At 41.8% G+C, this 144,179-nt stretch overlaps 6 protein-coding genes across 19 annotated transcripts in view; 3 read left to right on the top strand and 3 right to left on the bottom strand.

Moving 5' to 3' along the window:
- Positions 1–19,288, top strand: part of pnocb (prepronociceptin b) — a 53,237-nt gene extending 33,949 nt beyond the window's left edge. For 10 of the 11 annotated variants that reach the window (XM_061812738.1, XM_061812739.1, XM_061812741.1 and 7 more), the window contains 2 exons: positions 6,419–6,648; positions 16,825–19,288. In XM_061812738.1, the coding sequence (XP_061668722.1) occupies positions 6,419–6,648; positions 16,825–17,460 (866 nt within the window). In that variant the 3' untranslated portion in view covers positions 17,461–19,288. Of the gene's footprint in view, positions 1–6,250; positions 6,649–16,824 lie in introns of those variants that run through there. The other variant, XM_061812737.1, reaches the window with a different exon arrangement.
- An 86-nt stretch (positions 19,289–19,374) lies between these two features.
- Positions 19,375–58,161, bottom strand: znf395b (zinc finger protein 395b). Its single transcript, XM_061812952.1, has 10 exons — positions 57,947–58,161; positions 43,190–43,368; positions 41,638–41,813; positions 41,445–41,557; positions 38,323–38,522; positions 32,645–32,745; positions 31,946–32,234; positions 27,827–27,922; positions 25,746–25,852; positions 19,375–20,602 (listed from the first exon to the last, which is right to left on the bottom strand). The coding sequence occupies exons 2-10, from the start codon at positions 43,310–43,312 to the stop codon at positions 20,491–20,493; spliced, it is 1,317 nt and encodes a 438-aa protein (XP_061668936.1). The 5' UTR covers positions 43,313–43,368; positions 57,947–58,161; the 3' UTR covers positions 19,375–20,490.
- A 23,836-nt stretch (positions 58,162–81,997) lies between these two features.
- paqr8 (progestin and adipoQ receptor family member VIII) lies at positions 81,998–86,425 on the bottom strand. The gene is made up of 2 exons (XM_061813023.1): positions 86,227–86,425; positions 81,998–84,660 (listed from the first exon to the last, which is right to left on the bottom strand). Exon 2 carries the CDS (start codon positions 84,616–84,618, stop codon positions 83,542–83,544), a length of 1,077 nt encoding a protein of 358 aa, XP_061669007.1. The 5' UTR covers positions 84,619–84,660; positions 86,227–86,425; the 3' UTR covers positions 81,998–83,541.
- A 1,006-nt stretch (positions 86,426–87,431) lies between these two features.
- mcm3 (minichromosome maintenance complex component 3) lies at positions 87,432–100,411 on the top strand. Its single transcript, XM_061812985.1, has 17 exons — positions 87,432–87,621; positions 87,769–87,881; positions 89,438–89,646; positions 89,734–89,864; positions 90,040–90,278; positions 90,407–90,515; positions 93,011–93,164; positions 94,547–94,678; positions 94,748–94,956; positions 95,030–95,204; positions 95,299–95,425; positions 98,147–98,297; positions 98,665–98,805; positions 98,892–99,013; positions 99,098–99,171; positions 99,843–99,942; positions 100,018–100,411. Exons 1-17 carry the CDS (start codon positions 87,526–87,528, stop codon positions 100,214–100,216), a joined length of 2,481 nt encoding a protein of 826 aa, XP_061668969.1. The 5' UTR covers positions 87,432–87,525; the 3' UTR covers positions 100,217–100,411.
- A 224-nt stretch (positions 100,412–100,635) lies between these two features.
- il17a/f3 (interleukin 17a/f3) lies at positions 100,636–109,430 on the top strand. Of its 2 annotated transcripts, XM_061812158.1 has the most exons (4): positions 100,636–100,694; positions 108,342–108,553; positions 109,041–109,184; positions 109,273–109,430. In XM_061812158.1, exons 2-4 carry the CDS (start codon positions 108,495–108,497, stop codon positions 109,370–109,372), a joined length of 303 nt encoding a protein of 100 aa, XP_061668142.1. In that variant the 5' UTR covers positions 100,636–100,694; positions 108,342–108,494; the 3' UTR covers positions 109,373–109,430. The 2 variants fall into 2 exon arrangements, with proteins under 2 accessions (XP_061668142.1, XP_061668143.1); XM_061812159.1 differs by lacking the exon at positions 100,636–100,694 and having other exon boundaries at positions 108,179–108,553.
- A 1,393-nt stretch (positions 109,431–110,823) lies between these two features.
- stmn4 (stathmin-like 4) lies at positions 110,824–132,848 on the bottom strand. 3 transcript variants are annotated; one of them, XM_061812157.1, is made up of 6 exons: positions 118,937–118,977; positions 116,440–116,502; positions 116,260–116,355; positions 115,997–116,202; positions 113,775–113,966; positions 110,824–112,125 (listed from the first exon to the last, which is right to left on the bottom strand). In XM_061812157.1, exons 2-6 carry the CDS (start codon positions 116,450–116,452, stop codon positions 112,066–112,068), a joined length of 567 nt encoding a protein of 188 aa, XP_061668141.1. In that variant the 5' UTR covers positions 116,453–116,502; positions 118,937–118,977; the 3' UTR covers positions 110,824–112,065. The 3 variants fall into 3 exon arrangements, with proteins under 3 accessions (XP_061668141.1, XP_061668140.1, XP_061668139.1); XM_061812156.1 differs by lacking the exon at positions 118,937–118,977 and adding an exon at positions 132,780–132,848 and having other exon boundaries at positions 115,997–116,355; XM_061812155.1 differs by having other exon boundaries at positions 115,997–116,355.
- Between the last annotated feature and the right edge of the window lie 11,331 nt (positions 132,849–144,179).

Raw genomic sequence — 144,179 nt, 5'->3', positions numbered from 1 at the left:
AACCGTCACCATATGTCAATAGAGATGAGATATCCTGGTCATTAATTCAGAGGTGGAGGAATTGAGGAGGAGAAGGGAGCGGGAAGACAGGTAGTTTGGAGTAGAACTTGTGCAACATGAGCGTCTAAGTAGATGCAAACTGGAGAGCAAGGAGGTAACAATGGAGGAGACAGAGAGAGACCTCTAGGTTATCTGTGCATTAGCAGACTGCTTTGTGCCTTTCAGTTTCATGCAGGCAACTAATGGACAAGATAGAGTGAGTCACAGCACTGAGCTTTTTCTTCTCTTGTCCCCTTTCTCCTATTCACGTCACCTTGCGCATCCTCCACCCGTTCTCGCCCTTCATCACAGCTGCCCATGCTAATTTCGATCGCTATTAGTTTTATTTTATTATTAAGTTTCACAGCCCTGCTCAGACTCTCTGAAAGTTCTGTGTGCAAGCGCATCGCATTAGGCTCCCTTTTTCTAAAAAGTGGTGAAGCAGACTTTGTTCTTGTGTATTTTTAGACGTAGACAACGGATGTACTCAGGAAATGCACAGTAAAAGCACCACACTAGTGGTCCTTGTATGAATGCTCTGATTGATTCCTGTTTTCAAAGGTAAAATAACAATTTCAGGGTCTTTGTTAACACTAATGGAAGCACAAAACAAGCGTAGTTGTTTTGGTGTGCTGTTTTTGAGTCTGGGTAAAACCATTAGGTGATGCCGGCACTATTTTGAAGAGCAGAAGGACATCTGCTTCTTCGCTGTGGTCCATTTTCATTTTTTTTCTTCATCTGCCTTCCTTCATTTAGAAAGAAAAGGTTGCTTTATTAGTGAGTGTTGATCTCCCCCCCAGCCCATAACTCATCTATCGCTGTAATGAGCTCCTGGACTTTTGGCAAGACACAATACTTAGTATTGGTTCCAAGAGGGAAGTGCACTATATAGTGGAGACTTTGTTAATATCAGCAGCCATCCAAGAGCGGCACAAGGGCCCTGCCCCACCACTCACCTCATTACCCCGAATAAAACCAAATTAAACTAAATGGAAATGAAACAAAAAAATAAAAACCTTTGGAAAAACTGTAGACGTGTACCTGTTTTTAGATGATCAGGATACATACTATGAAGTTAATGAGCAAATAGGTTTCATTCATCTGTGTTTTGATGTGTACCTACAAATGTACCTAACCCACGAAACCCATCCGTCGAGCTTTCCATCCATCCGTCCATTCACCTTTGCCTGACTGAGCAAAAAATGGACTGTCATAACTTGACGGTTCAGCAAAACGCCTGTGGAAAATTCAATTTAAATTTGAAGTACTACAGAGCAATATGAAACATTACAAAATGTAGAAAAGCTGTCACAGTTGTCAGAAGGCCCTCAGCACCAGAAAAATCGATAAAAAAAAGTTTGATGATGAATACCAAGAGCCAAGGTTATGTCTACAGAAATGGTGTTTTGTGATAATTTCTGCAGCGAAATGGCTTTTTGAGAAACAGCAAATGTGCAAACTTGTCATAACCTCTATTATTATGTGTTGCTATTCATATAATGGGCTTGTCCTGAGTTATGCATGCAGCTCTGAGGTTTCGCATGGTAAGCATCTTGTAAATGACACACCATGACCATTTAGGATGCTACGACAATGGCTTGTGAAAAACGCTTTCGTTTTTGTTTTTATTTTCCTGAGAAAAGAATTGTTTTTGGTAACCCAAGTGGGTGTTCCAATTGGACGCTGTTCACAACACAACAAGAGACTGGAGATAAAATAATGATCCTGTCCAAACTCATAGAGTAATTTTAACCAACTATAATCACATTCACAAATTGATCCAAGTATGGCCCTTGCTTTGCACAAGGTTAATTATTTATAATTGCCCCAAAATGTTGATCTGGTGATACTGAATGATTCGTCATGCTTGATTGAATTATCAATAGAATAAATAGTGTACTCAATTAGTTTTTGTCTTCTGACACTGAGCATCCACCAGCGTTAAATTAGAGTTCTAGTTCATAGTTCTAAGCCTCTTGTCAATGTACCGTGGTAGTGGATGTCAAGTGGCTCACATACTGACTTACCTCGTAATAACCAGTTGTAAAAGGGTTCTGGTGTGCTTGTGTGGATTACTCCGGTTTGCTATTCCAAAAACTTGCATGTTAGATTAAATGAAGACTCTATATTGTTCAAATGTGTGATTGTGCTGGCTATAGATCATCTGCGGCCCTATTGAAGATAGTCCCATGGAAAATTGATGAATGGAAGATAGCCCATGATTTCATCAATTTAGCATTTACTACAGGGGAAGGTTGTTAACTTCATCAAGGATTCCACTGACTCTTTAATGGACTTTCTCTATATTATAATGCTGTAAAATTAAGCCTCTCACTCTCTCCTTTTTATTTACTGTACATGAAGGCTTTTGTCAGAACAAAACATGAATTTGTTAGTCTTGTGATTTTCAGGCAGGCTCGTTTGTTTGATGTGTTTTGCTGTATTTTGATGTTCTCAAACTTTGGAATGATTATCTTTTCATGTTATAGTTCAAACCCAAACATTTGGATCCTTACTGCAAATGTGTGAGATGTATGATTTGATCTTTGTCCAGTACCAGACAAGCTGCCCTGTGGGACTCATGTTTTTTTTTTTTTTTTCCAAGGCACTCTTGAAATTGCTTTGTTGTTATTATTCCTGGGCCAAATACATTGCTGTTTAAAAGAGGTACTTATCTAGGAGATTTATTTTAAGATTGCAACCAAATTTGAACTGGCTAAACTAGACAGATGGGAGACACTTGAATGACAGGGCACTAACTTGCCATATAACACTAAACGAATTTAGGCATGCCCTTTTCAATTTGTAGGTTTAAAAAGTGTTTGTTGTATTTAATTTCAATGGAAGATTTGACCGTTATAGTTGACAAATATTTTTTTTTATTTCTGTCAGGGGAAATGTTTGTTGTTGCATGAACTGAACATCACACGACACTTAGAAAAGACCACCATTCTCTCTCATGATTACACCTGTTGAATAATCAATTTTATTTCCCCAACATAATGTCGTATTTTATATTGTGGGAAGAAACCCAAGTTAGCAGAGATAACCCACACCACCTTATTCAAGAGTCCCACTCCCATAATTAAGAGCACAGCTAAATTGTAAAGCAAAAGTAACTGCTTGCTGACTTCTGAAATGGAAATATAAATAATTCTTGCCAAGCAAATGCATGGCCACTCTTCAATTTGCGGTGCAAATGAGAACAATGTAGACACAATTCATCTTTTTGTTTATTGAAATGTGTGTAAACGCTGTCTTTGTACGGCTGGAACCCATTGAAGCTTGACACCAGCATAAATACTTCAGGGCACCAATTTGCTCATCACCTTGATCAAAGACGACCACTTAAGGGAGAACACAACAGTATGAAATGGACTTAGTTAGCAGACAGGTGGTGATTATTCCAAACATTTCAGTAAGGAGAGCAAACATCTCCTTAATAATTTCCCATGAAGCCTTGCATGTGCATTTCTAAATAGATCATTGCGGTGTACAGCCTCTTTCACATTCTATTGACTATATGCAATGTGACTACATGGGAATGGTCACAGTGAGCTACTCTCTGCTTGAAAAAAATACAAATTTGAACACGCACTCCAGTGAATCCATCAATATTCCACCCACGCATTTGCTTGTCACAGATTCTCATTCGCTCTCAATATAATGTACTGAGTGCAATATTATTGAGTCATCAGTAGCTCACTTCTGTCATCACAAGAGCTTTTAAGATGTTTGCAAATGGGAAATTAACTACATTCCGGCTCATGGTGTAAGTGTATTTCTAACACAACTTCTTAAAGGACTCATGCAATTAAAACCAGAAATTCTAGCTTTAAAAAAGATTTTCTGATATTCTGAGAAGATGCATTGGGGTATGTTGAGGTTTTATGTGTTACAGGCACAAAAATTACTCTTACGTGATTAAAATAAAAGTCCAGCGAATATGAATTCAATGTATCCTCAATGTAACTTTATGGGTGTATTTAAGGAGGAAAGAGACAACAAAAATCTTTTGAAACACCGCCGAACTACATACACAGTCAGATACGTCACTTCCCTCTGGAATGGTTGACATCGGTTGAATATTTAGCACCTGGTTGTTTAAAACATACTGGTGGGTGTAATAAAGTGGAAAAACTACTGTTAACAGACAAACGCACTCAAAGCCCAAGATTTACTGAGCATAACAGGCGCATGCGTTTTATCTTGTTTGCGATCCATAAACCAAAAAGCCAGGCAGCTGTGTTTGAGCAAAAGCAATTTAAAATGATCTGAGTGGCTTCCCCTCCTCCACCCCCTATAACCTGTTATATTGAAAGACATGGGGGCCACCCACATGATAGATGGGGTCCAGAAGAGGCTGCATTGCATACAGCAAAGTGTTGCCATTTTCTCAGCTTTTCAAGTGTGCATTTTATTTATTTATTTATTTATTTATTTTGTACTATACATCAAGGAACAATTTTGGTTCCTTGTGTGGGAGTTCACTGCACAGAAATGTCCCAGTGTGCCTCACAATGAGGCACAAGAACTGTGCGATTCCGCTCATCTCATTAAGAAGAACATGATGAAAATCGAAATACAGAAGATAAATATATAGTATACTGATAAACACATTTTCTATGCCAGGTATGGGAAAATATCATCGCCATTTTTTTTAAACCACCTACACTATATCCAAATTTGCTCCAATTAATTATGATTTTTTCATTTTTTTTTTTACAAATCCATACTACTAGTCGGTCCCCACATAGGTCTGTTCTTTTTTTTTTTTTTCCCCAAAATTACTGACTGAAAATGGGTTTCTTGCTTTTAAAATGCAACGTTAAAGGCTGGTTTGCTAACAAATGATGGTTATGGAAAAGTGAGGATTTCGCCCGACGGCAACAATATGTAATATTTGTTAGAAATGTGTAGCGGATGATTCAAAAAAATTTGAGAAAAGTTTCAAATGTGTTTACCGCCATTTTTCTCGTCACTGGTGACATGTCTATTCATTACTATGCATTTAACTAGATGTAAATTGGAAATTTCAAGCTACCGTATTTTCCACACTATAAGCCATACCCCATTATAAGGCGAATAGAATAGACGCTACAGTACAGGCTGGGGTTACATTATGCATCCATTAGATGGAGCTGCACTAAAGGCTCAATATTGATCCATATATAAGGCGCACCGGATTATAAGGCGCACTGTTGCCTTTTAAGAAAATTAAAGGCTTATAGGTCCGCCTTATAGTGCGGAAAATACGGTAATCACACTTTAGTCGTGATTCGGTACTGGCGTCAAAGTGCTTTCTGATAAACCCAAGAAGCAAAATCATGACACTCTTGCTTAATAGCGCAAAGATCTCAGAAGATGGTGCCATATGATCTGTCTCGGTGCCAAGGAATTACAGAAAGTTTATGTGACACATGCGAGACAATTATAAAAAAAAAAAAAAATGTGGGTTGTAGCTGGGATTAGGTTTGAGCACTGCTGTGACCCTCGCAGCTCAGAAAATGGATGGATGGATGGGGGATGTTAATTACACAGCAGGGTTTTATCCCTATCCCCCATGAATAACAGAGGGATTATCCATCCATCCATTTTATGAGCTGCTTATCCTCACAAGAGTCGCAGGAGTGCTGGAGCCTATCCCAGCTATCTTTGGGCAGGAGGCGGGTTACACCCTGAATTGCTTGCCAGGAAATTGTAGAGCATGTAGAAATAAACAACCACTTGCTCTCACATTCACACCTATAGGCAATTTAGACTTTTCAACTAACCTACCATGCAAAAATCTATTTTTGGAACCCCCTATCGGTTGTATTGAAATATCTTGAAGGACATGAAGACTTCCACCTTAGCTTACAATGAGTGGCTGAATGGTCAACGAGTTGAGAAAATTTCGCTTATTGATAACATATTTTGGTCAATGATGGCAATGTTTTTCCATTGATCTTGATAAAATTTTACAAACCTGTCTGTACAACTTAGTTCTATTTTTCCTAAAGGTGTCATGCCATCAAAATCCCCCCGGTTCTGACCTGATTCCAGTTTGCTATCTCAGGAAATTGTCAGTTGGATGTAAAAGGCCACAGTGTCAGAAAAATTGTTCCAATGTGTTTTGCAAGTGCGGGAGTGCCCCATGTTGCACAATCCCACCGATAAAAACGTAATGTTCCGTCACAAGCCCTCGGCATTTTCCTTCACCCACGCCATTTTCTCATTCATTGCCTTGGCTTGCACTGTTCCGTTGATCTCACCAAGACAATTCCTGGTGTTGGCTGGACATTCTCTCTCCACCAATGCTTGGAAAAAATATATATCGCTATTAATTCCTTGAAAATAGAAATGATGCAATCCTGTGTAACCACTTTTTTTCCCTCAGGCTGCCCTTATCCAGCTGTTGTTGACCCTTCTGCTTGGCTTCTCTGCCTGTCGGGCTACTGTTTGCTCCTGCCTATCTGGGTGTGCAGAGCCATGAAGATCCCACTGTGGTGCCTGCTGGTTCTGCTTCCATGTTTCTTCACCCCTGGTCGCAGCGATTGCCAGGGAGACTGTGTGGCCTGTGGTCTGCTCCTGCAGGAGCAGCAACTGCATGAAGAATTCAACACCATGGTTAGTTTGTGTTTTGTATGGGTGTTTCAACGCATCAGATAGCATCATGTGTCAGGTCAATATTACTCCCTGAAATGTTTTATAGGTAGTGTTGTAAGAATGTTAAACTTCATTTACTACAGCTTCACCAAATGTGCATATTAATGTGATTTTTTAAACAGAATTTTAAACAATATGTGCCAGTGTAGAAAGGATTAGCTACCCAAAAAGATTTTTTCCCGTTTGTTTTTTCGCCCCCAATCAATCTAGCGTAACCTGTGGCTGAGAAGGATAAGGTGAGCAGAGGATGTAAATAGGTGTATATAGTAGATAGTAAGCCTGCTAAAGACTTATAAACGGACAAATTGGGAAGCAAACTTCCATCAAGTGTCAAATATGCAAATATGTGATCTTCAAAGTGAGTTTGACTGAATGCTTGGCTGAGCAGACTACAGGACACTATCCATTTTACAGCCCATTGGCCATGCCTGTGCATTTAATTCAGGAAAAGCAAAACACAAAAGTCTATTCAAATTTCAACTTATGACAATGCCGACAGTGAATGAGCAACATTCTCATTTCCTGTGCTGTGGAAGGAAGTAAATTATCCCTGATAATGGCTTGGGAGCCCCAACTCAGAATGTCAGTACACTTTAAAGTACTGAAAAAGAGATACACAACATTTTGGGGTAAGTCTTGATGCAATATTTTAAAAAGCAAATAATAATTTTGTTTAATATTTCTATTTCCCAATTATAACATGTGCAGTGAACACCAGGATAGTTGATGACATTTTTTTGGAGCCTATCCTCATTTATTCGCTGAGTTCATGCTCAGGACAAATTCTAGAAAAGAATTATCGTATTTTTATGACCATAAGGCGCACTGTAAAAGGCATAGTCTCAGTTATAGGTGTTATTTACGTATTTAACAAGTATACAAGGCGCACCGTATTACTGAATGCAGGCATAGTAAAATATACTGTAGCGCTGGCGCTCCCGAAGCAGTGACGATCAATTGCATTTTTTCCTCTTCGTGGGTGCTATATTCAGGTATACATAGCTAAAGTGATGTTGTTTTGCAAAATGTACATTCTGTATCTACATCTACATCTACATCTAAATCTACACTACTATATATCTAGTCTACTTCGCTGTTAATTTTTTCCCAATATTAAATATAGTGTGGTAAAGAAAAATCCGAGTTTAATAAGACGACACGAATTGTGTAACGTGCTATATTTGAGAAATGATGTCCGTCTGTGCTGACATGGTATTTAGCTTAGTGAGTTAATACTTTTTATGAGCCTCATTCATGTAGTTTAAATAATTTATCTGTTCAATACAGTTATTAAGCATGTGTCCATGATTGTGTACATGTTTGATGGATTGTGTTGATACTTTATCATCCTCTCCATTTTAAGCGATTTGGGTTTGTATTACCTGTATTTAGGGAAGGCACCAATTATTCGCTAGTTGTGGCAGTGATTGGTCTCTATGCTACACAAATAGTGGGGTTTTACTGTAGCAGCTTATCAAAACAATACAGTTTACTGAAGGACATTAAAGGTCTAGTGTCATCCCTATAAACATTCTAAAATAGATATTGAAATGAAAAATACATATAAGATTATTCACTTCAATGTCTACAGGAAAAAATAAATATGAGCGGAGAGCGCGTCATCCATGTGCAAAGTTGCACGCGGCGGTGATAAATGGCCACTTCCGCAGCGGACATGAGCCACCGCTGCGACAAGCCACCCCGGCCTACAAGGTCTGGGGCAGGCTTGTCGACAAGGCCGGTAGGATTAAGCCCCCCCCCACTATTGTTTTTTTTTGTTTTTTTTTTTTTTAGTAGCTATATACACATCTACCTGTTATTTGGAACCGATGAAGCTCTGTCCTTTGGACCCGTGTAATCCATTTTTCACGACGAACCGTGTCTCTTGCAAACTTATGAGGGTAAACCCATCCTCCCGAGTGTTCAACAATGTCTAGCAATGCAACGAGCCGGCATTTTGGCTAACACGAAGGAACAACGAGCTACCTTCCCGGAGGTAAAACTAATGGAAACAAACAAGTCCACTTGAGGGTGGTCCTGCCATGTACATTACTTCCTGTTTCTCCTCAAAAACAAATCTCTCGAGAGGATTTTCATGGTGGGAGTTACAAAAAGCTGTATACGTCATAATCATGTTTTGTGGTGAAAAAACGCATGGGTCCATGTTGGCTGCCATTTTTTCATTAATAACATACTAAAAATCATGCATTTCATGACAGTGGCACTTTAAAATGGACACAATTGAGGCCCTCGACAATTGTTCTAATTTCTCAGATTGACCCTTTTTAAAATTAATTAGCCATGCCTGACCCTTGGCTTTCTGTAAATTAAGAGTTTTCAAAGGAGTTTGAAGGTAATGGATCATTTTTTGTTGTTGATGTGTCTAGCCCTGTTTGCTGCGTTCCCGTGAGGCATGTTTTTAAGATTCCCATGACTACTGAAGCAGTACTGATTTGATGTGGAATCCGATTGTTCCATACCAAGGTGAGGACACCCCATATGATCCGAGTAGGGACGATGAGGTCGATGAGGAAAATTATTTAACAGAGCATATACTCATTTTTTTCATATCAGTTTCGTTGCATGGTCCTGTGCACATGTTTTGGTTTTTGCCCCCATGAATCTGTGTGTCCTGAAATCGTAAGATTACTGAAAGGCTCACTCCCGTCTGGAGTGGGGAACAATGGATGGCTCAGTGGATTCCATCTTTGGCTCATCGTGAAGGCGACTAACACAATGAAGCGCTGATAAAATGTGTCAGTCAGCGGTGTATGCCCAGCCCGATGAGACTAAGCAGTAGTCAATTACATAGTTCTATTACAGCTTTCATAAAGGTCCCAGCTGTCTTCCTCGGAATCATTATTGACTAATTTAGCCATCCAACCACAATTCAAGGTTGCCCACCGACTGTTTTTACTCAGTGGCATTTCTCTCTCTCTGGCTGCTTAGAAATGAAATTGTGTGCAAGGCCACTTCTGGTGGCGTTCAGGGTGGAATAGCATCTGTGTGAAGCACAGCTGTGCCAAAATAGACTCTCAGCACGACTGTGGACTCGTTATAGGATTTGTTATAAGGTTACTAAACTGCATTGCTATTAAAAGTCAACATTATTAACATGCATTTAGTGTCACAGCAGTTTCCGGGTATCATAGTTTAAAGTTCTGTGTTTTCCATCCTTTCATGCACCAGGAACCATATTTGCGAGCCTCGTTGGATGTTGAAAATGCTCCCAGCATGTCTCAATGTGAGGCTTGCACTCATTTGTCCCACTCAATCAGAAATGCACAATAATGATAATAATGAAGCATAATGACATTATAATGGCACATCATTGGAAACGAAGCATCTGACATGGTCACTGCGTAGTGCATTGTCTTTTTCTTGTGAAATAACAATGGTGTTGTACTGTTATGCAGTCAATCAACTGTAATAGTAAGTGACTAGCAAAAAGATGTGGTTGTACATGGAGCAACACAGAGTGTTATATACTTACGTGTTTTTTTTTGTACGATAACTATAATAGCGATAGGCGAAAAAATTATAGGCCTGCATTTACTGTATCCCATAGAAATGATTTTAGCATGGGCCGAAATATGTGCCTGTAGGAACTGAATTTAGAAAACACATTTGAAATTGTATTGGTTATTTTGAAACATTCCATTTAAATACTGAATCTGAGTTGGATAATTTGAATTGAATTTATATATTAAACTTGAAAGTGAATGTAAGATTATTTTATCTGCAATCAAAATTTTGTTTGATCATTTCAGATTCAGTTCACCAAATTTAATTTCAAATTAGTTGTCACTGTCATCTGGGGATTGTAGGAATAGCAATACGATACACTGATACGGCGATACACAGAATTCTTCGGCGCATCAGTGCCTTCGTTTTTTTAGGTAGGCTCTGGAAAATCAAACCTTCTAACCTTAACCTTTATACCACCATTCCTTAATATTTGAGGAATGCACTTTATGGTTGGAGAAAGATAAAAAAGTGCTTTGTTTCAAATATAGAAAAGTCTACAGTAGGAAAGTGTAACAGCAATGTGACTACGTAAGTCGTCCTTTCTTTTTCTGCCCAACAAAACGTCATCCTGGCATTAAACACTGTCTTTTAGGCTAAGCTCACACCACATGTTAATACAGACACTACTGTTTCAAAATAATTTATGGGGTTTATATGAATGAATTGTAGTTCAGACCTTATGCATGCATTTTCTATTTTTTGGACTTTGATGTTTACCACAAAAGACAAATCTGGAAAAAACAAAGATGAGAGGTATGAAATTGGGCCACACACACAAAGCTGTATATTTTAATTTCATGTCTGGCTGGACTGTTGTTCAATACTATAGTGCGTTTAAATACAGAAAGACTTCATACAAATGACTGCGGATACTTTTGTGTTTGTGTTTTTGAAGAGAAGGGAAAAGACAAATGTGTGCTAGTGTATATTGTGTAATTGTAAACTTGCAATTTGTATTGAAGGGTTAAAGAAAATTGTCACCCCCCTCTCCCCCGTTATCATGCAGCCCCAATAACAAGCCAAATTTGTTTAAGTAGGGCTGGTATTGATTTCCAAAGTAATGTTCATCAGGTTACGTGCACAGGTCCCCCATCATTATTGCAATGTCCACCAGTACAAGCAACAAAGGTCACCTGGCATTGCATAAAGCTGCAATTAGAGTACTATGTACATATTGACACTGAATAACTATTCCCTAGTTAAATAATCATGTCTGCATATTGATGGAGAGCCTTGGGCCTGAATGTCCACCAGTCCATGGTAAACCCCACCAAAAGTCAGATGAAATCACGTGAGATTCGAACCAGCAACCTCTGTGAGGCCGATGCGCCAACTACAATAAAAACTAATTAACGTTATAATGTTGTATTGGCAGAAACATGGCTTCATCGCTGGTGCTACAATCATAAATGTCCTTATTGTTTTATCAGAGCTCAAGACTATTTGCTGTGGTTACCATGGAAACTACCCAAGTACTTTTGATAATACTATGATTAAATCTTAGCCTACATATTGAAATTGCAAATTGCTAATAATTTAGCGTGAAAGTGTTCTACCTCATAATGAATCATGTACAGTACGTTGGGTTGACATCCTCTTACAGGAAAAAAAAAGCTCCTCCGGATTACCTGCCAACATATCAGGTGTCAAATTAAAAACACAAAAATAAATATTTTGTGATCTGGGTATTTTTGAAAATGAGTTTGTGAGCAAGCTGGTAATTTACATCGTACCCCTCCCCCCCGTCCCCCTCCCCAACAGTTTTCTCTGCCTGTGATCTGACAAACTAGATTTAGTGAAGATCCAGTGCTACTTTTAAGTCTGCTGGACTGTAAAAACTATCAATTCAGAGGCACTATCATGGAGGTTGACTTTTGTTGGATGCAAGGATTATTGTTAGCTAAAACTTTTATCTTATGACAGTAGGCACATACAGACAGTACTCGACTGCTTGGTAAAATTATCGACACACTGACGTGTGTATATGCGGCCGTGCATTGCATATACACAGCGAAGTGTGAAAAGTTTTGGGGGCAGGTGCTCAAGACAAATAAAGGGAACCTGTGACCAAAATTATTCATTCAATTAAGGAAAGATAGAGGTTTATCTTCTGTATTTCCTTCTCTTAAATCAATCAACACAGTCAATAATGCAGCTGTTACGAAACGAGGTTATCTTGCATGCCTGCATTGTCCAGCAAGCATGAAACTAGGCGAGTGCCTGGAAATGAGCAACTTTCAATAGGACAATAAATAGGATGTGTAAAGTGCACTATAAATCTCGGTTTCTGGGGACAAAAGCATGTCCAGATGCTATTAAAACACCAGGGAGGACTCTCCTCTATGTTCTCAAAATGGTTACTTATGCCATGAAGCACTTAATCCTATAGTTTACAAAGCACTTTTTAAAAAACAAAAAAGTAAAGGATGTCCATAACCCTTTTTTGTTTATTTGTTATAATCTCTGGTCCTCACAAGATAATGAAAATATGACCCATACACACCTTGCCTCTAAGTCATAAACTCCTTTAGATTGTTTCATTGATCTGACGTGGAGAATCCCCTGCTGTGCTCATTTCATTTAGGATGGATAATTAATTTCCGTTGATAGCTTCGCAGAAGAACTCCCTCCGCGCTCATCCGCTTCGATGTCTGCAGGTTTCCGATAACAATTCATCTCATTTAACCAAGATTTGATAAGTAAATGGGCTGTGGTTCTCACGTCAAACTGACGATTTTAAGTCAAGGACCTCTGGGAGGGAAGATGTGCTTCACGAATTTCAGGAACATGTAAGTGACTCTCCTATTTAGAGGGGAAACAAATCGACCTCTGTAAGTGTAGTATTCATTAACTTAGACTTTACACTTACTTTAGATTTCGAACATAAAATGCCCGTTGTTGTATTATGAGTCTCAGAGAGATTTTAGGCATGTAGCCAAATGTGATGATTTTTAAGAACAAGTGCGATGTTCAGAGCTGTGGAGACAATAGAGGAATAAAGATGATGACCCACGAAATGAAGTTATGGGAAAGAGTAGTGGAGGCTACACTCAGGACAAAAGTATCTTCGAGCAACATTATGGTTTCATGCCTGGAAAGAGTACCACAGTTGCATTATCTACATTGAGAATGCTAGTGGAAAAATACAGCGAAAGTCAGAAGGAGCTACAATGTGTCTTTGTAGACCTAAAGAAAGCCTATGACAGAGTACCAAGAGAGGAACTGTGGTACTGAATACGCAAGTCTGGTGTGGCGGAGAAATATGTTAAAACAGAACAGGACACGTATGAAGACAGCAGGACAGCAGTGAGATGTGCCCTAGTTGTGTCAGAAGAATTTAAGGTGGACGTGAGACTGTATCAGGGATCCGCGTAGATCCTCTTCCTGTTTGCGGTAGTAATGGATAGGCTGACAGACAAGGTTAGACTGGAATCCCCTTGGACCATGATGTTTGCAGATGATATTGTGATCTGCAGTGAAACCAGGGAGCAGGCGGAAGAACAATTAGAAAGACGCATGCACTGGAAAGGAGAGGAATGAAGATTAGCTGGAGTAAAACAGAATATATTTGCGTGACTCAGAGGAGTGGAGTGAAGTTCCAGGGAGAAAAGATAGCGAGAGTGGATGACTTTAAATACTTGTGGTCAACAATACAGAGAAATGGAGAATGTGGTAAGGAAGTGCAGCAATGGGTCCAAGTGGGTTGGAACAGTTGGCAGAAAGTGTCTGGTGTTCTCTGTGACAGAGGAGTCTCTGCCGGGATGTCGGGCAAAGTTTATAAAACAGTGGTGAGGCCATGATGCACGGATTAGCGATGGTGGCTCTGAAGAAACAACAGGAAGCAGAACTGGAGGTAGCAGAAATGAAGATGCTGCGGTTCTTGCTTGGTGTGAACAGGCTGGATAGGATAATAATAATAATGAGCTCATTAGAGGGACAGCCAAAGTTGGATATTTTGGAGACAAGGTTAGAGAGAGCAGGCTTCGATGGTTTGGACATGCCCAGGAGCGGGAGAGTCTGTATATTGGTAGAAGAGTGCTGAGGATGGAGCTGCCAGGCAAAAGAGCGAGAGGAAGACCAAAGAAAAGGTTGATGGATTTTGTGAGGGAGGACATGAGGACAGTTGGTGTTAGAGAGGAAGAGGAAGCATGAGATAGGCTTTGATGGAAAAAGATGACACAATGTGGCGACCCCTATCGGGACAAGCTGAAAGGAAAAGAAGAAGAAGCCAAATGTGACGATATAAAGGTCACTAAACTTTCACTGAAAAACTTCTCTCGATATTAAAAGTAGATTTTCAAAATATCATAGATCATTTGTCAGATATTTCTCTAGGTTGAAGACCCTGTCTAAAAAAAAGACATCAAAATTTGTACTTTGTGCTCATTTGCTTCTGTCACTCACTGTGCTGAAGTAGATGTCACATTGAACACATGATGGACATGTTCTATTAGTTCATGACTTTTCCTGTGCTGTGAATGCTGCGTAAGGGGGGAGCCCAATTAACTTCCTGACAAGTCGGACAATCAGCGCAAGTCCTTGTGAGCCTGAGACATGTTCAACATGACATGAACTTGGTGACGTTTTACATCATGGATGATGAATCGCTTTGCATCAATGGTGCTGATTTTGATGATGTGCTTTTTTTTTTTTTTTTTAGCACCCTCTTATTGATGAAAAAAGTGCCAGAAAAACAATGTGAATGTCCATGCCCAGGAATGTGCACAGCCCTTGTAGTGTTACTCACCTACCCTTTTGTCTTGGGTGAAAAAAGTCCCCTTTTGTGTGAAGCCCATTTCCCCCACCTTAATAAATGGATTTAAAATAAAAATAAATGATCCTCTCTGTCATCAATTCCTCCAAAGTATTTAGATTTTTAATGAGCCATTTTTTTCCGTTTGAGTTCTTGGGACAATGCTACATATGCTCCCACGTGAAGCAGAGGTACTTTAAATGATGGCAAGTGTGTGGTGACCCCTTTTAACACGTGTTTGAATGTGATTGCCCAATTCTAAACACAGCCAAACCCCCGTTTATAAGAGGGTGTGTACACTTGTGCAGCTGTGTTCTCAGATAAGTGGTACAGGTTGTGGGTTAACTAATATTTGAAAAACGTTTTAAACAGATTTCTCAGGGTCCCATTTTTATGCAGCGCAAAAACATGCCAGTTGAACAGGGGTGTGTAGACCTTTTATATCCACTATAGCTTCTTTTCACCTATTTTAATAGTTTTATTTACTGTGTTGATGGTGTTTAGAGAAATAAATACAAAAGATCAAAAAGATACTGTTCTATTTTAATAGCATGGATGATTTTGTGGCACATGGTGGTGCAGCTATAAAGTGTTGGCCTCACAGTTCTGAGGAACCTGGTTCAATCCCAGCCCCGCCTGTATGGAGTTCGCATGTTCTCCTCCTGCCTGTGTGGATTTTCTCCGGGGACTCCGGTTTTCTGCCGTGCGATTGGCTGGCAACCAGTTTAGGGTGTGCCCTGCCTCCTGCCCATTGATAGCTGGGATGGGGTCCGGCACTCCTGCAACCATTGTGAGGATAAGCGGCTAAGAAAATGGATGTATGGGTGAATAATTTTGACAACGGCTGCCCTTTGAGCACCTGACCCAATACATCTGTGCACTCGGCTGCCCGCAACCGTAATGAAAACCTGTCTAGAAAATAGATGGATGGAAGGATGGATGGACTTTGAACTATTTAGCATATGGTGACATTCAGTTTCCTTTCACTGAGGGAAAGCACCCATTTTACATATGACAAATCTCACGACACAGCACCATCTCATCTCAATGTGGTGGCACAGTGGTGCAGCTCTTTTGTGTTGGCCTGAGGAATTGGGTTCAAATCCCGGCCCCACCTATGTGGACTTTGCATGTTCTCCATGTCCCTGCGTGCGTTTTCTCTGGGCACTCCGGTTTCCTTCTACATCCCAAAAACATGCAACATGAATTGGACACTCTAAACTGTCCCTAGGTGTGATTGTGAGGTTAACTGTTGTCTGTCTCCATGTGCCCTGCGATTGGCTGGCAACCAGTTCAGAGTGTACCCCGCCTCCTGCCCGATGACAGCTGCTGGGGTTGGCTCCAGCACTCCCGCAACCCGAGTGAGGATAAGTGGCTCAGAAAATGGCTGGATGGAAGTTTACTTTCTTAGTGTGTTTTCTGCCATCTAATGGAGGAGCTTTGTACTGCCTTTCACTAGCTTTTGCTGTTGGTGATGAAAAAATATATACTCTATTTGTTAACAATAATTAGAATCTTTGGACGATGATCTCTTAAAAAACACTTGGGTACCGTGGCAGCCTGGTTGGAAACTGGTGACCTGCATCATATCCAATTGACTTTGCCATGTCTCATGTACACTTCCTTCTATTTTTCCACACGTGGCCATGCTCTAAATCAGCAATGTGTCCACAATCTGACCCGTGGGCCAAATGGGGATTGCATTTAGATTCCCACAAGTCAGCTGGGTTGGCTCCAGCTGCCCTTAACCCTAATGAGCTGCTCTACAAAATGGATGGATGGATGGATGCTTTGTACTTGTACCCCAGCCATGTCAACTATCTGTATTAACACAAGCTGATTCCTTCTTTCTACAGGCATGCTTTTTGGAGTGCAAGGGTCAGGTCTCCTCCTCGCTCACCTGGGAGTTGTGTGAACGCGCCCTAAAGCTTGCAGTTTACCCTCCATTATCCGAGGAAGGCGCCCTGCTCAAAAGCATGGTGGGAGAGCTGCAAATGACCTCTCTGGATCTGGCCTCTGACAGTGAACTGCAATCTGCAGCGGCGCAACCTTTCCAAGATGAGAATGAGGACCTGGATGAGGCCCATTTTGAGCCACGACATGTCCAGTATGACTCATCACTGCTAGAATCCTCAGAGGCGGGGGAGGACATGCAGAGTCTGGCTCTCCATCTGGATGACAGCGAAGGCGCGCAGAGTGAAAGTGGTAAAGTCAGCGAGCAGGATGAAAGCTCAAAGTCCATCAGCTTATCCAAACGCTTTGGCGGCTTTCAGCGGGGCCGCCACGGTTACAGGAAGTTGATCGGTTCCCCCGCGAGACACCTACAGAAGCGCTACGGAGGCTTCATAGGCGTCCGCAAATCTGCCCGAAAATGGAACAGTCAGAAACGGGTCAACCAGCTGCTCAGGCAGTACCTTGGCATGAGGAGCAGCCGCAGCGGCCGTTTCAACATCTACCCGGTAACAAGAGTTTGGAGGCAAAACAAACTGTAAACATGTTACCCAAAATCTCCGCATACCTCAGTCATCTTTTCAACAGTCTGAACTGTGACTTTCTCCATTGTCATCAGCTCTTTGTGTCCAATGAGTTAAACAAGGAATGCTTTGACCATGATCAATATTTAACATGCCGTCCTGTGAAATAAAAGAATTAGATAAGTGCAATTGAATATATTCTTGTGTGTTGGTGTAATGAGATAGACAGGGCCAAATGAGATTGGAAAAACAAGGTGTGACTTTTGAATGCACTTCCAAGAATGGTACTTAAAAGTCATTTGCACTTTAGTTTGGGAGCCCAGACAGCCAAGCCAGCTTTCATTAGCTGCGTTGAATAAATTGAAATGTCTAGACTTGGGCGTTCAATATTCTAGTTTTTCTTTTGAATTGGGCCGAATGCTATCCCCAAACTCACAAGAGTGGAGTTTGTGGAGCTGTGATTGTGCTGAAGCCTAGTGCTGCTTCCCCCGACACATTTTGCAACATACTGAAAATGTGTAGTGACTTTTCTCCTTCGAAAGCAAGAGATTCAATCACCGCGCTCTGCTTCTTACAGGCATCCAACAATGACATTATTTCCAAAATGTCAGACAGGATGAAAGAAAACCTAAAAAAAAAATTCATAACCTTCAAACAAGCATTTAAACTACAACGTGAATGTTTCTACATTACTGGGGGTGAGTTTATTATATGAAGGTTCAATTAAATTGGGCCCATTACTTGTTTGGATCTAAACTCTTTTCATGGTGAACCTTCATGGTCCACATAAGACGACACGGACAGTGGGCTCTTAGGGGCCTTAAGTTTGACACACCTGTGCTGTAATTGGACTTCCAGAGATTATTAATTGACACCGGACTGTTGATTTTTCTCCTGCCATTTATGCTTCACGAATTAAAGGCCAGAAATCGATTTCAAGATTTTTCTACCTGACACATCACCAAATTGCATCTCTTTTCTAAAAAAAAGAAACAATGCTTTACGTACCTTGGAGCCTTTTAAGGTGAAATAATACTGCCCTCTAGCGTCTCAGAAGGATGCATGCTGCCAATAACGTGGTTAATGTGGATTTAACCCCCCACCCCCACCCCACTGCAGTCACGATGAAATTAGAAAGCACAACAAACCATTTGCTCTGAACTCTCTCTGTGTAATGAGACCGAAATTACATAGTTAGCTCCTGGAACTTTCTCCCCTCTGAAAATTATTAGGGAGTTTTGACAAAATGGCAGTTTAAAAAGAAAAGTCAATGGTTAGTTCGTAGATTTTCCCTTATTACTAGTAATTGAAAATTTCTAACACTGTGATGCTGCAGAAATGAAGTCACATGTCCAACATACAGTATTGTAATACGGAAAACCCAAGAAAGGAAAGACTAATTTGTACTGAGGTCAATGGAGCTGGAAATGGCCTGGGCCTGTCATTGTGTGTGTGGCACACCGTGGAAAGGCAAAGGAGTTTTAAATGACACCATCTTAATGTGTCTTTTAAGAGCAGAGGGGAGGAATTAACGGTGCATGTCAGTCATGGTCATTATTGTCCAAAAAAAAAAAGTGGGGGAAAAAAAGTTCATTTTCCTTTACTCGCAGCCACAGTCATTGTTTTACATCTTAATAGTGTATTCTGAGATGTAATGATGTTGGTACAGTGTGTGTGAGTATGTGTGTTTATGTGTGTGTGTGTGTAGAGCGTGCCTGAGAAACGGTGCACATGCATGTGTGTGTGTTTCTCACATCACATCATGACATTTGTGAATGCAATGTCAATTTCAACAATTTTAACATTAAAAATCATTGTTGGAAGTCTTGCTAAAATTGTGTATAGAAAAAAACAAGAATAAAATAGTTTGCTATTTCTTTTGTGGACTGTCATGCAGGAAAGAAAAGCATCTCAAATTCATCAGTGTTTGGATTTATTTGTGACAATATAATTTTCTTTTCTTTATTGCTTTTAAAAACCCTTTCATCACAACCATTACAAACAACCATCAACAATGATTGTTTGCCACTGTACGGGCAGGAAGAGGATCATTTTTTATGGAAGCAATCTGGTTCAACGAAACCAAATGTGCTGTAGCTTATCTGCATGACTTCACATCCCGCCAAAGTGCCACAAACATGAAAAAAGAACGCAAAAACATGGGCTTGATGAGACATTAAAAAAGGTACAAAATACTTGTACAATGATCAAAGCTCACAATATAATATACATCATAAACCACCGGAAGAGTGTTGGATTAAACAAACAAGCAATCTAAGCAGACTAATACTGTACACAAGGGCTGTAATATAATAATATGACATCGGGATAAAGTCGGAGTATTGTAGGCCGAGTACGTCACACGATCATCAGCCAACAGTTAGCATCATGGCAGGTTACAAACGTACACAAACCTTCATTGCCCAAGGGAACGAGAAACAGACAAATAATAAATGGGCAGAGAAATCAGAAGGCTTTATTTTGCCCCTCTGTTTTAAATGTTTTCTTTCTTTGTATTTAAATGCTTTTCATCTGGTAAAGGACATTGAGCGACACTTGTGTATGAAATGCCCCTTACGAATAAATTTGCTTCGCTTGAAGAGATTGGAATGGATCCAGCCATTGTACCACCCCCCCCTCCTCCAAACTACTTTTTTTTTTCGCTGCAAGAAACCACAGAAACATTAAGGCTTGTTTTCACACTTCTTCCTGATTTCAGCAAGCATCTGCTTCTTAAATTAGTTACTGCAAACTTACTCTTCGGCACATTATCAACACTTAAAAATATTTTTCCCACCGCCAAAGCAGTTTCGGTTCTGGATGTTCCGATATGAATTTGTGGAACTCAAATTGTCTTATTAAAAAAAAAAAAAACTGTCTGTCACCCTATGAAACACGCTTTGTGGAAAAAAAAAAACAACGACAACATAATCAATGACATGTGAAAAGAAATATTTTCTCATTTTATACACTATATCTGATAAAATTGTATTTTATCACCTATCCATTCATGCATCCATCCATCTATCCATCTATCCAATGTGTTGTTTAGTCGGGGAAACGCTGGCAGGCTTTTTTCCAACGGCAGGCAGTGCACCACTGGTCCTTGCGCTCCACTCCATACACCTTACGACATTTCTTGGCCTCCCCGCGACCTTTCCTGCAAATTAAACAAGGGCATTCATATTTTACGGAAATGCAGCCCTATGGGGGCACAAACCAGTGCAATCTGTAGGCCGGTCCCAAGCCCGGATAAATGCAGAGGGTTGCGTCAGGAAGGGCATCCGGCGTAAAAACTGTGCCAAACAAATATGAGCGTTCATCTAAAGAATCCCATACCGGATCGGTCGTGGCCCGGGTTAACAACGCCCGCCCCCGGCACTACTAACCTGCAGGGCGTCGGTGGAAATTCAGCTACTGTGGGTCGAAGACAAAGAAGAGGAGGAAACCGGATCCAGCGTCAGAAGAAAAAGAGGAATGCACAGAGCCTACAACTGAGTGTAGGGACTTTGAATGTTGGGACTATGACAGGAAAAGCTCAGGAGTTGGTTGACATGATGATTAGGAGAAAGGTTGATATTCTGTGCATCCAAGAGAGCAGGTGGAAAGGTAGTAAGGCTAGAAGTTTGGGAGCAGGCTTTAAATTATTCTACCACGGAGTAGATGGGAAGAGAAATGGAGTAGGGGTTATTTTAAAGGAAGAGCTTGCTAAGAATGTCTTGGAGGTGAAAAGAGTATCAGATCGAGTGATGAGACTAAAATTTGAAATTGAGGGTGTTATCTATAATGTGGTTAGCGGCTATGCCCCACAGGTAGGATGTGACCTAGAGTTGAAAGAGAAATTCTGGAAGGAACTAGATGAAGTAGTTCTGAGCATCCCAGACAGTGAGAGAGTTGTGATTGGTCCAGATTGTAATGGACATATTGGTAAAGGAAACAGGGGCGATGAAGAAGTGATGGGTAAGTACGGCATCCAGGAAAGGAACTTTGAAGGACAGATGGTGGTGGACTTTGCAAAAAGGATGGAGATGGCTGTAGTGAACACTTATTTCCAGAAGAGGGAGGAACATATAGTGACCTACAAGAGCGGAGGTAGAACCACGCAGGTAGATTATATTTTGTGCAGACGATGTAATCTGAAGGAGGTTACTGACTGTAAAGTAGTGGTAGGGGAGAGTGTAGCTCGACAGCATAGGATGGTAGTATGTAGGATGATTCTGGTGGTAGGTAGGAAGATTAAGAAAACAAAGGTAGAGCAGAGAACCATGTGGTGGAAGCTGAGAAAGGAAGAATGTTGTGCGGCCTTCCAGAAAGAGGTGAGACAGGCTCTCGATGGACAACCAAAGCTCCCGGAAGACTGGACGACGACAGCCAAGGTGATCAGAGAGACAGGCAGGAGAGTACTTGGTGTGTCATCTGGTAGGAAAGGGGAGAAGGAGACTTGGTGGTGGAACCCCAAAATACAGGGAGTCATACAAGGAAAGAGATTAGCGAAGAAGAAGTGGGATACTGAGAGGACTGAGGAGAGGCGAAAGGAGTACATCGAGATGCGACGTAGGGCAAAGGTAGAGGTGGCAAAGGCTAAACAAGAGGCATATGAAGACATGTACACCAGGTTGGACACGAAAGAAGGAGAAAAGGATCTCTACAGGTTGGCCAGACAGAGGGATAGAGATGGGAAGGATGTGCAGAAGGTTAGGGTGATTAAGGATATAGATGGAAATGTGTTGACTGGTGCCGGTAGTGTGCTAAATAGATGGAAAGAATACTTTGAGAAGTTGATGAATGAAGAAAATGAGAGAGAAGGAAGAGTTGAAGAGGCAAGAGTGAAGGACCAGGAAGTGGAAATGATTACTAAGGGGGATGTCAGAAAGGCACTACAAAGGATGAAAAATGGAAAGGCAGTTGGTCCTGATGACATACCGGTAGAGGTATGGAAGCAATTTGGAGAGATGGCTGTGGAGTTTTTGACCAACTTATTCAACAGAATACTAGCGGGCGAAAAGATGCCTGAAGAATGGAGGAAAAGTGTTCTAGTTCCCATTTTTAAGAACAAAGGGGATGTTCAGAGCTGTGGGAACTATAGAGGAATAAAATTGATGAGCCACACAATGAAGTTATGGGAACGAGTAGTGGAGGCTAGACTCAGGACAGAAGTAAGTATCTGCGAGCAACAGTATGGTTTCATGCCTAGAAAGAGTACCACAGATGCATTATTTGCCTTGAGGATGCTCGTGGAAAAGTACAGAGAAGGTCAGAAGGAGCTACATTGTGTCTTTGTGGATCTAGAGAAAGCCTATGACAGAGTACCAAGAGAGGAACTGTGGTATTACATGCGTAAATCTGGTGTGGCAGAGAAGTATGTTAAAATAGTACAGGACATGTATGATGGCAGCAGAACAATGGTGAGGTGTGCCTTAGGTGTGACAGAGGAATTTAAGGTGGAGGTGGGACTGCATCAGGGATCAGCTTTGAGCCCCTTCCTGTTTGCAGTGGTAATGGATAGGCAGATGAGGTTAGACTGGAATCCCCTTGGACCATGATGTTCGCAGATGATATTGTGATATGCAGTGAAAGCAGGGAGCATGCAGAGGAACAATTAGAAAGATGGAGACATGCACTGGAAAGGAGAGGAATGAAGATTAGCCGAAGTAAAACAGAATATATGTGCGTGAATGAGAGAGGTGGAGGGGAAAGAGTGAGGCTACAGGGAGAAAAGATAGCGAGGGTGGACGACTTCAAATACTTGGGGTCAACAATACAGAGCAATGGAGAGTGTGGTCAGGAAGTGAAGAAACGGGTCCAAGCAGGTTGGAACAGCTGGCGAAAGGTGTCTGGTGTGTTATGTGACAGAAGAGTGTCTGCTAGGATGAAGGACAAAGTTTACAAAACAGTGGTGAGGCCGGCCATGATGTACGGATTAGAGACGGTGGCACTGAAGAAACAACAGGAAGCTGAACTGGAGGTGGCAGAAATGAAGATGTTGAGGTTCTCGCTCGGAGTGAGCAGGTTGGATAGGATTAGAAATGAGCTCATTAGAGGGAGAGCCAAAGCTGGATGTTTTGGAGACAAGATTCGAGAGAGCAGACTTCGATGGTTTGGACATGACAGAGGCGAGAGAGTGAGTATATTGGTAGAAGGATGCTGAGGATGGAGCTCCCAGGCAAAAGAGCGAGAGGAAGACCAAAGAGAAGGTTTATGGATGTGGTGAGGGAAGACATGAGGGCAGTTGGGGTTAGAGAGGAAGATACAGGAGATAGGCTAAGATGGCAAAAGATGACCCCTAACGGGACAAGCCGAAAGGAAAAGAAGAAGAATTCATATTTTACGTAAACCTTCATGTGAGTCTGATGGAAAACAGAGCGAAAAGTAAAAATAAAAAGTCCAATCAAGTTTTAGTCTTACTGATTGTATGGGGTGGACAGGTATCTTATGCAGCTAACGACCTCACACAGGTGCATCTGATTCAGAATAATACATGGAGTGGAGGTGGACTTTTAAAGGCGGACTAACAGGTTTTTGAGGGTCAGAATTCTAGCTGATAGACAGGTGTTCAAATACTTATTTGCAGCTGTATCACAAAAAAAAAAATCATTTAAAAAAAATCATACATTGTGATTTCTGGATTTTTCTTTTTAGATTATCTCTCTTACAGTGGACATGCACCTATGATGAAAATTTCAGACCCCTCCATGATTTCTAAGTGGGGGGAGCTTGCAATATAGCAGGGTGTTCAAATACTTATTTTCTTCACTATATGTTGATTTTCTGACCTGTTTTGCTTAATATCTTGTTACGTACAATATCTTGTTACGTACAATATCTGTACGTAGCCATACTCTACTTTCATAATAGAGTGAATATATTGGATTTTAAAGCAAGTACTGCACAGCTGTGGTACAGAGGACATTTTCAGATGTATTTCACCAACAGCGGAGAGTATTCAATCTTAATCAGGTGTCTATATTTCTAATGACGTACTATTAGATCCTACATCCTTATTAAAAAATGGTAATTACAATCCATCAATTTTCTTAGCTGATGAGGGTTGCGTGAGTGCTGGAGCCTATCCCAGCTGTCAACGGGAGGAGGTGGAGTACACCCTGAAATGGTTGCCAGCCAACTGCAGGGCACATAGACAAACAGCTGCACTCACAATCACGCCTTGGGACAATTTACACTGTCCAATTAATGTTGCATGTTTTTGGGAAGTGGGGGGAAACCGTAGTGCCCGGAGAAAACCCACGCAGGCACGGGGTGAACATGCAAACCCCACACAGGCGGGTCCGGGATTGAACCCGGGACCTGAGAACTGTGAAGCCAACACTTTACAGCTGATCCACCGTGCCACCAATAATTACAATAACATATCGAAACATAATATGATCAATAAAATAGAGTAATACATTATAAAGTATACAGTACAAGCCACAACTTTTTCTAATGTGTTTACGTCAAAAAAGGCGCCCAGCTACGCATTTTTTCTGGCTGTGTGGATTTCTCAATCTACTTGCAGAACAAAAAGTGTCATTTACCACCTTATCGCCTTCATTGCCAGGGTCAAGTAACCCCAAAATGTCAAAATGTGCGGGTTCCCTGTCAAACATGGGCTTCCTTTGCTCAGTCTCGTGTCCAATTAAGCACTTTTACTAGCTGCAAGAAGTCAAGTGCCCAGGAAAGGGGAAAGATCATTTTGCACCACTACTTACAGTAAAAGTTTAAATGGACTAACAATTATTCTCACAAATAACAATATTATTGTAAAAGAAACTTACAGAAAGCTATCAAATGTATTCATTATGTTTATCAAGATAACCCATGCATCTTAAAATGTTACAATTAGAATATAGTTCATAACAGATTTGCCAGACAAAATGCTTTTACAGTGCTGTTTTTGAAATCCGTTGTGTCTGGCACTTTTTTTTTACAACAACATAATGAATCTTTTCATACAAAAACAAACAGTACTCCAACCTGTCCCGCACGTTCTGGGAAATTTAAAAAGGCAAAGCAAAAGTTAAGCGTGCTGTCAGGCCTTAGCAGTTTGAATAGGACAACTCAGATTTGAGACGCATTGTTCCTTCTCCAGTGCGATGCCCATCTTGTAAACTGACAAACCTAAATATTTATCTTGCGGCTACTGGAAAGAAAATGGGTATTGACCTTTCTGCAGAGTCCCTACAGCTATGTGTTGTCATTTGGAATGTGATGTGTTTGGACAGCGTGAACTTCAGTACAGCTGAAATCTTAATGGCAGGCGGGATATGTCGATGAAGCGGCGGCAGAGATATGTGACGTCTCACCTGAAAGAGCAGTGAGTGCGTGAGGGTGACACGCTCATTGTCTGGAGCCTGTTCTGTTGAAGCCATTGCTCCCCAACACTGACAGACCGACAGCGAGGTTTCACCATCTGAGGAGATAGACGACCGCAGCGGCATTCTTTAATAGATGGAAGGGCAAGATTCGGGACTCAGACTCTGTGTTGCTGCATTTTTCAGTGGTAGAGAAACACATTTTAAAAACTGGACATATTATGGAATGGCACAGTGATATTTTCAACTGTCAGTCGGCCACATACCAGAAAAACTACAAACTACCATTCTTCCCTCACTTGTGAACTCGACCCGAAGATACTTGAACTCCGCCACCATGGTCTCAGGTTTGGAGTTGCTGATTCTCATCACAGCCGCTTCACATTTTGCTGTGAACTGTTCCAGTGACAAATGAAGATAACGGCTGGATGAAGCCAAAAGAACCACATTATCTGCAAAATGCAGACATCCAATATTTGGGCCACCAAACCAGACCCCTCTATGCCTCGGTTCTGCCTAGAAATTCTGTCCATAAAAGTTCTGAACTGAACAGACAAAAGGCAGCCTTGGTGGATGCCAACTCTCACCAGAAATGAGTCTGACTTACTTCTGGCAATGTGGACCAAACTCTGACACCGGTCGTACAGGGACCGAACACCCTGCATCAGGCCATTCGGTACCCCATACTCCCGGTGGACCTCTGACGTGACTCCACAAGGGACGCGGTGGAACACTCTTGTCCAAGTCCACAAGACACATGTAGACTGGTTGGTCGAACTCCCAACCACTCTCTAGGACACTGCCTACTGTTCCACAGTCAGGCGAAAACCACATTGCTCCTGAATCTGAGTTTGGACTTTCTGACAGACCCGCCTCTCCAGCACCCCTGAATAGACCTCAACAGGGAGGCTGAGGAGTGTGATCCCCCTATAATTGGAACACCTGGGACCAACTGGCTGTTGGAGTCCCTGATAGGTCAGCAAAAACACCTCCAACACCATCATGCTGAAAACAGGGCCCACCCAAGAATGTGATTGGCTTCTCCTCTTCACTCTGCTGACCCACGACTGTGACAATGTATGTATTTTAGACAGACCAGTCTATTTATTCTTTTTTAACTGTTTAGTCTATTATAACACTGCAGCTCTGAGAGGAATGCTATTTCCGTTATGATGAATGTCATGTATGTATAACATATCTGCCAGACTTCAAAAACGGTGAGTCCTGCGAAGTGGATCCGTCACGCTACCAGAAAGCAGAGGGACGCTACCGTCTTGTCCACCAGGGTGAACCCCAAAATACAGGCGCAGAGCTAGGGGCAATAAGTATACCAAAACCTGCTCGGCGCCTCTCACCGTAGACATCTCCATAGTGGAAGAGAGTCCAATTCATCTCAGGAGGATTGGTACCAGAAGTCAAGCTGTGTGTGGAAGTGAGCCCGACTATATCTAATCGGAACTTCTCGACCCAACACCCTAGCTCAGGCTTCTTCCCTGCCAGAGAGGTGTTCCACATCCCTAGAGGCAGCTGCTGTAAGCAGGGGATCGGATCGCCATGTTCCCTGCCTTCGGCCACCACCCAGCTCATACTACACACAAACCCCATGGCCCCTCCCCCAGATGGTGATCCCAAGAGGAGGTTGACCTACGTGACCCTTTAGGGTTGTCCCCAGCTGAGCCCCATGGGTGCAGACCCGGCCACCAGGCGCTTTGAGTCCCACCCCAGGTCTGGCTCTATATGGGGACCGTGAAAAACAGTTCCAAGGCATAAAAATAAAACACTTGAATAAAATACAGTAGGCCTGTATTTGTAATGCATCTACAGTACACATCTGTGCAATTCAGCGTACCTTCATATGACTACATATTCTGATGCCACTGTGCAAAGTAATTCCTTCTGTGGCGTGCACAAATTCAAAAGGTTGGGATATTGAGGCTGGGCAATCATATGATCACCATTGGTGATCGCAATGACTAAAACATATACTGTATATTTAAAACAAAGGACATAAAAAGATGTTCTGTTTTCAGATCCATATATGGTGGACAGATTTGGACTGCAAGAACACCAACCTGTGTGTTATTGTGGCCAGACACTGCGGTTGGGGTAGTCAAACTGTGGCACCCTGGACTTCTGGGGGCCAGAGGTGGCTGGACGGGGCTACAGGCCTATAAAACACACCACATGAGTGTCAGTGAGGTGTGATATACTATTTGGCTCATTCTCCCCCTACTTGATTGCATCTCTCGATAGTGAATGGTCTGAGTTTACCTTAGTTAATTTAGTTCGAGTTCATTCTAACTTAGTATCTCTGCATTTGTTCACCTGGCTGTTTAACCTATTGTATCAAAAATGTGTCGGGCTTAATTTCACCCAACAGAAGAGCGAGGCAAAAGAGCGAGACGAAGACCAAAGAAAAGGTTGATGGATGTTGTGAGGGAGGACATGAGGACAGTGGGTGTTAGAGAAGAAAATGCATGAGAGTAGAAGGAAAAAATGACACGCTGTGGCGACCCCTATCGGGACAAGCTGAAAGGAAAAGACATTTATAGGTCAGGTTTATGCACAAATAATGGCACCTTCATTAATTACCTTCCCTCCACAGAAAAGAACTCCATCAACTGTATTTTCACAATCATTTAAAAGTCAACCACACTCATGATCACACCTAGGGGCAATTTAGAGTGTCCAATTAATGTTGCATGTTTTTGGGATGAGGGAGGAAACCGGAGTGCCCAGAGAAAACCCATGCAAGCACGGGCGGAACATGCAAACTCCACACAGGGAGGGCCGAGATTGAACCCGGGTCCTCAGAACAGTGAGGCCAACGCTTTCCAGCTGCGCCACCATGCCGCCGAGCACTAGAAACAGATTAAAAAAATAAATAAATGAAAAAATTGTTTAAGGGTGGATGTTTTATATATTCATTACAGTGGGATATATATTAAGATACTGGGATGTGCATTTGTACAATGAAGAAGGGACATGCAGATATTTTCCTTTCAGATGGAATTTTTTCATAAATCTAGTTAGGATATACAAGGTCCAGTGTTGCCCGCTGGTAGCACTGACGAAAACTTGTGGCCCCCTCCATCATTCAAGTTGCCCATCCTTGGCGTAAACGCACGTGAGCAGCAAAATGTGATCCCTAAAGAAATGACTTATTATCTCCATCCAATACATATTCAGGATAACTATGTAACGCGCAGGTGTCAAATTCCAGGCCCAGGGGTCATATCCGGCATTTTTGAAGGCAGCATGAAAGCAATGTCTGTCTACTTCATTTTTCTTGTTAAAGAATCTGCTCATTTCATTTTGGGAGTAAATCTGTGCCAAAATTGCAGTTTTTCTTTAGTTTTGACAAAATATGACAAGTAGGGCCCTTTTTGTTTGCCAATGAATCGGCATTTTTTTTTTGTAAATTCTTTGGATATCTTCCAACCATCCATTATCCAAGTCGCTCATCCTCACAAGGGTCACGGGAAAGCTGGAGCCTATCTCAGCTAGCTTCAGGCAAAAGGCGGACTACATCCTGAAGTGGTCGCCAGTCAGTCGCAGGGCAGATAGCGACATCGATCCCACGCTGCCCGCACCAAAGTCAGGTGTGTGTACCGCTGCACCATCAGTGACTTGGATATCTTTATATTTGGAAAATGTTGTTGTCTTGTAAAGTAATTTGTATTGTAAAGTAAAACAAATTTTAAAGTACAAACTAAAACAACAAGCTGTTCTTTCTGCCAATGACATTTATTATATGCATAACGAGACCAAAAAATAAGTTATCCATCCATCCATTTTCTGAGTGTCACAGGTTTATTCATAATATATATTTTAAATTAATTGGTTAATTAATCAGTTATTGGAATTTTACTCTGCTCTATATTGCAATTGAAATCGCGTTCAAGCAATCCATATCGATCAGGCCCTAATTGCAATAGTTCCATCCCCTATCAGATTATTTATCAACATAGATTAAACAATTGTTACATCAATATTTGGTCATCAATATTTTCCCTGACTTACTTTAGATTTCACAGTCAATTTGTTGTTAAAAATACTTTGTATATAATTAATTAAATGCAGGACAATGTACAGGTACATGGTATACAAAATGCATCAGAAATGTATGATTATAGTTAATGTATAGGGCAGTTATATGATATTCAGTCATAACAGCCCTCTGAGGGAAACCATCACTACAAAGTGGCCAATGATGAAATGCACATTAACCCCCCTGACTATATTTCTGCACCAAAAGCCCTCTGAGATTCTTTTTTGAGCAGACCATCAATATTTTGACAGAGAAGTTTCAACAGAGACTCAAAACGAGATCACATGACCGCTCACCATCCTGTGACAGGCTAATTAGTGTTAGTATTTCACAATGATTAATTACATTTGATACAATGAGGGCTGCCTCCAGTGAAACAATACATTATGACAATTAATTCTCACGAGAGTTCATCAAATCTTTTCATATTTCAACCTCAGTGTACTGTAGATATTAGAGATAGCACTACTGCCTCAAACAGAAAAAGCAGGAAGGATGATGGATTGTTCATATAGTAACAAGCACCTTTTTTTTAATCATTTGAAGAAAAAAATAGTGCAGCTCAACCTCATCCATATGAAAATATGCACCTCAAACATCCTACATTTGTCCTCTAAATTATAGAAATGTCTTTAAAAAAAAATGACTTTAAAGTTGTAGCATCCTGGCAGCAGTTTTAGTGTTTCATCTCCAATGGAGCTGATTGGCCGAGTCTTCACCATTTTTGCTATTTTTCAATGCATTTGAAGGGTAATGTTCAGTTCTCTTCCATCTTCCCAGTTTTTTGATTGGCATTTTAAAGCACTTGAGCTCATTTTAGTTGAGGAGCCCATAATTTACTGCACTTGACACATCTGCTTCTCTCTATTTTCCAATCAATTTTACATAGGGTGTTTTAGCACATCTGCTTCAGGGTTCTGAGGGGTACAAATCCGGCCCCACCGGTGTGGATTTTTTATGTTTCCCCCCTTGCCCGAGTGGGTTTCCTCCCAAATTCCCAGAACATGCAGGGTAGGTAAATTGAAGACTATAAATTGCTTGTAAGTGTGCATGTGAGTGCAAATGGTTGTTTGTATATAAGTCCTGTGATTGGCTGGCGACCAGTTCAGGGTGTACCCCGCCCCTCGCCCAGAGTCAGCTGGAATAGGCCCCGTCGCACCCCTCGACCCAAGTGAGGAAAATGGATGTATGGATGTTTTTCTTGAACAACTGGAACAACCCATTTTACTGAGACTGTCAGAAAGGAATGCACTATAACCAGCTGCCTTTGTACGTAAATAAGGGCCATCAGTTTGACACCTACTCTTCTTAAAAAAATTAACTTATTGAACCCTGTATAAACTCTATAGGAACACATTTCTTGTACAGTTTGTCCTCATGTTTTGATTTGGACTAGAAAGTGCACATTGCTGTTATTCAGAACTAGTGTATACTGTATATCTGGGTTTTATGTAAACAAATTTTGTTTTTCAAATAAAAAAATTGAGATACACATTTTTATTGTGCATCACGGTCTTCTGGTGGTTAGCATGTCTGCCACATAGTTCTGCTAAATGTTGACTCCAGACTTCCTGTGTTGAGTTTGCAAGTCGACTGCCAGTGTGGGATTAATCACTGAGCCTTCTCCCACATTCCAGAAAATTATGTTAGGTTTATTGATGTGACTAACTTGTGCATAGGTGAGATTGTGGTTCTTCTTTCTTTCTTTCTTTCTTTCTTTCTTTCTTTCTTTCTTTCTTTCGTTTGTACACACATTATGTGCCCGGCATTTGAAAGTGCCCCTGATGGTGTGGTGGTACACGCGCCTGACTTTGGTGCAAGCTGTGGGATTGATTCCCACTCAGTGATGGTGTTGATAAGTGCCCTGCGACTACTGGCAACCAGTTCAGGGTGTAGTCCACCTTTTGCCCAAAGGTAGCTGGGATAGGCACTAGCACTAACGCGATCCTTGTGAGAATAAGTGGCTTGGAAAATGGATAGATGGGGTTTCTGTGCCCTACATTTGGCTAGGAGCAATCCAGGGTGTACCGTACCTCTCACCCACTGTCAGCTGGGATAGGCTCCAGCTCACCTGTAACCCTAATGAGGATAAGCACTATAGACAATGGATGATTGTCTAACGTCGGTTCTCCAAACTAACCTGATAGAGGTGCTCTGTGTGGATCTGCCAGAAACTGCTGGGGGCTGACTGGCTGAGCGGACTGGGCCTGCTTGTGCCCAGGCCAGAGTTGGAGTTGGACCTTGGCCTGTGTGCGGTTGGGATCTGAACAGCCAAAACAGTGGGTGAGCTGCACGAGGCCCAGCTAAGAGGAGATGCTTGTCCCAGAGCCTGCTGGGAAGGAACTAGTGCAATGCTGGTATCCACTGCCTCGCAGGAGATCTTCGTGTAGTAGAAGTCCTCCTCTCTCTGTGACTGATCTGAGCCGTTGCTGTCAAGAAAAGCATTTTTTTTTCAACTGTTAGCTAAAGAATCACCATTGCGCCCCAGATATACAATCCGAAAGTGTTTCTTCGTGTTCAGTTACTATCAGAGCACCTCCGACCACTTAAAATTTTTATTCCTTCTTGATTTTTTAATGATGGTTTCCAGCTCAGAAAGCATCTCAACTGTCTGCATCAGTCTACAATGGCAAGGTTGGCACAGAAAAACTAAAGGTGAAGCTAGTGAAAAAATAATGGCTGTTCAGCATCCTTCAAAATATTACTACAAATCCATCATAAAGCAAATCAAGTGATACATCTTTTTCCTTAATGGAAACAACTTGAAAAAATAACTTGAGGAGAATTCATATTCATACAAAATGTAATAAGTAATGAACTAGTGAAGAGACAAACTCACCCAAGGTGCAGCACTCGGATGTGTCGTTTGATTCCGACGGAAGATGTGAGGACCTTGCCACAACTGGGCCACAGACACTTGTACAAACCTTTGAAAGAGCTCTGTGACAGAGAATATAGACAATGTTAAGTCAGGGTACTGGTACATCCTAGACTGTAAATGGAATAATTGTGAAATAATCAAATCTCAATACTTTGTAAAAAGCCAAGTTATTCATGACGAATATTTTATTAAATAAACAATGCAAAAACATACACTAAACACACTTAAAATATGATTTGTGGACTATTTTATAAACTATTAGGATAACTGGAAACTGAAAATGACACATGATATGAAGTAGGTCCCAGAAGCTTGGACTCTTCAGGGAAGATTTTTTTTTTTTTTTTTTTTTTTTACAGGCCATTGATAGTTTGCTGAGTAAACCTGGCTCGTAATCTCTATCCTAGTTCATCCTGTTAGGTGTTTGATGGGGTTGAGGCTGGGAAACTCAGTCAAATCAATTAATTCATCCATCCACCGCTTAAGGTGTTTATCTTCACAAGGGTCACGGGAGTGCTGGAGCATATACCAGCTATCTTTGGGCAGGAGGCAGGGTACACACTAAAGTGGTCGCCAGCCAATCACAGGGCACATGGAGACAGACAATAGTCACACTCACAATCACACTTAGGGGCAATTTATTCTCCAACTAATGCATGTATTTGGGATGTGGAAGGAAACTGGAGTGCCCAGAGAAAACCCATGCAGGCACGTCGAGAACAAGCAAACCTCACAAGGGCAAGCCAGGAATCAAACCCTGGTCCTCAGAACTTTGAGGCAGATGTTCTAACCACTTGTTTACCAAGCTGCTCAAATTCTTCCATACTGGAAAAAAAATCTTGCCATAACGTTGCATATAGTTTTACAGGAAGAGTACAATCATCTAAAATGTTTAGGTAAGAATTAAGAGAATAAGATTGTAAGAGGAAGTCAACCTGTGATTGATTAAATAGTAGCTTACAGGTACAGTTTGTCTTGATTCTTTTGTCAACATTAAGGATTTAATACATATTTTTTAATTAATGAAATTTAAATATTGCTAAATATCATTTCCCTCTCAAATGTCTCCATGAAGTTGTGTATAGTGGGAGGTGTAGCCAATGGTCAAAGAAAATGCAAAAGAGGAAGCATGTAACATGGGTTACTACTATATAGTCGCAACTATCACTGCAACCCCCAAATACTCCTGAAATTTAGGAGTGTTGTGCAGTAAAGGTGGTTGTAATACTAGCAGAATCTGATGCTTTGTTTTGAATTGATAGCATGGCATCGGTGATGCATTATTACGTTTTTTTTGTGCATTATCTTGCCTGTGATCTTCAGAAAAAAATGTTTGGCATAAGAAAAGCAATCGCTCATTTGTTTTGAATGAGCTGTAGATTTTGTTCTTTGAGTTTGAATCGGTTGAGCGAAAACAAACTTTGCGGAAAACAGACAAAAGAAGATTGATCGACTTCAACAGTGTTTTGAACGCTAAGCTCTGAAGCCTTACTCAGTAATTGCCTTTTTATGAGTTTGTTTTAGAACTTTGTCGAAAGAAGTTTCATCTACCTCAACCATTTTATGGCAATCATAAAAAACAATTTCATTCATCCTTTGACAGATAAATTTGAAGAACGCTGAAAAATGAGGTCACTGATGGTGTAGTGTAGGAGTGCTCGCGCAGCCTGCCGACTATTCTTTAGGGGCCCGCAGTATTTAAAAAAAAAAAAGAAAAACACAGTAGACACGCCCCCTCTCATTTGTCTGCATTGTCCAACTGACTTTCCACACTGGGTGACCAAGTAGATAAAGAGAAAATTTGCTCTCAACTCTCACTTCTTTACTTTCCATCAATCACATCATTAACATAGTAACTACATTTCTATTCATCAATAAAAATTGAATTAAAGATGCAAATCTTATGAATCATAATTGCTCCACTTTCTGTCCCGTAGCCGGGGACCGATCGATTGTAGTGGTTTACCGGCCTGTTGGCCAATCAAAAAACAAAAAAAAAAAGTTTGGGGTTTTTTTTTTGGCATCGCCAGCAGATGCTGGTTTCTCCAGGTACTCCGACCACATTCCCAAAACACCATGGTAGGTTAAAGGGCCACTGTCATGAAATGCATAATTTTTAGTATGTTATTAATGAAAAAACAGCAGCCGACATGGACCCATGCGTTTTTTTCACCACAAAACAGGATTTTGACGTATACAGCTTTTTGTAACTCCCGCCATGAAAATCCTCTTGAGGGATTTGTTTTCGAGAAGACGCAGGAAGTGACGTACATGGCAGGACTGCCCTCAAGTGGACTCGTTTGTTTCTAATAGTGTTACCTCCGGGAGAGCTTCGTCAGTCAGGTAGGTCTGTATACAGCTACTAAAAACAATAATACTTTGGGGCGGACCACGTAATCGGACTCTCATAATGTAACCGCGTACGTATGACAGGTGTGCTAAATGTTTTGATGTGCACGTCGGACACCATCAGGCTCGCTGGCGAAGGCTGCTGCGTCACCTCGCCAGCCGGGCGGCGGCTCTGAAGAACACTGCCGACGAAGACGCCGTAAAGCGCCCTGGCTCGATGGTGTTGTTCATCGTGGACAGCAGCAGCTATGAACAACGCTGTAAAGCAGCCCGGCTCGGCTCCATGATAAGCTACCTCGGCACTGAAAATGAGCCACCCTGGCCGAGGCGGAACCGTCCGGTGGTCACAGCTTCGGGGAAGGCTGTGCATCGGGCTCGCGGACAGCGGCGGCTCCGAACAACGCTGCCGACAATGCTGCACGCAGCCGCATGCAACGACTACTACAAGCATTTTCGTCTCGCATAAGTGGGGTCCACTGCGTGTTTTCAATGGCGAATGTCCGGGGTGATGTCACGGACAGGGGATGTAGCCAATATGGCGACCACTTGGATGTCGTCAAATGATACTTCCACAACTTTGCGCATGGATGACGCACTCTCTGCTCATATTTATTTTTTCGTATAGATATTGAAGTGAATAATGTTACATGTATTTTTCATTCCAATATCTATTTTAGAATGTTTATAGGGATGACACTTGACCTTTAATTGAAGAGTCTAAATTGCCCATTGGTGTGAAAGTGAGTGCAAATGTTTGTTTATTTGTGCCCTGCGACTGACTGGCAAGCAGCTCAGCGTGTACCCCACCTCTCGTCCCAAAGATAGCTGGGATAGGCTCCAGCACTCCTATGAAGCTTGTGAGGATAAGCGGCTCAGAAAATGGATGGATGGATATATAATGCAGCCCTAAAAATGTTGCCAAACAAATGTGTTCAAAGAATCCCATACCAGATTGGTCGTAGCAAGGGTTAACAATGTCCAGCACCGTTAGCCTGCAGAACACCAGTGGAAAGTCAACTATTAGGGGTCGAAGACGAAGAAGTGGCGGAAAGCAGGTTCTTTGGCAGATAGTGAAGAGGAAAGCACAGAGCCTACAAGTGAATGTGGGGACTTCGAATGTCGGTACTATGACAGGAAAAGTTTGGGAGTTGGATGACATGATAATTGTGTGCAACAATAGGGTTTCATGTCTAGAAAGGGTACCACAGATGCATTATTTGCCTTGAGGATGTTAAAGGAAAAGTAGAGAGAAGGTCAGAAGGAGCGACACCCTGTCTTTGTGGATCTAGAGAAAGCCTATGACAGAGGAGTGGCAGAGAAGTATGTCAGAATAATACAGGATATGTATGAGGGAGTAGAACAGTGGTGTGATGTGCTGTAGGAGTGATGGAAGAATTTAAGGTGGAGGTGGGACTGCATCAGGAATCAGCTCTGAGCCCCTTCCTGATTTCTGTGGTAATGGATAGGCTGACAGATCAGGTTAGACTGGAATCCCCTTGGACCATGATGTTCGTAGATGATATTGTGATATGCAGTGAAAGCAGGGAGCAGGTGGAGGAACAGTTAGAAAGATGGAGACATGCACTGGAAAGGAGAGGAATGAAGATTAGCTGAAGTAAAACAGAATATATGTGTATGAATGAGAGGAGTGGAGGGGGAAGAATGAGGCTACAGGGAGAAGAGATAGCAAGGGTGGATGACTTCAAATATTTGGGGTCAACAATTCAGAGCAATAGCGAGTATGGTAAGGAGGTGAAGAAAGGGGTCCAAGCAGGTTGGAACAGCTGGTGGAAAGTTTCTGATGTGTTATGTAACATAAGAGTCTCTGCTAGGATGAAGGCCAAAGTTTATAAAACTGTGGTGAGGGCAGCTACAATGTGCGGATTAGAGACGGTGGCACTGAAGAGACAACAGGAAACAGAGCTGGAGGTGGCAGAAATGAAGATATTGAGGTTCTCTCTAGGAGTGAGCAGGTTGGATAGGATTAGAAATGAACTCATTAGAGGGACAGCCAAAGTTAGATGTTTTGGAGATAAAGTTAGAGAGAGCATACTTAGATGGTTTGGACATGTCCAGAGGAGAGAGTGAGTATATTGGTAGAAGGGTACTGAGGATGAAGCTGCCAGGCAAAAGAGCGACAGGAAGACCAAAGACAGTTTTGATTGATGTTGTGAGGGAATACATAAGGGTACATGGTGTTAGAGAGGAAGATGCGGGAGATAAGCTCAGTGTATTTTTGTGACCACAAGGTGCGGTCTCAGTTATGGTTGCTGTTTCTGTATTTGATAAACACACATAAGGTCTACAGTATTATCGGGCGCAGACATTGTCATCCATGAACTGGTTGGCAGCCAATCGCAAGGCACATACAGACAGACAAACTTCGCAGTCACAATCAGACCTGGGGGCAATTTAGAGTCTCCAATTAATGCAGGTTTCGGGGATGTAGGAGGAAACCGGAGTGTCCGGAGAAAACCCACACAGGCACGTGGAGAACATGCAAACTTCAGTCAGGATTCGCTGAGAAACATGGGTTTTTAGCTGGAAGCTCCTCTCGTGTAGTTCTGGGGTGATTCCTCACCTTTCTAAAGATCATTGATACGGCACGAGTTGAGATCTTGCTTGAAGCCCCAGTCCGAAGGAGCTTGATGGTCATGTTTAAGCCTTCCATTTTGTAATAATTGCTCCAACAGTTGATCTGTTTTTCACCAAGCAACTTGGAATTGCTCCAGAGCCCTTTCCATCCTTGTGCTACAATTTTGTCTTTGGTGTCTTTGGACAGCTCTTTCGTTTTAGCCAGGTAAGTAGATGGAATATTACTGATTGTGTGGGGTGGACAGGTGTCTTTCGATTCGTCGAACAATTTCAAACAGGTGCTTCTAATTTAGAATAATAAATGGAGTGTCGGTTGACTTTTAAGTGATGGACTATCAGGTCTTTGGGGGCCATAATTTTTGCTGATTCGCAGATGTTCATATACTTATTTAAATTCTTGAAAAAAAAAATCCTACATTGGGATTTCTAGATTTTTTTTTAGATTGTCTCTCACAGTCGACATGCATCGAAGATGAAAATCTCAATCAACATGGGCCGCCCAACATAGGTTCACGTCCCACTTAGTGACAGTGTCGCTATGGTTGATGCCCCATTTGGATCTCCCTTTTGCCCAAAGTCAGATGGGATAAGCCCCGCAAGCTCACCCATCCCAAAGCCGTATGGACGGGTGGGAACAAGCAGCAACACCCGAAAAACCCTTCCGGTATCCCCTATGCTGAACAAGTGCATACCTTTGACTTTTTGGGATTAATCTCCTCCCCCTGCTCCAACTCCATGTTCAGGCCTTCATCTGGGCTACCATCCATCTCTGGGACGGAGGGCGAGGGAGCCGGACTCACATTGCCGTGATCCCAACTCCAGTAGCCACTGCTGCCGCTGTCTGAAAGCTCACCACCGCCACATTCCATGTCAGCTGACGATGAGGAGCCAACTAGACGAATAAAGATTCAGTTTAGTTTTAGAGACTACACTTTTACCCCTATGTATAGTGATTCGTCTTTGACGCCACAGCTATATCACAGATTAAGATTTTTTTGTTTGTTTTTAAAGGGTTATCACAGGATCCAGGCAAGTCTGAATTGAATTAAATTCAATATAAAGCACCACATCACAATAGTTCTCTCAAGGCATAATTAAGAGCAAGAACAAGAGGCAGAGAAGGTCCACGAGTAAGATGCAGTAATAGTCATTGTTCCCACAGAGCAGAGAATATACAATTGGTATGGTACGTATTCAGACTGCCTTAAATTTTTCAATCTTCAAACAAACAGGAAAACGAGCTACGGGAAGTAAGGAAGACGAAGCTGAGTTTCCACGGAAACAGGAGTGTTACAATCACCATGTCATGATCCTGCCGCTCCAGCACGAGCTGTGCGGGTGTCCGCGCAGGTGCGCTGATTGGAAGGTGCACACCTGCACCGCATGCAGCCTGATTATGGTGTGGATTTATATGACCGCGATGACAACTGGCCGGCGCCAGTTCGTATGATCTTCATGTCCCATTCGTGTGCTCCGGTATCCCTGATTGAACCTGTGTGTACCGACCTTCGTCCGTTCTCCGACCAACCTTGTAAGCCTGACTCCTTTGATACTTCTGCCTGCGTTGATTGTTCCCCCGTGTACCGACTCCTGCCTGTCCGCTCATCTGCTCTCTTCGCCCGACGTCCCAACTACCGCTGCTGCACCGGACTGCCTGCTCGATCCCCTACCTCTGCTTATAATAAACGTGTCTCTTCTTGAACTACCTTGCATATTCCGAGTTCCTGCATTTGGGTCCTACTCGCGTTCCGATGGGACGTGACACACCATTCGACAGAGGGCAATAATGCTAGCAGAAGAAATGAAAATTGAACATTTTCAAGGGGGTCCATCTTGGTGCTTTCATTTTACGAAATGGCGCCATCTATCCTTGCCATCATTCCACGAGGCTTGACCAAAGAACTTCGACCGCTAGAGATCGGTGTAAACAGGGTATTTAAAGTGGGCCTGTCATGAAATGGATGATTTTTGGTATATTATTAATGAAAAACCCACAGCCAATATGGTCCCATGTGTTTTTTCACCACAAAACATGATTTTGACGTATACAGCTTTTTGTATCTCTTGCCATAAAAATACTCTCAGGGATTTGTTTTCGAGAAGAAGCAGGAAGTGTAAATGACAGCGGAGCCCCCTAGTGGACTCGTTTGTTTCCATTAGTTTTACCTCCGGGAAGGTAGCTTGTTGTTCCTTCGTGTTAGCCAAAATGCCAGCTCATTGCATTGCTGGACATTGTTTGAACACGCGAGAGAATAAAATTACCCTTCATAAGTTTGAAAGAGACCCTGTTTGTTGTGAAAAATAGATTGCACGGGTGCAGAGGATGAGAGCTTTGTGGGTTCTAAATAACAGGTTGGTGTGTATACAGCTACTAAAAAAAAAAGGTCTCTCTCATAACGTAACAAAAGAGCCGCGTATGAAATGTGTCGATGTGTGCGTCGCCCAGCCATCAATGTCTCACTCAGCCTCGTCTCGATAGTGTTCATCGCGTACTGCGATGGCTGTGAACAACCCTCTAAAAGTAGCACGCCTCGGCTCTATTATATGCCACCATGGCGCCGAAAATCAGCCACACTGCTTGAGGCGCCGCGTTTGGCGGTCACAGCTTCTGCGAAGGCTGCATGTCGGGCTCTGCGACAGGGCTGCTCTGAAGGACCCAGCCGAGAATGCGTTACTCAGTCGCGTGCGCGCATAAAGTGCCCCAGCTCCCCCCCTAAAGCAGCACCGCTCAGCTCTGTCATAAACCACACCGGCGGGCTGCGAAGAGCCACTATTGCTCATCTCTGCCGCGGAAGTGGATCAGACGGGGATGCGGTTTGGCCATTATCGCATATCGTCCGAATGTGGCTCGAAACAATAGTGTAATATTGCCCTGAGGGCTCGAAACAATAGTGTAATATTGCCCCGGTAACTTCACTCGGTTGTGTGGTGATGTCGTTTTCGAAAAGAGCTTTGGTGTCAGAAGGGGCGTCGGAAAAATCTGAATATCTTTGTTGTTTGGCTTCTATAGTAGCAGGGTGTGCGCATTTTCAACGGCGGAAGTGACGATGATGTCAAGGAAAGAGGACGCGACTAATGTGGTGACCACTTGGATGTTGAGGGACACTCAATTGCCCAACTTTGCGCATGGATGACGCACGATCCGCTCACATTTATTTTTTCGTATAGACATTGAAGTGAATACTGTTATGTGTATTTTTGATTACAATATCTATTTTAAAATGTTTATAGGATGACAGTCCCACTTTAAAGTAAAGTTGCGGGCAGCGTGGGAGCAATGGATGACAGATGGCAGACAGTTTTACTAATCCTAGGAGGCAGTGCCAGGAGAGTTACGCCATAAAATTAGAATGCTTAGATAACATGAGTACATTGACAGCTTCACTGTATTTTGAGTCTTAAACCTTTAAAAAACAATTTTGGCGAGTGCCCAAGCTGGAAGAAAAAAAAAAACTATAAAATGGTTGATCATTAAATTCTGCATTAAATTTAGACACTGTGCTTGTAGAAATGCTCTCTGCTGCCTTCCACATTGCCCATCCTACAGAGAACAGCAGGTGTCCCCCAAGGGTGCCAAGGTTGTAATGTGCTGCTTCTCTTTAGCCAAACAGATTTACCATCATATTTTTTCCCATTGTTTCCCCCTCTGTTCCATGATTTATTATATGAATTTTGTCCTTCACTTTGCCCGCATCTATTTCTGCTTAACTTTAATAATATTGAAATAGGGAAGATAAAACTACACTAAAGGATTTTATTCAAATAGTGCAATAAAGATGCTTGAAGTGTTGTTAAAAAACCATCTGCCAAAGACCTGTTCCAGTTTCTGTCTGTAGAGGACTCTGGACCACAGGGTTACAGGATAGGCTGGTCAGCACCATGGCTGCCATGATCTCATCCATCTCCACTGACTCTGGGCTACGGAAACTGGAAACAATAGAAATTCGGTTGCAACCAGACTGTCGAGGTCACGCTCACTAATTCTTCGAGTGCAACATATTTCTCACCTGTATGCGGGCTCTCGAGCTGATATCATGCATGTGTCCATTGCAGGAGCCCTCATTTGCAGGGGAGCAGGCACGATCCCCAAGCCTCGCTCCAGCTCACTCTGCAGGTGCACTGTCTTGTTCTTGTGAATATTTCTGTCCATAAACAGATCTTGGACGGAGTTCTGTGTGTATATCTTCATAGATGGTCCAAAAGGTAAAAATTCAAATGAGACTTTGTTTCAATGTTGATTCACTTCAAACACTGCATTTATTGTATATGCCGGCAGTAAATCAAATCATTAACCGCGCCAATGGGCTTGAGGCATAGACCGGGTATTTTGGTTAAGCTGGTTACATAAATCTCAGAACTGGAGTTTTGCAATGGCCACGAGTAAAGCTGTTGAAAAAATATTTCCTGCCCATCTGTGGTGTCCTGCCTGCAGACAATATGGCTAACAATAGAGGCAGTATGAAATGGTAGCGAGTGCCAACCTCTGACTAGGCAGTAACAGAGGGACAAGAATGGATGATCCCATTTGTGTGGGATGACTTCAGCTCTCCAAAAGAGAATTTATAACTGCCAATATACTGGCAAGAAGGCAATAAACAGAGAAAAGAATTACGTACTCTTCCACAATCTAACAAACTCCAATACAAGAGCTGATTTTAATTTTTTTTTGCTTCTCATAAGTGCAGTTCAACAATGAAAAAAGCTTCAACTACAATAAACATATCATTGCGATCTATCGAAAACAATCCAAAACAATAACAACAAAAAATGGCGCTACATTTACATGTTAATTGGATGGCAACAGTATCTGGCATATTTGCCTTACTAGTTTCCGTCATTTCAAATAATCATATTAACATTTTAAATCATAATGTATTGATTATTTGAATTTAGTCAAATACCTACAACAATGTGGACTGCTTGTTGTGTATGGTGCTAGTGCAGTCGATGACATATACAGTACATTAAAAGAGACATATTATGCATTTTTTCCACACATTATATAGCAGTTCTGAGACGTCTTAAAAGACTTCTGGCATTCTTACATCCAAAATAAATAAACAAATACAAAGAGTTAGTAGACTCAATATTTGCTTGTCAAAACACTAATAAACCATGAACTTGAAGACCTCTGTGGCAAAAGAGCGTAAAACAAACCACTGGCTAATTTCATAAAAACATTTAGAATGTCTTGCTCAGAGACAGTTTCAAAAATAGTTAGATAACAAGTACCATAATTCATTGCTTACTTTTAAACCTGATGGTTGGGTAGGCATGCAAGAGACCACCCAACTTTTGTGAAGATGCAATGGAAAAGTAATTTTTGGATAATCCAGTCATCCATTTTCGGAACCGCTTATCCTTACAAAGGTCACAGGGCTAGTGAAGCCTATCCCGGCTATCTTTGGACAGGAGGCAGGGTACACCCTGGACTGGGTGGCAGCCAATTGCACGGCACATAGGGACTAATCAGTTGCGCCAATATTTTGATAATATATCCCCTTTAACTTTCATTGGTAACAACTACAAGTGGATACAGATCTCAGTCTGTGTTCTCACCAGAGTGTTTTGCTGCGTGTTTGGTCCGTTGATGGCATGCGTATTGGAGACGCATGCCTGCAACCCAGCCGCCATTCTGCCTGGCTCGGATTCAGCTCCGTCCTGGGATCTCATAGCTGCCATCCTGCTGCCGCTGCGCAGTGTTGGGACTCAGCAGTCAAGCGCAGGGTCGCACCTCTCTGCGGGTGACGCACCACAAAAGCACGAGATGTGAAGCAACCAAAATATTTTTATGAGCGTATCATTTTGCAACTGTTTCCAAGCTGATGAAATACTGTATTTTACACATCTCGCACTCAAAATTACTCAAATAAGTTATCCTTTGCATCAATTTTTCCCCAGAAATATAAATTCATGAAAATGATGAATTCTAACCAGGTTTACTTGAAATAACCTTGGATAAAATTGACCCCAGAGAACAATAATGTGTACAACACGTTTACAGGACACTGAAAATACCTCATCGTGTTTACCCAGATAGCCAGAATAATTGAGAAAACTCATTAAATATGAGGTAAAACAGTTTTGTCAAAGGGAACGAACATTCCCCAAACCATGTTTACACCTCTCACACATCATGGTTCAATGGAAACAATTACTGCACTTCACTCTCATCATTGAAAAAAATGTGTGTTAAAACTGTTTTAATGTACTAAATAGGGGCGAGCGAGTACTGATACTAGGTATCAGACTGATTCTGGCCGTAGTTCAAGGTAATGGGTATTTGTGAAGGCTGACGATTTCAGCCACTGAAGAAATAAAAATGAGATATTAAGTATTTCTTGCCAGGCATCCTGTGCATTGGAAAGAGAGGTCTTTGTTCACATTTATCTGGCATTTGTTAATTGAAATTGTATGTATCAAAAGTTCTTATATCAGTATTGGTGAGGCTTTAAGCGTGAGTGGTACTTGTGGTAAGGATTTGAATTAAAGTTGTATTGAACATACCCTAGTACTGACTGAAATGAACAATTGAAGCCAGTGTATTAAGCCAAACAGAACACGTTGCAAACATAAAATTACTTTTGTTTTTAAATTACTGATTAAATGGGTCAATGTAACCTGCAACGTAAACGGGATGGTAAAGTTGTTAGCTGTTGTGGATTGATTTCCACAGCATACAAGGTAACTGGCCCAATTGCTTACTGGGTGCTGTGCTAATTTTGAGTGTTTGCTGTGTTGTCTGCTGACAAATATGTGTTCCTGGTAAAAAAAAAAAAAAAAAAAAAAAAAAAACAATACGCACACACAAGTGACCAACACCAATATGGTCAGAAAGATGATTAATAGTTGCAATGTATTATACCGCATGCATACTGTAAGTGGCAGAAAAGTGGGTGGCTGGTGAACACATCGGCCTCACAGTTCTGATGACCCAGGTTCAAATGTGGGCCTCCCTGTGTGGATTCTGCATGTTCTCCCCGTTTCTACATGCGTTTTCTCCGGGTACTCCAGTTTCCTTCGAAACATGCCCAAAAACATGCATTAATTGGAGACTAAATTGCCCTTTGGTGTGATTGTGAGTGCGGATTATTGCTTGTTTATGTGTGCCTTGTGATTGGCTGCCAGCCACTTCAGGATGTACCTCCCTTCTACCTGATAATAGCTGGCATAGGTTCCAGCACTCACATGACCCTTGTGAGGGTTAAGTGGCTCAGAAAATGGATAGATGGATACATATAAATCCTGGTGAATCCGTTAATATTTGTTTTTAAAGTACCACTCTTATGAAATGCATGATTTTTAGTATGTTATTAATGAAAAAAAGGCAGCCAGAATTTTCACCACAGAACATGATTTTGATGTATATGGCATTCTGTCACTCCCGCCATGAAAATCCTCTCGAGGGATTTGTTTTCGAGAAGAAGCAAGAAGTGACGTCCAGGGCAGTAGCGCACTAAAGGGGTCTTGTCTGTTTATACTAGTTATACCTGCTAGAAGGTAGATCATTGTTCCTTCGTGCCAAAATGCCGGCTCATTGTATAGCTGGATATTGCTCAAACACTCGGGAGGATGGATTCTTTCTTCATACTTTTCAAAAAGACCCGGTACGTCATGAAAAATGTATTGCACGGGTACAAAGGATGAGAGCTTCATGGGGTCCAAATGACAGGTAGGTGCGCATACAGCTACTAAAAAAAAAAAAAAAACAAGAGTTTGGGGAGGACCACGTAGTCCATCTCTCATAACGTAACAAAAGAACCGCGTACGTATGACAGGGGTGCTAAATGTGTCGATGTGCGCGTCGGCATTGGGCTCACCAGCGAAGGCTTCCGCATCGGGGCCGACGCAGAACCCGAGGTGGTTTGTCCGCAAGCGGGAGGAGAAAGGAGCTTCCCATCGGCAAATAATAGTTTTGGGGGCCTGGGGGGACTTAATCCTCTCAGAATGTAATAAAAGATCTGCGCACCGAAGTCAGGGGTGCTAAATGTGGCAATGTACCCATTGGTGCTGAACACACCGCGGTGGCTCGTCGTGGCGCTGGGCTGCAGTGGCTCATCACCGCCGAGCAGAGGTGGATCGGACGGGGAGGCGGTTTGGCCACGGCGTCGTCGTCACTCGCGGGCGGGGTTGTTTTTATCACCACCGCACGGAGGTGGATCGGGTGATGAGGTGGTTTGGCCGCATGTGGTTTCGCAATGATCCACATATCATCTAAATATGGCTCAAACAATAGGGTAATATTGCCCCGGACACTTCACTCGATTGTGACATGTTCTGTTCTTGGAAAAGAGTTTCCGTGTCTGAAGGGGCGTGTCCCATAGTAGGTGGCACAGCCTGTTTTCAATGGCGAAGGTCCCAGTGTGACGTCACGGACAGATGATGCAGCCAATATGGCGACCACTTAGATATTGAATGAGACTTTTGCAACTTTGCGCATGGATGACGTGCTCTCTGCTCATATTTATTTTTTCGTATAGAGATTGAAGAGAATAATGTTATATGTATTTTTCATTACAATATCTATTTTTGAATTTTTATAGAGCTGACACTTGGGCTTTAAATTCAGATCATAGAGTCCATTGTCCATTTTCCCAAGCCGCTTATTCTTTAAATGCCAATGCCCTTCAAATATGCCTCAAAAGTTGCATCAAATATTTGATTCATCATGCTTTCATGTCAATGGCACATCTGCCTCACCGTTCTGAGGACATGTGGGAGGGCAGACCCAAGTATCTCGAGGTTGTACATGCGTTTTCTCCCGGTACTGTACTATGGTTTCCTCAGCTCAAAAACTTGCATTGTAGGTTCATTGAAGACTCTAAATTGCAAATGGTTGTGAGTTTATATGTGCCCTGTGACCGGCTGACGATGAGTTCAAGGTGTAGCCCACCTCTCGCCTAGAGTCAGCTGGGATAGGCTCCAGAAAAAAAGTGGAAAAGTGTAAAAATATAATAAAGACTATCACTGCAACAGAACATAGTGACTAAAAGGGTACACAAGTCTGTCCTGGCATCTCTGTATAAAATGCTCAAGTCAATAAAAAGCAAGGCAACCTGCCAGTTTTAATGCCCCTTATTTAAACTTGCCCTGCGGCCAGTGATTTTGGTCTATGATTCTCTTACTAGGTTGCTCAGTACACTATTACAATGGTTGATGCAACAATAAGTACACATCAATAAGAAAAGAACGGCGTGTACACTACGAAGTGAGATGTGTGTAATCATTAAGCAGGGCGACTTGCATCAACCCCTCCACCGCTTGCATGTTTACCACCATGCATGCGTGCAGTTTTTATTCTTAGGGCCGCGGGTTAAGTTTTGTAAACATTAGGGTTATTATTATTATATTATGTGTGTCACAGATTTTGCAAATTTATATTTTTAGATTTCCTATGGGAAAATGTGTTTTGTGTTGTAAAATATGAACAATTCTGTGGTTTCAAAGCTTCCCACACCAGATTGCTGACTTTAGCGGTTCTAATTCATAAACTAGGATCTTGTTGTATCGGATTTTCAATGATTAATTTACAATGTTGCAAAAAATGTAATGTGGATCACATTGATTACCATATTTTCATGACCATAAGGCGCACTTAAATGTCTTTTCTCCAAAATGGACGGGGTGGGGCAACTTATGTGTGCACCGAGTTCCAAAATCTGTCAATCCTGTGTGACTGATGAAAGTTCCGTCTGACTGACGATTCCCTGCTGACAAAGGGCATGCGGACGTTAAAGGAGGAAGAGTACACGTGAAAGAGGCATGCCCCCAGTACTTTTGTAGTACTTATGTACACTGAAAAACAACATTGGCTTGGCTAAGGACCCCCAAAAACGGCTCCTACAAAGCCGCAAACTGCAAGCTATCAGTTACGCGGAGGAACATGGGAATCGAGAAACCACGAGAGAATTCAAGATCACCATGATCCCAGCATGCTTTGCGGCACCAAGGATGTAAATAGAGTTGAAAGTGCATGTTTTGTGCCATTTATGATCAATCCATCCATCCATTTTCTTAGCCACTTATCCTCACAAGGGTCGCGGGAAGCGCTGGAGCCTATCCCAGCTGTCAACAGGCAGGAGGCAGGATGCACCGTGAACTGGGTGCCAGCCAATCGCAGGGCACATCGAAACAAACAGCTGCACTCACTATCACACCTCGGGGCAATTTAAAGTGTCCAATAAATGTTGTATGTTTTTGAGACGTGGGAGGAAATCGTAGTGCACGGACAAAACCCACGCAGGCACGGGAAGAACATGCAAACTCCACACAGGAAGGGCTGGGATTGAACCCGGGTCCTCAGAACTGTGAGGCCAACGCTTTTCAGGTGATCCACCGTTCCGCCGTCATTTATTATTTCAGTCATTATTTTTGTTATTTTATCATTTGTTAGTTGCGCTATTCTGTTTGCTGTGGTGTGATAATTTTAGTTTTGATATGACCCCGTGATTGTGCATGACATCTTGACTAATGACTTGCTCTCATTTGGCCACCAAGACAGACCTCCTTGAAAAAGTTTAATTTTCATTTCTTCTGCAAGCGTTATTGCCTTTAGTCGAATGGTGACTGTATAGACGCTTCTCCTGGCTGTTCTTTGATTATTAATCCATTGCTTGAATTGGTCTTCCAATTCGGGCCACCTCGCCTTGTTTCCACGGAATCGCAGCTTCATCTTTCTTGACTTGCCGAAGCTCGTTTTCTTGCTTCCTTCACTTGTGAATCATGGATTCGTTGCTCTTGACTTCTTTCACAGCTGCTCGATTCCCATGTTTTGCCACGTAACTCATGGTTAGTGTTTAAACTGCACTTCGTAAACGTGTCTCTTCATCGTTGCCATTTTTGGGGGTCCTTAGCCAAACCGATGTTTTTTTGCACAATGCACATACTGGCACCATGTACCGAGAGGGCCTTTAGTGTCCTCTTTCATGCCTATGCTTGCCCCTTTAACGTCCGCATGCTGTCCTCAATCCTGTCAGCGTTTCCTCTATAGAAGCGGCGTGTTGGCAGGAAAGGCTCGCAGTCAGATACAGACTTGTAACTTGGTACACACGTAAGGTTCTCCGAATTATAAGGCACCCTGTTCATTTTGGAGAAAATTCAAGACTTCTAAGTGCAGTATGGTTGTGACAATATGATACATCAAACTCATAATTAACCCATTTGTGGGCAGCGTCCCGTTTTTGGGACATCATGATTTTCACGCATTATATCCTTCAGTATATCAAAATATTTAAGTGTTTTAATCAGAAGCCATAATTTGGTATCAGGAGAAAATAAGTCATTGGTCAAAGTTAGCACAGAGTTATTTCCCTTTCCTTCCTGACCCAACATGGCTGCCTCAAGTATACATGGAGCATTTTCCAAGAGAAGAAAGGGAGAAAGGTCAGTATTCAACCAAGTTTGTTTTCAAAATGCCAATCCATCAGTATTATTAATGCGTTAGTGTCATTCTAGAATAAGAATTAATTAATAAACTAGTCTCTAATATGAACCACTTCACAGAACTGATAACATACCCGTCCCAGTTTTGGGATGCTGCCGGCGAGAGGGTACATCTTTTTTGCCCTTTGCTTTATGCGTGAAATGAAAAAGGAGTGTTGTTTCCTTGATTGTGGCCTGTTAGGAAACTTTTATTTCAATAAGGCAAAAAATTGCCACCCTGCCCAAAAAGCTTTTAAATCAAAGGCAAAAACTAACAAACACCTGGATATAAAAACCTAACCTCCACAAAGAGGTCAATGATGTCTGGAGTGTGCGTGTGGTGCTTACGTTTTCCATAATGAAACTCTCTGCAATGCTTAATTTAACTATTTCTGCTTCCCGTAAGTATTTTTTTCCTTTATCTTCTCCCTTGAACTTTTGTTGCGGATGACATGCTTGTGATTCTGTTCTAAGATTCACGCTTGAACAAGTCTGATGACAGCATTATGGCGTCAGTTTTGTCACAAGTTCTGCCTCAACCAACAAAAGGCAGTAATGTGACGAAAAAAGAAATTCATGCATTCAATTTATGACGCATTCCTGTCAACTGACTTTGTGTAACATACCATAACACATTTGTTGAAATACCAGACTCCATTTCTTAAACATTCTCTGTGATCGACAAGCTAATATTGGAATCAACTGTATTACGTTTGGTTCACTGCAGTTTATTAACCTAAAAAAAATGGCTGCTTCGGGTCTGGTGAGATTTTCCCAAAGCAACCATCGTCACATATCACTGGAAGTTTGAATGTTATTCCAGGAATCTGGAGAAAACTACCATTCAGTTCTTGAAGCCTTTGGAAAATTCAGTTGCCCAAGTACGTGACAGACAACACGTTGAGTTGATGTCACCTGATGATTCATGATGACCTCTCAGTGTAAGGGTCAAATGGGAATATTGCTGCATTTGCAGAAGTAGGAAAACAGTAATCCAAGATAACAAAAGAGAACTTTAAAAACAGGAACTTTCTTCTCTGGTTTGGCATAATTTGTCCTTAATTCCTCTGACCAACTGGTTGCTCAAATGCTTCCAGATGTTAAATCTCTTTATTCATTTATTTTTTTTTTTATCAAATGCTGAAACTCAATAATTGTGTTGAATCTTAAATTAACCTCTTCAACTATTTCAAAAACTTGGCTTAACTGGAGAATAAGTAAGTAAACCTACAGAAAAATGGTGGGAAAAGATTCATCTCCGCGTAAATTCCAGATGGAAATGCGATTTACAACAATTAAAATTTACTAATCAGAGTAGCACTCAATTCCCATCATAGCTCAGCTAAGCCTGACAAATATTTACTTTGGTTTAGTACAAAATTAAACATCAATTTAACACTTTTCCTGGGTGTACTTGAATGTTGTCATAAAGATTTTTTTGAGAAAATTCAAAAACTTAATGTTGCAACTTACACAACAGTGGACCCTCAACATATTCACAGTGTGGTAGTTACAAATTCATCTTTACACAGATGTTTTTTTTTTGGGGGGGGCTATCGTGGCTGTAAAACCTCACATATTGACAATTTTTAATTAAAATAATTTGATGATACGGTCAGAAGTAAGTGTCTCTTTAATTCATTCCAAAAATAAATCAACCAACCAAACTCCAATCAATCAAGACTTCCACAGCAGCAGAATGAATTTGGTGGAAGCTCCACCTACACTCGGGGTGTCAAATTAATACTAGTTTAGATTCATCCATCTATTTTCTGAGCCGCTTATCCTCACAAGGCCCATGGGACTTCTGGAGCTAATCACTGCTGTCATCTGGGAGGTGGCAGGGTACACCCTTGACTGGTTGCCCGCCAATGGCAGGGCACATGGAGACAGATAACAGTCGCACTCACAATCACACCAGGGCCAATTTAGAGTCTCCAAGTAATGCATGTTTGTGGGATTTGGGTGGAAACCGGAGTGCCCAGAGAAAACCCACGCAGGCACAGGGAGAACATGCAAACTCCACACAGGTGGAACCGGGATTTGAACCGTGGTCCTCACAACTGTGATGCAGATGCTCGAATTTAGCTCCAAGTTCACTCCAATTTGATCTCAAGTAGGCACGACCTGTATACAGTAATCCCTTACTCATTGTGGGGGTTAGGGTCCAGACCACCCCAAATGAAATTTGTAAAATAGTGACCACAAATGTTTTTGATTACAGTATTTATCCATACTGTCAATCTTTATTAATCTTCCTTAAACTCCTTTTAACATCTACCGTACTCATAAACACTTTCTTAAACATACAGCAAGTAGTACTGTAGTACTATCTACATTTTATTCCTTGTCATATGTTTTTACAGATTATTTCTAGCACTCATTTTACCACATTACAGCAAATCCTATGATAATGCAGCCCTATGGGGGCACAAACCAGTGCAATCTGTAGGCCGGTCCCAAGCCCGGATAAATGCAGAGGGTTGCGTCAGGAAGGGCATCCGGCGTAAAAACTGTGCCAAACAAATATGAGCGTTCATCTAAAGAATCCCATACCGGATCAGTCGTGGCCCGGGTTAACAACGCCCGCCCCCGGCACTGCTAACCTGCAGGGCGTCGTTGGAAATTCAGCTACTGTGGGTTGAAGACAAAGAAAAGGAGGAAACCGGATCCATCGTCAGAAGAAAAAGAGGAATGCACAGAGCCTACAACTGAGTGTAAGGACTTTGAATGTTGGGACTATGACAGGAAAAGCTCAGGAGTTGACATGATGATTAGAAGAAAGGTTGATATTCTGTGCATCCAAGAGAGCAGGTGGAAAGGTAGTAAGGCTAGAAGTTTGGGAGCAGGGTTTAAATTATTCTACCACGGAGTAGATGGGAAGAGAAATGGAGTAGGGGTTATTTTAAAGGACGAGCTGGCTAAGAATGTCTTGGAGGTGAAAAGAGTATCAGATCGAGTGATGAGACTAAAATTTGAAATTGAGGGTGTTATCTATAATGTGGTTAGCGGCTATGCCCCACAGGTAGGATGTGACCTAGAGTTGAAAGAGAAATTCTGGAAGGAACTAGATGAAGTAGTTCTGAGCATCCCAGACAGCGAGAGAGTTGTGATTGGTGCAGATTGTAATGGACATATTGGTAAAGGAAACAGGGGCGATGAAGAAGTGATGGGTAACTACGGCATCCAGGAAAGGAACTTTGAGGGACAGATGGTGGTGGACTTTGCAAAAAGGATGGAGATGGCTGTAGTGAACACTTATTTCCAGAAGAGGGAGGAACATATAGTGACCTACAAGAGCGGAGGTAGAAGCACGCAGGTGGATTATATTTTGTGCAGACGATGTAATCTGAAGGAGGTTACTGACTGGAAAGTAGTGGTAGGGGAGAGTGTAGCTCAACAGCATAGGATGGTAGTGTGTAGGATGACTCTGGTGGTGGGTAGGAAGTTTAAGAAGACAAAGGTAGAGCAGAGAACCATGTGGTGGAAGCTGAGAAAGGAAGAATGTTGTGCGGCCTTCCGGAAAGAGGTGAGACAGGCTCTCGATGGACAACCAAAGCTCTTGGAAGACTGGACGACGACAGCCAAGGTGATCAGAGAGACAGGCAGGAGAGTACTTGGTGTGTCATCTGGTAGGAAAGGGGAGAAGGAGACTTGGTGGTGGAATCCCAAAATACAGGGAGTCATACAAGGAAAGAGATTAGCGAAGAAGAAGTGGGATACTGAGAGGACTGAGGAGAGGCGAAAGGAGTACATCGAGATGCGACGTAGGGCAAAGGTAGTGGACACGAAAGAAGGAGAAAAGGATCTCTACAGGTTGGCCAGACAGCAGGTAAGGGTGATTAAGGATAGAGATGGAAATGTGTTGACTGGTGCCAGTAGTGTGCTAAATAGATGGAAAGAATACTTTGAGAAGTTGGTGAATGAAGAAAATGAGAGAGAAGGAAGAGTTGAAGAGGCAAGTGTGAAGGACCAGGAAGTGGCAATGATTACTAAGGGGGAAGTCAGAAAGGCACTACAAAGGATGAAAAATGGAAAGGCAGTTGGTCCTGATGACATACCGGTAGAGGTATGGAAGCAATTTGGAGAGATGGCTATAGAGTTTTTGACCAACTTATTCAACAGAATACTAGCGGGCGAAAAGATGCCTGAAGAATGGAGGAAAAGTGATCTAGTTCCCATTTTTAAGAACAAAGGGGATGTTCAGAGCTGTGGGAACGATAGAGGAATAAAGTTGATGAGCCACACAATGAAGTTATGGGAAAGAGTAGTGGAGGCTCGGGACAGAAGTAAGTATCTGCGAGCAACAGTATGGTTTCATGCCTAGAAAGAGTACCACAGATGCATTATTTGCCTTGTGGATGCTAGTGGAAAAGTACAGAGAAGGTCAGAAGGAGCTACATTCTGTCTTTGTGGATCTAGAGAAAGCCAATGACAGAGTACCAAGAGAGGAACTGTGGTACTGCATGCGTAAGTCTGGTGTGGCAGAGAAGTATGTTAAAATAGTACAGGACATGTATGATGGCAGCAGAACAATGGTGAGGTGTGCCTTAGGTGTGACAGAGAAATTTAAGGTGGAGGTGGGACTGCATCAGGGATCAGCTCTGAGCCCCTTCCTGTTTGCGGTGTTAATGGATAGGCTGACAGATGAGGTTAGACTGGAATCCCCTTGGACCATGATGTTCGCAGATGATATTGTGATATGCAGTGAAAGCAGGGAGCATGCAGAGGAACAATTAGAAAGATGGAGACATGCACTGGAAAGGAGAGGAATGAAGATTAGCCGAAGTAAAACAGAATATATGTGCGTGAATGAGAAAAGTGGAGGAGTAAGAGTGAAGCTCCAGGGAGAAGAGATAGCGAGGGTGGACGACTTCCAATACTTGGGGTCAACAATCCAGAGCAATGGTGAGTGTGGTACGGAAGTGAAGAAACGGGTCCAAGCAGGTTGGAACAGCTGGCGAAAGGTGTCTGGTGTGTTATGTGACAGAAGAGTCTCTGCTAGGATGAAGGGCAAAGTTTACAAAACAGTGGTGAGGCTGGCCATGATGTACGGATTAGAGACGGTGGCACTGAAGAAACAGCAGGAAGCAGAACTGGAGGTGGCAGAAATGAAGATGTTGAGGTTCTCGCTCGGAGTGAGCAGGTTGGATAGGATTAGAAATGAGCTCATTAGAGGGACAGCCAAAGTTGGATGTTTTGCTGACAAGGTTAGAGAAAGCAGACTTCGATGGATTGGACACATTCAGAGGCGAGAGAGTGAGTATATTGGTGGTTGGGTGCTGAGGATGGAGCTGCCAGGCAAAAGGGCGAGAGGAAGACCAAAGAGAAGGTTTATGGATGTGGTGAGGGAAGACATGAGGGCAGTTGGGGTTCGAGAGGAAGATGCAGGAGATAGGCTAGGATGGCAAAAGATGACACAATGTGGCGACCCCTAACGGGACAAGCCGAAAGGAAAAGAAGAAGAAGACAGCAAATCCCATGATATGGCAAATAATAAATAATAAATAAATATACTCAGATATTATTATATTATATATAAAAATATAAGAAAAATCCACTGAATCCATATTATGTGACCTAAGGAAAACAACACTGCGATCGTGGCCTAATATCCCCCCCTGAGAAAAAGGGGTGCAAACAATTCCAAGTGCCTTTGGAAAATATTCACCTTTATTGATAATTATCTTGTTGAAAAGCTTGTTTCAAATCATATTGAAATATCTGAAATGTCAACTAAAACAAGTGCAATCTGAACAATCTTATGAATCAGGATTTTCATTCATGCATAACTTACAGACCACAGTGGACCATGGGACACCTTTTATAAATAAGAGTCTATGAACAAATGAAGTGAAACTGAGCCCACGGGCTGGTTGTGGCCGTATGTTTGACCTCCCTGATGTAGACACACATTCCCTTGCTCCACTCACACTCCCTGACTCGCTCATCCATTCATAAATCTAACAGCAGCAGTATTACATTTGTGATTGACAAGTCAGGGCTCGTAAATCAATTCGAGGCCGGGGTCACTTTCTGCTTTGGCTCACGATAGTTTTGCCAAACTAGGACAAAGAACAACATCAAAACCATTTGAATCCACTATGCCTGGATCAGACGACAGGATTTTAGCCCATCAATGGCACGATTTCCTCTATCCCGAGTGTTTTGCCAGCCCCACCAGCTAAAGAAGTAGACTTTCTTAACAGTCCATGCCACCTCTGACTGTTAATCAATCAAGGCGTCTCCTGCACTTTGCTGTGGAGTCAAAAATGCTCACTGTTACATCGTAGACTGCACTGCTACAGTAACTTTTTCATAATCATCATGATCATCATCAGGAAGATGTCAACTGTATTGCAAAGATGTCTGGCCAACCATGTCATTATATGTGGCCCGCGAAATCTTAATTCCACGATTTTTTGCTAAAATCTGTACCAAAGTTTCAAATATTCATATCCAATAAATAAGAATGTTGCGATATCGTAAGCATTTTATCTTTAACGAGTATCTTGATCAACAGTTGACCAAAGTATTATCCTTCACTCCTGCTCTGAAAACTAGTCATCCATCAATGTTGTTGCATGTTATAAGATGATAAGTCGGTGAAACTTTTAGATGGGTTCAGAGCCACAATAGCCCACTGAGGAAAACTGTAACTATAATGTGGCGGGCAACAAAAATGAGTTTGACACCTCTGCTATTGTATTTTTAAGGGTGGAGCAATATGTTTTTAAGTGTTTGAAGTGATATTTACATGTTTTCGGATCATACATTGTGTTTTTATGATTTTGAGTATTAATACAAGCGATGATAGCTTTGAGTAAAGTGTCAATTATTTGTGGAACGGAGTGACAAAGTATTTGGTCACGCTGCCTGTCACTACACTCTGTATGATGTATAATCTTGTCCTACTGTGCTAATGTGTGTTAATCATTAAAATAAATTAGCGGCATTAGATGGGGCTATTCCGCGACCCTCGTGAGGATAAGCAGCAACGAAAATGGATGGATGGATGGATGGATGGATGGATGGATGGATGGATGGATGGATGGATGGATGGATGGATGGATGGGGCTAAGGCGGCACAGTGGGGTAGCTGGAAAGCGTTGGCCTCACAATTCTAAACTCCCAGGTTCGATCCCGGACCCGCTTGTGTGGAGTTTGCATGATCTCCCCATGCCTGCGTGGGTTTTCTCCAGGCGCTCCAGTTTCCTCCCACATCCCAAAAACGTGCAACATTAATTAGGCACTCTAAATTGCCCCTAGGTGTGATTGTGACTGCGGCTCTTTGTCTCTATGTGCCCTGCGATTGGCTGGCAAGTAGTTCAGGGTGTAACCCGCCTCCTGGCTGTTGACAGCTGGGATAGGCCCCAGCACTCCCGTCACCCTCGTGAGAATAAGCAGCTAAGAAAATGCATAGAAAATTGATAGATGGGGATAGAGGGGGGGATTTTTTGAGAGATTATTTTAATATTATTATACTCTCATGTCATACGGACAGTTTTTTCATCCATCCATCCATTTTTGTACCACTTATACTCACAATGGTCGCTGGAGTCCTTTTCAGCCACCCTGAACTGATTGCCAGCTATTTTCAAGGCACATATAAAGAAACAACCATTTTCATTCATATTCACACAGGCAATTTAGAGTCTTCAATGAGCCTGCCAAGCAAGATTTTGGACCGGAGAAAACATGCAAACCGGGATTTGAAAACCGTTCCTCATAAACATGGGTTAGATGTGCTAACCAGTCGTCCGCAATTTGTACATATATAACAAACAGTGTTTTTGTTTTTTTTTAATACCGTATATTACATATTTTCTATATTTGGGAATTTTGTGGTAATCAAGTAATCAGCCTGCGAATCAATAAAAAGGCTCTCATCTGCGTTGTGCTGCACTGTTCTATTTTGCATCGCATGCCACCAATTGATTCAAAGGCTTTATATTTTGAAATGTTCATTTTGATCAGTAACACATTTTGATCTATGTGTTACTGTAATACTGAATTTTGATTAGCGCTACATCGACTCGAAAGTTGGAGAGGCTATTTCTGTTGTTTACTGTACTGTTTGGGAAGCCATGGCGTTCTGCTAAATTTCAAATTTCCCACCCTCCCGTTTGTCTCCGAATGCAGCGTTAAACCTGTCAAAGCGTTCCACCAATCAGAGTCGAGAACGCGTAGTAAACAACCGGCGTCATTGTGGGCAGGCACCTCCCCCGATTGGCTGGCCGCTCATTTTTAGGCACACACCCCCCTTCCTGACAACGTGTTCGGACACGAGTTTCGCCGGGAGGCGCTGTGCTGGACGACGGGAGAGTGCCGAAAATAACCGTGATTTCTGCCTGTACACTCGTAAAAAATGGACGCAGCAAAGCAAAAACACTAGCGTGGCAAATCACACTTCGATGCAAAGGGCAAAAGCAAACGAGAGTGGGTCATGGGGGTGGGGTGGTGAAAAAAATAATCACCCGTCAAAGCCGCATATTGAGCATGCCCAAATGCGACTCAAATTATGCATAAATGAATGCAAAGGAAATGCACAAACATTCTGATCAGACACCTTGGAGATTGGGTTAGAATCGGTCGCACATTCGACGCAGTTGCGTCCAAAATGGAGCTTCGTGTACAATACAAGTTCAACTAGATGCAACACACCGCTTGTTTACATTCGTCTCTTCACCAAAACAACGAATAAATAGCACATTTAGCTCAGCAAAGTTGCACTACATCGCTGATCTCCGCCCGGCAACCCTTACAGCGTCAGCAAATACCCCACCCCCTCCTTCCCGTTCCAAGCACACAGCTTAAGCAAAACAATATTTGAATATTTGCATGCAGTGTTCAATCAGTCCTATTGGGTCGCAAAACAAACGCTCTTGGACTTACACGGTCGATAAACACGATCGATCCGTCTCTTCGGTGCAGGCGGTCGCGGGGGTCGTCGCCTGTCCCGGCAGTCGGAGTGCCGGGGAAAGGAAGGGAAGAAGGGGGTTGGTCCGTGCAAGAGACGTGCGTCTACGTGTAGCTGTTTGCGAGAGCAATGCCCGCCTGACAGCTGGCCACAGCGCCGTTAGCGACGTCGCACGGCTTAGCTCAGCATCGTCAAATAGCCCACATGGCTTGGACTCGGGACCTACATGTCATGTCATGTATTGTATTATTATTATTATTATTATTATAATTATCAATAGTAGTTGTACATTATTGTCATTATACTGAACTGGTTGCCAGCCAATCGCAAGGAAAACAAACAACCATTTGCACTCACAATGACACATATGGGCAATTTAGAGTTGAATGCATTTTTTGAGGATGTGGGAAGAAACCGGAGTGCCGGAACATGCAAACCCCACACAGGTGGGGCCGGGATCCTCAGAACCAACGTTCTAGAACTGTATGCATTAATTATTATAATTATTAATTATTTTAGAATTCTCACGTTTGCATTTGTAAAACTAGTGTTCAAATTCTGGCCCTAAGACTGTTTGCTGCACAGGTTTTGTTGACCCTCGTAGATTCTAACAATACAAATGTGGAACATTTAACTCGTCACAGTATTCTTTTTTAATATTGAGCCTTTCTGCCCATCAGCAAAAAGACGTGTGTATGCAGAAAACAGGATTTGAATTTGAAATGTAAAGTGATCACATGTTCAATAGTTACTACAATTCACTGTCTGAAATTTAACTGGCTACAATTTGCTGTCTAAAATTCACTGTCTGTGTCACCAGGCAAGGTTACTTCAGGTCAGAACCAAACAGCCAGACAATCCAGTTACGCTTTCTTAGTATGTGAGGTCACGTGACTAAGAAAGCATAACTGCATTGGCTGGGTGTACAGTTCTGACCTGAAGGAACCCTGCCTGGTGGCACAGACGGTGAATTTCAGACAGCGAATGGTAGCCGGTTGAATTTCAGACAGTGAATTGTATCCAGTTGAATTGCTAACATGGAAAAGTTACATTGAAATATAACAATTGAAAATGTGATCACTGTACATTTCAAATTCAAACCCTGTTTTTTTGTGGCATTTCAAATTCAAATCCTGGTGGCACTAATTTACTTCCATACAAGTGCCCCCCTTCCAAAAAAGATACCGTGGTAGGTGTCAGCTGCTATATTTTTCATTAAAGAATTCTATATTTTTTATATATTTGTACAATACATTTAAAATACACACAACAGGCCAACATGAGACATCAAATTAGTGTTAACTCAGAGAATACTGAACATAAAATGCAAACATTGCAAATGCAGTGTGTACAATATATGTACCGTGTGTACAGTATGTAACATGCATTTTCTAACATTATTAAGCATTCAAGCTACCTTCTACCGAGTGTTCAAAACATTCACAAGCGTATGGCTTGCATTTCTGGCCAGAGTGAAAGCAGATCTGCTCAGTCGTGAAAGTCTCGATCTCGTCTCCTTGCTGACAAATGTTGCGTCTTATCGCAGTGATTTCAAACGAACTTTGGCTATCAGATTCATTTATTCAAACACCCAATAAGCACTGGAACAAAAAAATCTGTAGACCTGAGCATGGAGGTAATGGCCGTGTCCAGAAGTATGTGACGTCATGGGGAATCTATTTTGCTTTAACAAAGACCTTTTTTGATTTACACTGTGAGAAAGGTATTAATATAACACTTTCTTTATCATTACTTTGTGTGCCGTATTTATAGACAGGAGAGTATTTGAACTGAATTGGCCTTTATTAATCAATTAATTAATTTGATTAATTAATCAATGCATTACATTGTGCAGGTGTACCTGATGTTGCAATCTAGCCATCCATTTTCGGCACTGGTGCACCTTGGACTGGAGCCTAACCAATTGCAGGCCGTTTAAGTTGTAGTGAGTTAATGTAATATTCAATATAGCATGTCGGCATCTATGATGAAGATTATTCTGTCATTTGATTATTGCTAATCTAAAAATATTTCCTGGTGGCGATAACTCCCATTATTTTGAGTAAACAGCAGTGTAATACAGTACAATACAGTATACAGTATAATTTGAACACATATGTAGATAAAACTACATACTGAAAATGAAAATACATTATGTTGTTTGCCCCTTTATTCACCCCACACAGCAGGATGACTTGCCTACATGCAGATCAAACACGACAGGCCTGAGTATGTCTAGTGCGTGTGTGTGCAAATCTGTGTATGAGAGAGAGAGAGAGAGAGAGAGAGAGAGAGAGAGGAGAGAGAGAGAGAGAGAGAGAGAGAGAGAGAGAGAGAGAGATTAACACGGACTGTCTGCATGTCTCCGCCAGACATGCAGTCAGCAGGGATTTTCTGGTTTGAGCACTGCACTCACAAAGAAGAGGGAACCAATCCTAGTCCCAATCTCATCTCCAACCCAGACACAATTCTTTTTGGTTCAGTGGCATCATCAAGACACCCACTAAAACGAGACTTGCTGTGGGTTGATGTTATAAACAGTTATTTCGATTGCATTGGGTAATAAAGACAGCATTATGATGATAGTGCAGCATCACGTTGTTTTAGGATCACTAACTGAATGGGTAAATGGAGCGCAATATAAAATTTTTTTCATCCCACAATGGCATCATTTCTTATAGAAGTTAATGGTGCCGTTAGTTTTAAAATTTCCATTGGCTGTAGGTTATGGGAGGGCATAAACATAAATGTTTATAAGAAACAATAAAGACTGATGAACAAATTCTAATCCTTTGGGATTTAATCAGGGTCAACTATTGTTGCTTTTGTTACATAGAATCATTTTCATCCGGAGTATCTGATATAGTGGTACACACACCTACCTTTGGTGCGAGCAGCGTGGGATCAATTCCCGCCCAGAGTTGGTGTCGATATCTGCCCTGCGACTGACTGCCGATACGTTCAGGGTGTAGTCTGCCTTTTGCCCGAAGCTAGCTGGGATAGGCTCCAGCTTTCCCGCAACCCTTGTGAGGATAAGCTGCTTGGATAATGACATGACATTTTCATCCCAACCGCTTCACAGCCAGCTGCGAACAGCTCCAGCAGAGTGGAAGATTGCAGCTTGATGAAACTTCCAGAACCCCACTACTGTATCTGCAAAGAGCAGACATACGACACTGAGGTCACTAAACCGAATTCCCTCAGCACGTCGCCTGTGCCTGGAAATTCTGTGTTCATCAACGTTACAAGCAGAATCTGTGACAAAGGACAGCCCTTGGAGATTTCAACGCTCTCTGAAAAAAAATCTGACGGGGTATCGGCAATGCGGAAAAAATGCTGACCCCCGTTGTACAGAGGTGAACAGCGCTTATCAGGGGTCATCTGCCACTCCGTATTCCACAGGACCCCGAAGGACACGGCCGTACTCCTTCCTCAAATCCAGAAAGCACACATCAACAGGTTGGGTGAACTCACATGACACTTTTGTACCCTGCTGAAGATTCAGGGCTAATCCACTTCTTCATGGCCAGGATGAAAACCACATTACTCTTGAATATGAGGTACAACTTCCCAAAGGACACTTCCTCTCCAGTATTCTGAAATAGACCTTAGCAAGTAAAATGAGGAGTGTGATTCCCTTATAGATGGAACACACACTCTGGTTCCTTTTCTTTGTGAGGCGAACAACAACCCTGATCGTCCAATTCAGAGGCACTGTCACCAATGCCAATATGATGTTGCAGAACTGTGTCGACTAAGACAGCCCAAAATCATCCAAGACCTTTAAGAACTCCGGGATGATCTCATCCACGGGACCCCCATCACCAAAGAGCTTTGAAAGATTCACAATGTTCAATTTTAGTCACTGATGGTGCAAATTACTCGTATTAGTACAGTCGCTTTACATTGGTGTGGGGAGTGTGGGTTCAGTTCACACTCACAGTGATAGTGTGAATGTCTGTGCTAGTGGTTGTTCATTTCCATATGTGCCCTGTGACTGGGGAGGGACCAGTTAAGGGTGTAGTCTGCCTTTTGCCTGAAGTCAGCTAGGATGGGTTCCAGTGCCCTGCGACTCTGAGAAGGATAAGTGGTATTATTATGATTGAATGCAGCATTAGCTTCCTCTGTGCAAAAAAATAAAAATAAAATAAAATTCTTACTTTGCCATCCACAAAGATGCCATTGTAATGTAAGAAGCCCTAAAAAGGTTAATAATAATACACAGCAAAAAGAACAATGCCTAGAAAATAAACCCACATGACAACTGTACAACTTCTTTTTTTTTTTTTTAAATCTGCTCCAGACACCACACATAAAGTGATAACATCACAAATTTGAACAGCTTTGGTGTAATCAAGCACACCACAGACATGAAAATTCTGCTCCACCTCCAACCTAGAAATGTTGCCTAAACAAACTAAAGAAAAACAAAAGAAAAATCACTCCCAATACACTCCGATGTTTCCTCACCATTCTTGAAGGATACCAGAGCCAGTAGTCTTGGAAAATGTCAATGTTTTCAAAAAAGGACTTGTTTTGCTATCTGGGGAACCCACTTTTCTTCATATAACAATATTGGGGAAGACATTTTTCGTTTTCATTTAGGGTTGCTTCTGTGTCAACATTCTTGGGTGCTTCTTAGATTGGCTACATTTTGTTCATGTGACCATTGACATGGCATCGGTGTCATGGCTTGGAAGAACTGTTACCTACACACGAAGAGTTTTGGTTGTAAATGTTGAACTCGTTCATTACTTCACTGTCACTACTTACTGTCTGCATCGACCTATTTTGGACAATAAAAGTTCGATGAATGCATTCCTAAACCAGGCCCGAGTAGAATCTTATAAGATAATTTCACAATATTTAAGATTGTCTGGCGTATGAAGTGTGACATGCAGAAGAGGCAGAATCAGCAAAAAAAAAAAAAAAAAAAAGGGTTTCCATCCATCCATCCATCCATCCATCCATTTTCTACCGCTTCTCCAGGTCGGGTCGCGGGGGAAGTAGCTTCAGCAGGGCTACCCAGACTTCCCTTTCCCCGGCCACTTCTTCCAGCTCAGGGATCCTGAGGCGGTCCTAGGCCAGCCAAGAGACGTAGTCTCTCCACCGAGTCCTGGGTCGTCCACGGGGTCTCTTTCTGGTGGGACATGCCCAGAACACATCACCAGGGAGGCGTCCGGGAGGCATCGGGATCAGATGCCCCAGCCACCTCATCTGGCTCGTCTCCATGTAGAGGAGCACCGGCTCGACATTGAGCCCCTCCCGGATGACTGATCTTCTCACCCTATCTCTGTGGAGGAAACTCATTTTGGCTGCTTGTATCCGGGATCTTGTTCTTTCGGTCACGACCCAAAGGTCGTGCCAATAGGTGAGGGTAGGAACATAGATCGATCGGTAAATTAAGAGCTTCGCCTTTCAACTTAGCTCTCTCTTCACCACAACGGGCCGATACAAAGTCTGCATCACTGCAGACACCGCACCGATCCGTCTGTCAATCTTCCCTCACTCGTGAACAAGACCCCAAGATACTTGAGCTCCTCCACTTGGGGCAGCCTCTCATCCCCTATCTAGAGAGGCATGCCACCCTTTTCCGACTGAGGACCATTGTGTCAGATTTGGAGGTGCTGATTCTCATCCCAGCCGCCTCACACTCAGCTGCAAACCGCTCCAGTGAGCGTTGGAGATCATGGCTCGATGAAGCCAATAGAACCACATCATCTGCAAAGAGCAGAGATGCGATACGGAGGCCACCAAGCTGGACACCCTCTACGCCTCGAGTTATGATCAAAATCGGTGACAAAGGGCAGCCTTGGCGGAGTCCAATTCTCACCAGAAACGAGTCTGACTTATTGCCGGCAATGCAGACCGAACTCTGACAGTGGTCGTACAGCCCGTATAAGGGGTTTCTGTACCCCATACTCCAGAGGAACCCCCCACAACACTCCACAAGGGACACGATCGAACGCCTTCTCCAAGTCCACAAAATGCATGTACACTGGTTGGGCGGACTCCCATGCACCCTCGAGGCCGAGGGTGTAGAGCTGGGCCACAGTAAACAGGCTGATCGTCTATATTTGTGTACTGGGCCTTGGGCAGATTGTTCGGAGGTAAAAACACAACATTATGTTTTATATAGACTCCAACTCTTACTCCTACCTGCTGTTTAGGTGTCAGGTGGCAGTGATAAAGGAAATTCTTCCAAGTAGTAGTCCTGCATTTCACTTTTAGCTTAACTTATCTTCAGGCTTTAGAGTAGAAGTCTGAATGGTTCACGATTAGTTGTGATTGGGCTTTTTGATGATAAAGGCATCCCTCTTGTAGTGTTAGTTGTCCGAAAGTGACGGCAGTCGTGTCTTGGCACCTCTGCTGGTGTTTGTGGTCCATAGAAGTAATGCCGTTGTACTGCACATGAAGGCAGCTGGTCACAATGATCTCCCTAACCTTAGTTGCTGAGAATCTTGGGCAACATGGCCAAGTTTCTTAGTGTCCTGAGGAAGTATTGCCATTCAGATGAGGTCCTCCCTCAATGATGTCGACGCCCAGATATTTGAAGCTGCTTGCCTTTTTCATTCCAAGCCGTTGCACCAGTAGTCGCTCTTAAGGCCTTCTTAACCTTCTTCATATCCACTATAATCTCCTTTATCTTTCTGTTTGAGAGGGAGGTTGTTGTCCTCACCCTATGACACCAGATTGGCCACCTCTATCCTGCTTTGGTCCCCGTAATGTGTCTGTTAGTGTGTCATCTGCAAAGATTAGGATGATGATGATGTCTTTGTGGGAGGTGTCACAATTTTGAGTGAACAGAGTGTAAAGGATGGGGCTGAGACTCTACCCATGTTTGTGGTGGTGTTGTCTGAAATCATGTGACTAGTCATGAGGGACTGCTGCCTGGCAGTAACGAAGTCTAAGAGCAAACATAGAGGGTGAGGGTCAGGCAGAGTGTAGCCAGTGTATGGGTGAATCTGGTGGGGGTGACAGTATTACAGGGGAAAGTCTAGTCAATGAAAAGCATCCCGATGTATTATGTATGTTTTCCAGCTGGGAGAGAGAGTACTGGATTTCGGCAGTGATAGTGTCTGAGGTTGACCTGAGGCGTGGCATAATGCAGCGGTCCAGTGTCTGGTATGTTGCTGATATGTCAAAGCAATTCATAATCATTTGAGTGAGTACTACTGGTTTGTGATCATTTTGGTAGGTGGTCAAAAACAGCAATTCCCTTGGAAGGGAGTAGCATCTTCTACTTAGGTTATGGACAGTTTGTATGTCTCAGCACTATGTTAACATACACACACCTACCCCTGTTACCTGACTGAAGACAGGCAGGTCTCCTCGGTGTACAGAGTACTAGCTGAGGTCTCAGTCTGTGGCGGGGGTTCTTGCGGGAGAAGACAATCTGTCGATGGGCTATTCAGAGTCTTTAATTAACCTACTGTATCCTGCATGTATTTGGCATGTGGGAAGAAACCAAAGTACCAGGAGAAAACCCATGCAGGGACAAGGAGAATATGCAAACTCCACACAGGCAAGGCTAAATTTGAACTCGGGTCCTCAGAACTGTGAGGCAGGTGTGCTAACCAGTTCTTCAGCATGCTGCCAAAATTACCATAAACATATTCAAATGTAAATCGAACATGAAATATATATCTACTTTCCTCCTAACTTTATATACAGTTTGTTAAGATAATTGGGGGGGGGGGGGTGTTAGCCGTTGTGTGTGTTCATTTTCATGTGGCTTGACTCTACACTGGGAGTTAGCTTGGCAGAACAGATACCAATGAAATCTTATCCCAATATGGAAAAAAACAGAATCACTCCAGGCAAAATCGTTCACCGAGTAATACATGTCGTTCTTTCCCAGTGAATGACTCACTCGAGGCAGACTCGTTTTCTGCATGACACTGTCATATCACTCATTGCATCGTACTAATCGTTTAGTGCACAATCAGTGGGTGTGGTCATTTACTGAGTGATACAGTACATGTCGTAATTTCACATTGAACAAATGAAGAGTCGGATTCAGTTAAAGCTCTTACCTCGCCCACCCACTGGCTGTGTCATTGAAGCTCTCGGACAACTTTGATCGTTAAGTTTCGGGTCACACAAACCCCTCCACCATAGTAAGGTGACAGGTCATGAAGGAGGAGATACTGGTAATCTTTTTAGTCAAATCATAATATTTTGCAACTATGTATGCCCTTGTGACAAACCCGGTTGAAATTATACTCTTAGAAAAAGTATTCTTTCTTAATAAACTGTGTATTGTGCTGTAAATGTATTGAAAGATTTTCTCTACTTGATCATACTCACTTGCATATTTATAGACCCAGACATGTCTTGCTTATGGCCCCTGGAAGAACAGGATTCAAAAGCCCTGTATCCAATCTGTTCCCCTCTTACCTTACACATCCTAGTGTGTCTGTGAGTCCCATAGCAGGCGCCTGAAAATTGCAACTCTTCCCTCTGCCTTGCTGCCAAATCATGAGCAGAAAAAGTCAATTTGGGGCAGTCTTATGTATGGACATTAGGCCCCACATTTACATTACAGAGGGCAGTTACTTCAAAGCACTTTAAGTGCACAAAGTCGCACTCTGTGTGCTTATAATAGTGTTTGCTCCAATAGTTTATCAGTCTGTAAGTGTGACAGGCTATCACACACAGAAATTGCCCAAAATAACAACTGGAGATCAAACATTCATTCAGCGTTGCCTTTTATAGAAAATCCTGAAAAGCAGGAATATGTTGTGGTCTACCAATAAGATAATTGGATGCGTTTGGACGTCATTGCAAGAGATACTTGTTGGATAATGAGATGCACTAATAACACAACAGGGCGGGGGAGACGTCTGTTTCAAGTGCCAAAATTCACACCCATGTCCCACCTTTCAGGGTTTCCCTAACACACACACACACACACACACACACACACACCACACACACACACACACACACACACACACACACACACACACACACACCCACACACGTAGTGTCACGCCTCTGTTATAACCCAACCCATTCCAAAAAGGAACTGTTCATAGCGACCAGAAACATCCCAAACACACAAAAAAGACAGATTTTGCAAGCAGTATAAAATTGGCTGTCATTAAAGAGGAGTGTTTTATTCTTTTACACTCTTATTCAAATCCAGCCTCGCCTGTGTGGAGTTGGAGGTTCTCCCTTTCCCTGCGTGGGTTTACTCCGGGTACGCCGACTTCATCCAACATCCCAAAAGCATGCATGGTTAATTGATTAAGGACTCATAATTGCTCATTGGTGGGAATGTGAGAGTGATAGGATGGTGACCAATTAATGGTGTACTCTGCCTCTCGCCCAGAGTCAGCTAGGATAAGCTCCAGCTTGGCCGGGACCATAATGAGGATAAGTGATTTGGAAATGGATGGATGCATTATGTCATATACTTACATGAATACTACTGACATCATTATATTATAGTATGTCCATCACAGACATTATACCAAGACATGATGGAGTATTGATATGCTGATGAAAAAGGGGAGTACCCAGTGCAGTTGGGTTTTTACCAATTGATTCCAAATAGATTATGATATTGATATATGAGAACTTGTTTGGAAAAAAAATGTGCTTAAATACACATGTTAACTTTCCAAGATAAATAATTTCTTTCTCCTTTGCGCCATTTATACTATGGTCACTGCACCAGACTATTGTTCTTTTAGTGGTTTCAAAAACACTATATTACCAGAGGCATAATTTGCACAGTTGTCCAAAACAAGATGAAAATCAAAATGTATCAGCATTACCACATTACTGGCAACCTCTTATTGGTCAGTGACTGTGTTTTTTGTATTTCTATGCCTCAAAAAACTTGTTGTACTAGAGCGGCTCCAATTAGCAGAGACAAATTCATTTGACATACTTGTCAAATCAAAATGATTCTGATTCTGCCTTAAGTGTCTTTTCACAGTTCCTCCTTTGGACAATAGAGTACAGTAAACTGAACGGAGCAGAATTTGTGCTTCCAAAACTGCAGCGCTGCTTAGATTTTGGCACGGCACAAAAAAAGAAAAGAAAAAAAAGAAAAAAGAAACAATTCTACAAACGTTCATTTAATTCAATCCGCACTGCACAGTGCGTCTATTTGTGATGTGCTGCACGATTTCTGCTGCCCCCCAACAGTCAGAAATCACATTGCAGGGGTCAGCACTCGTTCAGGCAAAGGCATACCACAGTCGTCAGCATTGTCACTTGGGTGTGAGCACAGTAGTATGCAGACCACACGTGGTATGAAAACTGGCATTGCAAGAATAACAACCCCACCCTACTTTAAATGTCTTTTGGTTCACTTTGAATTCTCATCGAGCTTAGTTGCCACTCCCAAGTCAGAATAACTGAAGTCCCAACAATTAATAGCAGGGATTGACTAAACTTTTGAGATTGTTTCTTGTTGCGGAGCCTAAAAGGACCTGAAGAAAATAAATACCCTACATTAATTTGCATAATATGATGGACACAAATGGAATATATACTCCCAACAGAAGTGATGTCAGTACCAAGTGGGAATGTTTTTGTATCCTGGCTAAAAACTTTTTTTCTTATGCTTTTTAGAGTATTTCCATTTTAAAGATTTTTTTTTGCACTATATTTTGTTTTGGTATACTTTTTTCCAAAATTTCCCCCTTCTTTCCTTATAAATGTTTTATTTTTGGTATTTAATCATGTAAAGCACATGGAGCAACCATGTGTATGAAATACACTACACAAATACATTTGCTTTGCTGATCCGACCACACTTTCAACAATAGACTGGGCCACATAGGAATATCAAAGTAGAATTTATTATATCAGATGAATGATAAAAAAATAAAACAAGCACAAACAAAAGTACAATATCCCTGAAAAGAAAGCAAGCTTGCAAAAAAGGTTTAAAATGTCCCCTCTTAAGACAATTGAACAAAATAATTTTTTTATGGTTATCAGAAAAATAACACTTACAGTAGAAATAAAAAAAAAGACAGTCAATATACGGTATTTTTTTAAAAAATTCTTGACCATACCACCAAAAATCGCTTCTTTTTTTCCCCCATCAAATCTGCACTACCATTTTACAAAGGTTTGATGATTTGTTTTCTCATACTACAATTAATTCATTTTCCATTCATTTTGCACAACACAAACTCAATTAACATATATACTTAATATTTATAAATCACAGTCTTTGCATTCAGTTGGCCTTTGCGAGTGTATTTACTTAGTAGGAACTGTGATATTAAAAAAGAAAGAAAGAAAGATAAAAAGAAAGAAAGAAAGAAATCAGAGTACTGTAAGCTCTGTAGAATGCACCTTAAAATCTAGTTCAACATTGTGGGAGGGAAAAAAATGACTGCATGACTCTGATGTTTCCAAAATATGATGGTATAGAAAATGGGAAACAATAACAGCAAAAGGTTTCCTGCTGAGAAATGAACATTTGCCGTTCCTTGGGAGGGTACGCAGACGATTAACCACAGCTACAAAATGTTAATTACCGTATAGTCTCAGAAATATTTGGTTTGATGGCTATGTGGTCACGTTAAAATCTGTTTCACCTCCATGAACAAGCAAGTACGTGACTTTTGGATGGCGTCAGAATTGTGAGTTAACATCTTCTACGTACCTCCCAAAAAAATAATATAACAACAACTTCCTCTCTGTATATCTGATTAAAAGTTGTCTGGTGTTTTTATTACATTTTTATTTTCCCAATTCACAATTTGGCACGATTCCATCAGTGTTGTTTCAATGCAGGCTTGGCTTTGCCGGCCCCCCAAAAAATTGAGCAGATAGTGAAACATTGAAAATGTATATATTTTCATTGGCTATCTATCTACTTTGGGCTTATTTATGGCACCTTTTGCTGCAGTTTAACAATCTACTGTAACTCTGTGTTTGATCTGGCATTAGATTTCAAAGTGGTTTTTTTTTTGTTTTTTCCTCAAGGTCTGCCATCTAGTGAAAGGCCTGACATGGTGAAGTCTGTCTTGTGAAGCTGAAGCTGCCTCCATTTGGGACGAAGCCAACCGGGGAAAACTGGATTTCATTGTAAAGGAATGCTCAGTGTTATTTGTCCTTATTTATGCTTCTTGGAAACAGGTGCCTCTTTTAAACAACAATAAAAGTTAGTATAAAGGAGCAATGGGAACAGGGTCTTAGTGGCTCATATGAACGGATCTTTCCAGAGTACTTTTTGGCATGTTTTTATGGTCCCTCCATGTTGCATAGTTCGAGTCTGGAAATTGGCAAAAGAATGCCAGAAAGTTAGAAAATACAGTTTGCCTGACACTCGATCAAAAAAATAATTTATTTCATGAGATAACTTACCTCTGCCGTCAACCTGTCACAAAGATAGAGAAGAAGAATTAATGCACAATGAATGTATTGTGTGGCCGTGCACGAGACCCACCTTCTGCTAACTTGTGACAGTTGTTTGCCTACTTTGAATTATCCTGGAAACTCCAAAGTCAAACGCCCATAAAGATGTAACATTTGGAATCCAATCAAACCTTTGGCTTTTCAAACTACTGCCAACACATTGTGAATGTAACTGGAGAAGGAAATTTCTTGGATGTAAAGCAATTACCTCAACATTTTTCTCTCAGAATTTTACAATAAAGGTATTTTCAGAGTAACAAAACAACTTTGAGAAAAAGAACAACTTTGATTTAAGATCTTGAAGTATACCTGCACTGAGAAAGAAATTACAAACACATACTGTACATTGGCATTCAATCATGAACCCAGTTTGGTATTTTTCAATAGAAGGGACCTGTCCAAAATTTGGACGATGAGACACATTATTCCGTCCAGTTTCTGCCCGGCCTCCACAGTCTTTACCAGGTCAAAACAAAATCCTAAACATGGAGTACCTTTATTTTGATTTTGTGCACATGTGTGAGGCAGTACAAGCGAGCAAGAGCAACAACTTGTCTTCAAGCATTTCCCAAACTCAGCAACTGTGACTTTTACAACCTCTCGAGCTGCTATTTCAGAAAAAACAAAATTTAAAAAGAGCACCAAGCAACAGCCTCTTGTCCTCTGAGAAGCATACCGAACTTTTGTGTACCCCAGTTTTTCTAACTAAATTAAATTGATATGAATTTTGGTTTGCCCCTGGACAAAGTTTCCAGTTTTTCACAAGACCCTTTTGGAAAATGAATTACCCCCCCCCCCCACTTGTATTTAAAGTGCGGCAGGTGTTGGACTGCTACTGCTTTGGATTCAAGTTTATAAAAAGCAGTGGCCTCTGAATATAATTGTCCCTGTCATGGACCCTGTTCTGGTTTTTCCGCACCTACTCATCGCCACTGTTCATGTTCGTGGTCCTGTTCTAGGATTTGCACAACTTCTTCTTTCTTCTTCTTCTCTTGATAATTCTTTATTTAGGTCACCCCAGAAATGATCTGTGTGGAGATAAGCATCCACCACTGAGCAGAAATATTGTACCAGGAACCAGTTTGCACTGGTTTGCTCTTTCTGTGGGGCTGCTTAAACGAGTTATACGATTCTTTAGTGTTTCCATTCTGAACATTCCCACCTAAAAAAAAAAAAAACGTCAGATTCTTCCTGCCTGTGTGACAACGTCAAGTGATGGAGGCCCAGCACATCATGGAAAAAGGGCAAAGCAATAATTCTGCCACAAGCAGGAAGTAAGAGCAGATAAAGTTCCAAAAACAACTCTTTATCTCCGTGGAAAAAAATTGGTTAGGTATCATCTTCAACTTGGGCGGCAAGTGGTTTTACTTTCTGCAGTAAGACAAAGAGCTACATTTTCTTCGTTACTGCTGTAAAATGTTTGGTTTGAGAAGATATAGCAGTAATACCGCTTTATGCAATCAGGATTTTTGGGACCCATCACCGGTCAACAAGTTTAAAAAAAGAAAAAAACAATAAAACCGATCATCGCCCCGTTCGTGAGATGGAGCTATATTTCTATTTAAATTACTTATATACTGTACATGGAGGATCTTAAATTCGTTATCCAGGGCATGTATTCTAATCAGTCACTTCAAATCAACATTAAAACACGACAGAAATAATAGGTTCTAAATAACTGTAGTTCAATGACTTTATTAATAAAATGACTTCACACAAACTGAAATTTTAGAGCATGATTCGGTAGCTTGCTAGGATACGCAACGTTTTATTGCCTGTTTGCAAGTAGTACCGTATTAAAACTGTGTGAACACACATCAAGCAATACTTAAATGAACGTAATGTCGCCACCACACATTTTTTCCCCCAATTCTGTTCTTATAATACACACAATACCATCCATTGTTGATGTCGTCGCCATGGTAACAAGTATGCCCAGTTGCATTTGAGTTGGCACAATAAAGCCCAAAGATGGTAAAAAAATGGGATGAGGCAGTATCGGAATACATGCCTTTATTTGAAAAGTATGACAAATTTGTCCATTTCTGTTTGTTTCAGACGTCGTGTCTGTCTGAAATTGTTGCATGTTTAAAAAAATATATATATAGTTCAAATATTTACAGTACTAGGTCAAAAGACACATTACAAGACTAAGAATAAACCATCTTTTGTATTGAACGATACTGCACACAAGAGCAACACAGAGTAAATGTGTTTTTGCAGATGAGAGAATTATGACATTAAAGCCGAAAATGCTAATTACTGGTTGATACCACACAAACCAATCAGATTGGTGTAAAATGTATTGTTTCATTCCTCTCTCCACTGTGCTACTGTATATCCAATTTACATCCTGTTCCGATTTAAATTATTTTTGGCTGATTTGGTTGCCACCTCTTCTCAACTCTATCCAAGTAACTTCCCATTCTGGGGGATCTGAATGAGGACATCTACAGTCTCCTTTGTGTGTTCCATCACTTGACAAAACACGTCTAAAATGGCGATACAGTAGTTATCGTCATGATCACATGATTTATATGTATTCAAAAACTTTGCAATTTGATGTCAACTTACTATGATTCAAAAGGATTTAGCATTTATTTTTTCACTCCAGGTGAACACTTTTAGCATCAAGGGAGGTCAACACTCTTGAAGCTTTGCGTTCATATACTTTGCGTGTGTACTCAAGCGTTTGAATGGAATCAAATGAATTAGTTTGTTTCCAACAATTGTATTTAGCTTAAAGAATCTACTAATTCATATTAATAGTTTTTTTTATCCTGCTTTCCAGTAATGTTTGTACGAAATGTCACTTTGACCACATATTTTGAGTTTGCATGCTCTGTACAAAATCAGGCCATCTGGAATTCCAGAGTGACATCTTGCTCATTTAAATGGCGATGCTTCATGAATGGAATTCACAATGACACGTGAGAGGGAGAGGAAGAACAAGTCTCTTCATACCTTTTCGCCGCCGTTCACATCGTACGCATTGCCGGAGCTCCTGAGGATGACAAATAAAAATAGGACTTGTTCTGAGGGTGTGACAGTGTGTGTGTGTGTATATATACGTGTGTGTGCATGTGTGTGTGTGTGTGTATCCGGGAACAAATGTGCATACAGTCCTCGATTGATATTTATCCGGCTCATTCTGATAGTCTGGACACTGTTGTTCAAAAACACTTTCATGTAACAAAACAGCAAAGTCTTAACTTGAACTTTAAATTGAAATTATACTTAAAATGGATGCTACGAGTCTCACTACAAGACACTCAAACCATAACACTGGTCGCAACCAAATGAAGGAGAAAAGATGTTAAAGAAAAAAAATCGAATTAAAAAAAAAGGATAAAAATGCATACATGTGAGTGTGTTGAAAAAAAAAGTTATATATGCATTATATAAAACCATTATAAATATGACAAGTACCAAAAGTATTAAAAAAATAATGAATGTTAGAAAAGGTGACATAATGATGTACGGTTGGCTAATTTTCTAGGGAAACATTTACAAAATGCAGAATTCCCTATAGTTCGACTTTTGCATAGACTTGAATGCACCATGTGAGAGCAAAACCCATATTTCAAATATTCATTTTAAAAAAACATAAATAAATCATCATCATTAGAAATATAACCTCAGATAAATAAAGATAGATGCAGAAACGTCCAAAGTCCTGATTTGGTCAATTTCACCTTTTTTCTCTTCACAAATCGATACTATCAATCTGCTCCCCACATTAGTTTCACAAATTCCTCACCAACGTGAAGCGCAATATTATGGCACAACCATCAAGCCATTTTTTGGGCTGGGGTGGGTTGAAAAGTGACTGTCTTAGAGATGCCATTATTCTCCTCGACGCCAGCGATGTGTGACACAGTTGACTACCCAATACCTGATACCTAACTTTCCTCATATTTTTCAGTTTTATTCTTGATTTTTAAATGTTTTGAATCACACAAAGCATCTTTTGTATGAAATGCGCAATATTGTGTAACAGAATTTGCTTTGTTGATGGGCTGCTTTTAATCACACTCCTACTTGCTTACGTGAGGTGTGAAATTAATCTATATTCTGCCAGCTATAGTACCAAATTGGGTGAGTTACTAGACATTCCTTCCTTGTCCTTTGATTAACTGCAAAATATAGTCTCACTTCATTCAACACTTTTAGTAACTCATTTACCGAGTCATTAACTCCTACGTCTACCATAGTGGTGTGATATGTAATACACATTAGTGTTCTTGTGAACAAATCAAATCTCTTACCTCCCAGTTATTTTGCTTAATGAACTAGATAACAACTAAAATGATTCCCATCTGTCACTTCGCCCCACTGCAGTTTCGTTCTTCTGGGTGACAAACAACTCGAGGAATGCGCTAAGCGGCAGATAAGAGTGTATTTTCATTGCCTCAGTCCGACCGGGCCTCTATCCCTGGTATGTTAGGCAGTGGGGGGTGGAAACACACTGATGCATACATAGGTGTGTCCCAAAATATGTTCAAATACTACTGGGTCATTCGTCCACTCATATGGACGAGATAGTTTATTCCAACAGATACTCAAAGTTGTCACACTTAATACACTAAGATCCATTTAAACTCTTGAACGTGCCTGCTTCCTCGTTTTTTGAACGGCCAACACCTTTCCACAAAATTCACCCATTCAAGTCTGACAAGTCTCACATTAGTGGTGTTGGAAGGAAATGAATTACCAAGCAAGTCTCGCATTTTACAACGGCGTGGGGGATGGATCAGATAATAAATTTAGTGGATATTTGGCGGTGGAGATTATCCATGCGTTTACCAGCCAGTGGTCCTTGAAATAGGGATCGCTGTTTTTGATTGAACTTACTTCTGACAGTCATTGCAGAGGGCCACCAGACTAATGCTGATGATGAGGAAAACGATGAGGGAGATGACGCCCACCTCGGCGGACGAAAAAGGCATCATGTCGAACATTGCAATCGGCGCCATTGCTGAGGTGATCTCTGATATGGCCAAATAAAAATGATCTGCCAACAACAACAAAATCACGAAAAAATTATCTTTAAAGGTTATTTCATCAGACAGGACACACGAACATTGCCAAACACACTCATCCAACATTTCTCACTTACCGGCGTATGCTGCTTGATTCACTGCTGGTGTGTCACCAACTGCTGCCAGTCATTCAGCTCAAGTCACATTATTATGCTCTCCGGCGGGCAGGTACCTGAAGGAGGGATTCATTTCCATTGGTGTCCTGCCCTGTTTTGAAGGAGGTGCTCACACAAGCCGAGAACCAGTCCATTGTGCTCTGCGCCTGCAGCACACCTGCTGCGTACGCATTCCACGAGCTGTTACACTGCTATTTCAATGACTAGTGAGCTTGTGCCATTCACATACTGTACCATTAAATTTACAAATACAGTAGTACTCACTCCAACTGCGTATTTCCTGCAAAGCAATTATTTACACAATTTACGCACAAATGCAATCAATTTGACAGAAACGCTGAAAATTGTTTAATGATTGGAGGAAGTCACTCCTAACTGTTAGTATTTATGTGCCAGGCAGCATTATTGTCATCTCAGTTTTGCAGAGAACAAGTTTTTAAAGTGAAATAACTGCATTTCTAATCTAGAGCAGCAGACAGTAAAGCAAAGAGCTCCGCCAAGGCAGAACAAGCCAAAAGATGTTTGCCTGACTTGTTTGGCTGTAAATCGTGAAGATCAAAAGCCATTCATGGGCTGCAGATGGAGCGCTATCTGCTGGCTAATATTGGTCATTGCCATGCTCGGCCCCCCATGCTAGTGGATCGTAACAGGTTTTTTTTTTTTTGTACATTGCTCTTCATTCTTCATTCTGTGTTAAAGACTCTGTGAAGTAAATTCTGAGTATTATTGATGAGAAAAGGCCCAAGATGTTAAATATTGGATATGGGATGGACATGCCAGCCATCCATTTTTTTTAGTCGCTGATCCTCACAAGGTCACAGGAGTGCTGGAGCCTATCCCAGCTGTCAACAGGCAGGAGGGAGGGTATACCCTGAACTGGGTGCCAGCCAATCGCAGGGCACGTGGAGACAAACAGCTGCACTCACAATCACACCTTGGGACAATTTAGTGTCCAATTAATATTGCATGTTTTTGGGATGTGGGGGGGAAACCGGAGTGCCCGGAGAAAACCCACGCAGGCACAGGGAGAACGTGCAAACTCCACACAGGGAGGGCTGGGATTCAACCCGGGTCCTCAGAACTGTGAGGCCAATGATTTCCAGCTATGCCAACGTGCCACCTACTTCACTGTATTGGAGAAAAGCTTTAGTGGTTAGTTCAAATGACATGTAATATTTTATGTTCATTTGTATATCCTGCTTTTGGCCTTGTCCACCCATGTATCACCTATTGTGTCCAATTAAGTCCAATCAAAACATCCCCAAAGTACTTCATTAATGTACACATTCTTTAAATGAAGTATGAGTTAACGCACAACCAGAATCTTCAACATTGTTAAATTGTATTGTCACAGGAGAAGATAACGAGCTTATTTGTTCTGAAACACATTGTTTCACATGTTTTAGGTATGCCAAGACAAACGTAGTCAACAATGTAATGGATCCTACTTCATGGATTTTCAATGTTCCTGCTTAATCAATCTGTCTGAAATTTTATGTATTCATTGTAGCAGTTTGTTTGTTCATTGTGTTGATGTACATGCAAAGTATTACATCATTAGTATTACACTTTTTATTTACTTTTCCTCTAACTGTCTGACTCAGTCTGATGCAGGTTGTAAGTCCTGTTCGGAAATTTAGGCAAATGCTAAGGGGAATGTAATATAGTTATATTTAAGACTGGTAATTGAAACGGAAAGGCTAATTTAGATTGAAATGAATGCCATCCATCCATCTATTTTCTACACTGCCTCTCGTCACTAGGGTGGATCCCATCTAGGCTATCTTTGGGTGAAAGGTGGCTGCACCCTGAATTGGTTGACACCCAATGTCAAGGGGACATAAAAACAATCATTTAGACCATAGGTGTCAAACTCCAGGCCTGGGGGCCAGATATGGCCCGCCGCATGATTCCATGTGGCCCATGGAGACAAATCATGTGCATCAACTTCCATTATTTTTTTGTTCAAATCTGTACCAAAATTTCAAATTGTCATATCATAAATGATAACGTTAACCTATTACAAGCATTTTTGTGTTACCAAACAACAGTTACATTACCCTTGATTTCTGATGAAAACTAGTTCATAAATTTCATTGGTAAATATGATGAGGCAGTTAAAGATTTTGATCGTTTCACAGCCATAATGGCCCTTTGAGGGAAACCGCAAGTACAATGTGGCCCGCGACAAAAATGAGTTTGACACCCCCGATGAACACCCAAAGGCAATTTAGAGTCTTCAATTGAACTAACATAGGTTTTGGAGATGTGGGAGGAAACCACAGTTTGTATTTCTTTTGGCTTGTCCCGTTAGGGGTCGTCACAGCGTGTTATCTCAGCTCATATTTGTTTGGCACAGTTTTTACAGTGGATGCCCTTCCTGCCGCAACCCCTCCATTTATCCAGGGAGAAACCTGGAGCCTATTCCAGTTAACTTTAGGCGAAGGCAGACTACAACCCAAACAGGTCCCCAGCCAGTCGCAGGGCAGATATTATCACCATCAATGAGCAGGAATTGATCCCACACTGCCTGCACCAAAGGCAGGCGTGTGTACCACTATACCATCAGTGACTCGGGAGGAAACCACAGTACGCAGAGAAAACCCAGACACAGGGAGAACATGCAACCACATGGGTGAGGCAGGGTTGAACCAAGTTCCTCAGAACTGTGAAGCGGATGTGTTAACCAGTCTTCCTCCGGAGCACCTTTAAATTAAAATATTACTACTAACAAAAATACCATACCAAATAACCAGTTTCATATTCCTGCAGCTGGGTGCGAATGGGAGGTTTTCATTGTGATGGTCCATTTGTATACCTTAAACCTTCTCACAAGGGCCGTGTGAATGCTTCAGCCAATCCCAGCTGTCATCGGGCAGGAGGCAGGGTACACCCTGAACTTGTTGCCAGCCAATCGCAGAGCACATGGAGATGAACAAGACTCACAATCACACCTCAGGGCAATTTAGAGTCTCCAGTTAATCCATGTTTTTGGGAGGTGGGAAGAAACCGGGGTGGCCAGAGAAAAAAAACACACAGGCACTGGGAGAACATGCAAACTCCATATGGCCGGGGCCGGGGACAGCTGCACTACCATGCTTCCTCATAGCATTTTTTTTTTTGGTTTCTATTTTGAATTATGTTATATTAATTTCCCATTATTAAGCAGTCCTCTTATCGTGGTGGAGGGTTTGTGTGTCCCAATGATCCCAGGTGTTAGGTTCATGCCCCTGGTAGGGTCACTCATGGCAAAAAGGTTTTAGGTGAGGGACCAGACAAAGCACAGCTCCTTAAACCGCTATGACGAAGACAAAACTTGGATCGGAGTTTCAAATCCATTCCTTGCAGATCACAGGCCCCCCCCCCCTCTGAAGCCTGGAGGTGATAATTGAAGGAGAGTGCGTGGTGGCCGAGCATGCACACATGGGGCTCATTTTCCCATAGGAGGGTCTGTGGGGATTGAGTGCAGTGTGAACTGGGTGGTGACAGAAGGTGGGGACTTGGGTAAGCTGATCCCTGGCTATAGAAATGTGGAATGTCACCTGTTTACACGGAAAAAGCCTGAACTTGTTTGCGAGGTTGAGAAGTTCTGACTAGATATAGTCGGGCTTGCTTCCACACATGGCTTGGGCTTGGGTACCAGTCCTCTTGAGAGGGTTCGGACACCTTTCCACTCTAGAGTTGCCTATTGTAAGAAGTGTCGGGCAGGTGTGGGGGGGATGGGTCCTGATTGTTGTTTGTGCCTATGCACTAAACAGCAGTTCAGAGTACCCACACACTTTTTGGATTCTCTGGAGGGGGTGTTCGAGATCACATCTACGAGGTATGCCATAGTTCTTCTGGGGGAATTCAATGCTCACATGGGCAAAGAGAGTGAAACCTGGAAGGGCATGACTGGGAGGAACCCCTGTGATCAGAACCCAAGTAGTATTCTGTTATTGGACTTCTGTGCTCACCGGGGATTGCATAACAAACACCATGTTCAACCATAAGGGTGTCCATACATTCACCAGTAGACCTTACATTGCCATCCGATGATTAACTTTGTGATCATGTCATCTGACTTGTGGCTATGTTTCTTGGACACTCGGGTGAAGAGATTGGCGGAGCTGTCCATTGATCACCACCTGATGTTGAGTTGGATCTGACCTGGTAGGCCCAAATGCATTGTGATGGTCTGCTGCGATCATTTGGCAGAAGCTCCTGTCAGAAGGAGTTTCAACTCCCACCTCCGGGCTACACCTCACCCCTGTTCCGAGGGAGCCAGGAGACATTGATTCTATGTGGACCATGTTCCACCCCTCTATTGCCGAGGCAGGCAATCGGCACTGTGGCAATAAGGAGGTTGGTGCCTGCCATGGCAGGAATCCCCAAACCCGTTGGTGGGATGCCATCAAGCTGAAGAACGTTTCCTTTGGTGCATTTTGGCTGTGGAACTCCTGAGGCAGCTGATGGGTATCAGTTGGCAAGGTGGAGTGGAGCTTTGGTGGTCGCTAAAGCAAAAACCCGGGTATGGCAGGATTTCAGTGAGACCATGGAGAATGATTTCTGGACAGCTTCGAGAAAGTTCTTTTCCACAATTTGGCTTTCCAGGAGGGGGAAGCAGTACACTATTAGCACTGTGTATAATGGGGATGAGGTGCTGCTGACTTCGACTTAGGATGATGTGAGTCGGTGGGGAGAATAATTGCACTGACGCCCTGCCCATGTGGAAGCAGAGTCAGGTGTCTCTGAGATGGTTAAAAAGTTGCTTGGTGGCAAGACCCCGAGGTGGATGCGATTCGCCCAGAGTTTCTAATGGCTTTGGATGTTGTTAGGCTGTCCTAGTTGACATGTCTCTGCAATATCGCGTGGACATCGGGGAGAGTGGCTCTGAATTTGCAGACTGGAGTTGGGTCCCCCTTTTTAAAATCGAAATTGTGGGTGAAAGCATAAAATATTTCAGTATTGAGCAACTTATTTGGAAGTATTCCTCCATCTTCCTGATCAACTGATACTGCTATTTCTTCATCAGATGAGGATAAATCCAAGAAATCAGCGCTGGCCATAATTGTGTCACAACGTAAGCGAGCCTTTGTCTGCGCACATAATACGGCACATCCGTGCATGTAGTTCTTGTGACTCATTAAAATGGTGGCGCCCATGAAAATTCATAATTACAGATAAAAATCTTCTCAAAACACCATTAAATTATATCAGATTAACCTCACATTTTCAAGGTACAGTACATATGACATGACCTATCTGATACATTGTTAATTCAACGACCAGACTTCCCCTTCAGGAAGGGGGACCAGAGGGTATGTTCCAACTTCAGAGGGAATCAGACCCTTCCTCACTGATTCTGTTCAGAACTTTTATGGAAAGAATTTCTCAGCACAAATGAGGCATAGAGGGAGTCAGGCTTGTTGGCCTCAGTATTGCATTTTAATTTTTTGCAGAAGGTGTTGTTCTGTTGTCTGTCAAGGCTTGATCTCCAACGTTGACTGAAGCAGTTCGCAGCTCAGTGTTTATCAGTTGCGATGAGAATCAGCACCTCTTAATCTGAGACCCTGGTCTTCGGTCGGAAAAGGGTGGAGTGCACTCTTCACGTCAGGGATGAGATGCTGCCCAAGTGGAGGAGTTCAAGTATCTTGGGTCACAAATGAGGAAGAATGGAACTGGAGATCGATAAGTGGATCGGTGCAGTGACTGCAGTAATGCAGACTTCGCATCAGTTAGGTGAAGTGAAGAAGGAGCTAATTGGCTAAAAGGCGAGGCTCTAAATTTACCAGTCGATCCAGCTTCCTACCCTCACCAATGGTCGTGAGTTGTAGGTCATGACCGAAAGAATGAGATCCCGGAGGTAAGTGGCCAAAATGAGTTTCATCTGGAAGGTGTCCAAACTCTTGCTTAAAGATAAGCTAAGAAGTTCAGTAATCCGGGAAGGGATCAGAGTAGAGCCGCTTTTCCTCCATATTGGGAGGAGCCAGATAACAGGATAACTGGACACCTCCCTGAGGAGGTGTTGAAGGCATATCCCATCGGGAGGAGACCGCAACCACGCCCCAGGAAACACTGGAGAGACTATGTCTCTCAGCTTGCTTGGGAACACCTCGGGATCCCTCTCGGAAGATCTGGAGGAAGTGACTGTAGTGAGGGAAGTCTGGGCTTCCCTGCTAAAGTTACTGCCTCGCGACCCGACCTCAGACAAACAGAAGATATTAATTTATAATTCAAAGAGGATGGAAATACCAGTGCTATTGTGTAGAACTAGCTCTATCAGTTGTGCCGTAATATTGATGTCACAGACATTTTTTATGTGACTGATGAACTTGTATGAATTCATTACAGTTGGAAATCCTGTGGTTCTACAATTCAGGACTTAATTGAACATTGAAGAAAAACAGCCCGCTCAAATGAAGCAGTTCTACAGTCAAACTCGGCTGCCCACTTTACATGGGTGAGAAACAGCACAGACAATAAAGAGGAAAGCCAAATTTTGCCAAATTGTATTTTAATAAGACAAGTGTTAACCTTGGGTAGTAGGAATTTGCGCAGAACATTGATATAAAATGTGCATGATCTGACACACACAATGAAACTAAGGTTCTGGTTGAGTTGAAAAAAAAAATACATTCGTCATAGTATAAGCAATCATTACAGGTAGACAGGTCCTCTTTTAGAAATGGTAGAAGACAGATGGGAATCATTTTAGTTGTTACCTAGTTCATTAAAATAAAATTGTGTTGTACTCTTGTTGGGAAACCACAATCTAAAAGATAAACACTCAAGCATGTTAGCTTTTTGTCTGTGGTCACTACAATAAGGTACTCGTGATGCTGAGAAAAAAAAAAAAAACAACTGACAAAAACTACATAACAGCAAATAAACTATATTGTAGCATTAAACAGAATATATTCTTGTAAGTTGATGATGATACTGTGGTATGACTTTGCAATAGAGGTATTCATTAGGTTTCCTATAGCAAATATTGTGTTTCAAAACTATTACAGGGTTCACCAGTATTCCAGATTGAAATGCTTCTGACTAGAGTTTGAACTTTTATCTACAACTTGACACAGTACAACAAACAGCACTTATTACCAAGATAATCAATTGCAGTGGAGAACACATGATTAACCATTTTGGAGTCCATGCATCGGGGGTAGAAATAATTAGCTTTGGTCGTTTTTTTCAATTGTATGAAAGCATTGTTCTCTGGCATCTTGCCTTGTAACTGAATCTGTTGAGGAAAGTGTAGCGTGCATGCCTACAACACTAAATCGAGAGGATGCTCAAATCAGACCTGAACATTATATGGCTCGCGAGCCACATCCGGTTGTTCCAGTGGTCTCTGAACGGCCTTTTTGAAGTTATAATGAAGTAACAAAAGAACTAGGCTTATTTTTTATTAACTTTTCATTTTTTTATTTTATTTTAAATCAAAGATGAACCTATCATGCATGTTTTCGGAATGTGGGAAGAAACAAGAGCACCTAAAGAAAACCCCCGTAAGTACATCAAGAGAATGCAAACTCTACACAAGAAGGCCGCAGGCCAGATTTGTACCTGTATCCTCAGATCTGTGAAGCGGCTGCGCTAACCACTATTTTGCTGTGTTGTAATGACTGAAAGACAAAGCAATAATCGAACACAACTGAGGTTAACATGTTGGTGTGGCTCTCCACAGTTTTTCACAGTCCAAAATTTTTGAGTGGATATTGATTAAATGGATTCTTTAAAATTCATCAAAAATATGGCCGTTGGTTTTACACAGCAACAAACTCACTAAGTTTTACTTTTAGCTCAGTCAGCGGAGATTCCTACAGCAGTACTAACAATGATTCATTGAGGAAAACTTTCGCAAGTCTTCTGCAACTCTGCAATGCAATGTGCCAAATATTTCTTGCATGAAACATTTTGTATAGATTAAATTTACATTGACATGCCTGGAACTCTGTAGTAATACTTTGCATTTATTTAGCATTTCATTGCTGGTTTTCATATTTGTTTACTGACTAGTTATACAGACATTTCTTAATTGTTTCTGTCTTTTTGACCCTGGAGTTGTTCCTGTTTGTGCCTCATTGTTACAAGTGCCGTCAAAATGCAACACAGGAACAGGACAGGGAAGGATATACAGGCACACCACAGCTGTCTATCTCCAAATGTTTCCACTACGGTATCCCTCTGCCTGACATAGTCCTGGAAGAGCGCCTCAAGTTGAAATAGTGTGCACAAGGACAAAAACACATGAAATATCTGATGACCTTGGCCCAGAAAGTCACAGCGGCCTGGGAAGAAGCGCTCAGGTATGGGGCAAGAGAAGAAGACGGCGCTCAAAAGGAAAGAGGTGATCTGGAGGGCATGGAAAGGCAGTGAGGGCTCCTCCAACCAGGTCGAAGTTGAAAGCCGGTGAATCACAGGACTGATGTCCAGCACGAATGCAAGAGTGGTTGGGATCAGCTGACAGATTTTACGACCCACGGGATACGGCCGCTGATATCTGGATTTAGCGAAACAGCAACCAGCGCAGGAAAACCACCCCAAAAACGCAGCGCTGGGGAGGAAAAGAGAGCCGAAGCAGCTGTCTCTCCACTCTGGCACAGATGTGTAAAAATAATGTCCAAGAGAACATCCATACTGATAAACAGCCACACCCACATAGTCCATGAAGAAGAAGAAATAGTGTGCATACTCGGAGTGAGACTGAAAGAGGTGAGCTGCCGCACTGAGGAACAAATATGTGAGCGAAGACACAAAAAAGAGGCATAAGGGCAGAAAGGCTGAAGTAAAGGTGTACCCCAGGGTACTTATGTTAGCCCACCAGTGGCGTATAAGCACGAGAGCCGCCAGCAAATGAGTCCACACATTGAGCGATTCGTTGTGTCTCTGGAAGAGGCTGAAGAGGTAACAGTGCCACTTCTGATGGATAGGACGGTACCCAGACAAGATGTACGGTTCCCGAAACAAGCTGGGGACTTGGGAGGAATGGACAGTGGGGCTGGGCAGAGGCAGGGAGGAAGAAACCAGGCTGGAAAGTCGGGGGAGTTGGCCGACATGCTTTGCACTTGGAATGAAGCTGCAAAGTCGCTGTAGAAAGTCTCCTGACATCTTTGGGTTGGACCGATGGAAGACTGCACAATGGGGGCAACACTGAAAAGAAAGAAGAAGAAAGAAACAAATTGAAAATGAACTGTGATTAATTCAGTTCCCCATGCCCCTTTCCCGCGAAGGTAATTATTCAAATCAGTCTGGCTCTACTCTCTACTGAGGCTTTTTTACATTAGCAAAAGAAAGTACTACAAGGTACTAGTTAACCTGGCCAGATGGGATTATAAAGCGTAACAAACCTAGAAGATGCTCTTTGGCCATTGTGTTTGTATTGAGAATGCACAGCTAACATTATTTTACTCCATTAGCGCCACTTTTCTGCGGAGGTCATTTTTCTTTTTGACCTCAATATATTCCATCAAGGAGTAATACAGAAGATTGTCATTGCCCTCCATTGTTCTGCATCATGTCTCCCTTTTCATCAGAAAACCTCGTCTAGTCGCAATTTTTGTGGCAAAAAAATGTTTACGGTATTTACTGTATGTATACTTCTATTGGATGGCAGGAAGTACATACAGTAATTAAGGGATCCACTTTTCGTGACATATTTTGTTTGTTTGTGTGGCGGCACAGCTGGAAAGCGTTGGCGTCACAGTTCTGAGGTCCCGGGCTCAATCCCGGACCCGCCTATGTGGAGTTTGCATTTTCTCCCCGTTCCTGCGTGGGTTTCTTGCGGGTACTCTGGTTTCCTCCCACATCCCCAAAACACGCAACATTAATTGGATACTCTAAATTGACCCTCGGTGCAATTGTGAGTGTGGCTGTTTGTCTCCATGTGCCCTGCGATAGGCTGGCAACCAGTTCAGGGTGTACCCCGCCTCCTGCCCGTTGACAGTTGGGATATGCTCCAGCACTCCCCGTGACCCTTGTGAGGATAAGCAGCTAAGATAATGGATGGATAGGTGTGGCGTGATATTTTTTCTATTGTAAAATATGTTCCTCGACCCCATAAAGGATAGAAATCGGTGAACAAGAGGACAATTGACATAAAAAAAATTAATAAATGGATGGATGAATGAATGGCAAAATAACCAATGCATGAGCTTTTATCAGAACATCTTGTAATCCCTCACTTGCTTTCTGGATTGTTAACTTAATCTTGAATTAATATTAATCAAGTTCCATTTTTCATTTGACAAAGAAAATATTAATGGGATTAAAGAGCAAAAGGAAAATTGGCCAGCACGTCGACTGCACGAAGCATTCCCAAGCCGAGATAACCAACAAGACAACAATTCTCTAACAATAAACAATCACGAGTCACAGTGACATTCATTCCGTCACCAATCGCTACGGCGAAGAAGACATGCAGTCAATCCTGTGAGCATCAGATGTAGGCACAAAATCATGTCAAAACTGGAAACGTCAATAAGATAAATGCACCTGTGGAATTGTCAAAAGAGACCCACGCCCTTTTCAATTGTTGGTGATGGAAACTAACATTTTACACACAAGTAAAAACAACTCAGATGCATAGTAACAAATTTATGGCCCGCGTGTTAGGTGGCTAGAAAAGTATACAGCGAGACTTCAACATGAAGCAATTCAAACAAACTCAGAAAGACTTCATTTTACTGTGACTCAACTAAACAATTGAGCTTGGCGCACCTGTGTGTCGTCGAAACCCGTTTGCCCCCCTGTGGAGCAGGAAGAAGTGGCAACACAAGTATGAACTTCTGTTGCTCGCCGCAGCCTGAAAACGAGATGACATGATGTGGAGGTTTTATCTGTCAGGGGAAGGGAAGGAACATGGGTAACAGCACAGCTGAGGTGGAAGTTTGTGGGCGGTGCTCAAGTGGCCAGGAACGCCCCCGAGCCACACTGCAGACCCGCAGGAAATATTCCAACTTTATTTTTGTGTTTAAAGAGTTTAATCAAATCCCTCCCGATGTTTTTTTTTCCCTGGCTTGCAACACTGTCAAATGCATGCTAACCGAAAAAAAATTGCCGATCAGCAACATTACAAAGTTCAAAGACTCTTGTACGCTATCTTTTTGTGGAGTGGTTTTCATTAAGTACCATTAGTGTAAGTACCACTAGTGGTACGTGAGCTCGAGTGAGTGCTGCACAAAAATTTCACTGACTTAAATGATTGAACTGTGCATAACATCTGCTTAAAATTGACCTTTAAAAAAACACTACATTGCGTAAGTAACGTTCACTTGTGTTTAACTTTCAAATACAATACCTTAATTACATTGCATCTTTTCAAACAGTTTTCATTTATTGAGTTTTTTTTCGTAATACTGTTTCATATAATATTTTTAAAAGTATTTCCATTTTTATACATATACAAAAAATGACTTTCCAACGCTGCATAATATTACAGTGGTTGAAAATAGTATTGCTAAAATTAGGATTAAAAACTTCAGACTCATCTCTGAGGAACTTGAACTGTAATTTTATATTAGTCATTAATGGTACTGGTAAAAAAAAAAATTGAGATGGTACTTGGTGTAAAAGGTATGACAACCACTGTTATCAGCATGGAGAATATTCATAGCATTTATCTTTACATTTTCTATCAAATCAATTAATTCCGGGAATCCTGTTTTAATGTCAAGACTGGAGGTCCGGAGCTGTGCTTCTCCCATAGCTTTATACTGTAGTACCAGTATGTCGCCATCTGCTGGAGAAGAGCGACATTGTCTGATTTGTCGTTGCATTTCTCCATTCCGGTGTCTCTTCCTGCTTTATTTTCGCGGGAGTTCTTCGAGGGGCTGGGTCACGTGGAGATACAAAGCACTCTCATTGGACACCTAAAACATGCAGGAGCCGAAGGTGGCAGCGCTTCGACCAATCACGTGTTACGTTCCTTTTACGCCGGGATGCTGTGGCGCGAAAAGTCTTCATTGTGTGGGCAGGTTTACAGAAGGCTGCACTCATCTCGGACGCATCGACTAGTTTATGTACACAAATTCTTCCATTATGAATACCGATGTTGTAGATGATCAGTTGTTAAGGGAAGCGCAGAGGGATTATCTGGATTTTCTCGATGATGATGTAAGTATCATTATAGTTCCACTTTTTTTTTTTTGTTAAACACGCGGTCCGAACCCATAGACCTAACAGGCCTTAAGTAATACAATGCCGTGTCTTGTACTGTCTTGATTGTTGTGTGAAATGTAACCCCCCCCCGATCAATTTCAGCAAGATCAAGGCATTTACCAGACCAAGGTCCGCAACATGATCAGCGAGAACAAGTCTCGACTCATTGTCAACATTAACGACCTGAGGAAACGCAACAACGCGAGGGCTGCAAAGTGAGCAAACGTCTAGTTGTCATTGAAATGTGATAAACTGCTAGCGGATGTCCATCCATCCATCCATCCATTTTCTAAGCCGCTTATCCTCACAAAGTCGTGGGAGTGCCAGCTAATACACACGTGAGATCCCCAAAGCCGTCATCCTCTTTTTGTGTGGTTTTGATCGGGTATCACATACTGATCGTTAGGGACTTAGTTAGTTGTTTTGCACGTCCCGTCTGGGGGTCCAATCGAAACCATGGGGCTAGAACACGCGAAGTGCCATTCTGCAATAAAATTAACTGGAGTTGATAGTTTTGTCCACCAGAGGGCGCGCCGGTGACTCCAAGCGCTTAAATTACATTTTATCGCATCATTTTATAAAGCCGGTGGACAATGCAGGGTCATTTTGAAAAGTTCCTACATTAGTTTGTATGTTGTGTCATTAAAAAAAGTGAATATTTCCCAAATGTTAAGAGAATTATTTGTACCAAAAGTTTGGAACATTTATGACAAGCCTCTAGCCCTCTAGCCTGTTGGACCACGGATATACAGGTCACCTGAACCAAAAGGAGTTTGATGCTCCTGATCTCGACAAGCTTTAATCCACAAATGGTCTTTCATATTGTGGGTTCGTATCCCACTGGGGCCTCCACTACCTGAGAAGGGTTGCGTCAGGAAGGGCATCCGGTGTAAAAATTGTCCCAAACATATATGTGCGTTCATCTGAGATGACACGCTGTGGTGACCCCGAAAAGGACAAGCCGAAAGAAACTTTACTCTTCCAACTTTGTCACAATTGTGTGTGGAATCATCTTTTCGTGTTCATGTGACTTTGTCCAGTTAAATGTAGAATGAAAGTTAGGAAGAGCAAAATGACTTGGAAAAGAAATTGTCTGATGACCTCACAGATATCCTTAGAATTGTTTTGTCATTGTTGCACAACAATTAAAAGTCCTCAAAACTGTTCTCAGCTGGGAAAAAATGTGCTTTATGTGTGACTTGTGAACAGAAAAATGACAAACATGCCTTTAGATATTTTGCGTATGGTTTTGAAAATTTACAGTTGAGTAGGTTACTGTAGATGTTCTATGATGGTATGAAATATAAATATGGTAAATTTGCCTAGTATCTTAATTAGATATCTTGATCAAAACATAAGCTAGCCTTTAAAAAGCCTGTTTCGGCTTATGCTATTTCCGTCACCACTCAGTATGGTACAATTGTTTGATACTGTCTGAAAATAAGCTCCTGTATGATGACTGAATAAATATAATACTAGTCATAAGAGTGCAAGTATAGGAATTTGGGAATTGTTTTTTTTTATCCTGTAAGTCAGATAAATTCAATTAAAACTGACACGCAACCTGTGATTAGTGGTACCCTGCCACATGCCTAAATTGAGTTGGGATAAACCCTAATGAGGATAAGCATTGAAGAAAATGGATAGCTGTATTATTGAGCTTGTCGTTTGCGGTGGTGTAGAACTGAACTGCAACATGTGTGTAGTGTTCGGAGACCAATGCTTACAAGCTAGAACGTCAGGTTGCTCAGTGTTGCTCGCTGTCTTCCAGGTTGATGAGCAATGCTTTTTTTGAGCTGAAGGCCTTCCAGCTGGCATTAAAGGACTCGGTGGCCTCGGTGGATGGAACCTATGCCAAGCAGTACGAGGAGTTCCACATCGGCCTGGAGGGAAGCTTCGGCTCCAAGCACGTCACCCCTAGGACGCTTGCCTCAAGACTGCTGGGCAGTGTGGTCTGTGTGGAGGGCATCATCACCAAATGTATTTTTGTCCCATCATTGTCAAGTTTGAAGCATATGTTCCAAATGTTTTTTTTTTTAAACATAATTTGGCTTTGATGTGCCTCAGGTTCTCTGGTGCGCCCCAAAGTTGTGCGCAGCGTCCACTACTGTCCTGCCACCAACAAGACCATGGAGAGGAAATACACAGATTTGACTTCTTTAGATGCCTTCCCTTCTAATGCCATCTACCCCACCAAAGTAACTAAACGCATGCTAGAATTTGCTCTTTTTAAGATGGGCAAACATAAACCGATTGCCAATCAAGATCTTAACTGATATTTTTTTCAATACGTGAGTGCACCAAAAGAATCACATATGCCCAGTACTTGAAATGAGCAATACAGCGCACCTGCTTAAGCTTCTTTCTTACTAGGATGAAGAAAACAACCCTCTGGAAACAGAGTTTGGTCTGTCCATCTACAAGGACCACCAGACTATCACGGTGCAGGAGATGCCAGAGAAAGCCCCCGCGGGCCAGTTGCCCCGCTCTGTGGACATCATTTTGGACGATGACCTTGTGGATGTGGTTAAACCAGGGGACCGAGTGCAGGTTGTGGGAACTTACCGCTGCCTGCCGGGAAAGAAGGGAGGCTACACTTCTGGAACATTCAGGTAAAACTGGATCAGCTTTTCTTTCCTATTAAGTGGAGCAATTTCTTATTTAGAAATATTTGCACAGACATATGGACTTTATGGAAATGAGGAAATTTATTTGCTCCTAATTTTTTTTTTCATCGCAGGACCATCATGATCGCATGTCACGTCAAACAGCTGTGCAAGGAAGTGTCCCCGAACTTCAATACTGATGATGTCAGCAAAATTAGAAACTTCTCTCGCAGTCGCTCTGTCGTAAGTCTCCACTGTCGCTACAAACCGCTTGACATGAGAACGCACATTAAGGCGCGTTCTAGCAAGCAGGCCTCCAATTTACAGAGATGTGCCCCCCCCACCCCCCAAACAATACATCACGATTCCCGACAGGAATGTTTGATACAATGTATCGCTAGCTTCTTGCCACCAACGTTGATTATGTTGAACTAAACTTTCAGCATTTTCAAAAGTTATTTTAAAGTTAAGTTATTTTAAAGTCTTGGGATTCCATCCCTAATCACACCCGCAACTTTATCTGCGGGCATGACTGACCACACCCGTACATTTTCCAAATGTGAGTGACTGTAATATATTGAGAGAAAGGTTGATAAGACAAAATATTTTACAAGCATCCATCCATCCATTTTTCTACCGCTTCTCTGGGTTGGGTCGCAGGGGAAGTAGCTTCAGTTGGGATACCCAGACTTCCCTTTCCCCGGCCACTTCTTCCAGCTCAGGGATCCTGAAGCGCTCCTAGGCCAGCCAAAAGACATAGTCTCTCCACCGAGTCCTGGGTCGTCCACAGGGTCTCTTTCTGGTGGGACATGCCCAGAACACATCACCAGGGAGGCGTCCGGGAGGCATCGGGATCAGGTGCCCCAGCCACCTCATCTGGCTCGTCTCAATGTAGAGGAGCACTGGCTCGACATTAAGCCCTTCCCGGATGACTGACCTTCTCACCATATCTCTAAGGGAGAGCCCGGACACCCTGTGGAGGAAACTCATTTTGGCCGCTTGTATCTGGGATCTTGTTCTTTCGGTCACGACCCACAGGTCGTGCCCATAGGTGAGGGCAGGAACATAGATCGACTGGTCAATTAAGAACTTTGCCTTTCAACTTGCCTCCCTTTTTTACCACAACGGGCCGATACAAAGTCTGCATCACTTCAGACGCCACACTGATCCGTCTGTCAATCTTCCCTCACTCGTGAACAAGACCCCAAGATACTTGAGCACCTCCACTTGGGGCAGCCTCTCATCCCCTATCTGGAGAGGCATGCCACCCTTTTCCAACTGAGGACCATGGTGTCAGATTTGGAGGTGCTGATTCTCATCCCAGCCGCTTCACACTCGGCTGCAAACCGCTCCAGTGAGCGCTGGAGATCATGGCTCGATGAAGCCAACAGAACCACATCATCTGCAAAGAAATGCGATTCTGAGGCCACCAAACTGGTCACCCTCTATGCCTCGGCTGCGCCTAGAAATTCTGTCCATAAAAGTTGTGAACAAAATCAGTGACAACGGGCAGCCTTGGCGGAGTCCAACTCTCACCGGAGACAAGTGCGACTTATTGCTGGAAATGCGGACCAAACTGATACCGGTCGTACAGGGACCGAACAGCCCGTATCAGGGGCTTGGTACCCCATATTCCCGAAGAACCCCCCCACAAGTCTCCCTGAGGGACATGGTCGAATGCCTTCTCCAATTCTACAAAACACATGTAGACTGGTTGGGCGAACTCCCATGCACCCTCGAGGATCCTGCCGAGGGTGTAGAGCTGGTCCACTGTTCCACGGCCAGGACGAAAACCACATTGCTCCTCCTGGATTTGAGATTTGACCTTCCTCTCCAGCTCCCCTGAACAGACCTTACCAAGGAGGCTGAGGAGTGTGATCTCCCTGTAGTTGGAACACACCCCCCAGTCCCCCTTCTTGAAAAGGGTTGCTCACCACCCCAGTCTTTCGATCGAGAGGCACTGTCCCTGATTTCCACGCGTTCTTGTAGAGGTGTGTCAATCAGGACAGCCCCACAACATCCAGAGCCTCCAGGAACTCTGGGCGAATCTCATCCACCACCGGGACCCTGCCACCAAGGAGCTTTTTAACCACCTCAGTGACCTCAACCCCAGAGATAGGAGATCTCGCCTCAGAGAACCCAGACTCAGCTTCCTCATGGGAAGGCGTGTTGGTGGAATTGAGGTCTTCGAAGTATTCTCCCCACCGACTCACAACATCCCGAGTTAAGGTCAGCAGTGCCCCATCCTCACTATACACAATGTTGACGGTGTACCACTTCCCCTTCCTGATACGCCGGACGGTAGACCAGAATTTCCTCGAAGCCATCCTGAAGTCGTTCTCTATGGCCTCACCGAACTCCTCCCACGCCCGCAATATAAGCAATATAAAAATATTGTGTAAACTATGATCAGTTTGCAATATAGAGGGTCCGCGACACAAGAACCACGATACAGAGGTAGATTATGCTACTATGGCTGTATTCTGTGATTATGAGTTGCAGGGACTCATTGTTCCCGGGTTGAGAGTCATTGTTTCCATGACATGTACATGACGGTACTCAATCTCAAGTGTGAAATGATCTATGATACAGTAGACCTTGTATACAATGAATGTTTATAACTAGTTATGTATCAACATGGAAAAACAATTAAAATCTTGCGTAGTACCTCTTGCAGTGGTACAATATGCTGTATTTTGACTCCCGTTAACATGCTGGTGTTTCGGCTTCCTTCTCAGAACGTTTTTGATCAGCTGTCTCGCTCGCTGGCCCCCAGCATCCACGGCCATGAGTACATCAAAAAGGCAATTCTCTGCATGTTGCTTGGTGGCGTGGAGAAAGTCCTGGAAAACGGCTCGCGCATCAGAGGAGACATAAACATTCTGCTCATTGGTATGAGAACTAGCCTCGCTTCAGCTGTGTACATAATACCGTCTTTCTTTTTTAAAGATTCTATCCAGATTCAGATGCGAAAAAAGGAACCCCCCCCAACACACACACACACACACACACACACACACACACATACGATGAGGTAAAAAAAATATTACCATGGCTGTTTTTATTGCTGTACAGCAGGGGTGTCAAACTCCAATTCACGGTGGGCCAAAATAAAAACTTGGGACAACCCCGTGGGCCAAACTCACTCTGATGTGCATTAACTTCTCTGCAGAAATATAACGTAACATTTTATCATATGGCGACAACTTCAACTTTGCTTAAACACTGAACCTGTAATAAACATTTTAATACCGTATTATAAATGAGAAATCAAATTTGCGATAATAGCTGGACAGAATTGAATAGTTCTGTCTATTTACCTATCTCCAACTACCTTCCTTTTTGAATGTAAATCTTTTATCAATGCCCAACAACAAAACAACCCCCCTGCCTGTCCCCTCCAAAAAAAGAGATATTGCGGTCCAATTATAATCACACCGTAGGCCAAATTTGGCCTCCCGGGCCTAAGTGTGACATATAAACTCTAAAACCTCAAACTGGTGGCCCGTGAGCCATTTGCGACCCGCGAGACGATATTTTGTGGCCCCCACCATACTATGAAAGTATAATGGTAGTGGTGCACTCGAGTTTTATCTAGATGGCACTTTTACAGTTGTGTGCGGCGCTCACGAGCCGACCAATCACGGTGGAGTAGATGCCTATTGGGCGTCTGACATCGACGGGGTTTGATGCAAGCAGAGAAACAATTTGCAATGGGAGAAAAGTACAGTAGCGTTAGCAAGGAGAGTTTTAGAAGTTTTGCACACAAGCTGTAAACAAGTGTCCCTCTTTATCTAATTTTATGTTAAAAAAGATGTTTGGCAAGATAGGATTGCTTTTAATTTCTAATTTAAATTCCACATAAGTTCACGTGCGCCAAGGCTGCGGCCCAGCCTCAGCCAGACTCTGCCTCCAGCGGCTCCAAGGTAAATTGAGTTCGAGACCCTTGCGTGTGTGTTACACCCTTTGACCAAGCTTTATTTTTTTTTTCATGGTGTTTATCTGACCGAGACTGCCCTGTATGAGGCAGCATGGTGCCCGAATGAATACAAACAAGAGTAGTACAACAAGCTAGGCTAATTCATCTTACTTGCTAACTACATTGCGATTGCAAACTTGAGATTCTTTTGAGGTGAATGAAGACGGTTTGGTGGAATACTTGACATAAAAACTCAGCGCAACCAGTTGCTCGTCAAAGTTGGAAGTATCCCGGAAATGGAAGGGTACATGTATTTAATACATGTACTTAATTTTTGTGCATTCTTGTCTTCCAGGTGACCCTTCTGTCGCCAAGTCTCAGCTTCTGCGTTATGTTCTCCACACCGCACCCAGAGCCATCCCCACCACTGGTCGGGGCTCCTCTGGGGTGGGCCTGACCGCCGCCGTCACCACTGACCAGGAAACTGGTACGAAATCATGTACTGTATAGTCCTTCTTGTCCAATCAGATCGCTTTATCTTTCCATATACCCCAAGGGGAGCGGCGTCTGGAGGCCGGGGCCATGGTGCTGGCTGACCGCGGTGTGGTATGCATCGACGAGTTCGACAAGATGTCCGACATGGACCGGACCGCCATCCACGAGGTCATGGAACAGGGTAGAGTCACCATCGCCAAAGCCGGTATCCATGCCCGCCTGAACGCCCGCTGCTCTGTTCTGGCGGCCGCCAACCCCGTCTATGGCAGGGTGAGTTGCAGGAAAAACGTCACGGCGCCACCCGGACAGGACACACTAACAGTTTGTCCATTTGTCCCTGTAGTACGACCAGTACAAAACCCCCATGGAGAACATCGGACTGCAGGACTCTTTGCTGTCACGATTCGACCTTCTCTTCATCGTGCTGGATCAGATGGATCCGGAGCAGGACCGGGAGATCTCGGACCATGTCCTCAGGATGCACCGCTACCGTGACCCCCACGAGCAGGAGGGCACAGGTACTGTCCTTCGTCTTCATCCAGAAAGTCAGCAATTCGATTTGACATGTCACTGATTTTTCTTCCTTTTTTATTTGAATATGATGACTTTTAGCAATGGCTCTGGGTGGCTCTGTAGATATCCTAGCTACAGACAACCCCGACACTATTACACAGGAGGACGAAGAGCTGCAGGTCTATGAGAAACACAACGTCATCCTGCATGGAAGCAAGAAAAAGAGGTAGACCAGCCTTCTGTCACGGCACTGACAAAAACAAATACCGTAATTTCTCGAGTATAAAAAGTTGACCTTAAAAATCAGGAAATCCCTTCTACCAATGTATAATGCGCGCCACCATTTTGCTGCTATCCATATGCTCAAAATATTAGGAGTTATCTATTTTTCTATTTTGCTACATTTGTACTTTTATTGTTTGTACTTGTATTTTTTTTTTTAAATACAACAATGGGTTAGTTAGTTATTTTTAATAATAATCTTAGTGCATGTACTGATGCAGATGCAGCGGTAATATATAACCCTAACCCTTCTCGGGACAGGCCACAGGACGGGTTTGTCCTGGTCCCTGCAATTGTCAGAACAAAATCCCGCAACCAACTCAAATAAATGCTCCACGATGGCACAACATTTTATTAATACTGTTGATAACACATTTTACAATCTTAAATAAATAAACGATCTAACGCTGTTTAACGTAAACATTTTTTGGATTAAGTATTTGTGCATAAAACGTTTGTGCACAGGGCAGTTTATCTACTACATTACACATCCTTGGCCAAGACTTCAGAAGCATCTGACTCATCTCCAATCTGAAAAGTATCCATCGTAGCTACCGTTGGTGCATCACTATCAAACTCATCATTAAGGAATTGATCCACTTCTGGTGCCTCCTGCATTCATGAACAGTGATCTCATCTCTCTTCCACAGCATGTTATCCTTTGTGCAATCCATGGCGTTTGTGAGGAAACATTTTTTAAATCCCAAGAGTCTTGGTTCCCTTTATTCCTCATTATTGTCAGCGCTCTGTGGTGCCTCTTGCCCCCGTTCGGCTACAATCTGTAGTAGCTCTTCATAGTGTCAGGTCGCTATCAAAACGAGAGCTCAAACTATGTAGAAATTACTGGAATGGGCACTTTAAAAAAAAAAAACGAGCATTTCAATTGTGCGTGCTATCCAATATTCCCTCGAAGCTGCGAGCACCTGTGCAAATTGCGCACTTGTGGCGCACACGAGCAAAGATGAGTTAGACATGCTGCTTATGTTTGCTCTCTCATAATGGCAAAAGTAAAAAGAAAAAGAAATGCTGTTTCTTTAATGAATGTTGGAGTATGTGAAAAACAGTGTTTGTGAATAATAATAATGATGATGATGATAATAATAGCAACTAGTTCAGGGTGTACCCCGCCTCCTGCCCGTTGACAGCTGGGATAGGCTCCAGCACTCCCTGCGACCGTCGTGAAGATAAGCGGCGAAGAAGATGGACGAATGGATAATAATGAAGAAAAAGTGGTGAAACTGGACGAAATTTTCTCTTTTTGAGTGAGAAAGGTCTGGTCTGAAGCCAAAGTAGAAAGTGCAGGATGAGAATGTTTATAATGTTAAAATTTCACCTTGGCGCAGACTGATCGAGGATGAAAGCACAGACAATACAGTGCACAAAAAGCTAATTCTGTATTTTAAAAATAGGAGACCTCATAACATTAACCATAAACTGTTTGGTAGCATCATTCAGCTTTCAACATGCATTGCTAAAGATATTCTGCAAGCAATAATTCAGTTTTACACCAAGAAAAACAGACGGAGATATCATTCTGGGTTAAAAAAAAAAAAAGAAACAAAGTTCGGTATGATGTTTGATGCCGTAGCAAGTAATATGCTGCGCTAACGATCATAAAATGCAAAGCTCCCCCCAAGAAGGTTAGAGTTCACGTTGGTGGCGCACGTTACCGTAATTTAAACTGTATAAATGTGTAACATAAGACAACGGATATCATATTGAAGAGTGTGTGTGTGTGTGTATATATATATATACACACCTTTTTTTTCCACTCGATGTACCTGGATACAACTATGTAATATGATTGTATTGTTTATTTTTCATTCATACCTAAATATAATGTGCTCCATTGACTTTTTAAAAATATTTTGGGGAAAAACATATTGTGCATTATTTTCGAGACCTGAACTTGGGCTGCTGATTCATGTCAGAAAATAGGCCCAAATATTGATCATAACTTTTAAGAAAAAATTAAACTCATAGGTATTCAGATTACTTTCATTTAGAACTTGACATTTGACAGTATTTACTGTTAGAGGCTTGACCACACCCCATTAAGGCACACATACAACACTACATATGTCATTTTAAAGACACTAATTCATTGTAATGAGGAAAAATAAAATTTGATCAAATCAAGATACTGTTGTATGTGAATGCAGACGCAAGCAAAAGTTCAATTCAACTTCTCCAGTTTCCTGCCACATTCCGAAAAAATGCTTGGAGACTCTAAATTGACCCTAGGTGTGATTGTGAGTATGATTGTTGTCTGTCTCTATGTGCCCCGCGATTGGCTGGCAACCAATTCAGGGTGTACCCTGCCCCCTGCCTGATGACACCTGGGATCGGCTCCAACACTTCCCACAACCTTTGTGAGGATGATTTGCAAAGAAAATAGATAGATGGAATATTTGCCCCAGATGTTAGGTTAAAGAATTTTAAATTTATGAATAGTGTGAAGAAAATGGATGCATGTTGACCAAGACATCCCGCCGCTCTCATCAAAGTCCCCACATTATGCTTCCTCGTTGTTGAGTAAACAATCAATTTTTTTTTTTTTTTTAGGGGGGGGGCATTTTGGTCTCGTGAAAAACGCTCAGCATTCACATTTGTGTCTCAAGTTGTTGGATGGAAGGCTTCGTGTGACAGCTTCCCAATGTTTCAGAGAGAAGATCGTGAGCAAGGAATTCATGAGGAAGTACATCCATATTGCCAAGGCGGTGACGCCCGTGTTGACGGAAGAAGCGGCCAATCACATCGCAGAAGAGTACTCAAGGCTGAGGGGTCAGGAGCAGCTCAGCGCAGATATTGCCAGGGTGAGCAGGGATCCGCACATACACTCCTTTTATAAAAATATAAAAACCTAGGCTATAATCTTCGACAGCAGTAGTTCTCGAACTTATTTTGCTAAGTACCACCCAATAAAAGGGGGCACTCAAGCGAAAAAGGAAGGAATGAGATTGGTGGAATACATGTGCCAAGGAAGTGACTTTTACTGGCCCTGTTAGCGCTGCACTAGCATGTTTAAAAGTTCAGTACAACCAACTGTGTGCAACTGTGCTTGAGCGGTGTTTCATTTGCATTCCGCAACAGGAGGCCTGTGTACACTGCGATCATTGTCCTACGCAATTTGTTATTGCTGTTGAGCTCGGCAGCCTTGTTTAACTGTTGTCTCCACCTCAGACGTCCCCGGTGACAGCCCGAACACTTGAGACTCTGATCCGTCTGTCCACGGCTCACGCCAAGGCCCGCATGAGCAAAGTCGTGGAGATGGAGGACTCTGAGGTTGCAGTTGAGCTTGTGCAGTTTGCCTACTTTAAGAAGGTGTGCGCCGATGAAGTGAGAACTGATAGTAAGTCAGAACCCTTGAACAGCAGGTGACAAACGTGTTTTGTTTTGTTTTTACACAGGTTCTTGAGAAAGAGAAGAAGCGTTCCAGAAAGGAACACTCGTCTGAATCGGATGATGATGAGGAGGGGGATGTAGAAGAGCTGGCCTCAACACAGCCCTCACAGAGATCTTACAGAAAGAGGTAGTAGACACAACACCAGTATTTTAACTCACTAGTTGGAAAATCCATCTTTCCTGGCGCAGCAATAACCTATGTGTCCTGAAGGGTGCGCCTCGAGTCTCAAGGCAGCGAGCCCTACAGTCCCTATGACTTCAGTGAAGAGCAGGATGTGCCTGAGAGTAAGACTTTGATCACAGTCATATTGTTTGTTTGTTCATATTATCACAAATGGAGTTAGTTGTTACTTCCTGTACTGAGATCCAACACAATAACTGTGACACACACACAAAAAATGTTACTAACATGAATTTTGTTTTCATTTTTGAGGGCTGCACTTCTATCCTTAAATATCATATATTGGTACTGAGTGTATTGTATAAACTCTACAGAATTTTGGGAAACAAAATCAGCTTTTGTGAGGCTGTTAGCATTTACAATTAGGATTAGCATACTAGCAATAACTATTTTAGTAAAAAAAAAAAAAAAGACTACCTCACTCACACATGTTGAATGTACATTACACATTTAATAGTATCTTAATCAATGAGAGATGCTCCTCTGATGATTTTTGGGAATGTTTTTCATTTCCTCAACGCACCGTCCGTCTGCAACACATTTCTGTACAGTAAGCATGGACTGTGGCCAGATAGTTGAAGGCAGTGTAAATTGTTTTTGTCCAGCGCAAATATGATTTTTTTTTTTTTTTTTTCTTGCCTCGAGGAAGAAATATTTGTATTGACCAATTTTTATCATTGACTGTGGCGAGTTAGCTGGTTAGCTGTTTTTTTTTTTTTTTTTTTCCCCCTCCTCCCCAGATCCCTTTTTATAAGTGTGTTATTGTGCTCTTCAGTTCAGTCTGCCACCCTGAAAAAAGCCAAGTCCAAGCGGGTAGAAGAGGAAAAAATGGATGCCTCGTCACTGGCTGACAGCTCTGACCTCTCTCCTGAAAGGTTGGTGTCTAAACATGAAATTAACTCCAAATAAAAGGGACAGTATTTTAATCCCCCCCCCCCCCCTCCCACTAGGCTGAAGGAGTTCAAATCGGCCCTGTTCACCGTGTTCCAGTCTGCTCACGCTCAGTCAGTAAAGATGCAGGCCCTGATGGACGGCGTCAACAAAGAGTGTCAGGTGCGCTTTACGGAGGTGGAGGTCCGTGCCGCTTTGACTCGCATGCAGGACGACAACCAAGTCATGGTGGCGGATGACATCGTTTTCCTCATCTGAGAGGAGGTGAAAGGCCATTTGAAATTCCATCTTCGACTTCAAAAGAATCAGTGTACATTTTTAGGATTTTCTCCATCTCTTTACAGTTGTATATGCAGCTCATACTTTTTGTCATTGAAATTATTATGACAGCCATTCTGTATAAGTGTATCTATTAAACTGTTTAATAAAGGTTGCAAATATTGTCATATATTATCTGGAGTCAGAAATACAGCTTTTCCTTTAAATTCTGTAAATATATGAAGCAATTTGGGGAAAAAAAGCACATTAGAGTAGTTTTTAAAAGAAAGAAAATGCTTTATCATCACTGGGTTATTCCTGATTTGCTCTTTCATTATTGTACATAAAATAACCATTCCATCCATTCATTTTCTTAGCCGCTTATCCTCACAAGGGTCACAGGATTGTTGGAGCCTCTCCCAGCTGTTAACAGGCAGAGGTCAGGGTACACCCTGAACTGGTTTCCAGCCAATCACAGGTAACTATTGGGGTTCCAAGCTATTTTTTCTTTTCTAACCAAGCATCACATTTTTAGGGGAGCTAAAACCCCTTAAAATTGGCCTAATCACAAATGAGCAAATCATTTTAAATAAGACACTGCTAAGGTGCACCATGCATTCAGCCAAACTTACCTGCAATACACTTAAAACTTAACTGCTACCCCGGTGAAGATTAGTGGTATAGAATATACTGCATATCGGGTGTCAAACGTACAGCCCACGGGCTACAACCTCCTCGTTACATGGTTCAATCTGGCCTGTGGGGATGGGGAACACATTCAATGCTATTTTTCGCTAAAAGTAACTTCTGTTAATTTTGTCCGATTGGGGGGGGGGTGCACTGACAACACTTCAATGACATTGACGCACTTGTGAAGGGCCAAACGATGCCAAGTTTCAGGAGCCCGCTAATAAAATGGTGTGCAGTGTTCACTATAATTCTATGAAAATAAATACATCCTGTAGAAAGTCATTGAATTTTACATTTCGCTTAAAAAGAAGTTGGTTTGTTGGAATCTTTGTGGGCATTGCCACAATTTACATTTCTTATCAAGATGCATAATTATGGAGCCCTTTTGACATTGGCAAAAAAACCCCAAAAAACTAACTTGTTTCTCATTGTAATGAGTTAGGGGCTCTCTGCATAATAGAATGGTGTACACTCATTGATTCATAATGCTGTTGAAATAGGTTTTGGTCAAAATCGGACTGCTCATAATTTACAACAACATTTGAAACATGATAATGAATAAAATTGATTATTATCTGAAAGTACTTGTAATCAATTGCTCAAAAATAATGGGGGAAAATTAGAAGTTATTCATGATTTTTAAGCCCAAAAATATTGTGGTCTGGCTTGCTTGAGATGTAATTGGAGTGAATGTGGCACAAACTAAAATGAGTTTGACAGATGTGTGTGCACTGTAGATCAATGGGTTCATCACTGTGACCTTTGAATTGAATCATAACTTCAGTACCAGATGGACTTCAAAACATTTGAATTTCTTGCTTGATCTCGAGCACCTTTGTCAATTTTCGAGACTTATTCTACTGTCCCTTTAGAGGAATATTCAAACTTTTTAAGTTTCATAATTAATATCAATGAATAATTCTCTGAATTATTTTGACCTGATGACACTTGCTGATAATATAATAATTATGGGGTATGTTAATATTCCTCAACTGAACCTCTGAACCTTTTTTTTAAACAAACATACTGTGAGTTTCACACGAGTAATACATGATCCCTCACATAATAATTGTTACATAATTATTATCTAATCTTCGTATATCTATGTCGAGCTCTCTCCAATGCTAGACCAGCTGTCGTTCTTTAATTATTCCTTCTTCTTCTTTTTGTTCTTCTTTCGGCTTGTCCCGTGAGGGGTTATCTTTTTCCATCTAAACCTATCTTGTGCATCTTCCTCTCTAACACCTACTGTCCTCATGTCCTCCCTCACAACATCCATCAACCTTCTCTTTGGTCTGCCCCTCGCTTTTTTTTGCCTGGCAGCTCCATCTTCAGCACCCTTCTACCAATATATTCAACTCTCTCGCCTCTGGACATGTCTAAACCATCGAAGTCTGCTCTCTTGAACCTTGTCTCCAAAACATCAAATTTTGGCTGAGCTCATTTCTAATCCTATCCAAGCTGCTCACTCATAGCGAGAACTTCAACATCGTTATTTCTGCCACCTCCAGTTCTGCTTCCTGTTGTTTGTTCCAGCCTGCTTGGACCCGTTTCTTCACTTCTTTACCACACTCACCATTGCTCTGGATTGTTGACCCAAAGTACCACAATTTCTTGAAAATAATGCGCAATTTTTTCCCAAACTGTTTTTAAAAAAGTCAAGAGAGCGCATTATATTTAGGTATGCATGAAAAATAAAAAAAAAATGCAATCACATTGTATAGTCGTTTACACGTACATAGAGTGATAAAAAATGGCACACATATACATTTCAATATGACATTTGATGTCTTACTGTATGTTACACATGTAAAGCAAAGCAAATTTATTTGTATAGCGCATTTCATACACAAGGTAACTCAAATATAAATTACGGTAATGTGCGCCACCAACCTGAACTCTGACCTCCTCGGAGGGGTTGGAGGTGGTGTTGCATTTTATGATCTTTAGCGTAACATATTTGTTGCTACCAATGTTCCCTCTAATTTAATCTAAAACGGGATAGTGCACACAATCGAAATGCTCATTTTTTTTCAAGTTCCCATTACGTTCATTTCTACGTAGTTTAGCTCTCGTTTTGTTTGCGACCTGACGCTATGAAGAGCTGCATCAGATTGTAGCTGAACGGGGGCTGGTAGCACCGTGGACCTTCCCCTCAAAGTGCTTAGGAATAAAGGGAACTCTACGACTCTTAGGATTAAAAAAATGTTTCCTCACAAACGCCATGCATGGCACAAAGGATGACATACTGTGGGAGCAAGATGGGATCACTGTTCATGAATGCAAGAGGCGCCAGAACTTGACCAAGTCATCAATGATGAGTTTGACAGTGATGCACCAAAGATAGCTACGATGGATATTTATTAGATTGGAGATGAGTTGGATGCTTCTTATGAAGTCTTGGCCAAGGATGTGTATTGTTGTGGATAAACTGCACTCTGCACAAACATTTTATGCACAATTATTTAATGCCATAAATGTTTGTGTTAAATACTGTAGTTTATTTATGTTAGACTTAGAGGGACAGCCAAAGTAGAATGTTTCAGAGACAAGGTTAGAGTGAGCAGACTTAGATGGTTTGGACTTGTTCAGAGGTGAGAGAGTGAGTATATTGGTAGAAGGTTGCTGAGGATGGAGCTGTCAGGCAAAAGAGTGAGAGGAAGACCAAAGAAAATGTTGATGGATGTTGTGAGGGAGGACACGAGGACAATGGGTGTTAGAGAGGAAGATGCACGAGATAGGCTGGGATGGAAAAAGATGACACGCTGTGGCGATCTCTAACAGGACAAGCGAAAAGGAAAATAAGATTTATTTAAGATTGTTGTATGTGTTATCAACAGTATTAATAAAATGTCATGCCATTGTTGAGCATTTATTTGAGTTGGTTGCGGGATTCTGTTCTGACAATTGCAGGGACCAGGACAAGCCTGTCCTGTGGCCTGTCACGATAAGGGTAAGGGTTATATATTACCGCTGCGTCTGCATCAGTACATGCAACAAGATTATTATTAATGATGACTTTTTGAAAAACAATACAAGTACAAACATTAAAAATACAAACCTAGCAAAATAGAAATAGATCATTCCTAATATTTTGAGGATACGGATAGCAGCAAATTAGTGGTGCGCGTTGTACATTAGTAGAAGGGTTTTCCTGATTTTTTTTTTTTTTTTTTTTTTTTTTTTTTTTAGGCCAACTTTGGGGGGTGCGCATTATATTTCAGGACACATTAAACTCGAGAAATTACGAAGTTTGAAGTCATCCACCGTTGCTATCGCTTCTCTCTTAAACCTCTCTCTTCCCTCTCCACCCCTCTCATTCACACACATATATTCTGTTTTACTTTGGCTAATCTTCATTCCTCTCCTTTCTAGTGCATGCCTTCATCTTTCCAACTGTTCCTCAACCTGCATTTTTGTAATTGTTCCTCAACCTGCTCCCTGCTTTCACTGCATATCACAATATCATCTGCAAACATCACTGTCCAAGGGGATTCCAGTCTAATCTCATCTGTCAGCCTATCCATTACCACTGCAAACAGGAAGGGGCTCAGAGCTGATCCCTGATGCAGTCCCACCTCCACCTTAAATTCTTCTCTCTCACCTATGTCACACCTCAACATTGTTCTGCTGCCGTCATACATGTCCTGTACTATTTTAACATACTTCTCTGCCACACCAGACTTACGCATGCAGTACCACAGTTCCTCTAATGGTATTCTGGGGTTTCTCGAGATCCACAAAGATACGATGCAGCTCCTTCTGACCTTCTCTGTACTTTTCAATTCGCAGCTTCAAGGCAAATAATGTATCTGTGGTACTTTTTCTAGGCATGAAACCATACTGTTACTCGCAGATGCTTACTTCAATCTAGCCTCTACTACTCTTTCTCATAACTTCATTGTTTGGCTCACCAACTTTATTCATCTATAATTCCCACATCTCTGCACATCGTCTTTGTTCCTAAAAATCGAAACTGGCACACTTTTCTTCCATTCTTCAGGCATCTTCTTGCTTGGTAGTAATCTGTTGAATAAATTGGTCAAAAATTCCACAGCCACCTCACCAAATTGCTTCCAAACCTCCACCGGTATGTCATCAGGACCAACTGCCTTTCCATTTTTCATCCTCTTTCGTGCCTTTTGAACTTCAACCTTACTAATCATTGCCACTTCCTGGTCCTTCACACTTGCCTCTTCAACTCTTCCTTCTCTCTCATTTTCTTCATTCATTAACTTCTGAAAGTATTCTTTCCATCTATTTAGCACACCACTGGCACCGGTCAACACATTTCCATCTCTGTCCTTAATCACACTTACCTGTTGCAAATCCTTCCCATCTTTATCCTTCTGCCTGGCCAACTCGTAGGGATCATTTTGTCCTTCTTTCGTGTCCAACCTGGTGTACATGTCATCTTACGACTCTTTAGCCTTCGCCATCTTTACCTTTGCCCTATGTCTCATCTCAATGTATTCCTTTCTCAGTGTCCCACTTCGTTGCTAATCTCTTTCCTTGTATAACTTCCTGTATTTTAGGGTTCAACCACCAAGTCACCTTCTCCCCTTTCCTACCAGAAGACACACCAAGTACTCTCTTGCCTGTCTCTCTGATCACCTTGGCTGTAGTAGTCCAGTCTTCTGGTAGCTCCTCCTGCCAATCGAGAGCCTGTCTTACCTCTTTCTGAAAGTCCGCACAACATACTTCCTTTCTAAGGTTCTGTCACATGGTTCTCTGCTCTACCTTGGTCTTCTAAATCTTCCTACCCACCACCAGAGTCATCCTACACAGCACCATCATATGCGGACGAGCTACACTCTCCCCTACCACTACCTTCTAGTCAGTAGCTTCCTTCAGATTACATCGACTGTGCAAAATATAATCCACCTGCGTGCTTCTACCTCTGCTCTTGTAGGTCACAAAATAACATCTACTCCATTTCTCTTCCCATCTACTCCATGGTAAAATAATTCAATACCTGCTCCTAAACATCTAGCCTTACTAACTTTCCACCTGCTCTATTGGATGCACATTTTATCAGCCTTTCTCCTAATCATTATACCAACCTACTCTTATGTGTGGCTATGTTTTAAGTTGTATGCTGTTCTGCAGTTACAGTATCTGGGCTTGGGACTGGCCTACAATTTGCATTTGCTTTTGCCCCCCTTTTGACTGCATTCTTTCATTTTATTTTCTTTTTTTTAACTACTTCCAATATAAACTATAGTATTTTGTAACATTCACAATGTATTGAAACATTTTATTTTTTAAATCTAAAATGTTTAATGTATTTAACCATCTATCCATCCATGCACCTGTCATGGGCCAGGAGGCAGGGTACACCCTGAACTGGTTGCCAGCCAATCGCATGGAGACAAACAAGAAATCACACTCTCAGTCACACCTACGGGCAATTAAAGAGTGTTCAATTACTGTTGCATGTTTTTGAAACCGAGGAGGAAACCGGAGTGGCTGGAGAAAACCCACGCGGGCATGGGGAGAACATGCAAACACTGTTCTACCTTTTGACAAATATTAATAATATTTTTTACAATTTAAACTTGAAATTTAACTTTTCTATTGCTTGATTTCTATTCAAACCCAAACAATTTCATCCCAATTCCAAATCACCTGACAAATGTTCATTTCATTTGATCAAGAATTTGAACAAAAACTTTATAAAAAAAAAAAAATATATATATATATATATATATATATATATATATATATATATATATATATATATTTTTTTTTAGGTAGTGTTGAAGCGTTCAAAATTTCAACTTTTCTCATAATTGATTGATGTTGTTCATGTTCTTGATTTGTTATTCAATTACCTGGCGAGCCAAAGAAAAAAAAAATAAGTAGGCTGCACATAGCCCGCGGGCTGGACTTTGGGCACCCAAGCATGAGCAGATTTATGTTTTTTTTCCCCCGTTTATTTTGCTGATGATTATTTTTCACCCCCGCCCCCACCTCCAGTGGAATTTCATCTCACACTTTAAAAACTGCTGCCTTACACTGTCTTGGATCCTACGCACGCAAGTTTGTGTGACTCCAGACCCTTAAACTTTTATTTCATTCATCCTAAGTACTTTTTATTTACATTTTAGTCAGTTGTTCAATGCAGCATGTTGACCTGTCACGTGAAAACCTTGTTTTTTAAAGATATAAACCTTATTCTGTACTCCATATTGTATTTGCCCATTTTATTATGTTTCAGGTCCTTTCAGCTATCCTTGTCACTTATAGTCCTATGTAAACAGGTGATCTTGAACTTATTAAAAAGCCAAAAAGTATGTCGGGGAATGAAAGTCACAAAGAATTATTCTTTGCACCATGCGAGCAGCTGCGCTTCACATAAACGGGAGCAGAAGAGCAAGGACGAGGTGTAGAGTGCCACTGGGATGCTGATGGAAAAAAAATCTTGTTAAAAGTCGTACTTATTAGTTATTAGTTTTTTCTTTGGAACCATTTGAACAAAGCTTAGATGTAAAACTTTTCATTTTGATATTAAGTTCTATGTTGATCTCGTGTATACTGGAATCATTTTAGCACAATTTTGTCAAATTCAAGGCCCGGGGGCCAGAGGATTTTATGTTGCCCGCAAAGGCAAATCATGGGCATAAAATTCCATGATTTCTGTTAATATCTCCAAAAGAAAAATCATTGTCTTCTCAAAAATTATAACATTGCAATATTGGAAACATTTTTGTGTTACCAAACAACAAGTTGAAAAACTCATTGCCCTTGATTTCTGATTCCAAAACTAATTCATAAATTCCATGCATAAAATCTGATGACGCAGTTAAAAGATTTTTATGGTTTGACAATCATATGAGGGAAACTGTAACGACAGTGTGACCAGTGACAAAAATGAGTTTGACACCCCTGTTTTAGCATGTTTTCTAAATACTTCCTTCCATTTTCCTACGTGAGGCACATGTGGGAATATTCCGTCAATATCTCACTCCCTCACATCTTTATACATCTGAACATTTGACACAGCACCTTCAGTTTCTCAATCTCATTGCACTGCTCCCTTTTGCAGCTTCCTCTGTTTGGAGATGCACTGATAATGTCATTTTGTCTTTGAACCCGTTCTGCTGATTCATTACCACAACCACAACATACTTCAGCAGTAGCGTGTGGGTGAAGTTGCTGTTGTGATGGAGGAAGAACAAACAGTTTAATCTCGTTTTTACGTCAAGTGAGTGTCTATAAAGAGAAAAAAAGAGGCTAATCAAAGCAGAAAAGTACCGTAGAAAGTTTAGAGACATACATCAAGCGCTCTGCTGTGAAGTTGGACGTCATGATCAGGTTGGTGGTGAGTCAAACTTTTTTTTTTTAATCTTCTATCACACTGTCATGTTTTTTAGTGTTGTTATTGTAGCCCCAATCCAAAAATAAGAGATCTCTTGTTTTTTATGTTTTGCAGTTAAGAATTGTGTTGCTGCTTGGCACAGGTACTGTGTTCCACGCCGCCGGCGGAAGCCCGGTGGACAAAGTCCCGGTGGACCGTAGAGGTGGACTGAAGAGAAGGATTGTGAGACTAGTGGTGGAGAATTTGTCGCATAGATCAGGTGGTCTGATGGTCACCAATTCTGCCCCAAATATTGCCAACATGTCTCTGTCACCCTGGACATACACGTGAGCGAAACACATTTATTCAAAATCAATAAGAAAAGGAGAAATTGAAAAGAAGCAGGCCTCTTTTGGCTTCCTTCGATGTTGGAAAAGAAGCAGAAAAAACTATGAAATAGATGTTTTATTAGAAGATATTGCTAGAAGTACTGTAATCTAATAGTAAGCCCCACCGATGCAGGCCAATGCTAATATTTGGCAAAATAAAATTCAGATAACCAATTCATTGTCCTTTTATTTTACAAAATATAATAGAATAGCAACAATAATGTCAATAACTAAATATATAAATTATATAAAAATGATAAAATAGATTATTGTTCAGATTCTGAACAAAAAATACATATGAACAGTGTGATAGAAAAAACAACGAACGTATTATGTGTTCCAGTTCTGCCCTATGTTGTATTCTTACTCCGAGTAATTCTGAGTTTTAGGTCTCACCTGATTTTCTTGTTACCCTTCTTTAATCTGAGCATTTTCTCGTCCCCAGCGAGTCCTGCGTGGCGTCTCGTCTCCCTCGAGTGCTCTCCGATGCGCGCTGCCTGACTTCGGCTTGTCTCAGCCACCCAAGTGGAGGCGAGGATGCCACCCTGGAGGTCCAGCCCATCAAGTCCCAGGTCCTAGTTTTGCACAGGTGGGCAATTGTGTGTGTGTGGTATGGACAGTATACAGTAGATATATGTAGTATTAATTTGACACCCTTTTGCTCCTACTTACTACAGAGTCCAAAACAAAAGACCAAATACCAGGAGGAGGAAGAAGTTCAGACTGGAAGTGCAGACGATCACAGTGGGCTGTACATGCATAAGGCGCAGTGTTTAACTTTTTTTTGTTTTTAAATAATACTTGCAACTTCAATGCTTCCAGGTTTATATTTTTGTCCTTGCCACTTCATACAATCTTTTTAAATATGTCCTCATTTTTACAATATGAACAAGCATTTATTACAGTTGTATTGGTAGAATTTCAGCCCCGAGTACTAAGAAATGACTCACCTAGGGATGTGTATTAAAATACAGTATCGTAAGATTGAATACTGCTTTTGTGTTATGTCCCATCACAATTCTTCCACCATAATTTACTTTTAAGTAAAGTAGTCGTAAAAATACTGTATATTGCAGCCACCAGAGGTGGTGAGCATCTCCCATGATTTCATCTACTTGTACGTACTTAGTCCTCACAGGTAAGACAACTTGCCGCAAGTGTGTCTTACGTTTGGAAGTTTTGGCCTACTAGTATACAAATAAGCCCAACTGGTATTATTAGTTACTGTATATTTCATACACTTTGAGTCTCTTGTCAACCTCACAAGTAGCAGACAGTTATTAACTAATGCACAGTTTTGCCTACCCGTAATACATAGCAATTCTACTGGTTTGCTGAAGTTGCCTTACAAGTGAGAAGAGTGAGCATCCTAGTACACGTATCTTTAGATATCAAAGATACTGAATAATACTCTAATGGTCTTATTTGACTTTTTCAACTTTAGCATAGCTTTAGCATACTAGTAAGAGAACCATTTTGATTACTTCTACATATCATGTGTATGTGCATACGGTAACACTCAAACTGGAGAGGCTTCATCTTGTATGCAACCTTCTGAGGAGAGACTCTGAACATTCTTTCTCTTCTTTATTTTTATTTACTAGCCTGCGCCTACCATACTGGAGTGTGGATCGGTAATGAGGCAATAAATAAAACTTAGTAAGAAAAACGAATAGAAACAAACACACACGTACAAAAATGCCTTGTTAGACCTACAGTATATCCTACTCAATCTTTTTAATAAATAATGAACTATGTTATGAAGTTTGATTGTTGCTGCTTCACCAAGAAAATTATTATAATTATTTTTTTTTAGTATTATCCATTTTCTTCTTTCTTTTATACTGTAGACGTGCAGTATTCATTCCATCAGCACATACCAAACAATCTCATACTGGGTACTGACAGTATTTCACATTTAGCAAATAGCTTTCCTGTTTTCTGATTTGTGGAATGGAACACCTGCAACGTAAATGCGGTTCTATATTATTTTTCCACTGTTCTGGCTTGTGCCAGCTTCCTTTTCTTTTTCTTTTTTTATCAGTTGATGTAAACTAATGGCTTTATTCTTAATCCCCAAAAATTACGACTATGTATTTGTCACACTTTTTTTTTCTTGTAAAAAAAAAAAAATGTGATAACGTGGTTCCAACCATTGGTGCAGTTGAACTCCGCATGTTAAATGATTATACAAAAAGAAATTATTACAACCGCAGCCGTGTGAGGGTTCATTCAAGCTAGTTTTTTTTACTCAACATGCCAAATGGATACACTCAAATTGACACATTTTTCAAAATTACAGTGCAAACAATTCAATCAGCATTTCAAGAAAAGGCCGTATGACGCGACAACTCAAGCAAACGACATCAATCTTTTATCTTTTTTTTTTTTTATCTTTCACAAACTGACATCAGTGACGCATGCCAAAGCTGAACACCAGCGAACCCAAACATTTTGCCTACAAATCTTCTTATTTTGTCCATCATGTAAGCATGTGTGCTTCGGAGTTGTGCTTGATAAAATAAGAGTACAATCCGTGCTCAAAATGAAGAGAATTACCAACTAAACTACATCAAGTGACCCGTAAGACCCTGAAAATTCCAAAATACAGCAGTTGAACCCCCCCACAACCCAATTTCTGTTCAACATGTGCCTAAACAGTTGAATTGAACATGAAATGAGTCATTTTCACAATTGTATCCCTGGTAAGAATGCGATTAATTTATATACAGAAGGAGCAGAAGCTGAATGTGTGCTTGCCAATTTTATTTACCCTGCTACTCACTAAGCGGGCAGTTTTGCCTCAAGATGGACTAATTGTTGGAGTTTGCTATTGGAAAAAACTAAGCGGAGTAATTATAAAAAAACAAGAAGACTTTGAGTGGATTTAGATTAATTTACCATTCTTCACTTATGTTATTATTATGATATATTTTTTCATTTTTCTTCACAATTTTCACAAGACCCATGAACTACCAGTACATGAAATGCAAAAGGCTCTTCTCTGGATCTATTCTCACATTATTGAAAAAAAAAAAGTGAGTGCCTAAAATAAGTAGCATAGAGTGACAATATTGTCAGGAAGTATCACTCAAAGTTTAATCTTGTAACGATTCACAGGCCGGCAGCAAAATTGTGTATGATGCATGGTAAAGTGATTCACCCTCCCCAAAAAAAATAAATGCAGTGAGTAGTTATTTGAATTATCCATCCTCTAGTCGATAATGAAATCTTTCACCCACCATCACCCGTTTGCCAAGAGAGAAAAAAATCTTTTGTTGAACATTAGGTGTAAATGAAGCTTTGTACAGCTTGCAGTGGCATATATCAACATGAAAGCCTTTCCTCTTCTTTTGAGTCACCTTATTAGTTCTTCTTTTCCTCCTGGATTGCTTTGCACTGATTTTTAAGAAACACAATCTCTATCTACGCTCACGGGCCTCGTCCTCCTCTCTTTCCCTCACATTCATCTATCGGCAGGCCTCCTCCTTCAGCTCCTTGTTCTTCCTCACCTCTTCTGCGTGTTTGTCCTGCCGAGGAGGAAACAGAGGGTTAATGTCGGGGTGATGGACCCATTTGCATTCATGAATGCGTTGATGCCATCTTCATGAGTGGATCAAGAATCTGCAATGGAGTGTAAAGGAATAGAATAGAAAGTTCTGCATTTCTCATTCTCTTGGAATATTCATGCTCAATAATCGGCCCTGTGAACAGTATAAGAATAAAGTACGTATCCAGTCCAGTTTAGGATAATAACAACATCCCTGAAAAAAACTCAAGTGGCTACTAGTGCACTACACTTTACACCGAAATTACACAAATTGGATGTTACTCTGTACCATCTGATCATAATACAAATCATATGGCACCGGTGTCATACTTTCATTGGCAGGTAGTATCCACAGTATGAGCAAGATGAAACACCATTTTTCTAGTAGAACTCAAAATTGAGTTTATGCTAACAAATTAACTGTTGTTTTGTGTTGCCAAGTTTACAAATTCAATGACTATTTACTTCCATCCACTGTGATGAACCCAAATTGGAAAAAAAAAATGCTTCAATGGACATGTTTTGTATGTGTAATGCCAACGTGGTGTGGGGTTTGATAATCTGGTCAGAAGTGCCATTCTGACAATTTAAACCTGTTCAGTAGGTACAAACTCATCCTTCTGTGTCAACATCCAGTTTGGATGGGCAAGAACCCCCCAACGGCCACTCAAAAACAAAACAAAACAAAACAAAACAAAAACAGAAACACAAAAAAACTGGATGATGGACAACCGAAGATATTTTTTATGAAATTATACAGAAAATGATGGCGAAGCAAATCTATCCCTTATTTCATTCAATAAATTAACAAATTAACAAGTAACCTAACTATATATATCAAAAGTGAACAAAAAAAAAACAGTATAAAATACCTGTATTTTGTCAGCTTGCGTTAACATGTTCATGGCAACTAACATTCCACATTTGACACTTGTATGGAAATATTAATAAACATCTATTTGCAGTGACAACTGCAACTGAGTCTAATCTTTTCAAAATCTCATACAAACTAATAGATTGGAACAGACCCCCCCCCCACCCCCAGTGATAAGATCTTATTATTTTGTCGTACGAGCCTAACAGAAGGGCTGGGCTCCATTCAAATCAGGGGATGTTTCTGGTTCCAGTTTTAACATTTATACGTATGGCCTTATACGGGTCAGCAACAGCTAGCAGGGAACCCCATGCGGGAGATTGCGACAGTGCGACATTGTTGCTGCAGTATCTAACATCCAATGTCTAATGTTATTGATACGGGCCAAATGTTATTGATACGGGCCAATGTCAGCTGTTTCTTGGACGCCCTTTGGTTTGGGGCGAGTGGTTGGGTTGCCGGCGGCCATGTTGCTGTATTTTTACTCACCAGTTTCACGCTAGGACACACCGCGGTGTGCTGTGATGGTCATCTCGAGTTTAGCAAAACCCACAAAAGCAGATCTCATCAGGTCTTGGGCCGCTCACATTCAAATAATGAGTTAAGATGTTTGAAATCGATATGTGTGTGTACCTTTGTAGATCCATGCTTTTCATGGGATAATGAAGCTACATGGTTGATATCCTTCGAGTTGTTTGCCTGTTGTCGTGTATTTGCACAAATGCTAAATTTGAAAATATTATTGTAAACGATACCTTCTCCTGCAGCCTCTCTAGCATGGCAGCCAACAAGGCCTCCCTGTTCTCCTTGTTAGCCTCCATCTTCTGCTCCAGCTTCTCCTTGGCATTCTTGATGAAGTTGTTGTTCTCCTCAAAGGCCTTCTGGATCACTTCTCGCTCGTGCTCCCTCTTCTCTGCCAGGTGCTTCAGCAGCTCGGCCTCCTGACACTGAAAGCACAGGAACAACTGTTGAGGTGCCGTGTCCCAAAATATCCATCCATCCATCCATCAACTTTATAGCTCGCTCACATTCACACTCGCAGACAATTTTGACTCTTCAATACACCTCACATGCCTGTTTTTGGAATGCAAGAGGAATTTGGAGCATGACAAAACTTCCACACAGGACTCCAGATTAGCACCTGGAGGAACCTGGTAACCACGAGGAGACCCTGCTGCCCCCATAAAACATACTCAGCAAAACTCTGAACGCCATTGGGTTTTCCAGTATCTTATGAAGTAAAGGAGGTAGGACGCTTTTCAAATTGTTGAAATTAGTGAGGACCATAACGCTACACCACTGGATCTCAAATGTAGCTCTCCAAGTACCACCATCTTGACAAATATTAAATTACAGTAGTGTGGTAGGCCTAGGTGTTGCTTAAAAAAATGATTTTTAGGGAAAAAATATACTTAATGATTCAATTATGGGTTGTATTGAACATGAAACATTAGATGAAAATTGTATCCAAATCAAAGTTTAAAATCAAACAGTTGTTAAAGAATACATGCAAATGTGTTGTACTAAAAAGTTGGATATAACTGACCAATGCTTGGGAAGCGATTCCTATGCATACCATTAGAGGGAGCCCACGTATTACAACTTGTACATGTACCACAGCTTGAGAATCAGTGCACCAGATCATATTTCCCCATTTACTGCATGTGCTGAATTGCAAAAAGTACAGAGTGTCTAGGGGTCTTTTGGCTGAGTGTATCCCAGATGGCAGTGGGCGAGATGCGGAGTAAACCCTGAATTGGTCGCCACCCAATTGCAGACATACTTTCCAGACAAACAACTGTTCACACTCCCATTCACATTTCAGGACAATTTAGAGTATTAAATGAAGCTAGCATTGTTGATTCACACTCAGACTTGTAAACTTCTCATTCTGAACTTAATGATGCTGCTGTGTTTCACGTTGGTATCAGAATCAGAAGAAGACTGTTAGTTGTTCTGGTACTGTTGGTGGCTGGTACACTGTGCCCGTGATCAGCAGTATGGTGAGTAAAGTAAAACACAAATGAATGTTATGCTGTATAAAACTTTACAAAAAAAGAGAGAAAAAAGAAATGGACGAGCTGTGATTTATCTCACCTCACCTTCCTCCCCCCTCTCCTCCAGGTCCATTTTTCTCTTTGAAATGAGCCACCATGTGCATCTGTGAGTGTGTCCTTGGGTGATTGCCCTTTTTATGTCCGTCTTTTCATCATTCCTTTCTCCCCTTTCCTCCCTTTATTTCCATCCACCCTCCCTATTTCCTCTTATCTGCTCCCAAACGTTTCCCTTTATAAATCAGTCAGCACACAAAGGCCCCAAGGTTACATTTTAGTGTTTGGGTTTGTGCACCTGGCTTTGTTGAAGCTGTCGTCACAGACTAGTCTAGCGTTTCAGATTTTCAAGATATTTCGGAAAACTCTATATATTCAATTTCATCGGGACAGCCTGGGAAAGGCCCTTGGGAGCCCATCACAAATGAAAATTGAATAGAACTGAAGCTCATTTACTCTCAAAATATCATTAAGCTTTATACTGTATATACTGAATTTGTAGATCATATTGACATATGCCATTCTGCACATGCATTTGAGACATTAATGTTCATATTTACATTCATCTGATGAATAAATGAAGACAATCAGAGGTCACCAATACTGCAGTGCCCCGCTGATTATGGGACTGGCTAATTGGGGGCCATCAGTTTGACACCAATGAATTACTTCTTCTGTCTTCATATAAGTTAACATTCATATTTTTTGGGATCTGGGAAGAGCAAATCCCCAAACAAGGGACACCAAGATTTGAACCCCACACCTCCAAACTGTGAGACTGCCACGTTAATCACTAGCTTGCAGTGCTGCTCACCAGGATTGGCACTCCAAAATTCCAGATAAGAATTTTTAAAAAAATGTATTGGGGAAAATTGTCAAATCGTGACAAGGGAACCTCTGCTGAGGCTATGATTTGCCTTTCCCACCTTTCGCCTCTCCTCGGCAGCCACAAGCTTCTTCTGGATCTCCTCCAGGGAGGGGTCTCTGCGCTGAGGCATGCATGTATTGAGCTCTGGCAAGCTGTCAAATGACGGCGGCTTCAGGATGACCTCGAACGCCTGACCCGATGCCCTCTTATTCAGCTCTTTGACCTCCACATCCTTTATGGCACTCCATCCCAAATCCACCGCATCTGAGATGTATAGATTATTACTTTGATCCATATTTAATGTTAAAAGATCAATTTTACCTTCTGCCTTGTATGTAGCCTTCTCTACATTCTGTGGCCTCAGGCAGGCGCAGAACAGAGACACCAGAGGGAGTTCTTTCACCTTCTCTTTGTAGGCTGGGGACACAGTAGCAAGCACAGTTCATTATGACAGAAATAGGATTTATGGTTAGCATGATAAAATTGCACTCTTTAATTTACCTGCAAGAGTCATCTTCTTGGTGCTTATATTACTTCTCAAGGATGTCTGAAATCCTTCTCGGTCTACAGAGAAACACAGGGAGAGTTCAACGAAGCGCTCCCAAAGGTCACATTATGAACCATCGGGAAAAAAAAAAAAGAATTATGAAAAGAATGAACAGGAACTAAACCTTTCAATTGGCCCCTGCCCCACTTAAGGCTTAATATCAAACAATAAGAAAAAGTGAAAGACAAAATAAAACAGAGATAAATTCATTCTCACATCTACGCTACCTCGACAATGCAATAGCTTCCATTTCTGGTTCTCTGCTTATCGCTCTCGTTACCTCTTTGCAGTTATTGGTACCACTCTGTGCTGCGTCCCAAAAATAAATGAATAAATAAAAAAGCCAAAGAAAAAGGAAGACTGAGCTGAGCCAACATTCAAATGTAGTTTTGTACAGTCAAGTCAACCTAGCCATAGTTGTGCACACACGTCCACAACTTTTCTGAGTGATCCACTATCATCCAAATCCCTTTTGTCATTAAAAACTAAGGTAGTTATATGATACAAGTCACTTGAAAGTGTTTCAGACATCACAGTAGGAGTTTAATTGAATCTGTGACGAGCCTTTTTTATTCTTCATTGAGCCATCTGTTCATCATTCTACTCCAAGGAAATAATTCCTAAGCGAGATGATATAAAACCTGTTCTCACGACTCAATCACAATGATGTTGATCTACCATTTGCAGCAGTAACACCTTCAACTCTTGTGGGAAGGCTTTCAACAAGGTTTAGGTGTGAGTTGATGAGAATTTTGCCCATTCATCAAGACACGCATGAGAGTACTTGGATGAACTTGACTGGCCAACACAATCTTGACCTCCACCCGATAGAACACATTTGGATGGAGTAGAACAGAGACTTCTTGTCCAACATCAGTGCGTAACCTCGCACAAGGTCTTCTGAAAAAACACACTCCTAAACCTTGCAGGAAACTCTCACATAAGGGTTTCAGGTGTTAATCCTGCAGTGGGCGGACTGAAGTTTTATTAAACGCCAAGAAATAGGATGTCACTTAAATCCGTATCTGCATCCAGGCAGGTGAGCGAATACTTTTGCTGCTTATCGCTTGACACCACTGGTCAATGCCATTGTAAATTCAGGACTATTCTGTTCTGTTGGTATGTGGTGTTTTGTGTACTTGCACTTCATGACAGTGAATTGCACATTACGTTTTAGCCATTTATCCATCCATCCATTTTCCGAGCCGTTTATCCTCACAAAGGTCGTGGGAGTGCTGGAGCCTCTCACAGATATCAACAGGCAGGAGGCGGGGTATACCCGACCCTGCTTGCCAGCCAATTGGAGGGCACTTGGAGACAGACACACCTAGAGGCAATTTAGAGTCTCCAATTAATGTTACATGTTTTATGGAAGGTGGGATTAAATCAGAGTGCCAGAAGAAAACCTACGCAGGTATGGGGAGAACATGCAAACACTACACAGGCGGGGCTGTGATTGAATCCCAGGCCTCAGAAGTGTGAGGCCAACGCTTTACAATTGCGCCACCATACTGCCGTTTTAGTCATATAGTTGTTAAAAATTCTATATCCAGTACATGAGGGGCTTTCTTTGTATTGTTAACTACATTACATCAAATGTGTCTGTTATATCAATCAAAAAAATTAATCAATCCATAAAACAATAAATCATTTTCTTTTTAGCATTGCACTTTACATAACTTGAAATTGAATTTTTTTTTCATTCAATACAACAACGTCTAATAAAATACAGTTCATTATATTGACCTAGATTTTTTTTTTTACAGCATCCTAGCTGCTCTTCCACAATTAAACAGAAAATCTACTACATAATAAAGGTCTGTCTTAAAAAAACACAAATACTATAATCTATTATTTTAAACACTTCAATGATTTTTATGGCAATGCACAATAGCCCAAGTGCTCATAGTCCAATCTTTATGAATCTTTTTGAAAATACATCCCATAAAGTGGGACCATCTAAGGTAAGTGCAGCATTATTTTTCTTTTAATTGCATAATACATCCTTTTCCAAATAAATATACACCCACATTACGTTCATGAACTGTGCTGATGATTATATTCGCCACAAGCCGGGTATAATATTAAATGAGTATGAACTTTTAACAACCAAAACCATAGAAACATACACACACCCTTTTTGCTGCATATACATACTGTATATCACATAGACATTGGTTCCCCCTCATACTACCTTTACGCACCAAAATCAGAAACAAAGCCACATCTCCACATATGGATGATCAATAATAAATGACAGACACTTTGTGGGTACACCGACTTCACTCGGTAGAAGGAACAAGAACGTCACTCTCCCAACCCACACCCCAATTCAATCACATACATGAAAATACATAATGATGTAGTTGGTATTATCTTAAAATCCCGTCAATAAGCTACCATAATAGATATGCAGTTCTACCCCATTTTGATGGAAGATGTGATACTCACCCCCCTCTGGCCGTCTCTTCTTGCTGATGCTGGACTGCCGATTTTAGTTACCCCCGTCTGGCACCACAGATTCAGGCACCGGGCAACAGCATCAGCAACAGCATCACCGCTGCCCCCATGACATCACCTTGGAGACGTTTCATTGGTCGGAGACTCTGCCAGCATCCAGGGCTTCCGGCCAATAGAGGCGGAGAGAGAGGATGCAGGGAGGAGGGCCCTCGGCTCTTTGTGCAGTCATGCGGGGTGGGTGGCACAATCAGGGTTTTATCGTCTAGCGCAGGGGTGTGTGCATTTTTAGGGCTGTACGGATGCACTTGGGTGGCGGCGTGGTGGAAATTGTTGAAGCTGGCATGTGTGTATGTGAGGGGCCCACTAAAGATGAACACGGGATGCTCAATTATTTAACTCCTAACTGTAAATACAGGCACAAGTAGGAGGAGTTCACAATGGGAAACACATTGTCGTTTTTGGCGACTTCCACCATTTGGTTTCTTACAAGACCAAGACAACAACTTAATGCTTTATTAAAGTATCAATAGGTTCAAGTTTGGCTCTAAAATTACAACTTCACTCCAAAAACTCAAATCTTAGTTTTGATTTTCTTTTCTAAATCTTCAGCAAGACAAAAAGGTTGTTTTAAGACTCTTATTGAGTCAATTCAAACATTAATTTAATTCAAAAATATCAGCATGAATTGAGTTGACAAGATTCATAAAAATAAGACCTTACATCTTAATACAAGATGAAAAACCATTTCCTAAAAACCACGCACTGTAGGTTAATTGAAGACTCCAAATTTCCCATAGGCGGGAGTGCAATGATTGGTTGGTTATGTGCCCTGCGATTGGCTGGCGACCATTTCAGGGTGTACCCCGCCTCCTGCACGAATAAACATGGGATAGGCTCCAGCACCCCCACGACGCTTGTAAGGATAAGCGGTACAGAAAGTGTCTGGATTGATATATGTAAGGTGCATAGATTTTGTAACTTTTTTGTAAATAATAATAGTTTTGTTTGTTTGGCTCAGAAAATGGATGGATCTTAAAACGAGTCCTTTTGTTTTGCTACTTAGAAACTTAGAAAAAAGCACAAATGGTTTTAAAATAAGCACAGTAGAATGTTTCCACAAGACACAGGATTGATTCAGTTATGCTAAGCTTTTGTTATTTGCAGTGTTTAAAATCATTCAGACAGCACATTAAAAAATGAAAAACATCTTTCATTACCATGGCACCTACTCTACTGTTTCATCAAGATGAGCACCCAGGGCACCTCTATTATTTTTTTCAGATTTGTTTTACTGGTTACGGAAATAATTGAGGCATATCTCAATGAGAAATGTTGTCAGGGACAATTTGATAGCAGTTCGATTGTGTGACTTCAGACATTATTTTTGACCACCAAGACATGCTTGTCCACCATTGTGTTTGCTAGACTGGCCAAACTAAGATGAGAAAATAATTCTACATCACAGCTACAAAAATGGAACAGGCAGGTCACCATGGAGCTACAACAATTTATGATATTGCAGATATTAAAATGTTATAGAATCTAACAAAGAATTGCTTTGTGTGTATGTTGAGCATTGCCAAGAAGAAATACATCATGAGATATTTTTTTTCATTTCCCCCCTCCTTTATTGGTGGTGTTAAACAATACTTACTTGTCCAATTTTTCTTCATTATGTCATACTATTTAATTTTTCTGTTGAGGCTTTCCCCATCCATTTCATTCCTTCGCCCACACAACTAATCTGTGGTGGAAATTGTAAAAAAAAAATTGAAAAGTCATACAACTGAAATTGATGATATAGATGTAGGGAAAGAAAGTGGGGGGCTGTCACACCCTTTAATGCTGTATGCAGCTCACAAGCTACATGATGTCACCACACCCTGCACGGACATACACGATGACAGAGCTACATGTGAGAGGGTGAGGAGAGATGCAAAGGGAGAGAGAGTGTGGATGTGTGAGTGTGTGTGTATGTGAGAGAGAGAGAGAGAGAGAGAGAGAGAGAGAGAGAGAGAGAGAGAGAGAGAGAGAGAGAGAGAGAGAGAGAGAGAGAGAGAGAGAGAGAGGCAGCAGGTCACAAAAGGGCGTGTCTTTTCCCCGTCTCTCTTCCCACCTCTACCCCTTTGCGAGTCGCTGCCACTGATGGGAAGTGCACATGTGACACTAGCCAGTGTGGAAAATCCTGGAAATGAGCTCACCACCAATGAGAGAGTGAACAGTGAATAAGAAGGGAGTGGAGAAGGATGGAGGGAGGAAGTAAGATCAAAAAAGATCATTGCTCAGATCCGTAGTGAGATGAGAGAGAGAGAGGGGTGGGGGGGAGAAAGACAGACAGAGAGAGAGAGAGAGAGAGAGAGAGAGACGAAGGAAGGAAGGAAGGAAGGAAGGAAGGAAGGAAGGAAGGAAGGAAGGAAGGAAGGAAAGAAGGAAGGAAGGAAATGCCCAATGAAGCAGGGAAGCCAGTCAGGGAACACCCATGAGGGAAAAGATGCTCATGGTTGAGGGAGTCCTCAAAATAAAGCCCTGGAGATTCAGAATGAAGAATAACACACTTTACACAGAAAGGAAAGGAGATGAACAGTGAAATGATGAAGAAAAAAAGCTAAGTGGAAGCCTTCAGGAGTAAGAGACTGTTTAGGAAATGCAGAACCCCAACAGCAAAAGAGGTGAAGTGTTTCATCTTCAGACAGGCACAAATGAGCATAACATCCCGAGTTGCTCACTTTTCAAGTGTCTGTATGGATTAGCTTGAATGATTTTGAGTATACGTGAACAATAAAAGTTAATATCTGCAAAGCCTGCCCAGTCACAGCTTTGCGCTGAAAGCCCTGCTGGCTTCTAAATTCACAACAACAACGACAGTAGCGAATGAAAGTCTTAATCTAAAGTCTGACATCATCGCTCGGGGTCTCAGGATGATATCTCAGGATGAGATCATGCCAGTAAATGGCACAAGCGTTACTACACTATGTGTGTGTCTGTGTTTGCCCGTGCGCAATATGTGCTTGTTGTTCTAGTGCAGTACGTTGTGTTAATCTGCTTCTGTTAACAACTTTAAAACATGTTAAAATGGTATCCTAAATGTAATGCCCACTAATATGCCCGCGTATGCATGCTAGCATTGCAGTCAAGATAGATTATTCATTAAACACAGGTATGATCAAATTGAAACCGACAGGCTTTTACCGGAATTGATTTGGAGAGTCAGGTTCTGGTGTCAAGGGGAGACAAGTTGACTGACTCCTACTCAAGTGAACTTTAATCCCTGTCCAACCTAAAGTGAATAATGTAGCACTCAGTCAAAGTGTATCACAAATGGCTTACTACAATTACAAATATAATAGGTACGCCAAAGTCAAAACACTTTTTTGTTCAATGCTGGCTCAGCTGTGATTTGTTTGAATTTAGCCATCTTTTGTCAGTGCAGAGGTAGTAGAGAGCTCAAGTGGTTAGCATATCTATCTTGCTTTTGACAGGTTCTGGGTTTGAATCTTTGCTCGAGCCCGGTGTTCTTTTCTCCATCTTCCTTCTTGCCTGTTTGCTATCATCACTGGTACATTTGCGAATGAAAAATTAACACAGGGAAAGTCTTGACAAGACAAATTAGGGCAGGCGTCTCAAACTCATTTTACATTGGGGCTCCAAGAGGCAGACTCTGGCTGAAGCAGGGCCGGCCGCAGCCTCGGCAGATGTGCACAAATGTAATTTAAAAATCACATTTTCTCAAAGGTCTTTTTCTCCATTCATGCATTATCTATCGCTTTTCCGGGTCGGGTTGCGGGAGAGGTAGCTTCAGCAGGGATACCCAGACTTCCCTTTCCCCAGCCACTTCTTCCATGTCTTCCGGAGGAATCCCAAGGAGTTCCCAAGCCAGCCGAGAGACATAGTCTCTCCAGCATGTCCTGGGTTTTCCTTTTTCCGGTGGGACATGCCCGGAACACCTCACCAGGTAGGCATCCAGGAGGCATCTGAAATCAGATGCCCCAGCCACCTTATCTGGTTCCTCTCAATGCAGAGGAGTAGCAGCTCGACACTTAGCCCCACTCGGATGACCGAGCTTCTCACCCAATCTCTAAGGGAGAGCCTGGACATCCTGCGGAGAAAACTCATTTTGGCCGCTTCTATCCGAGATCTTGTTCTTTCCGTTACGAACCATGCTTCATGCCCGTAGATGAGGGTAGAAACGTAGATCGACTGGTAAATTGAGAGCTTCACCTTTTGACTTAGCTCCCTCTTTACCGAAACGGACCGATATAAAGTCCGCATCAGTGCAGACGCTGCACCGATCTGTCTGTCGATCTCCCACTCCATTCTTCCCTCACTCGTGACCCCAAGATACTTGAACTTCTTCACTTGGGGAAGGAGCTCTATCTCGACCTGGAGAGGGCACACCACCAAGGACCATAGTCTCGGATTTGGAGGCGCTGATTCACATCCCAATCCCGAATTGCTCCAGTGAGAGCTGGAGACCACGGCTTGATGAAGCAAACAGAACTACATCATCTGCAAAGAGTAGAGATGCAATGCTGAGGCCACCAAACTGGACACGCTCTACGCCTCAGCTGCACCTCGAAATTCCATCCATGACACACACTGAACACACCCTTCGGTCACTCTTCTTGAAAAGGGGGACCACCACCCCAGTCTGCCTATCCAGAGACGCTGTCCCCGATGTCCATGCAATGTTGCAGAGGCATGTCAACCAGGACAGCCTCACAACATCCAGAGCCTTTAGGAACTCCGAGCGGATCTCATCCACCCCCGGGGCCCTGTCACCAAGGAGCTTTTAACCACCTTGGTGACCTCAACCCTAGCGATCGAAAAGTCCCCCCAAGACCACCCAGACTCAGCTTCCTCGTGGGAAGGGATGTTGGATGAATTGAGGAGGTCTTCGAATTATTCTCCCCACCAAATCACAACATCCCGAGTTGAGATCAGCAGCCCCCCGTTCCCACTATACACAGTTTTGACGGTGCACTGCTTCCCGCTCCTGAGATGCCGGACGGTGGACCAGAATTTTCTCGAAGCCATCCTGAAGTCGGTCTCCATGGCCTCACCGAACTCCTCAAATGTCCGGGTTTTTGCCTCAGCGACCACCTAAGCTACATTTCGCTTGGCCAGCTGGTACCTATCAGCTGCCTCGGGAGTCCCACAGGCCAGAAATGCCCGATAGGACTCCTACTTCAGCTTGACAGGGTCCCTCTCTCTTGGTGTCCACCAACGTGTTCGTGGGTTGCCGCCACGGCAGGCATCGACCACCTTACGACCACAGCTCCTGCTGCCTCAGCAATTGTCAACTCTGATTCAATGCCCCCCGCCTCGTCTGGGACGTGAGCAAAATTCTTTTGGAGGTGGGAGTTGAAATTCCTTCTGACAGGGGAATCTGGCAGCCGTTCCCACCAGACCCTCACAATACTGCCACGTCGGACTGGCATCTTCCCCCACCATTGTAGCCGCCAACTCACCAGCAGGTGGTGATCAGTTGACAGCTCTGCGCCTCCCTTCACCCGAGTGTCCAAGACATGCGGTCGCAAGTCCGATGAGACGACCACAAAATCGATCATCGAACTGCGACCTCCGGTGTCCTGGTGCTAGGTAGACATGTGAACATCCTTATGCCTGAACATTGTGTTTGTTATGGACAATCCATGATGAGCACAGAAGTCCAGTAACAGTACACCACTAAAGTTCTGATCAGGGGGGTCCGTTCTTCCCAATCATGCCCTTCCAGGTCTCAATCTCATTGCCCACATGGGTATTGAAGTCCCCCAGTAGAACAATGGCATCACTACATGGGGCGCTCTCCAGTACTCTCTCTAAAGACTCCAAAATGGGTGGATACTCTGCAATGCCGTTTGGTGCATAACCTGTCCCCCTACCTGCAGGCGGAGGGAGGCTACCTTCTCATCCACCGGGGTAAACCCCGATGTACAGGCCCTGAGCCGGGGGCAATAAGTATACCCACACCTGCTCGGCATCTCTCCCTGTGGGCAACTCCAGAGTGGAACAGAGTCCAACCCCTCTCAAGAGGAGTGATGCCACAGCCGAAGCAGTGTGTAGAGGTGAATCCGACTATATCTAGTCAGAACCTCTCGACATCACGCAGCAACTCGGGCACCTTCCCTGCCAAATAGGTGACATTTCATGTCCCTAGAGCTAGTTTGTGTAGCCGGGGATCACATTGCCATGGTGCCCGCCTTTGGCCACCGCCCAGCTCACATTACACTTGACCCCTATGGCCCCTCTCACAGGTGTTGAGCTCATGGAAAGAGGGACCCATGTTGTCCTTTCAGGCTGTGCCCGGCCGAACCCCATGGGTGCACCCCAGCCACCAGGTGCTCGCCTTTGAGCCCCACCTCCAGGCCTGGCTCCAGAGGAGGGCCCCAGTGACCCGCGTCTGGGCAAGGGAAACCAAGATCCAATTTTTGTAGTCATCATAGTGGTTTTGGAGTCGTACTTTGTCTGGTCCCTCACCTAGGACTTGTTTGACATGGGTGACCCTACCAGGGGCATGAAGCCCCAGACAACTTTGTTTCTAGGATCATTGGGACACACAAACCCCTCCACTACAATAAGGTGACGGCTCGAGGAGAGAACGTCTTTTTATTTATTTATTTTAGCACAAAATAAGATTGACAAGGAGGTTGTTGTAAACAGGTAGTGTGGAAAACTATGAATGAAAATCTCCATGATAGCTTTCAGTCATTAAAAAAATGTTTTTCTACTTGCATGAAGTCAAGTTGATGTCACGCCTCCGAGAGCCATATACCCACCCTGGAATTGGTTGGTTCATCACCTCTGCACACAAGAAAAAGTAAAAGTGCCATTCATATAAAACTCGAGGGCCGCACTAACATTAAACTTTCATATTAAGGTGGGGGCCACAAGATATCTTGCAGAACGCTAATGGCCCATGGGCCGCCGGTTTGAGAACACTGATTTAAGGTGAATTTTGACTCTGGATTTTTGAATAATTTAAGTATCAAAAACTTTAATCAAAAGTTCTGCGGGCCAACCGTATGACTTCAGCGCTTCTCCTGTTTTTCAGCATACTGTCCATTTTAATATCCCTTTATGGCTTTGGGATACAGTTGCAATGCGTTCTTGTTGTTAAATGAACTACTGCACTAATGTAACCAATCCAGCTAAAAAATGAAGTCCAAGGAAAGTGCTTGTACTTCTGGAAAGATGATATTTGTATATTTGCATGTTGTTCAGGTGTCTAGAATACATAAGCAGTGGCTTTGGGAGTACTCTGTAACACTTTCAACATACAATTCATCCTGCGCCAGTACTTACATCCCAAAAACCCAGTTTTGTGATGGATAGTAGAACTATGGTTATTCTTTTTTCTACTTTGTAACTTTTGGACATGTAGGGGTTATGCGATCCCATTTAATGCACTGAATCCTAATGTAGTACAGATGCCACACATATTTAAAGATACAAAAAAAGTGTGTGCTGCAGGTGTCAGCGGCCTTTTGTAGCCACGTGACATTTAGGACAGTTACGAGTCTCCGGTGCGAAGAACAGGATGTGCAGGTCAACGAGGAGGAGGCATTCTTTCAAGACATATTTACGGTTTTCTCCCAACATGACAAAGTATAGCCTGGGACTCCCATTGGGGCTAAAATTGATTGTCTGCAATGCTTTTATGTAGGGTGAGGGAGAGAATGTACATGACTTACAGTGTTGGGGTTGTATATGAAGTAACAGTACATTTACAATACCTTTAATACCTGCTACTAACCATTTGAGAAGCAAAAAAGAAGGGGAGATGTACAAAAAAAAAACTGCCACATTGAAATCCAAAGACTCATCAAATTTGTAGGATGGTACTGCAGTATACTGGATTGTGTTAGGGTTTAGGGTTTTAAAATGAACAACAAAATGGTAAAATAATGCTTCATTATTCTTTTGCAGTTCTTTCTCAAGGACGCTATACATTATGTGGTACGTCATCTTCCAAAATACTATTATACCCTTAAATAAGTTTAATTCTTGTTTGTACAAACACTCTGAACAATAAGTAACACAACACGAGAGGTGGTCCTCCTGGTCCATGATTTCTGACTACTAAAATTATGACAGTATTTGATTTTTCGTAATACAAGCCGGTGGCACGGTGGATCAGGTGGAAAGTGTTGACCTCACAGTTCAGAGGACCCACGTTCTATCCCAGCCATCCCTATGTGGAGTTTGCAGGTTCTCCCCATGCCTGTGTGGATTTTCTCCGGGCACTCCAGTTTCCTTCCACATCCCAAAAACATGCAACATTAATTGGACACTCTAAATTGCTCTTTGGTGTGATTGTGAGTCCGGCTGTTTGTCTTGATGTGCCCTCCGATAGGCTGGCAACCAGTTCAGGGTGTACCCCGCCTCCTGCTTGTTGACAGCTGGGAAAGGCTCCAGCACTCCTGCGACCCTTGTGAGGATAAGCGGCTAATAAAATGGATGAATGGATTATACAATCCGGTGTACCATTAAACAATTACGTTTCCCTTTAAAGTTAAACACATAACATATTGTCACTCTTAAAGCACGACCATTGAATAAACACGATCAACAATGTGACCTTGACATTAAATTGTGTTTTTCCACCTGTTGTGATTTTTGATTGACACATATATGATTGAAATATATCCGTCAGTCACCCACACTTGACACTTCGATCTCCTTTCAACGTTCTGCTGCAGTTTCAGCATCCACTGCAGCAGCGGACTGACTGAGTCATGACTTCCGTAAAACGACAGCATATTTTCATCAAACTGTGTTCCAAAGATGCTTAACCGCACTTTGTTTCATTTGCAGGAAAGCATATCCATCCAAGTGCAAAGAAGGAAATATGAAGGGAGTCATCGCGGATGTCTGAGTCAACATTGGACTTTGCTGAAAGGTGACTACTATTCAGTTCCTGCTTATGCCCATGAGTCAGAAGTGTATTTGGCTTAATACCAAAGAAAGTGTTATTTTAGCATCTCAGCAGTATTAAAGAAAAAAAAACAGTTATTATTGGGCTTGTATTACTATTTACTAATCTCACTGCGATAGAGCACAAAATATGATGTATATTTCCTTACAGAGGTAGTTGGTGACTGTGGGGCGATTTTAATATTTCCTTCCAGAAATGATTCATCAAATGTGGGGTTTGGGGCGATCCAATCCTTAGGGGTTAACCACTGGAGTTGGTTGTCATTTCATGACATGGTGTAAGAAATAACAAATCCTTGCCAACACGGACAGATTAAAAGAACCAGACACTCGTTTTGGGCAGATCGATCCAAATATAGACAACATCGATACAGGATCACTATCAGATCGATACTAGCGTGAAAATATTGATGTTGAGTTTCACTTTCGTATGCACTGCTTCGGGTTCATCAAACAGGCGAGAGTCTCAGCATTGACCAGGCTCATGCACCATGCAAGTAAGTGTCCTATGGACACAAGGGGCCACTGTTGCAGAAGTACTCGTCACTTAACGTGGAAGGAATTCAAAAATACTGCTCACCATCCAATGGATCGGTTGTCATCTCATCTCTCACACTTTGCCAGTTACATGACATGTTAGTTTAAACTGAGCAAGTACTTGTACGGCAGGCTAACAATTGATATTATTAGTTGTGCCTGTCTGGGTGGATCGCAAATAAATACAAATCCAGAGATAATATGAAGTGTAATGAAGAACTAAAACAATAAAAAATTCTTACGATTAAACTGACAAAAAAGTAACTGTGCTTTGCTCTCATATCTTTGGTAACCGATGTCAACCTCTCTTTGCTGTAACAAAGGCATATTTGAAGTTGCCATCCGGCATTAAAAACAGATCCAGGTGGTGACCCACTGAACAAACAAGTGCTTGGGTAAGACTGAACTGACATTTGACCCCTGTGGCAGAAAGGGGGAATGTTTCACCAGGGAAATAGATGAGGGGTTCCTTTTTTTTCTGATCGTCATGGTCCATTTAACAAAGTGTATCTTCCATTTAGGCTTCTGGTAACCTCTGGTTCACTTGCTCTTTGGTCAAACTATAATTTAATCCATCCATCCATTTTCTTCACCGCTTATCCTCACAAGGGTGGCGGGGAGTGCTGGAGCCTATCCCAGCTGTCAATGGGCAGGAGGTGGGGTACACCCTGAACTGGTTGCCAGCCACTCGCAGGGCACATTGAGACAAACAGATGCACTCACAATCACACCTAGGGGCAATTTAGAGTGTCCAATTAATGTTGCATGTTTTTGGAATGTGGGAGGGACCTCAGAACTGTGAGGTCAGCGCTTTACCAACTGAGCCACTGTGCCGCCCGCTATAATTACAAGAGGTTAAAAAAAGAAGAAAGAAAGGCTGATTTAAGGAGAAATTAAGTTAAAGTGGCTACAATGTAACTCCGTCCATCCATCCATTTACTGAGCTGCTTATCCTCGCGAGGGTCACGGGGTGCTGGAGCCAACCCCAGCTGTGATCGGGCAGGAGGCAGGGTACACGCTGAACTGGTTGCCAACCAATCGCAGAACTTGTAACTCCTAGCTTGAAGATGTCAAGTCACGACAATGGACAGAAGTATTCGGGATGATGTGGAAAGCAGATGAATAGAATAAATGGCTTTGTAGGCGGATGGATAGCGGGATGGTGGAGTAGGTGGCTAAATCAACTGAAACATGAATGGTTGAGTACCGTAATTCCTGGCCTACAGGGCGCAGCTGGTTATAAGCCTCACCGAGTAGATTTGTAAAGGAAATACCAATTGGTACATACACACGCCACAGCTGTGTAAAAGCTGCAAGTGCCCACTTTGAAACCCACATTCAAACGTGAGATATTTACAAAGAAAGACGGTCCACAGAAAGAGTTTAAGCAGCGTGGTGCTAGCCTTAGCGCTAACAGGGCCAGATAAAATAAAACTTACTGGTAAATATCACTGAGACACGCCAGTAACACAGCACCAACACGCTAGCACAGCCCTAACGCTAGCGCAGAGATAACAGACGGTAAAATTCACTTCCATGGCACATATATTCCACTGGTCTCAAGCTTATCTTTTCCGCTTGAGTGTCCATCCCGGCCGTTAGAAAAAATGGACAAATTAAGCCGCATCACCACTGGTGTATGAAAAAAGTCGTGGCTTGTAGGCTGGAAATTATGGCAGATGATTTGATAGGTGGATAATTTGGATAAATGGATGATATGATTGCTGGATGACCGATTGCACGAGTGAATTCCTTACATCTCTGCCAATAATGGATGCAGCACTAATACACACAGGTTACACCATCAGCATGCACACCAGCATATATTTTAGCATGTATACAAGATACCATATAAATGTGGTTCTGAGGCAGCTAGGAACATTTGCATTTCACATCTGTAATTAAAAAAAAAAGGTTACAATACCCTACGCCACAGGTGTCAAAACTCAAGGCCCGGGGCCCAGATGCGGCCCGCCACATGATTTTATGTGTCAACTTCCATGATTTTTGCAAAATCTAGACCAAATTTCAAATTGTCATATCATAAATGATGATCTTGAGATATTGCAAGCATTTTTGTGTTACCCAACGTCAACAATAGTTGAAAAACCCATTACCCTTGATTTCTCATTCCAAAACTAGTTGATAAATTTAATGTATAAATATGATGGTTCAATTAAAGATTTTCATGGTTTTAGTCATAATGGCCATCTGACAGAAACCGTAACTACAATGTGGCCCGCGATAGAAATGAGTTTGACACCCCTCCCCTCCGCACTCCCTGTGTAGGCACCTCATAACTGAAGATATTGTACACACTCACAGTATCACAGAGAAACTAAAATTAGAATACCACAGCAAACAGACTAGCATAACTAGCAGATAAAATTACAAATAAAAGAATTACTCATGAAATAAGTGATACAAAACATGCACTTTAAAGGTGTGTCATGAAATGGATGAATTTAGTCTGTTATTAATGAAAAAATGGCAGCTGGTATGGACCCATCCGTTTTTTCACCATAAAACATAATTTTGATGTATATGGCTTTTTGTAACTCCCGCCATGAAAATCCTCTCGCGGGATTTGTTTTCGACAAGAAGCACGAAGTGATGTTGGAGGCAGTAGGGCGCTCAAGCGGACTCGTTTCCACATATATTGGGTAAAACTGAGTATTTTGCATTATTTGGGGCCATTAACAAACCCACATGTGGGCTTGTGGAAAATAGAATTCCACCATTGGGTCATGGGGCCTGCCAATTGGCCAGCACACACACACACACACACACACACACACACACACACACACACACACACACACACACCACACACACACACACACACACACAACACACACACACACACACACACACACGCACGCATACACAATCATAAAGTGAAAACAGACTTGTGCCACGCCTTTGATCACCTTACAGTTTGAAAAAGTGCTTCCCGTGAATCATTGCTTTAAAGAGGTGCTCAGTGATCATTCCTTACATCTGCCTTATAAAGTTGGGCGATATGTATTGGAACTAACATATCAAAGGTGCAAACGCTGGGATGATATATTTGCTAAAGATAACATTGGTAAATCAGTAAATACCGTACAACGTAACATTTCCGATAGAAAGCTTCCCGATGTGAATTGTGTTGTCAACAATGGTCACAGCGATTGCATCAACAGAAACAAATGGTGAGTTTCAACTTCCGATTGTGCATTTATGAAATGAACAACCAATGGCAATGCAGTTGAGTACATATTTATAAGTAACAGTATTTAATTACAATCTTAAAACAACAGCTTTGAAATCATTTGGAGGATGCATCGGCTTATTATTTGGAGAACATTGGATGAATATTTGACAAAAGGGCATTCTCAAATGACATAGATGATTATTAATTTCAAAGTATACTTTATTAAAAGTAAAATGGTGATTTTTTTTTTCATAGGGTCTGCAATTCTTGCCAGCGCCCTGTGTGCAATCACACTCCATTTTGCTTAATTGCACACATTTTTTTGTTATACACAAATGTTGTGACATAAAAAAAATTGTCAACAGTATGTCATACTAAACATTTTTGCCTTAACGTTTGTTTAAAATCAAACCACCAATGTGTTCTCACAGATATTGGAATGTTTTTATTTAAGTAACAAACCCATTCAGTCACAGAGTGGTTTTGCTTTTGTCCAATAATATTACAAAAGTTTCACAGATCCTGCAAATGCTTTTGTTAGAACTAATGAATTTTATTGGGCCTGCAGACTTTTCATTTTAGTTGTGTTACATGCTGCTTGGACTTTTCCAACAGGACGATAATAATATTACCTTTTTCAATTTTGCATATTACATAGAACTTAAATTGTAACCAAAATTTTCAGCTACATGACAGTTAATGGTGAATATATATACACCTACTGGTACTTCATGTTGGTAGACATAGCTTTTATCAGTATTTGTTTGCCACAAATACTGATAAAAGCTATGTTTACCATCATGTTGCTAATTTTGACCATCTGCAGCTTAAAGCTCAGACAATAAATCCATTGTAGACTTTTTATTGCTTTTAACTAAAACAGTAGCCAACAACACCCTAAAATTCAAAGAATGAAGTTGTGGACCACTAAACCAAAACAACGAGCTAAAAGACAATAAAACGCAACAGTGACCAGCAGTACTTTCAGATAGATACCACTTAGTACTTTCAGATAGTTCACTTGATCAGTCTGCCAGTTTTTTTTCACTGTTTACATAAAAATGGTAACTTTGATGCAGCTGTTCAGACATACATACACTATAATGCCTGGATTAGACTACAAGACAAATTTTAATCTTTCACGACCACCCCATGACAAACTCCTACCATGAAATCTTGCTGTATTTCGAGTTGACAATGATAACACTACACGACATTTATCCTGATACCACCATTCTTGAGCTTGTTGAATCAAAACTGTCAGAGAGGCAGAACCAGAAAATTATCAATGTGACCAGATACACCAGTTACCATGGTGACATAAACATCAATCGATAGCGCTAGTGTATTGTATGAGGAGGGGGGGGGGGGACAACATTAGGAAAAATGTGTGGTGGTCATCAGCAGTACTGGGGAGAGGATGTTCATTCAAGAATTGCTTGAGGTATATTCACATACCGTAATTTCTCTAAAATAATGTGCACATTTTTCCAAAAATGTTTTGAAAAAGTTAATAGAGCGCATTATATTTAGGCATGGATGACAAATAACAATTACAATAACATTGTATAGTCGTATACATGTCCATAGACTGTTAAAAAAGGTATACATATACATTTCGATATGATGTCTTATGTTCCACATTTATATATATTAGGGCAAAGTGCGCCCCTAACCTGAGCTCCTCAGGGAGCGTGCATTTTACGATCGTTAGCATAGCATCCTTGTTGCTACTGAACCAAAGATCAGAAACGACTGCCCGTGATTTTGTTTTAACTTAAACTAAGACAAAAAATGGCAACTATAATGGCTGTTGTGCAGCTGCTTTTAAAAGAAATGTCATCGCTCGTGCCGATGATGCTGCTAACCCGGAAGTAGCGCGAAACAATGATAGCTCGCCTCAAAGGCTTCAGGTGGGTATCAAAACAACGTGAGCTCAAACTACGCAACGGGTTGTTTTCACCGACGTTACATTTTTTTTGCTGAATTAGCCACACACAACTGCGCGCCCCCATTTAATATTATATTCCACCGCCTTTTGTTTTCCTTGTTAGCATACAGGTAAGTGTTCTTCCTTCGTGATTTCTGTCACATAGAGTAAAAGATGAAGGGTACAATACTGCGCCTTTGTTACGCAGTCCTGAGTCCTATGATGTGTGTATGCCAAGTAGCCTAGTAGTCAGTCTGGGCTTAATGTGCTGTCGGTCGCGTATTCAATAAATGCAGTTAGAAAAATAATGCTATCCACCTTGCCTATGTATGAGTAACGGGAGCTCAGGGATTGAAAATGGCCGCCGTTCGAGGCAGCCCTTCGGGTGACGTCACGTGAAAACAACCGAATACGAGCATCATGGGCACATAAAAAAAAAACAAAAAACGGGAGAGTGCACACAATTGAAATGTTTTTTTTTTTTTAATGTTTCCATTACGGTTGTTTCTACATAGTTTGAGCTCACGTTGTTTTGATAGCCACCTGATCCAATGACGTAGAATAAAAACTAGACCGGACTTTGCATCCAACATTAGTTCCTCCATGGTCAACAGGCTCTGCCTTCTAGTCAGGGCAAAAATCATGGTAAACAATACATACATTGTGATGGAAAACGATGCGATAAATCTATACAATTGGGATGTTTTGGATCCCTAGATACATGAATATAATCTAAACATTTGCAGCATGCCCAGGAAGGTTTAAAAGATACATTGACACATAAATATGTAATGGGAGGTGTAGACCTTCATAATATTGTAACGATATATTTTCCACATTCATAATTATAATAATTAATTATGAAGGTTAAACTGAAACACACTTAACGGTGAAAAGTTACTTCTTTGCGACCGCCTGCTCGGTTTTGACAGCTAACAGCGCAACAAGAATTAAACATATTGACACCAAAAAAAGCTAAACTTAACGGATTCCAATATTATGTTTTACAATGTACAGTCGTAAGGATATCAAAGGATGTCACGTGAAAAAGTACCCACAACAATGTTTTGCCCTGACCGGAGGTTGAAGCCAAATTCCTACGTGAAATGGGTCTGTGCGCAGTCTAGTTTTTATTCTACGTCATTGACCTGATGCCATAGGAAAGCTGATTGTACTCGAATGGTGGGCGAAAGGCTGCACTTCCGAACCAAAACTCTCGGGATTCAAAAAATATTTCCTCACATATGCCATGGATGGCACAGAGGATGACATGCTGTGGGAGCAAAATAGGATCACTACTCATGATTCAATGGAGGAAGCACCGGAACTTTACCAAGTCATCAATGAGTTGGACGCTGATGCAACAAAAGTAGCTACGATGGATATTTTTCAGGTTGGAGATGAGCCAGATGCTTCTTTTGAAGTCTTTGCTAAGGATGCGTAATGTAGAGGATAAACTGCACTATGCACAAATGTTTTATGCACAAAATGTTTAAGTTAAACAGTGTTAAAAAGTTCATTTCATTGTAGTATGACATCATTGAGAATTTATTTTAGCTGGTTGAGGGATTCTGTTCTGACAATTACAGGGACCAGGACAAGCGTGTCCCTTGTAAGGACAGTTTTTTGAAAAAACAATACAAGAACCAAACAAAGAAAATATAAATACAGATAATTTCTAATATTTTGAGCATATGGGTAGCAGCAAATTGTTGGTGCGCATTGTACATTGGTAGCAGGGTTTTCCTGATTTTTTTTCCATGTCAACTTTGGGGGTGCGCATTATACTTCGGGACGCATTATACTCGAGAAATTACTTTACTTCTAATAATCTATAGCTTGCAGCAGGCAACAAGACGTTGCGCAGCATAGTGAGCTAGCGCTAGTACTCATGGTTGTATGTAATCATGCACGCTTGTCAAATTATGCGCTAAAGTTTTGGTAAGAGCTGGTTTCTACACATGAATGAATACTGACAAGTATGTTGACAACAGTAAGCACGGGAGACGATGCGCCGGTTACGATGCACACTGTAGGAGAATTGTCGTCAATGTTTCATACTGTTTATTGTCATGCTAGAATTTTGGTGTCAAAGGGCCAAATTGTTGGTCAGGGATTATGTCTCACAACAAGAAGTTTTGTTGTTCCTGACAAAATATGTTGGGCCGATCTGGGAAATCGCCCACGACCTAATATTGACAGATCAGACGGAATAACCTTGAAAATGAACTGTGAAAGTACCCGAAAAAAATTCTGTCGGTTTGTCAGTAAAAATTCTCAGATGTTTCCCTTTGTAGCTCACATTTTACCTTTACAGTGCCCTGGTGTATCCCTAGGGGCCCTACCACCTTCTCCTCTGGCTCTACATCACAGGAGCTGGATCTGCAGGGGGGAGTGGGGGGTGGATGAAATACTGCATTTGTGACAGACCTGCTCTGTGAAAACACACAGATAAATTGATTGATGCATGATTTGGAAATGTATAGCCTCTACCAAATGTCGACCCATGGAGATTCAGTGATTCAGGAGGATGAGGGCAAAAGTGAGGCTTGTATAGTTATCAAATGTGTTCCATGAACTGTATTTTCTAGACGTATGAAGTCCACGTGGGTAAAAAAGTCACATCATGGGTTAGGCAAGAACACAGAGAGCGAAAACTGCGTCCAGTCCAGTAAAAGTCACCAAGATAGTCACAAGAGATTTCTGGCAAGTTCATCCATCCATCAATTCCATTTTCTTAGCTGCTTGTGAAATTGTTCAGAATTTGTTGTAACTAGTTTTCATTAGATTATCCTTCATAGCATACGTAATACCTTATCGTGTTTTTATTCAAATATTTACTGTAAACATTTCTGCTCTTGCATTATCATAGGGTAGCAATAGAAAGTGTTAGTACGTTCGGGTTTATTAGAGGTATCAGAATCAAAATCCATGGTAAACCAAAGGCTTCTGTAACTGCATCATTTGCATGAAACTTTGTGAAGGGGTGACACATGCACCCAGGAAGCACACACAGCATTTTGATCTGGATAAAAGAATGAGAATTAAAAGATGTAGATAATATTAGGAATACACTATATACTTTTAGTTTGTACTGGTGGAGTCACGATGGAACTGATGTAGTGCCAGAAAATGATTAAACTTTGCACCTCAACACCTTGGCCTCCCGTTGTCACACATTATTGAAAAACAGCATTTGTCTTCCTGTGAGAAATAGTTTGCAGACCTTCTGAAAATTGACTCCTGGAGAAAGATGACTTTTTGGCAGTTTTATAAACATTAAAATGATAAACTGTCGATTTTTTTTCTATTTGGAGCTATTCAGGTACTTTTTGTAGTGAAAGCAAATGAAGTGAAAAGCAGAATTGAACGTTTTAATTTGCTCGGACACTATTGTTTTTAAAAATATATATTTACTGTATTTGCCGTACCCGAATGGTCACATCTTTTGTCAAAACAACTTTTCCCTGCATTTGGGATGTTAGGTCAGAAGTCTTCTAGAAATGCAACCTTGAGTGAAATACCCCATAAAATCTGTGAAATTGTCGCTCTGACATGGAACAAAATGTTTAACATAAATTTGTTATCACTGAATGCAAACGTCTGAAGCTGAACCTCGATCATTTTCATATCTGTGTCTCGTGGATGACCATGCAATATTCTAAAGCTCTGCCCTCTAAATCATATGAATAATGACCTCTTTATTCCCCTCCACCCTACCCCGCTTGACCTCACATTACACAGGGCACATGGTAGCAAAAAATCTTTTCGGTCTTGAAATATTTACTATGGAAGATTCCAGGCTTTCACCATACAGCACCCATAAATACTATGTGTCTGCTTGTCAAAATGTCACTTTAGCAGCATTGAGGAAGTGTAGAATGATGATATTGCACTGCAGGAACTGAGATCTATTGGAAGGAGTCTAGGGTGGACAGTTTGAATTGTATTACAGAGTGTAGTTATGTTTGATGAATGTACCAAAAAGTGCATAAAATCTGTCTAATTTCTTACTCTAGCCCAGTCTGATGTAAATTGTCCAATATGTTTGGTACGCTAACTTCCGTCCATATTTATTTAGTCTCAAGTATCCAGCCAAACATCCATGACGACGCCACACAGTCGCTGCTGACCTTCATAATGAAAAGGCTCTCAGCGCGCCTTTCTAAGACCGGCAGGATCCCTATGCTGCTCTCAGCAGGGGAAGCTCATGAGGTCGCAGTCCCAAGGTTTAATGGGTAGTTTGAAAAGGTCCTGCTCAGCTATCACGTCCTCAAGTCAATTGTTAACTTGCTGAGTCTCACACTGTGATCTACACTGTGGTCACCCTAAACACGTAACTGTGCACTCTTTGAAATTAACCAAGACTAGTAACTCTTCCAACACTTTCAATTAATCCCAAGCAGTTCATGCATGAAATTAAAATTTATTTCTCCGTTAACTGATTAAGGCATTTAAAACAGTTTGATGATGGCTTATTTTTCAGGGTGTGGGTGGTGTGAGGGGCGGTAGTGGATGTAAACTTTGAAAAAGGTCAGACTAAACTAACTGCAACATGCATGCTCACACATACAGATAATTTAGAGTCTAACCTAACATGCACGTTTTTCATTACATGAGGACAAGTACAAGAACATGGAAATTCCACATAGGAAGATCACCAAGTCTTTGTGGTGGAGATTATTGATCAGTCAGATCACACTGCAGAACACTTGACAAGCTGACCAATTTCAGTTCTGTAGTCCTCTGTGGGCCATAGCAAATCCATCCATCCATCCATCCATCCATCCATCCATCCATCCATCCATCCATCCATCCATCCATCCATCCATCCATCCATCCATCCATCCATCCATCCATCCATCCATCCATCCATCCATCCATCCATTTTCATTGCCGCTTACCCACACAAGCGTCGCAAAGAGTGCTGGAGCCTATTCCAGCTGTCAACGGGCAGGAGGCTGGGTACACCCTGAACTGGTGGCCAGCCAATCGCAGGGCATATGGAGACACACAACAGTCGCACTCACAATCACACCTAGGGGCAATTAAGAGTGTCCAATTAATATTGCATGTTTTTGGGATGTGGGAGGAACCGCTTTACCAACTGACCCACCGTGTCACCGGGGCAAATAATGTCCAAACGAAAACCCAATTCCAAGTTGTTGGACAGACGCTGTTTGCTGTTACTTGTCGTCCAGGAAAATGGAAAACCGGAAATGAGTCGTGATTTGACGCTACTGACGGGTCATGTACCCATTAGTTTTTTCCCATTAATTATGAATCTCCTGACTGTAATAAATGTCAATAAAGCATTTTCAAAAACATTGTTGTGCGACATGAACATATTTCATGTGTAATTCAATTTACCTGGCCTAATGTAGTAGGCATGCCCGGAGGAATCCCACGCGGTACGGGTAGAACATGCAAACTCCACACAGGCGGGTCTGGGATTGAACCCAGGACCTCAGAACTGTGAGACTAACGCTTTACCAACTGAGTCACCATGCCACCCAGAGAAAAGGCGTGAGAAAATAGTCGTATTATATACATAAAGAATGGTTCTACAATTGAACAAATGTTCTACACAATTGTGGGTTGGCACACTGACATTTTCAGCTAGTTGTCTGGATTTGTTTTTAGTGTTTAAGCAGAGCCAAGAAAAAAAATCTCGTTTTTTCTAAATTCACCTGGAATAAATGGTCTAGAAAATGGATGGATCAAATAAAACACAAAACAAAAAACATACAGTAAACATACAGAATATGACAATTGAAACACCTGTAAAAAACATTTGTATTGACTTTCCATTTTGGCTAAAACTTGTCTCACCTTTATGAAATGAATGAATGAATGAATGAATGAATGAAAATGATGTGTTGTTGAATGAAATGTTGTGTACGGTGATGTTTCACAATTTGTTATATTGTTTTGGACTTCCAGGCCACCGCAGTTGTGGAATATTCAAAGTATTTTAATTGGGATGGAGTACATGACAGCCATTCCCATGGATTCTCCGACCAGGCACCAGTTTTTCTGAAAATTACTTTTTCTTTTTTTTTTTTTTGACGGGGGAGCTAAGGAATTTTATGAAGATAAAGTTGTGGAGTCACAACTGAAGTACTCAGACATCACAACAAAGAGAGCATTATCAAACACAATCTGAAAGAGACATAAATTAAACCAGTAGATTCTAAACCAGGAAAGCAAATCAGAATCAGAAGATCTTGGAAATACTGCCCACAGCTGATGGATAAATTAGAAAGCAAGGGGGAAGCCATAACAGAGAACTAAAGGGTGGGGTGGGGTGGAGTGGGGCGGACGTGGTGATCCAAGTGATGTCTGCCTTGCTAGTAATGCCTGCAGGTATCTAAACTTCAGATACTTCAAAGCAATAGAGGTCATGACATTCATGGACTGACATTGCACAGCTGGAAATGTAAAAGTTGATGACTGTGCACATTATGACATCTTAAACGTTACACTGAGTTGCAACACAAGACCTGCTATATACAGTATATTTGACCTTAACCAAAAAAAAAAAAAAAATGTGGCCCTAATGTGGATCTATATGCCCCGTATGAACAATTGCAGAAAGACTATAAATAGTGGAACTGTAGTAACCAATCTACGCATAAACAGCAAAACTGTACTCAAGATTTGATAATCAATGATGATATGTATGCTAATGCTCGATTCTTCATGCTTTGAATCTTAGTCTGAATCTTACATTACATACATTTCCTGTTTCGCCGCGATTCTTAACTGGTGGGTCGTGACTCAAAAGTGGATCGCGGACCCATAATGGGTGGGTTGCTGACAGCTAATAAAAGGTTAAATGTCAGTCCTTGATGGTACCGATAAACAATGTTTAAAGGTAACAAATGGCATCCAATGAACTAGTTTCTGCAAGTGCATTAAAATACTTGGTCACATTAAAAAATAATAATATTTGGTGACTTGGTACAAGAAAGCACCCTCCGTTAATGCTGTACTTATTGTTTTTCATTGGATTAATGAATATTTATTGTTCATTTCTAGATATCAATTATATTAGTTATTATTACTTTACTACCATGTTAGTGTAGTATAGTGATAGTTTACGGCAAGGCACACAGCCAATTTACATACAAATTATGCAAGCAGAAAACAGAGAATGCTATGTCCAGTAAATTATTCAGTGTATCATTGCAGGTCGGACTTGATTTTTCTTTGGACTTTTTTTTTTTTACTTTCCCCAAAAGATCAGATTAGAGCCATGATGAGTGATATTCTGTGATTTTGTGATAGCTAATTTTACTTTGTTTCATTTTTCCACGCGTAGTTGTCATGATCATTCATAAGGTGCTCTGAAAGGCACTTTGACCGTGATCATTTGTTAATCCTTTCATTTAAAAATATCACTTACATGTTTTTGACCAATTTGTATTCTCCATTGTTCAAAGGGGATTGCGACTTGGCAACGATAGAAAAATGCGGGAGGATTTGAAGAGATGTCATAAAGGTTTTGCAAGACCTCCCAAAACTTTTTTTTTTCCATGTTGAAAAACAAATGTAGGAATTGGGGTGTAAAGGTGATTTTAAAATAACTCTGTTGATTGCCCAAACTCAGTATTGAGCACACACATAAGGATAATCTTTCAGATATTGGACAATTGGGTTTTAGCTGGCTTTCATCAGAAGAGTGGAAAATTCATAGAAATTGCTTATCTAATATGCCAACATGGTCCTTTGTTCTTTTTTTTTTATTATTATCTGGTACATTAGAGTTGAGATGTTGTGCAGCACACTTGGAACAGGGCATATTAAAAGCTACCCACAATACAGAGTAGCTACCGTGTCAAATATGTGTTTAAAATTATATATGACCTGTGACAGGAAGAGCTAAGGGAACATGATGCATCGCGATTATTTTTCCAAAATCTGTGAAACAGTAAGCTAAATAAAGATAAATGAATGTGTGTAGTAACTTAAAAGGGGAAAGCCACTTTTAATTTGAATAATTGTAAGTGAAGCATTGATATGTTCACCTGCAGAAGACAGATTTATTGGAAATGGCGTTTGATGATTCAAAGGAGGTGACGCCATCGAATGAGCAGTGCCTGTGATAAGTTTGACCACATTGTCTGCCAGCTCTCAGGCATCAAAGCAAATCCACCTACTGTATCCGAGTCTTCTTGCTCGAGTCAATGATGACGGCTCTTCCCACACAGTTAATAGTTGGCACCCGCGCAGCTTGGCGCTCGCCAATGTTCCCGGCACATTCACTCATGGAAAATCCCATCATTACTCAAGAACACTCGTTTTGCTTGCCCGTGAGATCAATGTTGCTCCTGGGCGCCCTTTTGAAGTTGTGTAATTTACTTTTAAACAATTGTAAAAATGAATCAACTGTGTTTTGCAACTTGAGCCTCAAAGGACCTGGCCGGAACCATGAAACCAATGAATCACATGTACAATTTGTCTGTGTTTTGACATCATGACAGTGAATATCAGTTGAGTGTGGAAAAACGTTTGTACTAGCACTTCTAACCACTCTGAAAGGAAACATTAACAGATACTAGTACTGGTTTACACAACAACAGGTGTTCTGGCGGCGTTGATGGGGTACACAAGCATTAGCTATACAGGCTTGTTCGCTGTTCAGGGTGGCCATTTATACAATCTTTGTTTGGGATGTGCATCTTGTTCCATCGGCGAAAATGCAGGAGGCAATCCTGTTGAAAGAATGTTCAAAGAATGTCTGAAATGGGACGTCCCCTTACCGGGTGTTTTGTCTGTTATAAAACTGCTTCTGCTTTTGTTCGTGTGTTTTCTGCAGTGTAGAAGTGTTTTGGATTTTGTCAATTTGTTTTCTGAAATGTAAAACTGCTTCTCAATTTGTTCAATTGCTTTGCACTTCCAGGCCACCATATCAAGGGCTGAAAGAGAAGCATGTTATACAACAGCTTATTTTTGTCTCAAGATCACTATTTTACTTTTTAGTTGTTTGTGTTTGCATGGATATGCGCAGGAAATCTATGTAGTTTGTTTTTAAATCGGCAGATGGAAGATTACAGCACTGACCTCCATTTTTTTAATTGAAACATCCTAGAATGAACGTCTCTACTCGTGTGACTCTTGAAAATATTTCCAAAAAAGCAATGTAAGGGACTTTGTCGAGCTTAAACCTTAACACATTTTCCTCCAAAGTATAAACACATTTGATACTCGAGCTCTGCATGCACCGAGGGTACTGTAAGGGTGATTTTACTTCTTAGGACTCATTCAGAGGACGTAAGTTGCTAACACTGCTGTGTTGTCTTTTAATACTAAGCCCTTCAGATGCTGAAAAACTGTCTAGGTGTGTCAAGAGCACTGTTCATTCATTTCCATGAAATATTAGTCCTATGTTGTACTGCTGGCTGCTGCTCTCCATGAAGTCGGCGCAGTGGGCGTAGAGGAGCTCAGGATGAATGCTGGGCTTTGTGGGCTGGCATGTGTGGGACGCCATCGCCTCCAGTCTTACTTGGAGAAGGAAAGACGGTGGTACAAAACAAGTTGAATTTCTAACATTTCCATTCATATTGTAACGTTTGGACAAAATCACATCTCAGAGACTGAAAGGGTATGGAAACTCCCTGTAATCCAACGCACTGCTATACGTACAGTAGCTTCTCACAGGGTGAGCGAAATGTGCAGGAAAGAGAGTAGAAGCTGAAGAGGAGACCAGTGGCCTACCAGTCATCAGTGCGAATATTGAAGGGGGGCTTTATCTGTTTCAGCATAACAGCCCTCCTGAGGGACTGTGGAGCAGTTGGGGACCGTGTGCCCTCGCCACAACCATACACATCTGCAAAGGACAAAGAGGGCCTTGAGAGAATAAAAATTCCAAGTTGCGGGAATGCAAAGGGAAACACAGGTAGCGTGATGTTGGCTTTGGATGCAGTTTCACTGTTGTGGTGCAACTGAGCCATGAGCACATGGATACAAGTGGGGGGTGGCAACGCTGGCAGGTTTACTGGATAGTCCGCTCCTCCAGCACATTCAAATACGTGTCTTTTTCTCTTTCTTTCGTTCTTTCTTTTTTTATTAGAAGCAGAACACACACACACAAAGGCGGTCTTTCTTCCCTAGAGCCTGTTGCTTTTTCTTTTCTCTTTTTTTTTTCTCTCATTAAAACTGCTCCCTCCTCCCAGGTTTATACACCAGCATGAGGGAAGTTGCTGATGGGCAGGGTTGAGCAGAATGCAGTCAAGCACGCGTGTCCTTGCCTAAATTTTCAAGACTGGACTCTGCCTTTTAGGGAGCTAGGAAAAAAAAAGACAGTGTCTTGGCACCACTTGTGGGATTATTGGATTAACTCAATTTAGTGACAGTAAATCTAACTCTTCCTTAATTCCTTTTTTTCTCTTTTGTTTTGCTCCTTTTTTTGGCAGTAGAAGGCATAATAAAAGCAGTAATCCAGTCCAGGCTACTGTTTTTGTTGCTGGAAACATGAAACATATGACTTCCTGTGGGGATTTTTGCAGATATGGACCTACCTGGCACTACATTTGGATCCATCTGTGTCAATGTTTTCCAAGATTCAATATTGGTGGAAGCACAGATGTGGATTATCAGCCCGCAACACACGAGCTAGCTGTTATTGACGCACA

The sequence above is a fragment of the Syngnathoides biaculeatus genome, chromosome 23 (assembly GCF_019802595.1).
Source record: "Syngnathoides biaculeatus isolate LvHL_M chromosome 23, ASM1980259v1, whole genome shotgun sequence".
Lineage (NCBI taxonomy): Eukaryota > Metazoa > Chordata > Actinopteri > Syngnathiformes > Syngnathidae > Syngnathoides > Syngnathoides biaculeatus.
The sequence above is the reverse complement of the archived record's forward strand: the minus strand, read 5'-3'. Positions and strand labels throughout refer to the sequence as shown.

Coding starts and splice junctions, on each gene's coding strand:
- znf395b (XM_061812952.1), bottom strand. CDS start 43,312: ATGGCAGCTATGAGATCCCAGGACGGAGCTGAATCCGAGCCAGGCAGA. Junction 32,235..32,644: donor ATCCGAGTGCTGCACCTTGG/GTGAGTTTGTCT, acceptor TTTTCTTGACAG/CAACGGCTCAGATCAGTCAC. Junction 25,853..27,826: donor CTGGCCACAATAACACACAG/GTTGGTGTTCTT, acceptor CTATCTCCTCAG/ATGGTGAAACCTCGCTGTCG.
- paqr8 (XM_061813023.1), bottom strand. CDS start 84,618: ATGTCAGGAGACTTTCTACAGCGACTTTGCAGCTTCATTCCAAGTGCA.
- mcm3 (XM_061812985.1), top strand. CDS start 87,526: ATGTACACAAATTCTTCCATTATGAATACCGATGTTGTAGATGATCAG. Junction 87,622..87,768: donor TGGATTTTCTCGATGATGAT/GTAAGTATCATT, acceptor GATCAATTTCAG/CAAGATCAAGGCATTTACCA. Junction 87,882..89,437: donor AACAACGCGAGGGCTGCAAA/GTGAGCAAACGT, acceptor GCTGTCTTCCAG/GTTGATGAGCAATGCTTTTT.
- il17a/f3 (XM_061812158.1), top strand. CDS start 108,495: ATGGTCACCAATTCTGCCCCAAATATTGCCAACATGTCTCTGTCACCC. Junction 108,554..109,040: donor CTGTCACCCTGGACATACAC/GTGAGCGAAACA, acceptor TCTCGTCCCCAG/CGAGTCCTGCGTGGCGTCTC. Junction 109,185..109,272: donor CAGGTCCTAGTTTTGCACAG/GTGGGCAATTGT, acceptor TACTTACTACAG/AGTCCAAAACAAAAGACCAA.
- stmn4 (XM_061812156.1), bottom strand. Junction 113,967..115,996: donor CTGCCGAGGAGAGGCGAAAG/GTGGGAAAGGCA, acceptor CTGTGCTTTCAG/TGTCAGGAGGCCGAGCTGCT. Junction 112,126..113,774: donor TAGAGAGGCTGCAGGAGAAG/GTATCGTTTACA, acceptor CCTCCTCGGCAG/GACAAACACGCAGAAGAGGT.